Raw genomic sequence first — 142,025 nt, forward strand, 5'->3', positions numbered from 1 at the left:
GAACGACCGGAGAGACAAGAGGAGAACCAGGAGAGGACGGAGTCTGTGAAGCCAAGGTCGGATAGCGTGTTGAGGAGAAGGGGGTGGTCCACAGTGTCAAAGGCAGCTGAGAGGTCGAGGAGGATTAGGACAGAGTAGGAGCCGTTGGATTTGGCAAGCAGGAGGTCATTGGTGACCTTTGAGAGGGCAGTTTCCGTGGAATGTAGGGGACGGAAGCCAGACTGGAGGGGGTCAAGGAGAGAGTTGTTGTTGAGGAATTCTAGGCAGCGCGTGTAGACAACTCGTTCAAGGAGTTTGGAAAGGACTGGTAGGAGGGATATGGGGCGATAACTAGAAGGTGAGGTGGGGTCAAGAGAGGGCGCTTACTGTTGACGCACGCGAGGCCACGCACTTACTGGCGCCTACTGTTACTTATTGAGCACTTACTGTGTGCAGAGCACTGTACTACGCGTTTGGGAAGTCCAAGTTGGCAACATATAGAAACAGTCCCTACCCAAAAGTGGGCTCACAGTCTTAAAGGGGGAGACAGAGAACAAAACCAAATATACTAACGAAATAAAATGAATAGAATAGGTATGTGCAAGTAAAATAAATAAATGAATAGAGTAATAAATATATACATATATACAGGTACGTCGCGGGCCTGGTCACGGGTGTGGCCTCGTGCACGCCGTGGGCGTGGCTTAAGGAGCGTCATGGGCGTGGCTGGGGTCTCTAGTGCGTCATGGGCGTGACCTCGCGTGCGTCGTGGGCGTGACCTCACGTGCATCAAAGGCGTCACGGGCGTGGCTCGGGGCGTGGCCTCGCGTGCGTCGTGGGCGTGGCTTCGCGTGCGTCGTGGGCGTGGCCTCGCGCGCGTCACGGGCGTGGCTCGGGAGCGTGACCGCACGTGCGTCATGGGCGTCACGGGCGTGGCTCGGGGCGTGACCTCGTGTACGTCACGGGCGTGGCCTCGCGTACGTCGTGTCAGCGGCCTCGCGCGCGTCATGGGCGTGGCCTCGCGCGCGCCCTGGGCGTGGCTCGGGGGCGTGACCGCATGTGCGTCAACGGCGTCAGGGCGTGGCTCGGGGCGTGGCCTAGCGTGCGTCGTGGGCGTGGCCTCTCGTACGTCGTGGGCGTGTCCATGGGCGTGGCTCGAGCCTTGGCAGTTGGGGACGGGGCGGGGCCCGGCCGGCCTGACCGGAAGTAGGCCGCAGTGTGGTTCACCGACTCCCACAGGTACTGCCGCGCCGTTCATTCATTCATTCAATCATTCATTCAATCATTCATTCAATCGTATTTATTGAGCACTTACTGTGTGCAGAGCACTGTACTAAGCGCTTGGGAAGTCCAAGTCGGCAACGTATAGAGACGGTCCCGACCCAACAACGGGCCCACGCCTTCTCCTTCCCCCTTCCTCCTTCTCTACCCCCGATGTAATACTAATAATAATGATAATGGCATTTATTAAGCGCTTACTCTGTGCAAAGCACTGTTCTAAGCGCTGGGGAGATACACGGTGATCAGGTTGTCCCAAGGGGGGCTCACAGTCTTCACCCCCATTTTCCAGATGAGGGAACTGAGGTCCAGAGATGTGAAGTGCCCAAAGTCACCCAGCTGACAGTTGGTGGAGTCGGGATTTGAACCCATGACCTCTGACTTCAAAGCCCGGGCTCTTCCCACTGAGCCACGCTGCTTCTCCTTCTCTACCCCCGATGTTATAGTAATAATAATAATAATGATGGTATTTGTGAAGCGCTTACTCTGTGCAAAGCACTGTTCTAAGCGCTGGGGAGGTTACAAGGTGATCAGGTTGTCCCACGGGGGGGGCTCACAGTTTTAATCCCCATTTTACAGATGAGGGAACTGAGGCCCAGAGAAGTGAAGTGACTTGCCCAGAGTCACACAGCTGACGGTGGAGTCGGGATTTGAACCCATGACCTCTGACTTCAAAGCCCGGACTCTTCCCACTGAGCCACGCTGCTTCTCCTTCTCTACCCCCGATGTTATAATAATAATAATGGTATTTGTGAAGCACTCTGTGCAAAGCACTGTTCTAAGCGCTGGGGAGGTTACAAGGTGATCAGGTTGTCCCACGGGGGGCTCACAGTCTTAATCCCCACTTTGTAGATGAAGTCACTGAGGCCCACTGAAGTGAAGTGACTTGCCCAGAGTCACATAGCTGACAGTTGGCGGAGCCAGGATTTGAACCCGTGACCTCTGACTTCAAACCCCAGGCTCTTTCCCACTGAACCACGCTGCTTCTCCTTCTCTACCCCCAATGTAATAGTAATAATAATAATAATGATGGTATTTGTGAAGCACTTACTCTGTGCAAAGCACTGTTCTAAGTGCTTGGGAGGTTACATGGTGATCAGATTGTCCCACGGGGGGCTCACAGTTTTAATCCCCACTTTGCAGATGAAGTCACTGAGGCCCAGAGAAGTGAAGTGACTTGCCCAGAGTCACCCAGCTGACAGTTGGTGGAGCGGGATTTGAACCCGTGACCTCTGACTCCAAAGCCCAGGCTCTTTCCCACTGAACCACGCTGCTTCTCCTTCTCTACCCCCAGTGTAATAGTAATAAGAATGATGGTATTTGTGAAGCGCTTACTCTGTGCAAAAACACTGTTCTAAGCGCTGGGGAGGTTACAAGGTGATCGGATTGTCCCACGGGGGGCTCACAGTTTTAATCCCCACTTTGCAGATGAAGTCACTGAGGCCCAGAGAAGTGAAGCGACTTGCCCAGAGTCACACAGCTGACAGTTGGTGGAGTCGGGATTTGAACCCGTGACCTCTGACTTCAAAGCCCGGGCTCTTTCTACCCCCGGCACCTGAGCCCTGCCGAGCTCCTGCTCCCCCTCCCCGAGCCCAAGCGTGGGGGAAGGATGACCCCAGGCAGAGGAGCTGGGGGGCCCTCAGGCCCCCTTTTCTAATAACAATAATCATTCATTCACTCATTCATTCATTCAATCATATTTATTGAGCGCTTACTGTGTGCAGAGCACTGTACTAAGCGCTTGGGAAGTCCAAGTTGGCAACATATAGAGACGATCCCTACCCAACAGTGGGCTCACAGTGTAGAAGGGGGAGACATAATAATAATGATGGCATTTGGGAAGCGCTTACTATGTGCCGAGCACTGTTCTAAGCGCCGGGTTAGATACAGAGTCATCAGGTTGTCCCACATGGGGCTCACACTTTTAATCCCCATTTTACAGATGAGGGAACTGAGGCCCAGTGAAGTGACTGGCCCAAGGTTACACAGCTGATAAGCGGCGGAGTCGGGATTAGAACTCACGACCTCTGACTCCCAAGCCCGGGCTCATTAATAATAACAGTAATACTGGCATTGATTAAACAGTTACTATGTGCAAGTCATAATAATCATCATCAATCGTATTTATTGAGCGCTTACTATGTGCAGAGCACTGTACTAAGCGCTTGGGAAGTACAAGTTGGTAAGATATAGAGACAGTCCCTACCCAGCCCTGGGCTCACAGTCTAAAAGTGATAGTAGTAAAAGTAAATGATGATGACATTAAGCGCTTACTATGTGCAAAGCACTGTTCTAAGCGCTGGGGAGGTTACAAGGTGACCAGGTTGTCCCACGGCGGGCTCACAGTCAGTGTCAATCCCCATTTTCCAGATGAGGGAACTGAGGCCCAGAGAAGTGAAGTGACTTGCCCAGAGTCACACAGCTGACAGTTGGCAGAGGCGGGATTAGAACTCATGACCTAGACTGTCTTCTAGACGGTGAGTGCCCGCTGTTGGGTAGGGACCGTCTCTCTATGTTGCCAACTTGGACTTCCCAAGCGCTTAGTCCAGTGCTCTGCACACAGTAAGCGCTCAATAAATACGACTGAATGAATGAACGACCCCTGACTCCAAAGCCCGGGCTCTTTCCACTGAGCCGTGCTGCTTCTCCTTCCTCCGAACCCCACGCGTGGGGACAAGATGTGCTAAGCGCTTAGTACAGTGCTCTGCACACAGTAAGCGCTCAATAAATACGATTGATGATGACCTCCCAGCGGCAGGGCTGTGGAGGTCACCCGGCAATTCAAGACTGGTTCGGAGGAATCAAGAACAGTGGGGAGGAATAGTGATAATAATAATAATAATAGGGGTATTTGTTAAGCGCTTACTATGTGCCAGGCGCAGGACTTAGCACTGTAGTGGATACAGCAAATCGAGCAGGACAATGCCCCTGTCCCACGCGGGGCTCACGGTGTCCATCTCCGTTTCACAGACGAGGGAACTGAGGCACAGAGAAGTAAAGTGGCTTGCCCAAAGTCACACAGCAGAGAACAGTGCTTTTCACATAGTAAGCGCTTAATAAATGCCATTATTATTATTATAAGTGGCGGAGCTGGGACTAGAACCCACAACCTTCTGACTCCCAAACCCGTCTATCCACTACACAAGAAGCAGCGTGGCTCAATCATCATCATCAATCGTATTTATTGAGCGCTTACTATGTGCAGAGCACTGTACTAAGCGCTTGGGAAGTACAAATTGGCAACATATAGAGACAGTCCCTACCCAACAGTGGGCTCACAGTCTAAAAATGAAAAGAGCCCGGGCTTTGGAGTCAGAGGTCATGGGTTCCAATCCCGGCTCCGCCAACTGTCAGCTGTGTGACTTCGGGCAAGTCGCTTAACTTCTCTGTGCCTCAGTTCCCTCATCTGTAAAATGGGGATTAAGACTGTGAGCCCCCCCGTGGGACAACCTCATCACCTTGTAACCTCCCCAGCGCTTAGAACAGTGCTTTGCACATAGTAAGTGCTCAATAAATGCCATTATTATTATTATTATTACACCATGCTGCTTCTCTAGGGAATGACTAGGGATCCCCTAGTCGTTTTTTCTTTCATTCAATCATATTTATTAAGCGCTGTGCACAGAGCATTCCATTCATTCATTCAATTGTATTTATTGAGCGCTTACTGTGTGCAGAGCACTGTACTAAGCGCTTGGGAAGTACAAGTTGGCAACACATAGGGACGGTCCCTACCCAACAGCGGGTTCACAGTCTAAAAGGAGACTGTGCTGTTAGGAGAAGCAGCGTGGCTCAGTGGAAAGAGCTCGGGCTTTGGAGTCAGAGGTCATGGGTTCAAATCCCGGCTCTGCCACATGTCTCCTGTGTGACCTTGGGCAAGTCATTTAACTTCTCTGAGCCTCAGTTACCTCATCTGTAAACTGGGGATGAAGACTGTGAGCCCCCCGTGGGACGAACTGATCACCTTGTAACCTTCCCCAGCGCTTAGAACAGTGCTTTGCACATAGTAAGTGCTTAATAAATGCCATTTAAAAAAAAGGAGGGGGGGGGAGAAGTGTACTAAGCGCTAGAGAAGCAGCGTGGCTCAGTGGAAAGAGCCCGGGCTTTGGAGTCAGAGGTCATGGGTTCAAATCCCGGCCCTGCCAATTGTCAGCTGTGTGACTTTGGGCACGTCACTTCACTTCTGGGCAACCTGATCACCTTGTAACCCCCCAGCGCTTAGAACAATGCTTTGCACATAGTAGGCGTTTAACAAATACCATCATCATCATTATTATTATTATTATTCTCTGGGCCTCAGTTACCTCATCTGGAAAATGGGGATTAAGACCGTGAGACCCCTGTGAGACAACCTGATCACCTTGTAACCTCCCCAGTGCTTAGAAGAAGCGTGGCTCAGTGGAAAGAGCACGGGCTTTGGAGTCAGAGGTCATGGGTTTGAATCCTGACTCCGCCACACGTCTGCTGCGTGACCTTGGGCAAGTCACTTAACTTCTCTGAGCCTCAGTTCCCTCATCTGGAAAATGGGGATTAAGACTGTGAGCCCCACGTGGGACAAGTTGATCACCTTGTATCCCCCCCGAGCGCTTAGAACAGTGCTCTGCACATAGTAAGCGCTTAACAAATGCCATCATCATTATTATTAGAACAGTGCTTTGCACATAGTAAGTGCTTAACATTCCCTTCCCCACAGCACCTGTATGTATGTATATATGTTTGTACATATTTATTACTGTATTTATTTTACTTGTACCTATCTAGTCTATTTATTTTATTTTGTTAGTATGTTTTGTTTTGTTCTCTGTCTCCCCCTTCTAGACTGTGAGCCCACTGTTGGGTAGGGACCGTCTCTAGATGTTGCCAACTTGGACTTCCCAAGCGCCTAGTACAGTGCTCTGCACACAGTAAGCGCTCAGTAAATACAATTGATTGATTGATGGTTTTGTTTTGTTCTCTGTCTCCCCCTTCTAGACTGTGAGCCCACTGTTGGGTAGGGACCGTCTCTAGATGTTGCCAACTTGGACTTCCCAAGCGCTTAGTACAGTGCTCTGCACGCAGTAAGCGCTCAATAAATACGATTGATTGATTGATTACCACATATCATTAAAAAAGAAAAGTTCCATACGACATTCCCCCATTTCACAGAAGGAAAGACCGAGCTGCAGAAGCCATGCAGAGAAGCAGCGTGGCTCAGTGGAAAGAGCCCGGGCTTTGGAGTCAGAGGTCATGGGTTCAAATCCCGGCTCCGCCAACTGTCAGCTGGGTGACTCTGGGCAAGTCGCTTCACTTCTCCGGGCCTCAGTTCCCTCATCTGTAAAATGGGGATTAAGACTGTGAGCCCCCCGTGGGACAACCTGATCACCTTGCCCAGCGCCCACTGTTGGGTAGGGACCGTCTCTAGATGTTGCCATCTTGTACTTCCCAAGCGCTTAGTACAGTGCTCTGCACACAGTAAGCGCTCAATAAATACAATTGATTGATCAGAACAGTGCTTTGCACATAGTAAGTGCTTAACAAATACCATTTAAAAATAAAAACAAGGGTTTGGCCTTATTTTTGGGGCCTCGAGAAGGGCCTCGCGTCCTGGGCCCGGGACAGGAGGTCCGAAAGGAGAAAGTTGGGAGGGAAAGGCGTGGCTGTGGGGGAGACGATGCGAGATAGTCCAGTGCTCTGCACACAGTAAGCGCTCAATAAATACGATTGATGCTATTGTCTCCTGCAGAGATCCAGTTGGGATTTCTCCCGGAGTTCTCCGCTGCTCTCCCGCCGGGCCCAACGATGGCCTCTGGAACAGCCCTCCTCTATGATGAAGCCATGACCCGGGTGGAGCTGCTTTGGGACGAGTAAGAGCCCCGGGGGACGGCAATTCAATTGTATTTATTGAGCTCTTACTGCGTGCACAGCACTGTACTAAGCGCTCGGGAGGATACAATACAAGAAATGGGAATCTGGGCCGTCAGGAGGGAAGAAGGGATGGGGGCATCTGTGAGAACTGGGGAGGGGCTGGGAGGGCTTTCTGGGGGATCATATCATCCCATATCCCATATCATCCCATCCCATCCCATATCATAATAATAATAATAATAATGATGGCATTTGTTAAGCGCTTACTATGTGCAAAGCACTGTTCTAAGCGCTGGGGGGATACAAGTTGATCAGGTTGTCCCACGTGGGGCTCACAGTCTTAATCCCCATTTTCCAGATGAGGGAACTGAGGCTCAGAGAAGTTAAGTGATTTGCCCAAGGTCACACAGCTGACACGTGGTGGAGCGGGGATACGAACCCATGCCCTCTGACTTCAAAGCCTGGGCTTTTTCCATTGAGCCACGCTGCTTCTCTATCATCATACCATCTATCATCATCATCATCATCATCTCATATATCATCATACCATCTTACCTCCTTCCCTTCCCCACTGCACCTGTATACATGTATATATGTTTGTACATATTTGTTACTCTGTTTATTTATTATTTATTTAACTTGTACATATCTATTCTATTTATTTTATTTCGTTAGTATGTTTGGTTTGGTTCTCTGTCTCCCCTTTTTAGACTGTGAGCCCACTGTTGGGTAGGGACCGTCTCTATATGTTGCCAACTTGGACTTCCCAAGCGCTTAGTCCAGTGCTCTGCACACAGTAAGCGCTCAATAAATACGATTGATGATGATCATCATCATAATTGGGGTATTTACTAAGGGCTTACTATGTGCCAGGCACTGTGAATCGTTAAAAAAAAAAAGGTCATTACGGCATTCCCCCATTTCACAGAAGGAAAGACTGAGCTGCAAAAAAGGGTTTGGCCTTGTTTTCGAGGCCAGCCTGTGCCAGGCTGAGGTGAATACAAGAAAATCAGATTGGGCAAATCAGAAAAATCAGAGAAGCAGCGTGGCTCAGTGGAAAGAGCCCGGGCTTTGGAGTCAGAGGCCATGGGTTCAAATCCCGACTCCGCCAGCTGTCAGCCAGGTGACTTTGGGCAAGTCACTTCACTTCTCTGGGCCTCAGTTACCTCATCTGTAAAATGGGGATTCAGACAGTGAGCCCCCCGTGGGACAACCTGATCACCTTGTATCTCCCCAGTGCTTAGAACAGTGCTTTGCACAGAGTAAGCGCTTAACAAATGCCATCATTATTATTATTATTGGACGCAGTCCCTGTCCATATGCGGCTCACAGTCTTAATCCCCATTTTACAGTTGAGATAACAGAGGCCCAGAGAAGTGACTTGCCCAAGGTCACATAGCAGACAAGCGGTAGGGAGCCGGGATTAGAATCCAGGTCCTTCCGACTCCCGGGCCCACGTTCTACCCCCAAGGCTAAGCGGCTCTATCCACCTACCCACCGGGCTCCTGCATCAAAAAGTCATAGAGAAGCAGCGTGGCTCAGTGGAAAGAGCCCGGGCTTTGGAGTCAGAGGCCACGGGTTCAAATCCCGGCTCCGCCAACTGTCAGCTGGGTGACTTTGGGTAAGTCACTTCACTTCTCTGGGCCTCAGTTCCCCCATCTGCAAAATGGGGATTAAGACTGTGAGCCCCGCATGGGACAGCCTGATCACCTTGTATCTCCCCAGTGCTTAGAACAGTGCTTGGCACATAGCGCTTAACAAATGCCCTTATTATTATTATTATTATTATTATTATTATTATTGGACGCAGTCCCTGTCCACATGCGGCTCACAGTCTTAACCCCCATTTTACAGTTAAGGTAACTGAGGCCCGGAGAAGTGACTTGCCCAAGGTCACATAGCAGACAAGCGGTAGGAAGCCAGGATTAGAATCCAGGTCCTTCTGACTCCCGGCCCTGTGTTCTACCCCCAAGGCTAAACCACTTTATCCACCTACCCACCGGGCTCCTGCATCAAAAAGTCATAGGGAAGCAGCGTGGCTCAGTGGAAAGAGCCCGGGCTTTGGAGTCAGAGGTCATGGGTTCAAATCCCGGCTCCGCCAACTGTCAGCTGGGTGACTTTGGGCAAGTCACTTCACTTCTCTGGGCCTCGGTTCCCCCATCTGTAAAATGGGGATGAAGACAGTGAGCCCCCCGTGGGACAACCTGATCACCTGGTATCTCCCCAGTGCTTAGAACAGTACTTGGCACAGAGTAAGCACTTAACAAATGCCATCATTATTATTATTATTATTATTGGACGCAGTCCTTGTCCACATGCGGCTCACAGTCTTAACCCCCATTTTACAGTTGAGGTAACTGAGGCCCAGAGAAGTGACTTGCCCAAGGTCACATAGCAGACAAGCGGTAGGGAGCCGGGATTAGAATCCAGGTCCTTCCGACTCCCGGGCCCATGTTCTACCCCCAAGGCTAAGCCGCTCTATCCACCTACCCACCGGGCTCCTGCATCAAAAAGTCATAGGGAAGCAGCGTGGCTCAGTGGAAAGAGCCCGGGCTTTGGAGTCAGAGGCCATGGGTTCAAATCCCGGCTCCGCCAACTGTCAGCTGGGTGACTTTGGGCAAGTCACTTCACTTCTCTGGGCCTCAGTTCCCCCATCTGCAAAATGGGGATGAAGACTGTGAGCCCCCCCGTGGGACAACCTGATCACCTTGTATCTCCCCAGTGCTTAGAACAGTGCTTGGCACATAGTAAGCGCTTAATAAATGCCCTCGTTATTATTATTGTTGGTATTTTTTAAGCACTTATTCTTTGTAGAGCACTCTGTAAATGCTTGAGAGAGGACAGCAGAGTGAGACGTGATCCGTACCCTTGAGGAGCTTACAGTCTAGCAGGAGAGAGAGGCATTAAAATAAATTGCAGGGAGGGAAACTAATTGAATATAATGACACGTACATATGGGATTGGAGGTCACGTGAGTACCTTGTTTAGGGGGAAAGACCCAAGGTGACATAATCTGTGAGCCCCCCGTGGGACAACCTGATCACCTTGTAACCTCCCCAGCGCTTAGAACAGTGCTTTGCACAGAGTAAGCGCTTAATAAATGCCATCATTATTATTATTATTATAGGAAAAATGGGATGGGGAGCTGAAAGATGAGTCAGGGAAGACTTCCTGGAAGGGATGTGTTCCTGGCCAGAGGCTGGCACAATGCAAGAACTATTTATTCTAGAGAAGCAGCGTGGCTCAGTGGGAAAAGCCCAGGCTTTGGAGTCAGAGGTCGTGGGTTCAAATTCCGGCTCCGCCACTTGTCAGCTATGTGACTTTGGGCAAGTCGCTTCACTTCTCTGGGCCTCAGTGACCTCATCTGGAAAATGGGCATTAAGTCTGTGAGCCCCACGTGGGACAACTGGATTATGTTGTATCTACCCCAGCGCTTAGAACAGTGCTCTGCACATAGTAAGCGCTTAATAAACGCCATCATTATTATTATTATTATTCTGGCGGTTTTGACACCCGTCTACATGTTTTGTGGTCTCTCTCCCCCGTCTAATAATAATAATAATAATGATGATGACATTTATTAAGCGCTTACTATGTGCAAAGCACTCTTCTAAGCACTGGGGTAGATATAATAATAATAATAACAATAGCATTTATTAAGTGCTTACTATGTGCACGGCACTGTTCTAAGCGCTGGGGAGGTTACAAGGTGATCAGGTTGTCCCACAGGGGGCTGACAGTCTTCATCCCCATTTTACAGATGAGGTAACTGAGGCCCAGAGAAGTTATGTGACTTGCCCAGAGTCACCCAGCTGACAAGTGGCAGAGCCAGGATTCGAACCCATGACCTCCGACTCCAAAGCCCGTGCTCTTTCCACTGAGCCACGCTGCTTACCAGGTTGTCCCACGGGGGGGCTCACAGTCTTCATCCCCATTTTACAGATGAGGGAACTGAGGCCCAGAGACGTGAAGTGACTTGCCCAAAGTCCCACAGCTGACAGGTGGCAGAGCCGGGATAGGAACCCGTGACCTCTGACTCCAAAGCCCGGGCTCTTTCCACTGAGCCATGCTGCTTCAGGTCTAGACTGTGAGCCCGTTGTTGGGTAGGGACCGTCTCTCTAGGTTGCCGACTTGGACTTCCCAAGCGCTTAGTCCAGTGCTCTGCACGCAGTAGGCGCTCAATAAATACGATTGAATGAATGAATGGGGGTGGGGCCATTAAGGAGGTGCGGAGGGTATTGGGGAGTCTCACCTCCTCAGTCTTTGTCATTCCCCGCAGCCTTGGGCCTCTCTTTGTCTCACCGTGGTTTTGGGTTTCCTGGTTGGGGCCCAAGCTTTCTCCCCCATCCTGGCAGAAACCAACCCCACTCCTTAATAATAATAATAATAATAATAATAATAATAATAATAATAATAGTATTAAGCGCTTACTACGTGCAAAGCACTGTTCTAAGCCGCTGGGGAGGTTACAAGGTGATCAGGTTGTCCCATGTGGGGCTCACAGTTTTAACCCCATTTTACAGATGAGGCGACTGAGGCCCAGAGAAGTGAAGTGACTTGCCCAAAGTCATCATCATCATCATCATCAATCGTATTTATTGAGCGCTTACTATGTGCAGAGCACTGTACTAAGCGCTTGGGAAGTACAAATTGGCAACATATAGAGACAGTCCCTACCCAACAGTGGGCTCACAGTCTAAAAGGGGGAGACAGAGAACAAAACCATACATACTAACAAAATAAAATAAATAGAATAGATATGTACAAGTAAAATACATAAATAAATAGAGTAATAAATATGTACATACATATATACATATATGCAGGTGCTGTGGGGAAGGGAAGGAGGTAAGAAGTGGGGGATAGAGAGGGGGACGAGGGGGAGAGGAAGGAAGGGGCTGAGTGTGGGAAGGCCTCCTGGAGGAGGTGAGCTCTCGAGCCTTGAAGGGAGGGAGAGAGCGAGCTGGGACTCTAGGACCCCGCTTGCGGCCGCCCCCCACCCCGGATACACACAGCTGACAGTTGGCGGAGGCAGGATTTGAACCCATGACCTCTGACTCCAAAGCCCGGGCTCTTTCCACTGAGCCACGCTGCTTCTCAAGTAGCCCCCCCCCTCATCCGGAAGCGGAAAAGGGACAGCACCGCACCTGCCCTCAGGGAGCCTTCGGCCCAGGAGAGGTCACAGGGCATTCATTCGATCGTATTTATTGAGCGCTGCCTGCGTGTAGAGTGCTGGACTAAGCGCTTGGGAAGTCCAAGTCGGCAACATCTAGAGACGGTCCCTGCCCGACAGCAGGCTCACAGTCGAGAAGGGGGACAACCTGATCACGTTGTAACCTCCCCAGCGCTTAGAACAGTGCTTTGCACAGAGTAAGCGCTTAATAAATGCCTTTGTTATTGTTAGAAGGGGCAGAGTCGGGCCTCTCCGGTGGCCCAGAAGCCAGAGTCCCACAGCCCGCGGGTGGTCAGCTGGGGGTCCGGGGGGGTCCAGGCTGGCGCCGGCCGGTCAGGGGTTGGGGCGGGAACGCCGACGGGCGCCGGGTCTCCGTGTCTCCCCGCAGCCCCATCTGCGCCATCGAGGTCCCCGAGCGCCTGTCGTCTTCCTACGAGAGGCTGCGGCGGCACGGGCTGGCCCAGCGCTGCGTCCGCCTCCCGGCCAGAGACGGGACCGAGGAGGACGTTCGGCTCGTGCACAGGTGCGGGGACCCGCCCTCCCTCCTTGGCCTTTGGGGTAATCAATCAATCAATCAATCAGTCGTATTTATTGAGCACTTACTGTGTGCAGAGCACTGGACCAAGCGCTTGGGAAGTCCAAGTTGGCAACGTCTAGAGACGGCCCCTACCCGACAGTGGGCTCACAGTCTAGAAGGGGGAGACAGAGAACAAAACCGAACATACTAACAAAATAAAATAAATAGAATAGATATGTACAAGTAAAATAAATAAATAGAGTAATAAATACATACAAACATATATGCATATATACAGGTGCTGTGGGGAAGGGAAGGAGGTAAGACGGGGGGATGAGGAGGGGGAGAGGAAGGAGGGGGCTCAGTCTGGGAAGGCCTCCTGGAGGAGGGGGAAGGGGTACATCCCTGGGGTGCTACCTCGGTGTCATCTGCCTTCCCTTCTAGAGTGTGAGCCCGTTGGTGGGTAGGGACCGCCTCTCTACGTTGCCGACTTGGACTTCCCAAATGCTTAGTGCTGTCCTCTGCACACAGGAAGCGCTCAGTAAATATGACTGAATCAATCAGTCAATCAATCAATCGTATTTATTGAGCGCTGACTGTGTGCAGAGCACTGTACTAAGCGCTTGGGAAGTCCAAGTTGGCAACCTATAGAGACAGTCCCTACCCAACAGTGGGCTCACAGTCTAGAAGGGGGAGACAGAGAACAAAACCAGACAGACTAACAAAATAAAATAAATAGAATAGATATGTACAAGTAAAATAAATAAATAAATAGAGTAATAAATATGTGCAAACATATATACAGGTGCTGTGGGGAAGGGAAGGAGGTAAGACGGGGGGATGGGGAGGGGGACGAAGAGGAGAGGAAGGAGGGGGCTCAGTCTGGGAAGGCGTCCTGGAGGAGGGGGAAGGGGTACATCCCTGGGGTGCTACCTCGGCGTCATCTGCCTTCCCTTCTAGACTGTGAGCCCGTTGGTGGGTAGGGACCGCCTCTCTATATTGCCGACTTGGACTTCCCAAGCGCTTAGTGCAGTGCTCTGCTCACAGGAAGCGCTCAATAAATACGATTGAATGAATGAATGAATGAACAAATGGCATTATTATTATTTTGCGGGAGATGTCGCGGCACGGCGTCATTCCCGGTCCCTGCCCTAGCCCCCGTCCCCAAGCCCAGCAGGTTCAGGACCCCCCCCCCCCCCCCCCCCCCCCACCCCCCCCCGCCGCCCTCCTCTCCTCGGTTTTCTGATCCCGAGCCCGAGGCGGCCATCACCAGACGGGGCGGGCCAGGCCGCCGGCTCTGTGCTGGCCGCTTCCGTCGCGGCTGAGCCTCCGCCTGACGCCCGCAGCCCCGAGTACCTGGAGGTGGTCAAGGCGACCCAGACGATGGGCCAGGAGGAGCTGCGGGCCCTGTCGCAGCGCTACGATGCCGTTTACTTCCACCCGGTAGGCGCCTTCTCTCCTCCATCGCTCGGGTCGGCCCCTCCACAGGTGCAAACCCACCCCGGGCTGCGGGCTCCGGGTGACGTTCTTTTCTTTTAAGCACCTGTATATATGTATATATGTTTGTACATATTTATTACTCTATTTATTGATTGATTTTACTTGTACATATCTATTCTATTTATTTTATTTTGTTAGTCTGTTTGGTTTTGTTCTCTGTCTCCCCCTTTTAGACTGCGAGCCCACTGTTGGGTAGGGACTGTCTCTAGATATATGTATATATGTTTGTACATATTTATTACTCTATTTATTGATTGATTTTACTTGTACATATCTATTCTATTTATTTTATTTATTACTCTATTTATTTTACTTGTACATATCTATTCTATTTATTTTATTTTGTTAGTATGTTTGGTTTTGTTCTCTGTCTCCCCCTTTTAGACTGAGCCCACTGTTGGCTAGGGACTGTCTCTTTATGTTGCCAATTTGTACTTCCCAAGCGCTTAGTACAGTGCTCTGCACATAGTAAGCGCTCAATAAATACGATTGATGATGATGATGATTTTATTTTGTTAGTATGTTTGGTTTTGTTCTCTGTCTCCCCCTTTTAGACTGTGAGCCCACTGTTGGGTAGGGACTGTCTCTAGATATATGTATATATGTTTGTACATATTTTTTACTTGTACATATCTATTCTATTTATTTTATTTTGTTAGTCTGTTTGGTTTTGTTCTCCGTCTCCCCCTTTTAGACTGCGAGCCCACTGTTGGGTAGGGACTGTCTCTAGATATATGTATATATGTTTGTACATATTTATTACTCTATTGATTGATTTTGCTTGTACGTATCTATTCTATTTATTTTATTTTGTTAGTCTGTTTGGTTTTGTTCTCTGTCTCCCCCTTTTAGACTGTGAGCCCACTGTTGGGTAGGGACTGTCTCTAGATATATGTATATATGTTTGTACGTATTTATTACTCTATTTATTGATTGATTTTACTTGTACGTGTCTATTCTATTTATTTTATTTTGTTAGTATGTTTGGTTTTGTTCTCTGTCTCCCCCTTTTAGACTGCGAGCCCACTGTTGGGTAGGGACTGTCTCTAGATATATGTATATATGTTTGTACATATTTATTACTCTATTTATTGATTGATTTTACTTGTACGTATCTATTCTATTTATTTTATTTTGTTAGTCTGTTTGGTTTTGTTCTCCGTCTCCCCCTTTTAGACTGCGAGCCCACTGTTGGGTAGGGACTGTCTCTAGATGTTGCCAATTTGTACTTCCCGAGTGCTTAGTACAGTGCTCTGCACATAGTAAGCGCTCAATAAATACGATTGATGATGATGATGATGATGATGTTGGGCAGGGACTGTCTCTATATGTTGCCAACTTGTACTTCCCAAGCACTTAGTGCAGTGCTCTGCACATAGTAAGCGCTCAATAAATACGATTGATGATGATGATGATGATGATGATGATGAAGTGCTTACTTACTATGTGCCGGGCGCCGTACTAATGGCTGGGGTAGAATAATAATGGCACTTAAGTGCTTACTATGTGCAAAGCACTGTTCTAAGCGCTGGGGAGGTTACAAGGTGATCAGGTTGTCCCACGGGGGGCTCACAGTCTTCATCCCCATTTTACAGATGAGGGAACTGAGGCCCAGACAAGTGAAGTGACTCGCCCAAAGTCACACAGCTGACGATTGGCGGAGCCGGGATTTGAACCCCTGACCTCTGACTCCAAAGCCCGGCCTCTTTCCACTGAGCCACGCTCCTTCCCCTGTACTGCTAGTACAGTGCCTAGCACATAGTAAGCGTTTAACAAATACCATTATTATTTATTATTATAATCCCCATTTTGCAGATGAGGTAACTGAGGCCCAGAGAAGCAAAGTGACTTGCCCAAGGTCACAAAACAGGCAAGTGGCTGGGCTAGGATTAGAACCCAGGTCCTTCTGACTCCCAGGATACCAGCCCATCCTGTGAATGTCCTGCCGACTGCCTCCAACCCCGGCTGTTGGCATGGTCCTGGAAGGAGAGGGGGGAGGTCTCAGGCCGCCAGCATTGGGGGTCCCAGACTAATAATAATAATAATTATAATGATGGTATTTGTTAAGCGCTTACTATGTGCAAAGCACTGTTCTAAGCGCTGGGGAGGTTACAAGGTGATCAGGTTGTCCCACGCGGGGGCTCACAGTTTTAATCTAGGTAACTGAGGCAGTTACGAGAAGTTACGAGAAGCAGCGTGGCTCAGTGGGAAGAGCCTGGGCTTTGGAGTCAGAGGTCATGGGTTCAAATCCCTGCTCCTCCCACTGCCAGCTGTGTGACTTTGGGCAAGTCACTTCACTTCTGTGGGCCTCAGTTCCCTCATCTGTAAAGCAATCAATCAATCAATCATATTTATTGAGCGCTTACTATGTGCAGAGCACTGTATTAAGCGCTTGGGAAGTACAAATTGGCAACATATAAAATGTAAATGGGGATGAAGACTGTGAGCCCCCCGTGGGACAATCTGATCACCTTGTAACCTCCCCAGTGCTTAGAACAGTGCTTTGCACAGAGTAAGCGCTTAACAAATGCCATCATCATCATCAAGTGACTTGCGCAATGTCACCCAGCTGACAGTTGGCGGAGCCGGGATTTGAACCCGTGACCTCGGACTCCAAAGCCCGGGCCCTCTCCACTGAGCCACGCTGCTTCTCTGAGCTGACTATCGGAATCAATCAATCGTATTTATTGAGCGCTTACTATGTGCAGAGCACTGTACTAAGCGCTTATAATAATAATCATGACATTTATTAAGCGCTTACTATGTGCAAAGCACTGTTCTACGCACTGGGTAAGTTACAGGTTGATCAGGTTGTCCCACAGGGGGCTCACAGTCTTAATCCCCATTTTACAGATGAGGTAACTGAGGCACAGAGAAGTTAAGTGACTTGCCCGAAGTCACACAGCTGGCAAGTGGTGGAGCCGGGATTTGAACCCGTGACCTCGGACTCCAAAGCCCGGGCCCTCTCCACTGAGCCACGCTGCTTCTCTGAGCTGACTATCGGAAGACGCCCCGCCGCTCCGATCCCGGCCTGCTGGTGGGCAGTGGGCCCGGTGCCCGCCCCAAGACTCTGTCTCCCCACAGGCCAGCTACCAGTGTGCCCGGCTCGCCGTGGGGGTCACCCTGCAGCTGGTGGACGCCGTGCTGACCGGAGCCGTGCGCAACGGCATGGCGTTGGTCAGGTAACCGTGCCCCTTCTTCTGCCTTCCCGTCCGTGATTCCCTCCACAAATGGCCCATGCTGCCCATCCTGTGCCACCCAGGGTGCCCGCCCTGCACTGCCCACAGTGCCCGCCTCCCGGGCCCTCTGCCCCCCACCGCGTGTGAGGATTCACAGGGTTCAGTCATTCAATCGTATTTATTGAGCGCTTACTGCGCGCAGAGCACTGGACTGAGTGCACGAAACGGTTCACGCCGATCCCAGATACCAGTGCACGTGATTCGGTTTGTAAAGGCGAGCAGGGGCTACGCCTAATAAGTAGGTTTATTATCATCATCATCATCATCAATCGTATTTATTGAGCGCTTACTATGTGCAGAGCACTGGACTAAGCGCTTGGGAAGTACAAATTGGCAACATATAGAGACGGTCCCTACCCAACAGTGGGCTCACAGTCTAAAAGGGGGAGACAGAGAACAGAACCAAACATACTAACAAAATAAAATAAATAGAATAGATATCATCATCATCATCATCAATCGTATTTATTGAGCGCTTACTATGTGCAGAGCACTGGACTAAGCGCTTGGGAAGTACAAATTGGCAACATATAGAGACGGTCCCTACCCAACAGTGGGCTCACAGTCTAAAAGGGGGAGACAGAGAACAAAACCAAACATACTAACAAAATAAAATAAATAGAATAGATATGTAGGGTACTCACCCCGATCACTGCAGGGAGACCCCAGCATAGCTGCACGGGGGAGCCACGGGGAATGCAAACGGTGGTCTGCATGATCGGACGTCCTGGGTCTCAATAGCAAGGGGAAAGCAGCACATTTCATTCATTCGGTCGTATTTATTGAGCACCTACTGTGTACAGAGCACTGTACTGAGCGTGTGGGAGAGTCCAGCACAACAACAAACAGACACAGTCCCTGCCCACAATGAGTTGGGTGGGGAGAAGGCAGACGTCAATACGAATCAGTAAATGACAGCTACGTCCATAAGTGCTGTGGGGCTGGGAAGGGGGAAGAACAAAGGGAGCAGGTTAGGGGGACGCAGAAGGGTGCGGGAGATGGGGAAAAGTGGGGCTTAGTCTGGGAAGGCCTCTTGGAGGAGAGGGGCCCTCAGTAAGGTTTTGAAGATGGGGAGAGTCATTGTCGGATTTGAGGAGGGGGGTGGCTAGTGGTCGGCGGTGAGATGGAGGCCTGCACAACAGCTTTGGGAGCGTTATTGCTGTGGGAAGTATCCTCCTGACCACGTCTGGCACTTTCCCCACAGTGTGGACTTTTGTGTTTGTTCTAACTTTATGAGATAAGGCCTACATTCCCAGAGTTGGGTCGTTCTGCACCTAGTGCGGAGATGCGGCTCTTCTTTATCAGGGGTCTTCCTCCTCCCTTCTCCCTCCTCCTTTCTTCTTCTTTCTTCCTTCTTCTTCTTTCTTCTTTTCTCCTCCTTCTTCCTTCTTCTTTTTCTTCTTCCTTCTTTCTTCTTCTTCTTCTTTTCTCCTTTTCCTTCTCCTTCTCCTTCTTCTTCTTCCTTCTTCTTTCTTCTTTCTTCTTTCTTCTTCTCCTCCTCCTCCTCCTCCTCCTCCACCACCTCCTCCCTCCTCTCTCCTCCACCACCTCCTCCCTCCTCTCTCCTCCCCCTCCCCCTCCTCCTCCTCCGAATGTGAACCAAAGGGGGGCCCACGGTACTCGGTTTGGCACCGCTACATCGGTAAAGTGCCACTAAGAGCTCTCCTGCTTATCCTTCCTCGGGATCCCCCTTACACTGTCCCCTACGCAGGCCCCCAGGACACCACAGCCAGAGAGACGCTGCCAACGGGTTTTGCGTGTTCAACAACGTGGCCATTGCAGCCCGGCACGCCAAGGCCAGGCACGGCCTGGAGAGGTGAGGCCCGTGCAGGTGATTCAGGGCTCCAGCTTTTCCAGGCACCGATTTCTGCCCTCTTCCCCCTTTCTTAAGCCATCAAAATTTGGGGGTGTCCAAGCCCCTCTCCCAGAGCCCCCTCACCGATCCCCGCTGCCCTCCCCACTCTGGCCCAGCTCTGTCCAACCCTTAACTCCATCCCCTCCCTCTCCAACCTCCAGCTTCATCCCCCCGAAAGGTGTTCCCACCTTCCTGTTGTCCAGCTACAGTTTCTCCTACTGCATTTCCCTCTTCCCTGAATCTCCTGGGCCCAGAGGGTGGGCTGGATCCCACCTCAGAGTTCAGGACTCTCAGAGGACTGGATCTTGCATCCTCCACCCCCAGGAAGCCCCCCACATTTTGCAGCTACACCATCGCAGTAGGAGAATGGCGGGGAAGGGGAGTGGGGTGGGAGGGGCTCCTCGGAAAAAGAGGCAAAATTCCAGGGCCCAAGTTGGGCAGAGGGGAGAGAGGGGGCTTGGCTAACCCCATCACCTCTCTCCCTTCCTTCTTCCCTCCCTTCCGCCCTCCCTCCCACTTGTCTCTCTCCTTTGGACAGAATTCTCATCGTGGACTGGGACATTCACCACGGTCAGGGCACTCAGTACCTGTTCCAGGATGACCCAAGGTCCGAGTCGGAGTGTCCGGGCCGGGGGCTGGGGGCGGGTGTCGGGGGGAGGACGCCCGGTTCGGTGACCCTTCCCTGTGCATCCAGCGTCCTCTACTTCTCCTGGCACCGCTACGAGCACCAGCGTTTCTGGCCGCAGCTCCGAGAATCCGACTTCGACGCCGTGGGGCAGGGCCGCGGCCGAGGATTCAACGTCAATGTGCCCTGGAATGAGGTTGGGGGCCTCCTCCCCCCGCCCCGACACCCTTCCCCGTGACGGGGTGCCCAGGAAGGGCCGAAGGCGGCCACCCCGGAAGGCCTGGCTCGAGCCGAGCCCCGGGACTGCATCCCCGGTCCTCATCCGAGGGTCCCAGCGAGTGCGGGGTCAGATTGGGCGCGAGGGGCCGGGTCCTCTCGGTTATCTCCCATCCCCGGGTGTCCTGCTGTGCTGGCACCCGGCCCTGAAGGTGCCCACTCGACCCTCCCTGGCCCCTGCCCAACCTCAAAGATTCCAGTCAGGGCCACAGAGACCCAATTTGGGGGCTTCTTTCCTGGCCTGTTGGCTCCGTGAAGCCTGCCACCACCTAGCCCTTCCCCTTAAGGGCCAGAGAAGCAGCGGGGCTCAGTGGGAAGAGCCCGGGCTTTGGAGTCAGGGGTTGTGGGTTCAAATGCCGGCTCTGCTGTGTGACTCTGGGCAAGTCACTTCACTTCTCTGGGCCTCAGTTCCCTCATCTGGAAAATGGGGACTAAGACTGTGAGCCCCCTGTGGGACAACCTGATCACCTTGTAACCTCCCCAGCGCTTAGAACAGTGCTTTGCGCATAGTAAGCGCTTAATAAATGCCATCGTTATTATTATTAGAACAGTGCTTTGCACATAGTAAGCGCTTAATAAATGCCATCGTTATTATTATTAGAACAGTGCTTTGCACATAGTAAGCGCTTAATAAATGCCATCATTATTATTATAACAGTGCTTTGCACATAGTAAGCGCTTAATAAATGCCATCATTATTATTATTAGAACAGTGCTTTGCACATAGTAAGCGCTTAATAAATGCCATCATTATTATTATTAGAACAGTGCTTTGCGCATAGTAAGCGCTTAATAAATGCCATCATTAGTATTATTAGAACAGTGCTCTGCACATAGTAAGCGCTTAATAAATGCCATCATTATTATTATTAGAACAGTGCTTTGCACATAGTAAGCGCTTAATAAATGCCATCGTTATTATTATTAGAACAGTGCTTTGCACATAGTAAGCGCTTAATAAATGCCATCATTATTATTATAACAGTGCTTTGCACATAGTAAGCGCTTAATAAATGCCATCATTATTATTATTAGAACAGTGCTTTGCACATAGTAAGAGCTTAATAAATGCCATCATTATTATTATTAGAAGTGCTTTGTGCATAGTAAGCGCTTAATAAATGCCATCGTTATTATTATTAGAACAGTGCTTTGTGCATAGTAAGCGCTTAATAAATGCCATCGTTATTATTATTAGAACAGTGCTTTGCACATAGTAAGCGCTTAATAAATACCCTCATTATTATTATTAGAACAGTGCTTTGCACATAGTAAGCGCTTAATAAATGCCATCATTATTATTATTAGAACAGTGCTTTGCACATAGTAAGCGCTTAATAAATGCCATCGTTATTATTATTAGAACAGTGCTTTGCACATAGTAAGCGCTTAATAAATGCCATCATTATTATTATTTTTATTATTAAGGTTCCTGCCCCTTTCCCCCCGCACTGTCCCTTGCCCCTCGTGAAGAGTGCAGACCACCCACCCCTAGCCCCAGACCGCCAATTGTCCCTGTCTCCACCTGGGCCGGGCTGCCAAGGTGTTCCCCACTGTCCTCCCGATTCCCTGACTCCCCATATCATCCCCTCTTCCCACCTGCCACTGGACCGGCTCTTCCCCGCAGGTGGGAATGGGGAATGCCGACTATCTGGCCGTATTCTTCCACGTTCTGCTGCCGCTGGCCCTGGAGGTGATGGGGCTCCCCCGCCCTACTGGTTTGATCTGGGGACTGGGGGGTCGGGGCGAGTGGGATGGGTGGAGGGGGAAGGGGAGAGGGCCTCCTCGGAGAAGGGATGGGGTGGAAAGTGGGCGGAAGAAATAGCAAAGATCCCCAGATTTCACGGAGGAAAGTTCAACCCGCTCCTCTCCACACCCCGTCTGTTTCCCTCGTGAACCATGCTGTGGGATCACCAGTTCAACCCCGAACTGGTCTTGGTGTCCGCGGGCTACGACTCCGGGATCGGGGACCCCGAGGTGAGCTTTCTGGTCTCCGGCAGGTGAGGGGTCCCGGGATCCCCCAGTTGGGGCTGGGGGCCAAAGGGGGGGCTCGGGTTGACTGGAGTCGTGCTGATGGGTCGGGTGGGGGGATATTTCTGATTGCAGGGAGAGATGGTCGCCACGCCAGAGTGCTTTGCACACCTGACCCATTTCCTGCAGCCACTGGCGGGGGGCAAGCTGTGTGTTGTCCTCGAGGTGAGTGTCCCATGTCCCATCGGGTGCCAGGCTATCAGTGGGGGCTCCCCGGGGCCAAACCCAGAGACCCGGGGGCATGCTTGGGGTCACTCGGTCTATCCCCCTGCCTGGTGGCCTGGCCCTTGCTCCAGCTGATGAGTCCCAAGGGGACAGGGGCTGGGCTAGGTGACAGAAGAAGCTCTGCGAACCGCTCTTTTAAGGCTCGCGTTGCAGCGGGCGGATGAGAAGAGAAACCGCCCTCCAGGAAGGAATGTAGGGTCCTGAGAGGGGGGGTCTCCTTCTGTGGAGGTCGGAGACAACGGGAGAACAGGAGAGACCACCACTCCACTGCCCTCCCAGGTTTGGGTGGGCCAGGGAGGGGGTCACGAGCTTCCCGTGGGCAGGGACTGTGTCTGCTTATTGTTATGTGGTACTTTCCCAAGCTCCTAATTCAGTTCTCTGCACACAGTAAGCGCTCAATAAATACAGTTGACTGACTCAGAGGCAGAAGGATGGATGCAGTGAGTGTGGGATGATGCCGGGGCCCATCGCTAGAGTTTTGGGCTTGCATGTTCGGGCTTGCCAAACAGTGAATAATGAAGCAGTAGGATGTAGATTACCCTCTCGGGGTCGCACCTGGAGAGTTTCCAGTCCTCTACCAGTCACGACTACAGGAGGGAGAGTCAAGCAGAGGCCTACCCATTCCATTCCCAGCTTGGGCAGTGGCTAGCCAGTGGAAGGCAATCTGCTACAAGTCAAAACTCACCCGGGCTGGGCAGCAGCGGCGGGGAGAGGGTCGAGGGCAGAGACTTGTTTACTGCGCGGAACGAAGCAACGGTAAACCACTTCTGTATTTTGACCAAGAAAACTCTATGGATTTGCTACTGGAGCAATTGTAAGTGGGGCATTCTGGGAGAGATGCGTCAACGGCATCGTTATGGATCGGACGTGACTCGACTGAATAAGACAATAATAGGGATATAGGTTGTTTTTTTCTCCCTGGGAGTTGATGGGCAGAGAGGGGAGAGGTGCCCCTGCATACACTCCCCCGACACTACAGCCCCCCGAGTCTGCATCCCTGAGCTGCCTGTGGGACAATCTGCTCACCTTGTAACCTCCCCAGCGCTTAGAACGGTGCTTTGCACATCGTAAGCGCTTAATAAATGCCATCTTTGTGATTATTATTATTCTCCAGGGCGGATACCACTTGCTGTCGCTGGCGGAGTCTGTCTGCATGACGGTCAGGACTCTCCTTGGTGACCCCCTGCCCCCGCTGCCGGGCAACATGGAGCCGTGCTTCAGGTTCAGGGCCTGGGGGGATGGATGGGGAGCCGGGTGGGAGATCCGATTTGGGGAGGGCCTGGGGTCAATCATCAAAGCCTGGGAGGTGGGGAAGGGGGGAGTCCTGGGGTGGGGGGCTCCTTTCTTCTGGGAGAGAAAGGCAAACTGGGGGAGGGTGGGGCTGAAAGGGGGGAGAGGGTGTGGATTTTCTCTGGGGCCCCGTGGTACCCCCAGTTGGCACTCACCACCCCTGTGCCGTTGTCGCCGGGCAGCGCCCTGGAGTCGATTCAGAATGTACGAGCTGCCCATGCCCCATACTGGACGTGCCTCAGGCAGAAAGGTACCCGACTGGGGGCGGCCCAAGGGCCAAAGGGGTGGGGAGGGTGGGTTCAGAAGGGGCATTTCGGAAACTGAGGCCTCTAGCCTTAGACACGCCTCTGGCATGCCTTGTGGCCTCGGGCGAGTCGCTTCACTTCTCTGGGCCTCAGTTCTCTCATCTGTAAAATGGGGATTCCATACCTGTTCTCCCTCCTCCTTAGACTGTGAGCCCCATGTGGGACAGGGGCCGTGTCCAACCTGATTACCTTCAATCTATCTCAACGTTCAGTATAGCGCTTGGCATAAGCGCTTAACAAATGCCACGATTATTAGCGTTATTCCTTGCCCTCAGCCCGATTTCTCTCAAGCTCAGAGGTTGAAGGCCCAAGCTAATTTCTGTGGGGCAGAAAGGGTTCAATTGACCCAGCAACCAAAAAGCTCGTGGTGGGGAAGGGGGATAGTTGGGGCGGGGCCGTCTCAAGTGATGTGACTGTGAGCCCACTGTTGGGTAGGGACTGTCTCTATATGTTGCCAACTTGTACTTCCCAAGCGCTTAGTACAGTGCTCTGCATACAGTAAGCGCTCAATAAATACGATTGATGATGATGATGAAGTGATGTGGGGATTTGCCCCCCACCGGACCAGCCCGTTCCCTCCCCTCGTCTCCCAGGCGCCATCCCGGAACGGGAGTCCGGACCCCCGGAGCAGACGTCGGTCCCCCCGGGCCAGGAAGCCGAACCCAGAGACGCCGCCAGCCTCGTGGAGGAGGCCCTGGCCACTCTGAGGACCGGCCTGCTGGGCCCCATCCCTCCGATCCGCACGGCCGCCGGGCTGGCCTCCGGACCCGCGGGGTGGCCCCTGCCCTCGGCCGTACACCGGGAAGAGGGGCCTGCCGGCGGAGGGGACGCTGCGGCTTTGGCCAGGTGGCGTACGGTTCCTTCCCACCCCGCACAACGGGGGCAGAGAGGATCTTGGCGGGTAGGGGGTTTGGGTGTAGCTGTTCCTGCCCTGCTGGGGTGAAACCCCAGGGCCCGGGCTGTCGGATAAAAACCATCGGCTCCTGAACGGTGCCATCCTGCCCCGGACCACAGGCCAAGTGGGTAGAGCCCGGGCCTGGGAACCAGAAACTAATGAGTCTAATCCCTGCTCTGCCACTTGTCTGCTGTGTGACCTTGGGCAAGTCACTTCACTTCTCTGGGCCTCAGTTCCCTCATCTTTAAGTGGAGAGTGAGACTGTGAGCCCCAGATGGGATGGGGACTATGTCCAGCCCGATTTGCTTGTATCCACCCCAGCGCTTAATACTGTACTTGCCACATAGCACTTAATAATAATAATATTGGTGTTTGTTAAGCGCTTACTATGTGCCAATCACTGTTCTAAGCGCTGGGGGGAATACCAGGTAATCAAGGCTGTCCCATAGTTGCACATAGTAAACGCTTAATAAATGCCATCATCATCATCATCTTCTCTATACCTAAATCGATCAATCAATAATATTTTTTGAGCGCTTAACCGTGTGCAGGACACTGTACGAAGCACTTGGGAGAATACACTAAAACAGATTCGGTAGACATGCCGTCTGCCCACAAGCAGCTTACAGTCTAGAGGAGCTTACAGTCTAGAGGAGTATAACCATGTTTGATTTATGAGTATGCTTTTTGTGTGTGTGTGTGTGTGTGTTTGTTCGCATGCAGTAAAGGTGAAGCCCAGTTTGGAGACAAAGATGCCTGTGAGTCTCTTGGAAAACTCCTGGCCATCTTGGACAAAATCCTGACAAAGCAGGTAATGCGGCAGACCGGCCCTGGGGGCCAGTTGTGGGCTATTCCTCTTCCTCCTCCTCCAAAGTTTGACAACCTCTACTTCGTTGTGGAGATGTGGCCCTCCCCAGAGGCAGGGGACTAGACCAGATGACCTGTTAAGGTCGTGCCTGGCCCTGAAATCTCTTGCCCTGGTGCCTCTTTCCTCCTTTTCCTTCTCCTCCTCCTCCGTGCTTCTGGGGGCATTAGCTGCTGGGCCAGGGTGGACTAAAAGAGGGGCAAATGTATTCTTTCAAAGAACAGCTAGCTCGCAGTGATCTGCCATCCAAGGTGCAGGTGCCATCCTTCGTAGGCACCTGCTTCTTTCTGGCCTGCCTGGGCAGGAGACAAGGTTGGGGGTGGCCGGAGGTGTTTCCCTGACAGTCAGCTCTGAATTTGGTGCAGGCCCCGGGGTAAGAAAGACAGGGGGGAAGGCAACCGGCTTGGGTGGGAGAATTGCCGCGGATCAATCAATCAATCAATCAATCAATCGTATTTATTGAGCGCTTACTATGTGCAGAGCACTGTACTAAGCGCTTGGGAAGTACAAATTGGCAACACATAGAGACAGTCCCTACCCAACAGTGGGCTCACAGTCTAAAAGGGGGAGACAGAGAACAGAACCAAACATACCAACAAAATAAAATAAATAGGATAGAAATGTACAAGTAAAATAAATAAATAAATAAATAAATAGAGTAATAAATATGTACAACCATATATACATATATACAGGTGCTGTGGGGGAGGGAAGGAGGTAAGATGGGGGGATGGAGAGGGGGACGAGGATCACCCACAGGGCGGATAATTGAGGTTGGCGGATAATCGAGGTCAGGCTGGGACAAAGAGTGGATTGCATGGTGTCTTCAGCCACATCATTAAAAGCAGCGTGGCTCCGTGGAAAGAGCCCGGGCTTCGGAGTCAGAGGTCATGGGCTCAATTCCTGGCTCAGCTGTGTGACTTCGGGCAAGTCACTTCTCTGTGCCTCAGTTCCCTCATCTGGAAAATGGGGATGAAGACTGTGAGCCCCCCGTGGGACAACCTGATCACCTTGTAACCTCCCCAGCGCTTAGAACAGTGCTTTGCACGTAGTAAGCGCTTAATAAATGCTATTATTATTATTATTATCGTGGGACTTTCACCTTGGGCAATACCTTATGATCCCAATTTTTTAAAAATAGTGTTTGTTAAGTGCTATCTGCCAGGTACTGTACTAAGCGCTGGGGTAGATCCAAGATAGAGGTTGGACACATTTCCTGTCCCACATGGGGCTCCCAGGCTTAATCCCCAGTTTTTCAGGTGAGGCGACTGAGGCCTAAAGAAGTGAAGTACTTGCCCAGAGTCACCCGGCAGCTAAGTGATGGATCCGGGGTTAGAACCGGGAAGGACCCGGAGCTGAGGGCTACCGGTGGAGGAGGACGGGCCGGTGACTCCCTTAATTCTCCACCTGGCTTTGCTGAAAACTCGGAAACAGAGGCTAGAGTCTGGCTTTCACGGGGACGGATGAGAAACAGCGTGGCCTAAAGGATGGAGCCCGGGCCTGGGCATCAGAAGAACTGGGTTCTAATCCCGGCTCCACCACTGGTCTGCTGTGTAGCCTTGGTCAAGTCACTTCACTTCTCTGGGGATCTGTAAATGTGTTTATTTGTACATATCTATTCTATGTATTTTATTTTGTTAGTATATTTGGTTATGCTCTCTGTCTCCCCCTTTTAGACTGTGAGCCCACTGTTGGGTAGGGACCGTCTCTATATGTTGCCAATTTGTACTTCCCAAGCGCTTCGTACAGTGCTCTGCACATAGTAAGCGCTCAATAAATACGATTGATGATGATGATGATGATGTTTATTCTATTCATTTTATTTTGTTGATACGTTTTGTTTTGTTGTCTTGTCTCCCCCTTCTAGACTGTGAGCCCACTGTTGGGTAGGGACCGTCTCTATAAGTTGCTAAGTTGTACTTCCCAAGCGCTTAGTCCAGTGCTGTGCACGCAGTAAGCGCTCAATAAATACGATGGAATGAATGAATGAACCCAGGCCCTTCTGACTCCCGGGCCTGTGCTCTATCCACGCTGCTTTTCTATGCTGTATCCCGATTCAGCCGGTAGCCAGTTCCCACATCAGCAGGGCCGTTCCCACTCCTCCCTCTGAGACGCCGACGGCCCCGGAGGGTCTCCCCTGACTTTCCACCCTGCCTGGTTCCCAGGTCCGCAACGGAATCGTCACGACGCCTGTGGCTTCTTCCTCTTCTGCCGTGGCCATCCAGCGCTGCGTCGACTCCGGACTTAAGAGGTGACTCGAGTTTCCCGGTCTCCTTCTCCTGGGGGTGGACCCGACCTTCTGTCGTTCAGTTGTGCTCCGGCCCGCAGCCTTGCAGAGCGCGCCGGGGAGCTACCGGCCTGCCAGCGCTCTTGCAACGTCACGCGCCATCACCCTTGGCCAGTCGGCTTCCCGTTCCCTTTAACGATGGTATTCACTCTCCACTGCCAACCGCTTAATAAATGCCATTATTATTATTATTATTTATTACTGTCTCCCCCTTCTAGACTGTGAGCCCACTGTTGGGTAGGGACTGTCTCTATATGTTGCCAACTTGTACTTCCCAAGCGCTTAGTACAGTGCTCTGCACACAGTAAGCGCTCAGTAAATACGATTGATTGATTATTAATCGCTTACTATGTGCAAAGCACTGTTCTAAGCGCCGGGGAGGTTACAAGGTGATCAGGTTGCCCCACGGGGGGCTCACAGTTTGAATCCCCATTTTACAGATGAGGGAACCGAGGCACAGAGAAGTTAAGTGACTTGCCCAGAGTCACACGGCTGACAATTGGCAGAGCCAGGATTTGAACCCACGGCCTCTGACTCCAAAACCCGTGCTCTTGACCCCTCGTGACCTCTGACTCCAAAGCCTGGGCTGTTTCCATTGAGCCATGCTGCTTCTCTGTGAAAAAGGATTTACACATTTCCCCGTTCATTCATTCAATCGTATAGAGACGGTCCCTACCCAACAGTGGGCTCACAGTCTAGAAGGCGGAGACAGACAACAAAACAAGTAGACAATAGTCAATACCATCAGAATACACAGAATTATAGCTATATGTACAACATTAATGTTTCCTAAGGCCTGGGGACTTTCCATAGTCTTCTTTAATAGGTTTTCCCCTCTAACTGGCTATAAAAAAAGGAAGGGGGTTGGCTACCTTGACCCTAATATTTGTGGAAGGGGAAAAAGATGGAATTTCATTCATTCAATCAATCAATCAATCAATCAATCGTATTTATTGAGCGCTTACTGTGTGCAGAGCACTGTACTAAGCGCTTGGGAAGTCCAAGTTGGCAACATCTAGAGACAGTCCCTACCCAACAGTGGGCTCACAGTCTAGAAGGGGGAGACAGAGAACAAAACCAAACATACTAACAAAATAAAATAAATAGAATAGATATGTACAAGTAAAATAAATAGAGTAATAAATATGTACAAACATATATACATATATACAGGTGCTGTGGGGAAGGGGTTGCCAACTTGTACTTCCCAAGCGCTTAGTACAGTGCTCTGTACACAGTAAGCGCTCAATAAATACGATTGAATGAATCCCTCCCTTACCTCTTTCCCCTCCCCACAGCACCTGTATGTATGTATATATATTTGTACGTATTCATATTTATTACTCTATTTTATTTGTACATATTTATTTTATTTTGTTAATATGTTTTGTTTTGTTCTCTGTCTCCCCCTTCTAGACTGTGAGCCCACTGTTGGGTAGGGACCGTCTCTAGATGTTGCCAACTTGGACTTCCCAAGCGCTTAGTCCAGTGCTCTGCACGCAGTAAGCGCTCAATAAATACGATTGAACTGAATGAATGAATGAACGAGAGGGGGACGAGGGGGAGAGTAAATTACCTCAATCGTATCTACTGAGCGCTCACTGTGTGCAGAGCACTGTATTAATCCTTATCCTTATCAACAGTTGCCACCAAGAGATGGGCTGGGAGGGTAGGGAAAAGCTAGTGTGTTGTAGTGGTGTGGAAGAATGGATCCCTAGAATTAATTCCCGTTCTATCCCGGGATCCACCCTCACCTGGGACAGCTCTCTCTGCGCCCTCCTCCTCCCCGCTTCCCAACTCCGCTTCCATTTCCTCTCCACATAGAGCACAGTTCAAGGTTCCCTATTCTGGGAAATAATCCCAGAAACATCCCACCCGCCTGGGTTCTGTCCTGCCCGGCTCAGCCCAACGCAGTGGGACCCCAAGGCTGAGAGGGGGGAGCGAGAAAGAGAGAGAATAATGTTAATAATGATGGCATTTATTAAGCGCTTACAATGTGCAAAGCACCGTTCTAAGTGCCGGACAACTGTTCTAAGCGAAGAGCATGTGTGACGGAGTGGGGTGTGTGTCCTTGTGTGTGTGTGTGTGTACGTCTGTCCATTCGGGCCATTGGGCCCAGCCCTTTGTGGGGGTCGTTCCCCGCAGAAAGTCCATCCGCCAGTGCCCCCGGGGCGGCCAGCTAAGCCCCCGCTCTGGCCTGTGCAGGGTGCTCTGCGTCGCCGTGGGAGACCTGGATATCGCCACAGACCTGAACGAAGAGGGGTGCGTGGCCACAGCCGCGGCGGTGACTGCTGGGGCCCTGAAAAAAGGATGTTTTCCTGGGTGCAACTCGGAGATTCGGGGGTGGCTGACACAGGACAAACCCCTCACTGGGGCGGGGGGTGTTGACAGAGCTGGGGGTCTTCGGGGGGCCCTGCTTATATGCCCTTTTCCCCCTGCACCATCTCTAACCCTGCCACTGATCGCTCCTGGCCTAGTCCCTTCAAATTGTGTTGCCAATTTGTACTTCCCAAGCGCTTAGTACAGTGCTCTGCACATAGTAAGCGCTCAATAAATACGATTGATTGATTGATTGAGAGGAGGCTTGGGTTTGGGTGGGGAGGGGGGAAAAATGCCTAGGGAGTGTGCGGTAGCAGGGCCCCGGGGATGATTCCGGAGGATGGGGTGGAATAACAGTCACAGTCTTTTAGACTGTGAGCCCTATGTTGGGTAGGGACTGTCTCTATATGTTGTCAGTTTGTACCTCCCAAGCGCTTAGTACAGTGCTCTGCACATAGTAAGCGCTCAATAAATACGATTGATGAATAATAATAATAATAATAATAATGATGGCATTTATTAAGCTCTTACTATGTGCAAAGCACTGTTCTAAGCGCTGGGGAGGTTACAAGGTGATCAGGTTGTCCCACGGGGGGCTCACGATCTTAATCCCCATTTTACAGTTGAGGTCACTGAGGCCCAGAGAAGTGAAGTGACTTGCCCAAAGTCACACAGCCGGCAGTTGGCGGAGCCGGGATTCGAACCCATGAACTCTGACTCCAATCAATCAATCGATCGTATTTATTAAGCGCTTACTGTGTGCAGAGCACTGGACTAAGCGCTTGGGAAGTACAAGTCGGCAACGTATAGAGGCGGTCCCTACCCAACAGCGGGCTCACAGTCTAGAAGGGGAAGACAGAGAACAAAACAAAACATATTAACAAAATAAAATAACTCCAAAGCCAGGGCTCTTCCCACTGAGCCACGCTGCCGTGGAAGGGCTTGGGGGACACGGGAGGCGGATTCCCAAGTTCAGGGTGGATCCGTCTCCTGGGGCCGGGCAGGGGCTGGTCACCCCGTCTCCCCCTAGTCCAGGATCCTGCCAAACCCAGCTCCTTCCTCCTCCCACAGCCAAGCCCTCCTGATTCACGTCGGAGGGGCCGACGGGCCCGGAACCAGCCCTTCCAACTACCGCGTCCCCCTGGCCTGGAAACAGGTGACCCCTCGGGGGGAGGCTGGGCCGCAGCTAATTGAGGGGCGGTGATGGATGAAGACGCACGAATCCGTTTACCCATTTTACAGATGAGGACACTGAGGCCTGGGAGGGGGACGCCACTCCAATGTCCCCCCAGACCCTCTTTAAATCCTGCCTTCTCCGCAGCCCCAGGCCGAGCAATGGGGCCGGTGCGCTCACCCCCGCGTGAGCCCCTGTTTTTAGACTCCCATTGCTGCTGGGGGGTCCCAGGTCAGACAGGAATAAAGAAAAAAAAATAATGATGGCATTTGTTAAGCGCTTACTATGCGCAAAGCACTGTTCTAAGCGCTGGGGGGGCGGATACAAGGTGATCAGGTTGTCCCACGTGGGGCTCCCAGTCTTAATCCCCATTTTACAGACGAGGTCACTGAGGCACAGAGAAGTGAAGTGACTTGCCCGAAGTCACACAGCTGACATACTAACGGTGGTGTTGGTTACGTACGTCCTGTGAGAAGCAGCATGGCGTAGTGGCCAGCGCATGGGCCTGGGAATCTGAAGGTCGTGGGTTCTAATCCCAGCCCCGCCACGTAACTTGCTGCCGTGACCTTGGTCAACTCACTTCACTTCTCTGTGTCCTCAGTCCCCTCATCTGGTAAACGGGGATTGAGACCGCGGGCCCCACGCGGGGCAGGGACTGTGTCCAATGCGATTGGTTTTGTTCTCCGTCTCCCCCTTTTAGACTGTGAGCCCACTGTTGGGTAGGGACCGTCTCTATATGTTGCCAACTTGGACTTCCCAAGCGCTTAGTACAGTGCTGTGCGCACAGTAAGCGCTCAGTAAATACAATTGATTGATTTGGGCGCCACTCCAATGTCCCCTCAGACCCTGTCTAAATTCTGCCTTCTCCACAGCCCCAGGCCGAGCAATGGGGCCGGTGCGCTCACCCCCGCGTGAGCCCCTGTTTTTAGACTCCCATTGCTGCTGGGGGGTCCCAGGTCAGACAGGAATAAAGAAAAAAAAATAATGATGGCATTTGTTAAGCGCTTACTATGCGCAAAGCACTGTTCTAAGCGCTGGGGGGGGCGGATACAAGGTGATCAGGTTGTCCCACGTGGGGCTCCCAGTCTTAATCCCCATTTTACAGACGAGGTCACTGAGGCACAGAGAAGTGAAGTGACTTGCCCAAAGTCACACAGCTGACATACTAATGGTGGTGTTGGTTATATACGTCCTGTGAGAAGCAGCATGGCGTAGTGGCCAGCGCATGGGCCTGGGAATCTGAAGGTCGTGGGTTCTAATCCCAGCCCCGCCATGTACCTTGCTGCCGTGACCTTGGTCAACTCACTTCACTTCTCTGTGTCCTCAGTCCCCTCATCTGGTAAACGGGGATTGAGACCGCGGGCCCCACGCGGGGCAGGGACTGTGTCCAATGCGATTGGTTTTGCTCTTGGTTAGTACAGTGCTAGGCGCTTGGTACAGTGATCTGCACATAGTAAGCGCTCAATAAATACGATTGATGATGTTCTCCGTCTCCCCCTTTCAGACTGTGAGCCCACTGTTGGGTAGGGACTTGCCAACTTGGACTTCCCAAGCACTTAGTACGGTGCTCCGCACACAGTAAGCGCTCAATAAATACGATTGATTGATAGATTGATTTACTCGTATCCTCCCCAGCGCTTAGTGCAGTGCATTTAACAAATGCCACCGTTATTAAGCGCTGGGGTAGATACCAGTCTGGGCGACCCTTGGTGTCGAGCAGTGGCGGGGGGTGGCGGACTGGACGCGTGCTCTCCCCCTGACTCTCTGCTCCGTCAAACCGAAGGGCGCCGAGGACAGCGGCTTCGCCCTGGCAATCCCCGGCCTCCTCCTCCCCGTGGCTTATAGCTACCGGCCCGACGTGGTAGTCCTGGCTTTGGGGGCTGGCACCGACCTGGACCGAGGGGAGACTTGGCTGCTCACCAGCTTGCTGCAGGGCGTTGCCCAGGGCCGGCTCCTGGCCGTGGTCCAGGTGAGAGGCCCCAGGCCGGCTGCGGACGCTTCCCCCTATAATAATAATAATAATGGCATTTATTAAGCGCTTACTATGTGCAAAGCACTGGGGGAGGATACAAGGAGATCAGGTTCTCGACTTCCCCCTTCTAGACCGTGAGCCCACTGTTGGGTAGGGACTGTCTCTATATGTTGCCAACTTGGACTTCCCAAGCGCTTAGTACAGTGCTCTGCACCCAGTAAGCGCTCAGTAAATACGATTGATTGATTGATTGATTCCCCTCCCCACAGCACCTGTATATATGTTTGTGCGTATTTATTGCTCTATTTTATTTGTACGTATTTATTCTATTTATTTTATTTTAATATGTTTTGTTCTCCGTCTCCCCCTTCTAGACTGTGAGCCCGCTGTTGGGTAGGGACCGTCTCTAGATGTTGCCAACTTGGACTTCCCAAGCGCTTAGTCCAGTGCTCTGCACACAGTTAAGCGCTCAATAAATATGATCGAATGAATGAAGGGGAGGAAAAACAGATGGTGAATCCCCATTTACAGTTGTGGAAACTGAAGCACAGAGAATCAACCAATCAGTCGTATTCATTGAGCGCTTACTGTGTGCAGAGGACTGTACTAAGCGCTTGGGAAGTACAAGTCGGCAACACATACAGTCCCTACCCAACAGCGGGCTCACAGTCTAGAAGGGGGAGACGGAGAACAAAACCAAACACACTAACAAAATAAAATAAATAGAATAGATATGTACAAGTAAGATGCGAAATGATTTGCCTAAAGTTCCTCAGCGGGCAAGTGGCGGAGCCAGGAGTAGAACTTAGGTCCCCTGGCTCTTAGGCCAGGGCTCTTTCCACTAAGCCATGATGCTTCTGGCGAGCTGCAGTGTTAGTAGCGGAAGGGAGTGAGGGGAGGAAACAGCGGGAATAGCCTGGGTCAGGGTGAAGATCGGAGGGTGAGAAGGGGAGCGGTCGGGGGTTTAGGTGCGTGTTGGGGGACGGGATGGTCCCTGCTGGAGAGCTGTGTAAGGAAGGGAGGCTCTTTGCCTCTTCATTCTCCGTAGCAGCGGATCACGGGAGCTCCTGGAGGGCAGGTGTGGTGTCCTTGGGCCCCAGAGGATACCAGAACCAGGAATACAACTTAGGTCCCCTGGCTCTTAGGCCAGGGCTCTTTCCACTAAGCCACGATGCTTCTCGTGAGCTGCAGTGTTAGTAGCGGAAGGGAGTGAGGGGAGGAAACAGCGGGAATAGCCTGGGTCAGGGTGAAGATCGGAGGGTGAGAAGGAGAGCGATCGGGGGTTTAGGTGTGTGTTGGAGGACGGGATGGTCCCTGCTGGAGAGCTGTGTAAGGAAGGGAGGCTCTTTGCCTCTTCATTCTCCATAGCAGCGGATCACGGGAGCTCCTGGAGGGCAGGTGTGGTGTCCTTGGGCCCCAGAGGATACCAGAGCCAGGAGTACAACTTAGGTCCCCTGGCTCTTAGGCCAGGGCTCTTTCCACTCAGCCACGCTACTTCTCGCGAGCTGCAGTGTTAGTAGCGGAAGGGAGTGAGGGGAGGAAACAGCGGGAATAGCCTGGGTCAGGGTGAAGATCACAGGGTGAAAAGGGGAGCGGTCGGGGGTTTAGCTGCGTGTTGGGGGACAGGGTTGTCCCTGCTGGAGAGCTGTGTAAGGAAGGGAGGCTCTTTGCCTCTTCATTCTCCGTAGCAGCAGATCACGGGAGCTCCTGGAGGGCAGGTGTGGTGTCCTTGGGCCCCAGAGGATACCAGAGCCAGGAGTGCAACTTAGGTCCCCTGGCTCTTAGGCCAGGGCTCTTTCCACTAAGCCATGCTGCTTCTCGCGAGCTGCAGTGTTAGTAGCGGAAGGGTGTGAGGGGAGGAAACAGCGGGAATAGCCTGGGTCAGGGTGAAGATCAGAGGGTGAGAAGGGGAGCAGTCGGGGGTTTAGGTGCGTGTTGGGGGACGGGATGGTCCCTGCTGGAGAGCTGTGTAAGGAAGGGAGGCTCTCGCCTCTTCATTCTCCGTAGCAGCGGATCACGGGAGCTCCTGGAGGGCAGGTGTGGTGTCCTTGGGCCCCAGAGGATACCAGTGCCGTAGGCGAGTGAGTCACGGCGGCCACGTTTTCCCCCTGACCCCCAGGATTCGGAACTCCCCTATGTGGAGACGCTGACTGGAGCCCTTCTGGGGGCCCCCCCACCCGCCCTGGGCCCCCCCAGACCCACGTCCCCCCGAGAACGTGCAGGCCCTGGAGCAGCAACGGCAACGGCTGCAGCAGCAGTGGAGCATGCTGCGGCGCTCGGGTGAGCCGCCAGCCCCGGGTCTCGTTTGGCCGGGGGGCTGGCGTGGTGTCCGGGAGGTGGGAGGGAGACGGGGGCGCGGGGTCTCCAGCCCGCCAAATCCCAGTTTAACAGCTCCGCCTCCCCAGAGTGCAGCGAGACCGACTGCCGGTTGGCGTATCCACGGTGCATTCTGGGTGCGGGCCGCCCGGTTGGGGAGGCCGCCCCACCATCCTTAATAATAATGGCATTTATTAAGCGCTTACTATGTGCAAAGCACTGTTCTAAGCACTGGGGAGGTTACAGGGTGATCAGGTTGTCCCACGGGGGGCTCACGTTCTTCATCCCCATTTCACAGATGAGGGAACTGAGGCCCAGAGAAGAGAAGTGACTTGCCCAAAGTCACACAGCTGACAATTGGCGGAGCCAGGATTTGAACCCGTGACCTCTGACTCCAGAGCCCGGGCTCTTTCCAATGAGCCACGCTGCTTCCCCAACTGGGGACACCCCAGGCTACAGCGGGAGTGGCGGCTCTCCCTGGGACCCGTTAATAATAATAATAATAATAATGATAGCATTTATTAAGCATTTACTATGTGCAAAGCACTGTTCTAAGCGCTGGGGAGGTTACAAGGTGATCAGGTTGTCCCACGGGGGGCTCACGGTCTTCACCCCCATTTTGCAGATGAGGGAACTGAGGCCCAGAGAAGTGAAGTGACTTGCCCAAAGTCACACAGCTGACAATTGGCGGAGCCGGGATTTGAACCCATGACCTCTGACTCCAAATAATAATAATGGCATTTATTAAGCGCTTACTATGTGCAAAGCACTGTTCTAAGCGCTGGGGAGGTTACAAGGTGATCAGGTACAATTAAATCTAGATAATAATAGTAATAATGATGGCATTTATTAAACGCTTACTCTGTGCAAAGCACTGTTCTAAGCACTGGGGAGGTTACAAGGTGATCAGGTTGTCCCACGGTGGGGGCTCACAGTCTTCATCCCCATTTTCCAGATGAGGTCACTGAGGCCCGGAGAAGTGAAGTGACTTGCCCAGAGCTGCACAGCTGATAAGTGGCGGAGCCGGGATTTGAACCCATGACCTCTGACTCCAAAGCCCGGGCTCTTTCCACCGAGCCACGCTACAGAGGGAGTGGCGGCTCTCCCCGGGCCCTGCTGACCGGAGCTCCGCGATCCCGGCCCGCAGACTGGCCGTGGGATTTCTCCCCAGTTGGCATCACATGTGGCTTTAGTGGTTTGAATCACTGCTGTGCTCTGCACATAGTAAGCGCTCAATAAATACGATTGATGATGGTGATGGATGACCGGAGGCTCCGGGGTAAGAGGCGAGGGCGGCTGACCGGCGGCCGGTCAGTCCCGTGGTGCGGCTGACCTGTGTCTCAAGGGCCCGCCGTCCGTTCTTCTCCCTGCCGGGGAGAGGGGAGGAGCCCACAGAACACCAGCGTGCCTCGGTGGAAAGAGCCCGGGCTCTGGAGTCGCAGGTCATGGGTTCAAATCCCAGCTCCGCCACTTGTCAGCTGGGTGGCTTTGGGCAAGTCTTCTCTGTGCCTCAGTGACCTCATCTGTCAAATGGGGATGAAGACCGTGAGCCCCCCGTGGGACAACCTGATCACCTTGTAACCTCCCCAGCGCTTAGAACAGTGCTAGTTGGGGATGGGTGAGGAAGGGGAGAGGAGTAAAGCCCACGTCCTCCCCCGGGCCTGGAATGCCCTCCCTCTGCCCATCCGCCAAGCTAGCTCTCTTCCTCCCTTCAAGGCCCTGCTGAGAGCTCACCTCCTCCAGGAGGCCTTCCCACACTGAGCCCCTTCCTTCCTCTCCCCCCTCGCCCCCCTCTCCATCCCCCCCATCTTACCTCCTTCCCTACCCCACAACACCTGTATATATGTATATATGTTTGTACATATTTATTACTCTATTTATTTATTTATTTATTTTACTTGTACATATCTATTCTATTTATTTTATTTTGTTAGTATGTTTGGTTTTGTTCTCTGTCTCCCCTTTTAGGCTGTGAGCCCACTGTTGGGTAGGGACTGTCTCTATATGTTGCCAATTTGTACTTCCCAAGCGCTTAGTACAGTGCTCTGCACATAGTAAGCGCTCAATAAATACGATTGATGATGATGATGATGAAAGATAAAGTTGGAGCCCCTCCCTCCTCCTTGCTGACTTAAGCAGAACTCTGTTTGTACAGATTTACTACTCTATTTTACTTATACATATTTACTGTTCTATTTACTTTATTCTCTTAATATGTTTTGTTTTGTTGTCTGTCTCCCCCGTCTAGGCTGTGAGCCCGCTGTTGGGTAGGGACTGTCTCTATCTGTTGCCAACTTGGACTTCCCAAGCGCTTAGTACAGTGCTCTGCACACAGTAAGCGCTCAATAAATACGATTGAATGAATGAATGAATGCTTTGCACCTAGTAAGCGCTTAATAAATGCCATTATTATTGTTATCATTAACCCTAGGCCCCTGGGACCCCAGGCCGAAGGCTGTGGGGGGAGCAAAGGTGGATTGGCTGTGCTGGGAGCCGGGGACGATGCCAGAGGGGAAGAGGGAATTTGCGACTCATCTTACGCTTCCTTTCTCTCTCATTCTCCCTTCCAGTAAAGTAAGCGCGACCCGTCTCCTCTCCTCCCACCCCCACCACCGTTCGGACCTCCACGGCCACAGGACAGCGAAGCCCGGCAGGCGCCGTAGGCTGAAGCCACAAGACACGGGGCCGGGGTGGGAGGTGGTTGGGACCCCGAGCCCGCCCCCACCAACCAAGTAAACAATAACAATAAATAATAAAGATGGCATTTGTTAAGCGCTTACTATGTGCAAAGCACTGTTCTAAGCGCTGGGGAGGATGCAAGGTGATCAGGTTGTCCCACGGGGGGCTTACAGTCTTCATCCCCATTCTACAGGGGAGGGAAGTGAGGCCCGGAGAAGTGAAGTGACTTGCCCCAAGTCACACAGCGGACAAGCGGCAGAGTGAGCCCGCTGTTGGGTAGGGACCGTCTCTGTATGTTCCCAACTTGGACTTCCCAAGCGCTTAGTCCAGTGCTCTGCACACAGTAAGCGCTCAATAAATGCGATTGAATGAATGAATGAGCCGGGATTTGAACCCACTGAACCAGTCTGGTTGTGTTCTCGCCGCTCTTTTTAAATCCCCTAATGGAAAGTTCACTCAGACTCAGAAGAGAGTTAGTGACTTAACACATACAGCTTCCAGACAAGTTTAGCAATTTTCCTTTTAAAGGAAGATCCTGCTAGTTTCTCCATTCATTCATTCATTCATTCAATCGTATTTATTGAGCGCTTACCGTGTGCAGAGCACTTTACTAAGCGCTTGGGAAGTCCAAGTCGGCAACATATAGAGACAATCAATCAATCAATCGTATTTATTGAGCGCTTACTATGTGCAGAGCACTGTACTGAGCGCTTGGGAAGTACAAATTGGCAACACATAGAGACAGTCCCTACCCAACAGTGGGCTCACAGTCTAAAAGGGGGAGAAAACAGTCACTCCGACCCGGTTACAACCCAGCCAAAGGACACTTTGGGAGACTGGTCCGTGGGCGGCCAGGGTTACTATGGCACCTTCCCCCCTGCAGCCCCTCCTGAACCTCTCAAGCCTCCCAAAGATCTGCGGTGCCCATTTTAAGCGGGCACCACCCCCCTGGTCGTGGTGGTCCACTTGAGAGCCCACCTGCCTTTGGAAACGCGAAGCTGGCCAACCCTCTGGCCACCATTGCAGCCTTTAAAAGTCTTCCTCCTCCCGCCAGCCTCTGCCAGCTATGAACCTTGCTTCTGCCAGCTATGTTTTTTTCGGGAGAAATGCCCAAGTGGTGGCAACTCTTGGACCAGTCAGGTGGGTGGGCCCCGTCCCGGCCTGGTTGCCCACTAGCCCCCCTGGGCTAGGCTCCCACGGGGTCTGGGCTGGCTGAAGGCCTTGAAATGGTTGAAGGAATGGAGAGTGGGTCCTTGGGGAAAAGGATAAAAGATTTGAGGGGGTTGAGCAGTGAGAGGAGGAGGAGGAGGCCGCCCCCTGCACAGCCTACTAAGGGCAATGATCTCATTGGAGCAGACACAGTAAGCGCTCAATAAATACGATTGATGATGATGATGATTAGGAAGGACTTCCTGCTGATCAAGGGATTCATTCAGTCGTGTTTATTGAGCGCTTACTGAGTGCAGAGCACTGTACTAAGCGCTTGGGAAGTCCAAGCCGACAGCGTCTAGAGACGGGCCCTACCCAATACTGGGCTCACAGTCTAGAAGGGGGGAGACAGACAACAAAACGAAACATGTTAGGTGTCAAAACCGTCAGAATAAATGGAATTACAGCTATATCATCATCAATCGTATTTATTGAGCGCTTACTATGTGCAGAGCACTGTACTAAGCGCTTGGGAAGTACAAATTGGCAACATATAGAGACAGTCCCTACCCAACAGTGGGCTCACAGTCTAAAAGGGGGAGACAGAGAACAAAACCAAACATACTAACAAAATAAAATAAATAGGATAGATATGTACAAGTAAAATAAATAAATAGAGTAATAAATATGTACAACCATATATCCATATATACAGGTGCTGTGGGGAAGGGAAGGAGGTAAGATGGTGGGGGATGGAGAGGGGGACGAGGGGGAGAGGAAGGAAGGGGCTGAGTGTGGGAAGGCCTCCTGGAGGAGGTGAGCTCTCAGCAGGGCCTTGAAGGGAGGAAGAGAGCTAGCTTGGCGGACGGGCAGAGGGAGGGCATTCCAGGCCCGGGGGATGATGTGGGCCGGGGGTCGATGGCGGGACCAAGGTATGGTATATGCACATCATTAATAGAATAGTAAAGTACAAATAAATTAAATAGAGTAATAAATCTGTACAAATATATACAAGTGCTGTGGGAGGGGAAGGAGGTAGGTGGGTGGGGCGATGGGGAGGAGGAGAGGAAAAAGAGGGCTTTGTGTGGGAAGGCCTCCTGGAGGAGGTGAGCTCTCGGTAGGGCTTTGAAGGGAGGAAGAGAGCTAGATGAGGATGAGCCATGGAACAGAGGACTTGGGGAGAGGAAGGGTCTCGCCCGTCCCGCCGTCGACCCCCGGCCCATGTCCTCCCCCTGGCCCAGAATGCCCTCCCTCCACACATCTGCCAAGCTAGCTTTCTTCCTCCCTTCAAAGCCCTACTGAGAGCTCACCTCCTCCAAGAGGCCTTCCCAGACTGAGCCCCCTTTTTCCTCTCCTCCTCCCCATCCCCCTCGCCCTACATCCTTCCCCTCCCCGCAGCACCTGTATATATGTTTGTACAGGGGAAGCAGCGTGGCTCAGTGGAAAGAGCCCGGGCTTTGGAGTCAGAGATCATGGGTTCGAATTCCGGCTCCGCCACTTGTCAGCCGTGTGACTATGGGCAAGTCACTTAACTTCTCTGTTCCTCAGTTCCCTCATCTGTAAAATGGGGATTAAGACTGTGAGCCCCCCCGTGGGACAACCTGATCACCTTGTAACCTCCCCAGCACTTAGAACAGTGATTTGCACATAGTAAGCGCTTAACAAATGCCATCATTATTATTACAGATTTGTTACTTCATTTTACTTGTACATATTTACTATTCTATATATTTTGTTAATGATGTGCATCTAGAGAAGCAGCGTGGCCCAGTGGAAAGAGCCCGGGCTTTGGAGTCAGAGGTCGTGGGTTCAAATCCCAGCTCCGCCACTTATCAGCTGTGTGACTCTGGGCAAGTCACTTCACTTCTCTGGGCCTCAGTTCCCTCATCTGTAAAATAGGGATGAAGACTGTGAGCCCCCCATGGGACAACCTGATCACCTTGTAACCTCCCCAGCACTTAGAACAGTGCTTTGCACATAGCGTTTAGTAAATGCAATTATTATTACTATTATCTAGATTTGATTGTACCTGATCACCTTGTAACCTCCCCAGCGCTTAGAACAGTGCTTTGCATATAGTAAGCGCTTAATAAATGCCATTATTATTATTATTATCATCTAGATTTAATTGTATTTGTTCTGACGACTTGACACCTGTCCACATGTTTTGTTTTGTTGTCTTTCTCCCCCTTCTAGACTGTAAGCCCGTTGTTGGGTAGGGACCGTCTCTATATGTTGCCAATTTGTACTTCCCAAGTTACCTCATCTGTAAAAATGGGGATTAAGATTGTGAGCCCCCCCGTGGGACAACCCGATCACCTTGTAACGTCCCCAGCGCTTAGAACAGTGCTTTGCACATAGTAAGCGCTTAATAAATGTCATTATTATTATTATTGTTCTGTGAGAGGGTCCGTGTCCCCCATGGTGAAGTTTCTCCAGCCTCCTGGACACATACGCTGCAACTCTGAACTCAGTGAAGACCATTCATTCATTCAGTCGTATTTATTGAGCGCTTACTGTGTGCAGAGCACTGTATTAAGCGCTTGGGAAGTCCAAGTTGGCAACATCTAGAGACGGTCCCTACCCAACAGGGTTCAAGTCACGGGTTCAAGTCCCGGCTCCTCCAATTGTCAGCTGTGTGACTTTGGGTAAGTCACTTCATTTCTCTGGGCCTCAGTTCCCTCATCTGTAAAATGGGGTTTAAGACTGTGAGCCCCCCGTGGGACAACCCGATCACCTTGTAGCCTCCCCAGTGTTTAGAACAGTGCTTGGCACATAGTAAGCGCTTAACCAATGCCATCATCATTATTATTATTATAGAAGAATATCAGAGAAGCAGCATGGCTCAGTGGAAAGAGCCCGGGCTTTGGAGTCAGAGGTCGTGGGTTCAAATCCCAGCTCCACCACTTGTCAGCTGTGTGACTTTGGGTAAGTCACTTCCCTTCTCTGGGCCTCAGTTACCACATCTGTAAAATGGGGATGAAGACGGTGAGCCCAACGTGGGACAACCCGATCACCTTGTAACCTCCCCAGTGCTTAGAACGGTGCTTGGCACACAGTAAGTGCTTAACAAATGCCATCATTGTTATTATTATTATAGAAGGAGGAGACAGATGACAAAACAAAACATTAACAAAATAAAATAAATAGGACAAATATGTACAAGTAAAATAAATAGAGTAATAAATCTGTACAAACATACATCTATACAGGTGCTGTGGGGAGGGGAAGGAGGGGGAGAGCTTGATTTATTGGGCGCTTACTGTGTGCAGAGCACTGTCCTAAGCGCTTACCATATTATTATTATTATTATTATTATTATTATTATTTATTATTATTGTCTGCCAGGGGTTTAGGACAGTGCTGTGCCCGGGGGGGGGCCCTGTCCTGCCCGCTCTTTTCCCGCCTAAAAGCCGGCGCCGCGCGGGGGGATGACGTCATCGGCGCGCGACGGCCCGTTCCCCCCCGGCCTGGGGGGGAGGGGCGACCGACGTGCGCGCGCGCGCGCCCGTCCCCGCGCACGTGCCCGCCCGTCCCCGCGCACGTGCCCGCCCGTCCCCGCGCACGTGCGTCCGTGCGTGCGCGCTCCCGAGCCCCCCTGTCAGAGCCGGCGGGGTGAGCGGCGGGCGATGGGGCGATGGGGGAGGGGATTGGGGGGGGAGGGTCCTCTGTGAGGGGGATACTGGGGGACACTGGGGGATTTGGGGGTCTCTGTGAGGGGGATACTGGGGGATTGGGGGGTCTCTGTGGGGGGGCTGGGGGGCTAGGGGATTTGGGGGTCTCTGTGAGGGGGCTGGGAGGGACTGGGGGATTTGGGGGGGTCCCTGTGAGGGGGCTGGGAGAGACTGGGGGACTAGGGGATTTGGGGGTCTCCGTGAGGAGGAGGGGGGGACTAGGGGATTTGGGGGGGGTCTCTGTGAGGAGGCGGGGGGGACTAGGGGATTTGGGGGTCCCTGTGAGGTGGCTGGGAGACACTGGGGGACTAGGGGATTTGGGGGAGTCTCTGTGAGGGGGCTGGGAGAGACTGGGGAACTAGGGAATTTGGGGGTCTCTGTGGAGGCTGGGGGACTAGGGGATTTGGGGGTCTCTGTGAGGGGGATGGGGGCTAGGGGATTTGGGAGTCTCTGAGGAGGCTGGGGGACTAGGGGATTTGGGGGTCCCTGTGAGGGGGCTGGGAGAGACTGGGGGATTTGGGAGTCTCTGTGAGGGGGCTGGGAGAGACTGGGGGACTAGGGGATTTGGGGAGTCTCTGTGAGGGGACCGAGGGAGGCTGGGGGACTGGGGGATTTGGGGGTCTCCGTGAGGGGGCTGGGGGAGGATTTTGAGGGGGGCTGGGGGAGGTTGGGGGTTTCTGAGAGGGGGATCGGGGAGGTTGGAGGGGGCTGGGGGATTTGGGGGTCTCTGTGAGGAGGCTGGGGGACTAGGGGATTTGGGGGCCTCTTTGGGGGGGGCGGGGGGGCTGGGGGATTTGGGGGTCTCTGTGAGGAGGCGGGGGGATTAGGGGATTTGGGGGTCTCTGTGAGGGGGCTGGGAGAGGCTGGGGGACTAGGGGATTTGGGGGTCTCTGTGAGGGGGCTGGGGGAGGTTGGGGGTCTCTGTGAGGGGGCTGGGGGAGGTTGGGGGTCTCTGTGAGGGGGCTTGGGGAGCTTGGGGGTCTCTGTGAGGGGGCTGGGGGAGACTGGAGGACTAGGAGATTTGGGGATCTCTGTGAGGGGGCTGGGGGAGACTAGGGGATTTGGGGGTCTCTGTGAGGGGGCTGGGGAAGGTTGGGGGTCTCTGTGAGGGGGCTGGGGTTGGCTGGGGGACTAGGGGATTTGGAGGTCTCTGTGAGGAGGCTGGGAGAGACTGGAAGACTAGGGGATTTGGGGACCTCCTTGGGGGGGCTGGGGGAGGGTGGGAGTCTCCGTGAGGGGGTTGGGGGACGTTGCAAGGGGCCGGGGGATTTGGGGGATGCTGTGGGTGGGCTGGGGGAGGTTGTGGGGGGCTGGGGGAGGTTGGGGGTCTCTCTGAGGGGGATGGGGGAAACTGCGGTTGACACCTGTCTCCATGTTTTGTTTTGTTGTCTGTCTCCCTCTTTTAGACTGTGAGCCTGTTGTTGGGTAGGGACCGTCTCTATATGTCACCAACTTGGACTTCCCAAGCGCTTAGTACAGTGCTCTGCACACAGTCAGCGCTCAATAAATACGATTGAATGAATGAGTGGGGAAGGTTGGGGGACTAGGGGGTTTGAGGGGGCTGGGGAAGGATGTGGGGGTGCCGGGGGAGGTTGAGGGACTGGGGATTTGGGGGGGGCACTGTGGGTGCGTGGGTGGGCTGGGGGGAGGTTGGGGGACTAGGAGATTTGGGAGGGACCAGGGAAGATGTCGGGGGGCTGGGGGAGGTTGGGGGGGGTCTCTGTGAGGGGGATGAGGGAGGATGTGGGGAGGGCTAGGGGATTTGGGGGGCCTCGGGTAGGGACCGTCCCTATATGTTGCCGACTTGTACTCCCCAAGTGTTTAGTCCAGTGTTCTGCACACAGTAAGCGCTCAATAAATGCGATTGAACGAATGAATGAATGGAGGTTGGGGGACTAGGGGAATTGGAAGCCTCTGTGGGAAGGTTGAGGAGGAAGCTGCAGGGGAATTTGGGGGAATAGGGTTGTGGGGGGCTCTGTGCGGGGGGACAAGGGCGGTTGAGTCATGGGCTGAAGGAGGAGGCTGCAGGGAGGTTGGGGGACTCTGTGGGGAGGCTGAGGGCAACCTTCTCACTGTACCTTCATCTCATCAGTTACCTCATCTGTAAAACGGGGATTAAGACTGTGTGTCCCCCGTGGGACAACCTGATCACCCTGTAATCTCCCCAGCGCTTAGAACAGTGCTTTGCACATATTAAGCGCTTAATAAATGCCATCATTATTATTATTATCTTTCTCGGCACTGATCCCTTGCTCGCATCCAGCCTCTGGCCTGTAACCCCCTCCTTCTTCATACCCAACAGACACTTATTCCCTTCCGCCCCCTTCAAAGCCTTATTGAAGGCTCATCTCCAAGAGGTCTTCCCTGACTAAGCTCTCCTTTAGTACAGCTCTCTGCACACAGTAAACGCTCAATAAATACGAATGAATGTGGTTGAATAAATTCCCTTCTGCGTCACCCTGACTTGCTCCCTTTATTCATTCCCCGCACCTCGCAGCCCCACAGCATAGCTGTAATTTTTATTACTGTCTGCCTTCCCCTCTAGACTGTAAGCACGTGTGGGCAAGGAGTGTGTCTGTTTAATTGTTGCATTGTACTCTCCCAAGCGCTTAGTACAGTGCTCTACGCACAGTAAGCGCTCGGTAAATATAATTTTATGAATGAATGGGTGGAGATCAGGGCATCTTCGGTCTCACTGGGCCCGGGAAGCCGGCCCGGTTCTGGTCACCGATTCATGCCAGGGATCCCAGATGCTCCTTTACCGGTCCCCCACTTTCTTGCTCTCCTCATGATCCTCCCTCAGTTTCCCCTAGCAAACTTCTTCCTAGAGGTCACCGCTGCCGAGCATTATCTTCTTCCTCCCGGGGTCCCGTCCCCTGTGCTCCACCGTCTCTCCTTCCTCCTTCTAAAGTTTCCCCACGCATCGTAGAAGCATAAAAAGCAAAAACTCCAGCAAGTTTTCTGGCCGCAGTCAAGTCAGCCGGTCGTATTTATTGAACGCTTATTGCTTGAAGAGAACTGTACTAAGGGCTTGAGAGTACACGTTCCCTGCCCACTACAAGCTTACAGTCTAGAGGGAGAGACAGGCATTAATATAAATAAATACAACTACAGATCAATCAATCAATCAATCAATCAATCAATCGCATTTATAGATGTGTATGCGAGTGCCGTGGAGCAAGTCAAGATGACCCAGAAGGGAGTGGGATAAGGGGAAAGGAGAGATTAGTCTGGGAAGGCTTCTTGGAGGAGATGGGTCTTTGGTAAGGCTCTAAAGGTGGGGAGAGTAATTGATATCAAGAGGGACGGCATTCCGGGCCACAGGCAGGATGTGGGCGATATAGACGCGATCGTGGTACAGTGAGATGGTTGGCGTTAGAGGAGCAGAATCCCTCTTGGGAGTTGCTTGAAATAACAGGACAATCGGTACTATTTATTAGGCCCTCATTCAGTGCAGAGCAATGTATTGAGTCATCAGTCAGTCGTATTTCTCGAATGCTTACTGTGCCCCGTGCACTGTAATAAATGCTTGGGAAAAGTAGAATTCAGTCGAGGTGGTAGTTACTATCCCTGCTGTCAAGGAGTTGACAGTCTGCAAGGGGAGACGGGCATTCAGATAAATTACAGTTGGGGAAATCGCAGAGAATAAAGATATGGACGTAGATGCTGTGGGCCTGGAGTGAGAATCGGAATGCTACGGGAGGACCCATTCCGGGTGGGCGGGTGGAAATGAGCACTGTATTGAGTGCTTGGGAAAGTACAGTGGAATTAGTTGACGTGATCCCTGCCTTCAAGGAGATTACGATCTAGCCAGGGAGACAGACGCTAAAATAAATTACAGATAGCGGAAATGTAACAGAGTTTAAAGATGCAGTGTAAATAAGTGCTATTAGAGCACACAGCTAAGGGCCTGGGATGGGCGTTGCCTCGATCTTGAATCGAAATTTGGTCTATAAATAATAATAATTGTGGTATTCATTAAGCACTTAGTAGGTGCCAAGCACTGTACTAAGCAGTGGGGTAGATACAAGATGATCAGAGCAGACACAGTCCCTGTCCCACCTGGTGTCACAGTCTAGGTTTAAAGTCCTCGAGGCTGTAAACTTGTGAGCAGGGGTCATGTCTTCCAGTTTTATTCATTCATTCATTCAATCGTATATATTGAGCGCTTACTGTGTGCAGAGCACTGTACTAAGCGCTTGGGAAGTCCAAGTTGGCAACATCTAGAGACGGTCCCTACCCAACAGTGGGCTCACAGTCTAGAAGGGGGAGACAGAGAACGAAACAAAACGTATTAACAAAATAACGAAAGCTTTACTGTATTGTACTCTCCCAAATACTCAATAAAGTGCTGTGCCCCCAGTAAGTGCTCAATAAATACCATTGTTAGGTGGATTAATTGGCGTCTCCCCTCCCGCTTGCCGTTCTGCAGATCTCGGAATGGCCCCGAAGGCCGCCCGCTGAGAGTGTGGTCCCCAGGAACCCCGAGGTGAAGATGTCCGGCCCCGGGACAGCCTTGCCGGTGGAGATGGCCGGCATCACTCAGCTGTTGGGCGACCTGTGCGAAGCTCACCTGTCTGGCGTGTCCTGGGGCACGTCCCTCGGCCGGCGGCCGGTCAGCAAGGACCGGGCGAGGCGCGGCCTGAAGAGGGTGGCCTACGACGCCCTGTTCGCCAACCTGTTCCGGGACGAGGCCCGCCAGGGGCCGTCCGGCCTGGCCAGGTTTCCCGTGAAAAACCAAGTCCTGATGCTGTCCTTCGACCTGCGGGTTGGGGGCCTGGGCCCCGAAGCCGACCGGCTGGAGGCTCTGGTGGAGGAGCTGGAGGCGTCCCCCCTTTTGCCCTTCGCCGAGGTCCAGGCCGTCTTGGGTCTCCTGGTGCTGTTGTCGGGGACCGGGCCGCCTCGGCCTCTGCCGCGGAAGAGGGACTACTTCCTCAACAACAGGCACGCCGGCCGAAACGTCGGCCACCGGGGCTACGACGATTACGACGTCAGCGTGTTCGAGGCGGACGTTCGGTCGCTGATCGCCGACGAGGAGAGTCAGTGTCGCGACGCCATCCACAAGTCGCTTCGGGTGATGGAAGCGGCTCCGGGGACCGGGCTTCCGGCCCTGGGCCTCCTTTCCCAGAGCTTGTCTGTCGGAGACAGGTTTGAGAGGGAAACCCGCGTCTCCCTCTTCGGGGCTCTCGTCCATAGCCGCACGTACGATATGGACATCAGGCTGGATTTGCCTCCCGTACCCGACAGCGCGGATCTGTCCGGCCTTGCCATCAAAGTCGAGTATCCCTGATTTTTCCCTGACTTTATTCTACTGCCAGTTTCCGTTCCTCAGTCGGGCCATCCCTGAACCTCTTTCATTTCCGTTCCTCAGTCGGGCCGTCCCTAAACGTCTTTCGTTTCCGTACCTCAGTAGGGCCGTCACCATGTACCTCTCTCATTCGATCATTCAGTCGTATTGAGCGTTTACTGTGTGCAGAGCACTGTACTGAGCGCTTGGGAAGTCCAAGTCGGCAACACATAGAGACGATCCCGACCCGACAACGGGCTCACAGTCTAGAAGAGGGAGACAGACGACAAAACAAAACATGTGGACAGGTGTCAAGTCGTCAGAACGAATAGAATTAAAGCTAAATCATCATCAGTCATATTTATTGAGCGCTTACTGTGTGCAGAGCACTGTACTAAGCGCTTGGGAAGTACAAGTTGGCAACACATAGAGACAGTCCCTCCCCAACAGTGGGCTCACAGTCTACAAGCTAAATGCACATCATCTATTATAGAAATAAATTCTATTTATTTTATTTTGATAGTGTGTTTGGTTTTGTTCTCAGTCTCCCCCTTTTAGACTGTGAGCCCACTGTTGGGTAGGGACTGTCTCTATATGTTGCCGACTTGTATTAGTACAGTGCTCTGCACACAGTAAGCGCTCAATAAATACGATTGATTGATTGATCATCAACAAAATAAATTCTCAATTCCGTATCTCAGTTCCATACCATAGTTTACAGCTATATCCCTCAGCTCCGTATCTCAGTCAGTTCATAACTACGTATACTTCAGTCGCTTATTTTATACTGTGAGCCCACTGTTGGGTAGGGACTGTCTCTATGTGATGCCAATTTGTACTTCCCAAGCGCTTAGTACAGTGCTCTGCACATAGTAAGCGCTCAATAAATACGATTGATTGATTGATTGATTGATTATCTCCATCAAGAGCTGTGTAGGCCTTTCCTTTTTCTGTTTTGGTATTTGTTAAGCGCTTACTACGTGCCAAACCCCGTTCTAAACACTGGTCTCACGCGGGGCTCACAGTCTAAGTAGGAAGGAGAACAGGTATTGAATCTCCATCCTGACTGTGCCACTTCTCCGTGCCTCAGTTCCTTATCTGTAAAGTGGGGGTTCAATCCCTGTTGTCCCTCTTACCTAGACTGAGCCCTGTGTGGGACAGGGACTGTGTCCAACTTGATTAACTTGTATCTACCGTGGCGCTTAAGTACGATGCTTGGCACACAGTAAGCGCTTAGCAAATACCGTAATTGTTGTTGTTATAACAACCGTATTGCTCGGTTACATGCCTCAGTGGGCTCCCAACTGCGTATACGCCGGTTGCATATGTCTGCACACCTCAGTTACGTAGCTCAGTGGGCTCGTAACTACGCGTTCTTCGGTTCCGTAGCTCGGTGGGCTCGTAACCGTGTATCTCTCCGTCGCTCGGTTTGTGCCTCGGAGGCGGCCTCGTCTCTGCCCGCGCGCCGAGTGGACGGCTCTTGGTTCTGTCGTTTGCCCCCAGGTCCCCCAGAGCATCGATCCCTCGGAAGACGAGGGCTTCCAGTCGGCCTCGAACCTGACTCCCGACTCCCAGTCTGAGCCCAGCGTCACCCCGGACGTCGACCTCTGGGACGCCGTGCTCACGTACGGGCCCAGCAAACGCCGCTGCTGGGAGAGGATCGGGTGGTACGTGAACGCGGGTTCGGAGGGCTGGTGCCGAGCGAGGAGTTGGTGGGACCAACCTCCCCGTAGGCGCCCGTCAGCCTGGTTGTCGGCTCCCCTCTAAAAGCAGGATCCGTGTCTGTTGCTCCTAGTCGGTGCTTACCTCCGCTCCTCCACCGCTAATCTCCTCATTGTACCTCGTTCTCGCCTGTCCCGCCGTCGACCCCCGGCCCACGTCATCCCCCGGGCCTGGAATGCCCTCCCTCTGCCCCTCCGCCAAGCTAGCTCTCTTCCTCCCTTCAAGGCCCTGCTGAGAGCTCACCTCCTCCAGGAGGCCTTCCCAGACTGAGCCCCTTTCTTCCTCTCCCCCTCGTCCCCCTCTCCATCCCCCCATCTTACCTCCTTCCCTTCCCCACAGCACCTGTATATATGTATATATGGTTGTACATATTTATTACTCTATTTATTTATTTTACTTGTACATTTCTATCCTATTTATTTTATTTTGTTGGTATGTTTGGTTCTGTTCTCTGTCTCCCCCTTTTAGACTGTGAGCCCACTGTTGGGTAGGGACTGTCTCTATGTGTTGCCAATTTGTACTTCCCAAGCGCTTAGTACAGTGCTCTGCACATAGTAAGCGCTCAATAAATACGATTGATTGATTGATTGATTGCTCCCGAGCGCCCAGCACAGCGCTCTGCTCCCGGTAGCCACTCAGTACGGTGCTTTGCCCACAGAGAGTCATGTGCAGAGCGTTGTTTTGGGCCCCTGACGCACTCAGACTCGGGTCTAGATTCCAGTGAAGACATAGACCATGTTGGTACAGTGAGCACTAGAGGGAAAGCAGAGATACAGCCTGCTTTAAGAAAGGGACTATGTCTACGAACACTGCTGCGTTGTCATCATCATCATCATCAATCGTATTTATTGAGCACTTACTATGTGCAGAGCACTGTACTAAGCGCTTGGGAAGTACAAACTGGCAACATATAGAGACAGTCCCTACCCAACAGTGGGCTCACAGTCTAAAAGGGGGAGACAGAGAACAAAACCAAACATACTAACAAAATAAAATAAATAGGATAGATATGGACAAACGAAATAAATAAATAAATAGAGTAATAAATATGTACAACCATATATCCATATATACAGGTGCTGTGGGGAAGGGAAGGAGGTAAGATGGGGGGGATGGAGAGGGGGGCGAGGGGGAGAGGAAGGAAGGGGCTCAGTCTGGGAAGGCCTCCTGGAGGAGGTGAGCTCTCAGCAGGGCCTCAGCGCTTAGGACAGGGCTCTGCACACAGTAAGAGCTCAATAAATACTATTGATTTATTGATGCAAACGATGAGTAAGTTGTGAGCAGTGATTGCGTCGGTTTATTGTTGTATTGCACTCTCCCAAGCGCTTAGCACAGGGCTCTGCGCACAGTAAGTGCCCAATAAATAGGATCGAATGAATAAGTGAACCATTACGCGCAGGAACGTGAAGTGTGGCGGTTCGATTGATGCTGCCAGGAGGGTGGGGATTAAATGGGGACGGCCTGCGAGGAACAGCTGGATTTTTAGGAGGCTTTGAAGGTGGCGAGGGATGGGGCTGGCAGATTTGAGGAGGGGGCGAGGGGGTCTGCGGCGGGTCAAGAGGAAAGGTCAGCTAGAAGGATTGGGCGGGAGGGCTGTCAAGGGTCAACTCTCGGCGTCGTTGGGGAAGAGAGGTGGTTGTTTTGTTGTCTCTCTCCCCCTTCTAGACTGGGAGCCCACTGTTGGGTAGGGACCATCTCTATGAGTTCATCAACATCATCATCAATCGTATTTATTGAGCGCTTACTATGTGCAGAGCACTGTACCAAGCTCTTGGGAAGTACAAATTGGCAACATATAGAGACAGTCCCTACCCAACAGTGGGCTCACAGTCTAAAAGGGGGAGACAGAGAACAAAACAAACATACTAACAGAATAAAATAAATAGAATAGATATGTACAAGTAAAATAAATAAATAAATAAATAAATAGAGTAATAAATATGTACAAACATATATACATATATACAGGTGCTGTATATATGTTGCCAACTTGTACTTCCCAAGTGCTTAGTACAGTGCTCTGCGCACAGTAAGCGCTCAATAAATATGACTGAGTGAATGAATGAATGAAAGAGCGGGAGGATGTGAAGGGGACAGCCGGCGTGGAGCCGATTGAGCGACGGATCGAATTCGGCATCCCGGCGGCGTTTCAATCAATCAATCAGTCATTCGTATTTATTGAGCTTTTACTATGTGCAGAGCACTGTACTAAGCACTTGGGAAGTACAATTTGGCAACATATAGAGACAGTCCCTACCCAACAGTGGGCTCACAGTCTAAAAGGGGGAGCCGGAGAACAAAACCAAACATACTAACCAAATAAAATAAATAGAATAGATATGTACAAGTAAAATAAATGAATAAATAAATAGAGTAATAAATATGTACAACCATATATACATATCATCATCATCAATCGTATTTAGTGAGCGCTTACTATGTGCAGAGCACTGTACTAAGCGCTTGGGAAGTCCAAGTTGGCAACATGTAGAGACAGTCCCTACCCAACAGTGGGCTCACAGTCTAAAAGGGGGAGCCGGAGAACAAAACCAAACATACTAACCAAATAAAATAAATAGAATAGATATGTACAAGTAAAATAAGTAAATAAATAGAGTAATAAATCTGTACAAACATATATACAGGTGCTGTGGGGAAGGGCAGGAGGTGAGATGTTTGAGTCAGCTGCTCGCCCGTAAACCCATCCTCTTTTGCCTTTCCTGGAATCCAGTCCCCCCGGTAAAAAGGAGGAGCCGTTCCTCACGGAGGCCGGGAGAGAAGCCTTCGATCATTTCTACCGCCTTCGAGAAGGGGAGCTGCAGGTCCTGAGCGGCAGCTTCCTGCAGCCGCCCCCGCTCGTCCTGCTGAAGGAGCGGCAGCTGGTGAAGGACGCCCTGAACGTCCTCATCGGGGTCGGCTCCGCCACCTTTTCCCTGGACCAGGTACGGGAGGAGGAGGGGGGGGGCCGAGAGCCCGCGCGGTGCCAGGGAAGCGGTGGGGCCTAGTGGATAGAGAGCGGGCCTCGGCGTCAGAAGGACCTGGCTTCCGACCCCGGCTCCGCCACCTCCCTGCTGTGTGACCTTGGACGAGTCACTTGACCTCTCCGGGCCTCAGTTACCTCTTTTTTAAAATGGCGATTAAAACTGGTCGTGGGTTCAAATCCCGCCCTGCCAGTTGTCAGCTGTGTGACTCTGGGCAAGTCACTTAACTTCTCTGTGCAGGGAAGCGGTGGGGCCTAGTGGATAGAGAGCGGGCCTCGGCGTCACAAGGACCTGGCTTCCGACCCCGGCTCCGCCACCTGCCTGCTGTGCGACCTTGGGCGAGTCACTTGACCTCTCCGGGCCTCAGTTACCTCTTTTTTAAAATGGCGATTAAAACCGGTCGTGGGTTCAAATCCCGCCCTGCCAGTTGTCAGCTGTGTGACTCTGGGCAAGTCACTTAACTTCTCTGTGCAGGGAAGCGGTGGGGCCTGGTGGATAGAGAGCGGGCCTCGGCGTCAGAAGGACCTGGCTTCCGACCCCGGCTCCGCCACCTCCCTGCTGTGTGACCTTGGACGAGTCACTTGACTTCTCCGGGCCTCAGTTACCTCTTTTTTAAAATGGCGATTAAAACTGGTCGTGGGTTCAAATCCCGCTCTGCCAGTTGTCAGCTGTGTGACTCTGGGCAAGTCACTTAACTTCCCTGTGCAGGGAAGCGGTGGGGCCTAGTGGATAGAGAGCGGGCCTCGGCATCAGAAGGACCTGGCTTCCGACCCCGGCCCTGCCACCTGCCTGCTGTGTGACCTTGGACGAGTCACTTGACCTCTCCGGGCCTCAGTTACCTCTTTTTTAAAATGGCGATTAAGACTGGTCGTGGGTTCAAATGCTGCTCTGCCAGTTGTCAGCTGTGTGACTCTGGGCAAGTTACTTAACTTCTCTGTGCCTCAGTTACCTCATCTGTAAAATGGGGATTAAGACTGTTAGCCCCTGTGGGGCAACCTGATCACTCCGTCACCTCCCCAGTGCTTAGAACAGTGCTTTGCACATAGTAAGCGCTTAATAAATGACATCATTATTATTATTATTATTATTAACTGTGAGCCCCGCGTGGGAACAGGGGTTGTATCCGACCTGATTCGCTTGGATCTGCCCCAGCACTCAGCCACATAGCGCCTAACAGATACCATTAGAGAAGCAGCATGGCTCAGTGGAAAGAGCACAGGCTTTGGAGTCAGCGATCATGGGTTCGAATCCCGGCTCCGCCACTCATCAGCCGTGTGACTTTGGGCAAGTCACTTCACTTCTCTGGGCCTCAGTGACATCATCTGTAAAATGGGGATTAAGACTGAGCCCCCCGTGGGACAACTTGATCACCGTGTAACCTCCCCAGCGCTAAGAACAGTGCTTTGCGCATAGTAAGCACTTAATAAATGCCATCATCATTATTATTATTATTATTAGTGGTGGCCCAGTTAGGCGAGATCATTTCTTTTAACCTGCAGTCCGTTGGGCTTTAGAGAAGGTTTCGGAGAGCACGGCGTTGTCAAGCCCGACTCCCGCAAAATCTGACCTACACCCCCAAGGGGATTAGACTGTGAGCCCATTGTTGGGTAGGGACCGTCTGTATATGTTGCCGACTTGTACTTCCCAAGCGCTTAGTACAGTGCCGTGCACACAGTAAGCGAGGGACTGTCTCTATATGTTGCCGACTTGTACTTCCCAAGCGCTTAAAACAGTGCTGTGCACACAGGAAGCGCTCAATCAATACAATTTAATTGAATTAAGTAGCCGATTCCCTCGGGACCGGCAAGACGAGCCTTCAATCAATCAATCAATCAATCGTATTTAATGAGCGCTTACTGTGTGCAGAGCACACAAGCCGTGTTGAGGAAGCGATGGAGGGAGGGGTCCGGTGGAAGTAGCTAATGATGATGGTATTTGTTAAGTGCTTACTACGTGCAAAGCACTGTTCTAAGCGCTGGGGGGGATACAAGGTGATCAAGTTGTCCCATGTGGGGCTCACAGTCTTAATCCCCATTTTACAGATGAGGTAACTGAGGCTCAGAGAAGTGAAGTGACTTGCCCGAGGTCACACAGCAGACATGTGGCAGAGCCGGGATTCAAACCCATGACCTCTGACTCCAAAGCCCGGGCTCTTTCCACTGAGCCACGCTGCTTCCCGAGACCCCTTTTAACCAATCAATTGATGGATTTACTGATTGATCGTTTAATCAATCAGTCGTATTTATGGAGCGCTTACTGTGTGCAGAGCACTGGACTAAGCGCTTGGTCGGCAACACATAATTGATGGTATTTATTGAGCGCTCATGCCAACTGGCCTTATTTGCCCAAGTCTTGCCCCCGGCCACCGTAGTACGGTGTTTTTGAAGGGCTTGCTGTGTGGCAAGCGCCGTGCCAAGCGCCGGGGTAGATGCGGGATAGTCAGGTTGGCACAGAGAGGTCCGGTGGCTCGGCGCGGCCCGAGTCCGCGATCCCCGGGAGGGTTCCCCCCGTGCCGTCGAGGCCACCGCTCGGGCCACCTGGGCCACCCCGCTTCCTCCCCGCCGCCGCAGGCCACCCAGGCGTTCGCGGTCAAGGCCGGAGTCTACGTGTCCGGCGCCTCCCCGGAGAGCGTGAGCAGCCTGTTGGGCGAAGTCGCCGACTGCGGGACGTGCTACACGCGCCTCAGCCGCTTCTCCCTCCAACCGGTCCTGGATTCCTCCTACGACAAGGGGCTCGTGTTTCAGGTGGGCCCCGGGCCGGGGGGCCGCCCGGCTGGGGTGGCGGCGGCGGCGACGGGCGGGGGGAGCCGCCGGTTGGTCCCCAAGACTCCCTTCGCCGGTGGGAAGCGGTCCGTTCGTTCAGTCGTATTTTTTGAGCGCGTACCGTGTGCAGAGCACTGTACCAAGCGCTTAGGAGAGGACAGTCCTTCCCTCCTTCCCTTCCCCACAGCACCTGTATATATATATATATATATATATATATGTTTGTACATATTTATTACTCTATTTATTTTACTTGTACATATCTATTCTATTTTATTTTGTTAGTACGTTTGGTTTTGTTCTCTGTCTCCCGCTTTTAGACTGTGAGCCCGCTGTTGGGTAGGGACTGTCTCTATATGTTGCCAATTTGTACTTTCCAAGCACTTAGTACACTGCTCTGCACATAGTAAGCGCTCAATAAATACGATTGATGATGATGATGGTATGTATATATGGTTGTACATATTTATTACTCTATTTATTTATTTATTTTACTTGTGCATATCTATTCTATTTTATTTTGTTAGTATGTTTGGTTTTGTTCTCTGTCTCCCCCTTTTAGACTGTGAGCCCACTGTTGGGTAGGGACTGTCTCTATATGTTGCCAATTTGTGCTTCCCAAGCACTTAGTACAGTGCTCTGCACATAGTAAGCGCTCAATAAATACGATTGATGATGATGATGATCATCAATCATATTTATTGAGCGCTACTGTGATGATGATGATATGTATATATGGTTGTACATATTTATTACTCTATTTATTTATTTATTTATTTATTTTACTTATACATATCTATTCTGTTTTATTTTGTTAGTATGTTTGGTTTTGTTCTCTGTCTCCCCCTTTTAAACTGTGAGCCCGCTGTTGGGTAGGGACTGTCTCTATATGCTGCCAATTTGGACTTCCCAAGCGCTTAGTACAGTGCTCTGCACATAGTAAGCGCTCAATAAATACGATTGATGATGATGATATGTATATATGGTTGTACATATTTATTACTCCATTTATTTTACTTGTACATATCTATTCTATTTATTTTATTTTGTTAGTATGTTTGGTTTTGTTCTCTGTCTCCCCCTTTTAGACTGTGAGCCCACTGTTGGGTAGGGACTGTCTCTATATGTTGCCAACTTGGACTTCCCAAGCGCTTAGTACAGTGCTCTGCACATAGTAAGCGCTCAATAAATACGATTGATGATGATGATGATGATGATCATCAGTCGTATTTATTGAGTGCTTACTGTGATGATGATGATGATATGTATATATGGTTGTACATATTTATTACTCTATTTATTTATTCATTTATTTTATTTGTACATATCTATTCTATTTACTTTATTTTGTTAGTACGTTTGGTTTTGTTCTCCATCTCCCCCTTTTAGACTGTGATCCCACTGTTGGGTAGGGACTGCCTCTATATGTTGTCACCTTGTACTTGCCAAGCGCTTAGTACAGTGCTCTGCACACAGTAAGCGCTCAATAAATACGATTGATTGATTGATTGATACTTTTAGACTGTGAGCCCACTGTTGGGTAGGGACTGCCTCTATATGTTGTCACCTTGTACTTCCCAAGCGCTTAGTACAGTGCTCTGCACACAGTAAGCGCTCAATAAATATGATTGATTGATTGATACAGTAGAACAACAAACAGGCACATTCCCTGCTGACAATGAGCTTACAGTCCTGAGAGGGAGACAGCCGTTAATGTAAAGAAATCAGTCAATTAGAGAAGCAGCGTGGCTCAGTGGAAAGAGCCCGGGCTTTGGAGGCAGAGGTCACGGGTTCAAATCCCGGCTCCGCCAATTGTCAGCTGTGTGACTTTGGGCAAGTCACTTCTCTGGGCCTCAGTGACCTCACCTGTAAAATAGGGATTAAGACTGTGAGCCCCATGTGGGACAGCCTGATCACCTTGTATCCCCCCCAGTGCTTAGAATTGTCAGCTGTGTGACTTTGGGCAAGTCACTTCTCTGGGCCTCAGTGACCTCATCTGTAAAATGGGGATGAAGACTGTGAGCCCCATGTGGGACAACCTGATCACCTTGTATCCCCCCAGTGCTTAGAACAGTGCTTTGCACATAGTAAGCGCTTAATCAATCAATCAATCAATCGTATTTATTGAGCGCTTACTATGTGCAGAGCACTGTACTAAGCGCTTGGGAAGTACAAATTGGCAACACATAGAGACAGTCCCTACCCAACAGTGGGCTCACAGTCTAAAAGGGGGAGACAGAGAACAAAACCAAACATACCAACAAAATAAAATAAATAGGATAGAAATGTACAAGCAAAGTAAATAAATAAATAGAGTAATAAATATGTATTATTATTGTTATAGTAAGCGCTTAACAAATACCATCATTATTATTATTAAGTAGTTGTGGTGGGGATGGGGGCGGGGGGGAATACCTGGAGCAAGTCAGGGCGATGCGGAATGGAGTGGGAGGGGAGGCTTCGTACCTGCGGCATTATCCCTGAACAGCAGTAGGGAGAAGCAGCAGGAATCAGGGCGCTTGCGTGGCTCAGTGGAAAGAGCCCGGGCTTTGGAGTCAGAGTCCTGGGTTCAAATCCCGGCTCCGCCACTTGTCAGCTGGGTGACTTCAGGCAAGTCACTTCACTTCCCTATGCCTCAGTTACCTCATCTGTAAAATGGGGGTGAAGACTGTGAGCCCCCCGTGGGACATCCTGATCACCTTGTAACCTCCACAGCACTTAGAACAGTGCTTGGCACATAGTAAGCGCTTCATAAATGCCATTATTATTATTAGTATTCTGGGTCTGGTCAGGGCTGGGGTCTCGGTCCCCTCCCACGCCCTGCCGTGGGGCTCGCTGGGAGGCTCGGCTCACGGCGGGCCGTGGGTCCGGCCGAAGGGGCCGTAAGGGATCCTTTGTCTCCCGCAGGCTTTCACCAGCGGATTGAGGAAGTACCTGCAATATTATCGGGCCTGCGTCCTGTCCACCTCACCCACCCTCAGCCTCCTGACCATCAGTTTTCTCTTCAAGAAGTTGGGACGCCAGTTGAGGTAAGGGTTCCGTTCTCTCCGGTCAAGGCAGCAACAGAAGCATAAAATCCAAGAGCCGGGAGGGACGCGGAGAGGTGGAGAGGTCATCGGGGGCAGCCCTCTCCCTCTGCGCAGGGGACCGAATCACCCACAACCGCCTCCCCGGGCCGGCCATTTGTGGCATTTGTCCCCTTGACAATCAGGAAATTCTTTCTTGGGTCCGACTGCGATCTCTCCCGCTGCCTTGGAAGCCCAGCTCGGTGTCATTCATTCATTCAGTCATATTTATTGAGCGCTTACTGTGGGCAGAGCACTGTACGAAGCGCTTGGGAAGTCCAAGTTGGCAACATATAGAGACAGTCCCTACCCAACAGTGGGCTCACAGTCTAGAAGCTGTGATTGAGCCCCACGTAGGACAGGGACTGCGTCCAATCCGAATCGCACGTATCCACTCCAGCGCTTAATGGAGTGCCGGACACGTAGTAAGCGCTTAACAAAAACCGTAATTATGATTATTAATAGTAAGTAGACACTCACCAAATACCGCAATTATCATTATTATTATTACTAGGTACTTAGCAGAGCTTTGCGGCATCGGCCCGACCGTCGCGGGGCCCGGGGAGGGAGCTGGCGCTCGGCCTTTCCCGACGGTGAGTGGTGGTTTCCGCGGTTGGCGTGCGTCGGGTCCGGCCGGCGGCTGGGGTGGGCCTGGGATTATGAACGAGACACGGAAGAGACGAAGCCGTTTTTGGCTCGGTCTGTGGGGATCGGGCTATTCCCAAGAAAATGACGTCAGTAAAGGCGTTTCTGGGTCAGCCCGCGGCACTCCGAGGAACCGGGGGATGCTTGTCTTTCCCTTCTCCAACCTGACTCTCCCCCAGGGATGCAGCAAAAACCATCCAACTCCCCTTACTCTCCTCCCTCCATCCCCAACTCTCCCTCCAGTGAGCCATCCCGGGCCATCCCACACTCCTGCCTTTCCCCTCTCCATCCCGGGCTGTCCCCCCCGGTGACCCAGCACGGACCACTAATCCGTGGATTCATCAACATCATCAATCGTATTTATTGAGCGCTTACTGTGTGCAGAGCACTGTTCTAAGCGCTTGGGAAGTACAAATTGGCAGCATATAACGTGGTTCGTCTAAACCATTCCGGGACCTGCTGGTGTCTCTGCCCTCCAGTAGCTTGTGGGAGGAAATTCTCCGTGTTCACCTCTGGGCTGGGTGGAGAGGTGTTTCTTTCCGTTCAGTCATTCAATCATTAGTATTTATTGAGCACCTACTGGGTGCAGAGCCCCGTACTGAGCGTTTGGGAGAGTCCGGGGGAGGCAGGTGGGATGTGGCGGAAGGGTTGCCAGACCAGCGTGGCTCAGTGGAAAGAGCCCGGGCTTTGGAGTCAGAGGTCATGGGTTTGAATCCCGACTCCACCACATGTCTGCTGTGTGACCTTGGGCAAGTCACTTAACTTCTCTGAGCCTCAGTTCCCTCATCTGTAAAATGGGGATTAAGACTGTGAGCCCCAGGTGAGACTTGATCACCTTGTAACCCCCCCAGCGCTTAGAACGGTGCTCTGCACATAGTAAGCGCTTAACAAATGCCATTATTATTATTATTATTATTATTGAGTCGAAGCCTGTTGTGTGGGTAAGTCACTTGTCAAAGCAAGTCGAAGCTCCCCGTTTCCTTATCCGTAAAGTGGGGATAATGCCTTTTTCTACCTACCTCTCAGGGTTGGTGTGAGGCCAAAAGCGTTTTGGGAATAAAGGCATTATATAGACACCAAGGTGGCATCACAATAGAATCAGAAGACCCGATCCCTGCCCTTACGGAGCTTCAGATCCGATCGGTTAGACTCCAAAATAAATTGCAGATAGGCAGAAGAAGGAAAGGGGGATCTATGTATGAGTTAACGCTGAACTCGTAGAGTGTGTAAAATTTGTATAAAAGGGCTAGGGGAGATGGTGTAAGATTGTTATGGGCAGGGATTGTGTCTGCTAATTCTGTTGTATTCTCCCAAGCTCTTAGTACAGTGCTTTGCACCTTATAAGCGCTCAATGAATACCATTGACGGGAGTCCCGAAGTGTTTAGTGGGGGACAGAAGCACTGATCAACCAGTTGGGGAAACAAAGAGGGGATATGGGAAAACAGTCAGGGAGGAGATGGGGTTTCAGGAGGACTTGGAAGATAGTAATGATAATAATAATGATGGCATTTATTAAGCACTTTGTGCAAAGCACTGTTCTAAGCGCTGGGGAGCTTACTGAACGGAAATAATTACTGACGACCGAATGGAAAGAAACACCTCTTCACCCAGCCCAGAGGTGAACACGGAGAATCTCCTCCCACAGGCTATTATTGGAGGGCAGAGACACCAGCAGGTCCCGGAATGGGAAGGTGGGGAGAGCGGTGGTCTGCCGGATGTGAGGGGAGAAGGGCGTGTTAAAGATGTCGACGGCGAGACCAGTAGCTGCTGTTCGTTTTGAGTCTTCCGCTCCCCATCTCGGACGGGTGCCCCCCTCGCCCTGCGGGGTGGGATTTGGGGAGTCGGTGCCCCCCGCCCCCCCACTAGCCCGGCAGGTCCCGGGCCTGGCTGCGCTTTCAGCTCGGCCCTGCCGAAACGGGCTCCCGTGCTGTTCCTCTTCAGGGGGTGAAGCTGCTTTCCTACCTGTACGAGGAGGCGCTTAACAATTGCAGCAACGAGTATTACCCCGTCCTCCTGTCCCTGCTCAAAACCAGCTGCGAGCCGTATACCAGGTGAGCCCGCGGACCCGCTCCGGGGAACGGGGGGAGCTGGGGGTGCCGCCAGCCGTGAGCCCTCTCCGTTTGTGAGAAATGCGTCATGGGGTTTTTTTTGGCTCTGCCTCGAGCCAACCGTCGGAACCTCGGAACAGCTTGTTTCCAACAGGCCACGCTCTAGATTATTTGCAAACCGAAAGAGACATCGTAGGCCGGTATCTGTTTCCCTTTCCTTGCCTTAACTGATACGGGGAGCGGGGAGGAGGGCGTTCTAAGGCAGCGAAGGAAGCCGAGGGTCGCGGGAACGAGACACAGTGCGAAGATTAACTTGAGAAGAATGAGAAATGTGAGCTGGGGAGTAGCGGGTAAAGAGAATGGATAATAAAAGATCTGATGGAGCGTCAGAGTCTCTGGTCGGGAATTTCTGCCTGAGGCGGAGGAGAGGGATGGGCAGCGGTTAGAGTCGGGAAACGGGTACAGAGTGACAGTTTTAGGAAAACGATCCGGGCAGTAGAGTGAAGAGTGGACTGTGGAGGAGAGAGGCTGGAGGCAGGGAGGTCAGCGAGGAGTTGTGGGCAACTCACTTAACTTCTCTGGCCCTCAGTTTCCTCAAAAACCAGCAGGATTTGGCAGCTGACTGAATAGGAGCAGCGTGGCTCAGTAGAAAGAGCCCGGGCTTTGGAGTCCGAGGTCATGGGTTCAAATCCCAGCTCCACTAACTGTCAGCTGTGTGACTTTGGGCGAGTCACTTCACTTCTCTGTGCCTCAGTTACCGCATCTGTAAAATGGGGAATAAAAACTGAGCCCCCCGTGGGACAACCTGATCACCTTGTGACCCTCCAGCGCTTAGAACAGTGCTTTGCACATAGTAAGCGCTTTACAAACACCATTATTATTATTATTAATAGGTGGGTTGAAAGAGAGGGAGGCATCGACGACAGTGCCAAGGTGGGGTCAGCTGGACTGGGGAAGTTAGAGGAAGAATCGGGTTTGGGAGGGAAGACGAGTTCGGTTTTGGACATAGCCTGAAGCGCCAGTGGGGCTTCTGAAGAGAAGTGTCCCGGAGGTAGGAGGAATTGTGAAATTTCAGAGAAGGAAAGAGGTTGGGGCTAGCATTAGAGGTGGCCATGGCAGCCATAGGGATGATGGGTCTCCCAAGGGAGGGAGGAGTGAGTGAGAAGAAGACCCTGAACTGAGCCCTGAGGGATTCCCCCCCCAACCCTACAATTAGGGGGTGGGAATCAGTGGAAGAGTTGTTGAAAGAGATTGAGAAGGGTCAGCCAGAGGAATAGAAGGAGAACCGAGTGAGAATCAATCAATCAATCAATCGTATTTATTGAGCGCTTACTGTGTGCAGAGCACTGTACTAAGCGCTTGGGAAGTACAAGCTGGCAACATATAGAAATGGTCCCTACCCAACAGTGGGCTCACAGTCTAAAAGGGGGAGACAGAGAACAAAACCAAACATACTAACAAAATAAAATAAGTAGAATAGATAGGTACAAGTAAAATAAATAGAGTAAAAAATATGTACAAACATATATACATATATACAGGTGCTGTGGGGAAGGGAAGGAGGTAAGATGCAGGGGATGGAAAGGGGGATGAGGGGGAGAGGAAGGAAGGGGCTCAGTCTGGGAAGGCCTCCTGGAGGAGGTGAGCTCTCAGTAGGGCCTTGAAGGGAGAAGCAGCGTGGCCTAGTGGGAAGAACACGAGCTTGGAAGTCAGGACCAGCGCTCTAATCCCGGCTCTGCCACTTGCCTGCCGTGTGACCCTGGGCAAGTCACTTAACTATTCTGTGCCTCGGTCGTCTCATCTGTAAAATGGGACTTATGACAGAGCCCTGCTGGGACAGGTTCTGTGTCCAACCTGATTATCTTGTGGCGCTCCCAAGGTCGTGGTTCAGTTTCTGGCACCTAGTAAATGCTTAACAAATACCATTGAAAAAAAAGCCAAAAAAACAAACACTATCAGCAAAACCAAACAATCCGGAGAGTTGCCAACATTTCTGAATAATTTTGAGAGCCAAAGATAGAGCCGCTGACGAAGTAGCTGGCCGATAGAACATTTTGTTCGTTGTGTCCTGGCGCTTTTCCCCTTAGGTTTATCTATGATTGGGTGTACAGTGGCGTGTTCAGAGATACTTATGGAGAGTTCATGATTCAGGTGAATGAAGAATACCTCAGCTTCAGAGGTACGTATATGAGTCCTTTGGAAAAAGAGCTATTTACTTACATTAAATAAATATAGCCTGTAAGGTCGTTGGGGCCAGGGAATGTGTTCTGTTGTTCTGTTATACTTTCCCAAATGCTTAATACAGTGATCCGCACACAGTAGTTGCGACTGACTGACTGGCAGGCTGGGTCTGGGTGTCAGGAGCCCTGGGTTCGATTTCAGGCCCTGCCCCGGGCCTGCTGTGTGACTTTGGGTAAGTCGCTTAATCAATCAATCAATCAATCAATCGTATTTATTGAGCGCTTACTATGTGCAGAGCACTGTACTAAGCGCTTGGGCAGTACAAATTGGCAACATATAGAGACAGTCCGTACCCAACAGTGGGCTCACAGTCTAAAAGGGGGAGACAGAGAACAAAACCAAACATACTAACAAAATAAAATAAATAGGATAGATATGTACAAGTAAAATAAATAGAGTAATAAATATGTACAACCATATATACATATATACAGGTGCTGTGGGGAAGGGAAGGAGGTAAGATGGGGGGGATGGAGAGGGGGACGATGGGGATAGTAAGGAAGGGGCTCAGTCTGGGAAGGCCTCCTGGAGGAGGTGAGCTCTCAGTAGGGCCTTGAAGGGAGGAAGAGAGCTAGCTTGGCGGATGGGCAGAGGGAGGGCATTCCAGGCCCGGGGGAGGACGTGGGCCGGGGGTCGATGGCGGGACCCTCCTCCATTTCCTTATTTGAAGCCAGGCCTAACCAAGCCTCCGTTTCCTTATCAGGATAAAGCGAGATAGTTGATGACAAAGGGCTTTGGAGACAGGAAAGCGCGTGACAGATTCAAGGTGAAATTAATTAGCTCCAGCTTTTGGATTCCACTTTCATTAGTTGTATAAATCTGGGGTTGTCATGGCGTATCGTAGAGTGTAAGCTTGTAGAGGACAGGGACTGAGTCTGTTTAGTTTTCTCTGTGCAGTGCCCAAATCTCCCCCCAACCCCACAGGCACGCACACTCAGGCACATAAGCACACACATTCAATCAATCAATCGTATTTATTGAGCGCTTACTGTGTGCAGAGCACTGTACTAAGCGCTTGGGAAGTACAAGTTGGCAACATATTGGTGTGCTTCATCGGTGAGTGTGGAGGATGGAGGAGGTGTTGGCAACTGGACTCTTCCCGACCGCCTTTGTTGGCCTTCTGCCGTCTAGATAAGCATTACTGGACCCATGGCTACGTTTTGATCTCCAAAGAAGTGGAGGACTGCGTCCCGGTGTTCCTGAAGCATATTGCTAATGATGTGTATATCTGCGGGAAGACCATCAACCTCCTGAAGTTGTGTTGTCCCGGGGTAAGTGCTTGCCTGTGTGTGTGTTTGTGTGTGTTGTGCCAGAAACCGCCTGCCGCGTGTGTACGTGTGTTTGTGTGTGAGAGAGAGAGAAGAGAGTGTGTGTCTTGTGCCAGGGAAAGTGGGAGTCGGACGGGGAAACCTCCTGAGGGCCCCCTCCTAGCTCCAGTAATGATGGTGGTATTTGTTAAGCGCTTACTATATCATCATCATCATCATCAATCGTATTTATTGAGCGCTTACTATGTGCAGAGCACTGTACTAAGCGCTTGGGAAGTACAAATTGGCAACATCTAGAGACAGTCCCTACCCAACAGTGGGCTCACAGTCTAAAAGGGGGAGACAAAGAACAGAACCAAACATACTAACAAAATAAAATAAATAGAATAGATATGTACAAATAAAATAAATAAATAAATAGAGTAATAAATATGTACAAACATACATACATATATACAGGTGCTGTGGGGAAGGGAAGGAGGTAAGAAGGGGGGGATGGAGGGGGGACGAGGGGGAGAGGAAGGAAGGGGCTCAGTCTGGGAAGGCCTCCTGGAGGAGGTGAGCTCTCAATAGGGCCTTGAAGGGAGGAAGAGAGCGAGCTTGGCGGAGGGGCAGAGGGACTGGGGGCATTCCAGGCCCGGGGGATGACGTGGGCCGGGGGTCGATGGCGGGACAGGCAAGCACGAGGCCCGGTGAGGAGATTAGCAGCAGAGGAGCGGAGGGTGCGGGCTGGGCTGGAGAAGGAGAGAAGGGAGGTGAGGTAGGAGGGGGCGAGGGGATGGATGGATGGACAGCCTGGAAGCCCAGGGGGAGGAGTTTCTGCCTGATGCGCAGATTGATTGGTAGCCACTGGAGATTTCTGAGGAGGGGAGTGGTATGCCCAGAGCGTTTCTGGACAAAGATAATCCGGGCAGCAGCATGAAGTATGGATTGAAGTGGAGAGAGACATGAGGATGGGAGATCGGAGAGAAGGCTGATGCAGTACTATATAATATAATAATATATATACTATATAATAATATAATAATGATGGCATTTATTAAGCGCTTACTATGTGCAAAGCACTGTTCTAAGCGCTGGGGAGGTTACAAGGTGATCAGGTTGTCCCATGGGGGGCTCACAGTCTCAATCCCCATTTTCCAGATGAGGTAACTTAGGCACAGAGAAGTTAAGTGACTTTCCCAAAGTCACACAGCTGACAATTGGCGGAGCCGGGGTTTGAACCCATGACCTCTGACTCCAAAGCCTGTGCTCTTCTCCACTGAGCCACGCTGCTTCTCGAGGCCATTTATTAAGCGCTTACTACATGCCAAGCACTGTTCTAAACGCTGCAGGGGATACGAGGTGATCAGGGTTGTCCCACGGGGGGCTCACAGTCTTCACCCCCGTTTTCCAGAGGAGGGAACTGAGGCCCAGAGAAGTGAAGTGACTTGCCCAAGGTCACCCAGCTAAGTGCCGGAGCTGGGATTCGAACCCATGACCTCTGAGTCCCAAGCCTGGGCTCTTTCTGCTGAGCCACACTGCTTCTGTGGTACCCTCTTCGAATCTGGCTCCTCCTATGCCCTCCTTCACAGAACCCCGTTGGGGCGGGCAGGGCTGACATGGGACGGCCGTCCCCCCCGATCATCATCAATCGTATTTATTGAGCGCTTACTGTGTGCAGAGCACTGTACTAAGCGCTTGGGAAGTACAAATTGGCAACCTATAGAGACAGTCCCTACCCAACAGTGGGATCCCATCCCGCTGGAGCTGGAGAGCGGCAGGTTCAAACCAAGTGCGTGGCAACGCTGTGCCCAGAGGGACGAGTTGTGCGGGTCCCAAGAGGGATGTGGGAGGAACCCTTGATGAGCCGTAGCAGGCTGGACCGCTGGTGGGAGAGGCAATCAATCAATCAATCAATCAATCGTATTTATTGAGCGCTTACTATGTGCAGAGCACTGTACTAAGCGCTTGGGAAGTACAAATTGGCATCACATAGAGACAGTCCCTACCCAACAGTGGGCTCACAGTCTAAAAGGGGGAGACAGAGAACAGAACCAAACATACCAACAAAATAAAATAAGTAGGATAGAAATGTACAAGTAAAATAAATAAATAAATAAATAAATAGAGTAATAAATATGTACAACCATATATACATATATACAGGTGCTGTGGGGAAGGGAAGGAGGTAAAACGGGGGGGGGAGACGGGGGAGGCGGGGGGGTTGGATGATCCCTGGGGGAAAGTCAGAGATGGAGAGGGGAGAGAATCAGGAGGGTGGGATGGTGACAATGGGGGTCAGAGAGGGTTACTCCAGGAGGCCTTCCCAGACTGAGCCCCCTCCTTCCCTCCCCCTCGTCCCCCTCTCCATCCCCCCCGTCTTACCTCCTTCCCTTCCCCACAGCACCTGTATATATGTATATATGTTTGTACAGATTTATTACTCTGTTTATTTATTTTACTTGTACATATCTATTCTATTTATTTTATTTTGTTAATATGTTTGGTTTTGTTGTCTATGTCCCCCTTCTAGACTGTGAGCCCACTGTTGGGTAGGGACCGTCTCTATATGTTGCCAACTTGGACTTCCCAAGCGCTTAGTACAGTGCTCTGCACACAGTAAGCGCTCAATAAATATGATTGAATGAATGAATGAATTAGACTGTTGTTGGGTAGGGGTCGTCTCTATTTGTTGCTGAATTGTACTTCCCAAGTGCTTAGTCCAGTGCTCTGCCCACAGTAAGCGCTAAATAAATATGATTGAATGAATGCGTATTATTATTATTATTTTATTATTAAGCGCTTAGTTTGGGCAGAGCACTATCAAACCAAGTCAGAGTGAGCGCGAAGCGCGGGGCCCTTGAAGGGAAGCGTGTTCCTATGATTGAATGAATGAATGAATGAATTAGACTGTTGTTGGGTAGGGGTCGTCTCTATTTGTTGCTGAATTGTACTTCCCAAGTGCTTAGTCCAGTGCTCTGCCCACAGTAAGCGCTAAATAAATACGATTGAATGAATGCATATTATTATTATTATTATATTATTAAGCGCTTAGTTTGGGCAGAGCACTATCAGACCAAGTCAGAGTGAGCGCGAAGCGCGGGGCCCTTGAAGGGAAGCGTGTTCCTCACGGGCCGGCGGCGGGTTTGCTTCCTCTGCAGCATTACATCTGCTCCTCGGATATTCCCGTCCCCCGCATCTCCGTCATTTTCTCCCTGGAGGAGCTGAAGGAAATCGAGCGGGACTGCGCGCTGTACGTCGGCCGGATGGAAAGGATCGCCCGCTACAGCTCCGTTAGCAAGGAAGAGAAGGTAAGCGGTGGGAGGCGGCGGCGGGGGGGGGGGGGGTGCGTGACAGAAGGAAACGGCTCCGGTTTCTCCAGGGGGAGACCAGCCCATCATCATCATCAATCGTATTTATTGAGCGCTTACTGTGTGCAGAGCACTGGACTAAGCGCTTGGGAAGTCCAAGTTGGCAATGTATAGAGACGGTCCCTACCCAACAGTGGGCTCACAGTCTAGAAGGGGGAGTCAGAGAAACAAAACCAAACATATTAACAAAATAAAATAAATAGAATAGATATGTACAGGTAAAATAAATAAATAAATAGAGTAATAAATATGTACAAACATATATACATCATCATCATCATCCATCGTATTTATTGAGCGCTTACTGTGTGCAGAGCACTGTACTAAGCGCTTGGGAAGTCCAAGTTGGCAACATATAGAGACGGTCCCTACCCAACAGTGGGCTCACAGTCTAGAAGGGGGAGACAGAGAACAAAACCAAACATAGTAACAAAATAAAATAAATAGAATAGATATGTACAGGTAAAATAAATAAATAGAGTAATAAATATGTACAAACATATATACATCATCATCATCATCATCATCCATCGTATTTATTGAGCGCTTACTGTGTGCAGAGCACTGGACTAAGCGCTTGGGAAGTCCAAGTTGGCAACATATAGAGACGGTCCCTACCGAACAGTGGGCTCTCAGGCTAGAAGGGGGAGACAGAGAACATAACCAAACACACTAACAAAATAAAATAAATAGAATAGATATGTACAAGTAAAATAAATAAATAGAGTAATAAATATGTACAAACATATATACATCATCATCATCATCATCCATCGTATTTATTAAGCACTTACTGTGTGCAGAGCACTGGACTAAGCGCTTGGGAAGTCCAAGTTGGCAACATATAGAGACGGTCCCTACCCAACAGTGGGCTCACAGTCTAGAAGGGGGAGACAGAGAACAAAACCAAACATACTAACAAAATAAAATAAATAGAATAGATATGTACAGGTAAAATAAATAGAGTAATAAATCTGTACAAACATATATCCATATATACAGGTGCTGTGGGGAAGGGAAGGAGGTAAGATGGTGGAAAGAGCCTGGGCCTGGGAATCGCAGGAACTGAGTTCTAATCCCAGCACCGCCATTTGTTGCCAGCTTGTACTTCCCAAGTGCTTAGTACAGTGCTCTGCACAAAGTAAGCGCTCAATAAATACGATTGATTGATTGATTGATTGGTCTGCTGCGTCACCTTGGACAAGTCATTTCACTGTGAGCCCACTGTTGGGTAGGGACCGTCTCTATATGTTGCCAACTTGTACTTCCCAAGCGCTTCGTACAGTGCTCTGCACACAGTAAGCGCCCAATAAATACGATTGAATGAATGAATTTCACTTCTCTGGGCCTCAATTCTCTCCTCTGTAAAATGGGGATTAAGACCCATGTCGGACAAGGAGTGTGACTGACTGGATTAGCTTGTCTCTCCCTCAGTGCTTAGTACAGTGCCTGGCACGTAACAAAAATCGTAAAAGAGAAGCGGTGTGGTTCAGAGGTCATGGGTTCAAATCCCGGCTCCGCCAAGTGTCAGCTGTGTGACTTTGGGCACTTCACTTAACTTCTCTGTGCCTCAGTTCTCTCGTCTGTAAAATGGGGATTAAGGCTGTGAGCCCTCTGTGGGGCAACCTGATCACCTTGTAACCTCCGCAGCGCTTAGAACAGTGCTTTGCACATAGTAAGTGCTTAATAAATGTCATTATATATATATATATATATATACACTATATATATATACTCTATGTATATAGAGTATATATATACTCTAGATATATATACTCTAGATATACTATATATATATATACTATATATAGTATATCTAGAGTATATATATCTAGAGTATATATATACTCTATATACTATATATATATACTATGTATATATACTCTGTGTATATAGTATATATATAGTATATCTAGAGTATATATATCTAGAGTATATATATACTATATATACATACATAGTGCTTAGTACAGTGCTCAGCACACAGTAAGCGCTCAATAAATACTATTGAATGAATATATATATATGAAAAGGGGAGAGAAGGCGTTGGATTTCGGGGGTGTTCTGGCACTGCTACTATCATTCCATCAATCATAAAAGATATATTATTTATCGAACGCCTACAGTGGGCAGGGCACTGTACTGAGTGCTTGGGAGAGTCCAGGAGAGTTGGTGTCGATGTGGTCCCTGCAGAAGCTTAAAAGGTGACAGGGAAGACAGACAATGAAATCATGCTCAGATTGAGGAAAGAAGGAAAAGGGGACAAATTCGGGAGTCACAGCGACTTCCGATTATCTTGCGTCTATCCCAGAGCTCAGCAAAGTGCTGGGTACAGCTCAACAAATACCACTTTTGTTATTTATTGTTTTATTTGGGAGAAAGCGTAAGAACGGATCGTAGGCACAACCAGCCAACGGGACACGGGTGCAGGAGTGGGGTGATCCCGTTGATCACAAACCACCACCTTCCCCAGCCTTCTACGGGTAGTGGGTTCCAGATTGAGGGGGTGGACTATTGAATGGACCGGTGTCCCCTCAAATGGGCTCTGGGGTAAGGATCTCAGCCTCGTCCTCTATTGTGACTGGGCCCCCCCTCTTCTGCGATCAATAATAATAAGAGTAATGGCATTTATTAAGCGCTTACTGTGTGCAAAGCACTTCAATCAGTCAGTGTTGTTTATTAAGCGGCAACTGCGTGCAGAGCACTGGGTTAAGCACTTCGGAGAGTGCATGATAATAATAGTAATAATAATAATGGCATTAGTTAAGCGCTTACTATGTCAAAGCACTGTTCTAAGCACTGGGGAGGTTACAAGGTGATCAGGTTGTCCCCCGTGGGGCTCTCAGTCTTCATCCCCATTTTCCAGATGAGGGAACTGAAATAATAATAATAATGATAATAATAATGGCATTCGTTAAGCGCTTACTATGTCAAAGCACTGTTCTAAGCTCTGGGGAGGCTACAAGGTGATCAGGTTGTCCCCCGTGGGGCTCTCAGTCTTCATCCCCGTTTTCCAGATGAGGGAACTGAGGCCCAGAGAAGTGAAGCGACTTGCCCAAAGTCACACAGCTGACAATTGGCGGAGCCGGGATTTGAACCCATGGCCTCCGACTCCAAAGCCCGGGCTCTTTCCACCGAGCCACGCTGGCCGGAGCAGGAGGGTGGGCAGCCACCATGGGGCCAGAGAGGGTCCGGCTAAAGCGGACGGGACCAGGACCTCTTCCCTGTTGCCCAGGAGTCGTCCATCTGGGAAGCTTTGGGACATACCCGGAGTCTCATTCATTCATTCATTCATTCAATCATATTTATGGAGCGCTTACTGTGTGCAGAGCACTGGACTAAGCGCTTGGGAAGTCCAAGTTGGCAACATCTAGAGACGGTCCCTACCCAACAGCGGGCTCACAGTCGAGAAGGGGGAGACAGACAACAAAACCAAACCTGTAAACCAAATAAAATAAATAGAATAAATATGTACAAGTAGAATACATTCATTCAGTTGTATTGATGGAGCGCTTACTGTGTGCAGAGCACTGGACTAAGCGCTTGGGAAGTCCAAGTTGGCAACATCTAGAGACGGTCCCTACCCAACAGCGGGCTCACAGTCGAGAAGGGGGAGACAGACAACAAAACCAAACCTACAAACCAAATAAAATAAATAGAATAAATATGTACAAGTAAAATAAATTCATTCATTCATTCAGTCGTATTGATGGAGCGCTTACTGTGTGCAGAGCACTGGACTAAGCGCTTGGGAAGTCCAAGTTGGCAACATCTAGAAACGGTCCCTACCCAACAGCGGGCTCACAGTCGAGAGGGGGAGACAGGCAACAAAACAAAACCTATAAACCAAATAAAATAAATAGAATAAATATGTACAAGTAAAATAAATTCATTCATTCTTTCATTCGTATTGATGGAGCGCTTACTGTGTGCAGAACACTGGACTAAGCGCTTGGGAAGTCCAAGCTGGCAACATCTAGAGACGGTCCCTACCCAACAGCGGGCTCACAGTTGAGAAGGGGGAGACAGAGAACAAAACAAAACATATTAACCAAATAAAATCAATAGAATAAATATGTACAAGTAAAACATATTCATTCATTCATTCAATCATATTTATGGAGCGCTTACTGTGTGCAGAGCACTGGACTAAGCACTTGGGAAGTCCAAGCTGGCAACATCTAGAGACGGTCCCTACCCGAAAACGGGCTCACGTTCTTATAGAGGTTCAGGATGATTTTAATGCAGTCGGGCACAAACCGCGCCTGACTCTCGAGGCCGCCGCCATACAGATCTTCGTTGAAGTTGACGCTGAAGAAATTGAAGTGGTATTTGAATTCGATGCCTTCAAGTTCTCCCACTTCTCCGGGAACTGCGAACCCAGAGGTCCGGAAACGGGAACGCCGGCGTCCTCCCTGACGACGGCGGGGGGAATTCTGCCAGGCTAGGGGTGAAGGGTGGAATGGAGTTTGGGGTCCATCACCAACACAACGCCGCCGAGAAACGTGAGAGACGGCTTCTTTGAAGAGCCACCTCCTCCAGGAGGCCTTCCCTGGCTCAGCTGCCCCTTCCTACCATCAGCCGCTTTTAGTATCAATCAATTGGTCATATTTATTGAGCACTTACTATGGCAGAGCACTGTATTAAGCGCTTGGGAGAGTACAGCACGACAGTATAATAGCCACATTCCGTGTCCACAGCGAGCTTACGGACTGGAACATAAGCCCAGTCACCCCAGCGTGTAGGCGAGTTCTCCACGCTTGCTTATTTATCATCATCATCATCAATCGTATTTATTGAGCGCTTACTATGTGCAGAGCACTGTACTAAGCGCTTGGGAAGTACAAATCCTACTGATCTTGCCAGTTTCGCCATCAGCAGCCACAGTGTCCGTGAACAGGTTGGGTCTCTGGGCGCTCTCCTTTGTGCCCCCGCCTCCGCCTTGTCTCACCCACGGGCCGACGTAGTTGTGGTTTTTGTTGTGGTGCTCGTTAAGCACTTACTCTCTGCCGGGCACTGTACTAAGTGTAGGGGTAGGTGCAAAATAATTACTCTGGACACAGTCTTAGTCCCCATTTTCCAGGTGAGGTAGCCGAGGCCCAGAGAAGTGAAACAACCTGCCGACCTAGTTGTGGTTTTTGTTGTGGTGCTCGTTAAGCACTTACTCTCTGCCGGGCCCTGTACTAAGTGCAGAGGTAGATGCAGAATAATTACTCTGGACACAGTCTTATCAATCAATCAATCAATCGTATTTATTGAGCACTTACTATGTGCAGAGCACTGTACTAAGCGCTTGGGAAGTACAAATTGGCAACATACAGAGACAGTCCCTACCCAACAGTGGGCTCACAGTCCATTTTCCAGGTGAGGTAGCCGAGGCCCAGAGAAGTGAAACAACATGCCGACCTAGTTGTGGTTTTTGCTGTGGTGCTCGTTAAGCACTTACTCTCTGCCGGGCCCTGTACTAAGTGCAGGGGTAGATGCAGAATAATTACTCTGGACACAGTCTCAGTCCCCATTTTCCAGGTGAGGTAGCCGAGGCCCAGAGAATAATAATAATAATGGCATTTATTAAGCGCTTACTGTGTGCAAAGCACTGTTCTAAGCGCTGGAGAAGTTACAAGGTGATCAGGTTGTCCCGTGGGGCGCTCACAGTCTTCATCCCCATTTTACAGATGAGGTAAATGAGGCCCAGAGAAGTGAAGTGACTTGCCCAGAGTCACACAGCTGACAAGAAGTGGAACAACTTGCCGACCTAGTTGTGTTTTTTGTTGTGGTGCTCGTTAAGCACTTACTATCTGCCGGGCACTGTACTAAGTGCAGGGGTAGATGCAGAATAAATGCTCTGGACACGGTCTTAGTCCCCATTTTCCAGGTGAGGTAGCCGAGGCCCAGAGAAGTGAAACAACTTGTCGACCTAGTTGTGGTTTTTGTTGTAGAGCTCGTTAAGCACTTACTATCTACCGGGCCCTGTACTAAGTGCAGGGGTAGATGCAGAATAACTACTCTGGACACAGTCTTAGTCCCCATTTTCCAGGTGAGGTAGCCGAGGCCCAGAGAATGATAATAATAATAATAATGGCATTTATTAAGCGCTTACTATGTGCAAAGCACTGTTCTAAGCGCTGGAGAAGTTACAGGGTGATGAGGTTGCCCCATGGGGCGCTCACAGTCTTCATCCCCATTTTACAGATGAGGTAAATGAGGCCCAGAGAAGTGAAGTGACTTGCCCAGAGTCACACAGCTGACAAGAAGTGGAACAACTTGCTGACCTAGTTGTGTTTTTTGTTGTGGTGCTCGTTAAGCACTTACTATCTGCCGGGCACTGTACTAAGTGCAGGGGTAGATGCAAAATAATTACTCTGGACACAGTCTTAGTCCCCATTTTCCAGGTGAGGTAGCCGAGGCCCAGAGAAGTGAAACAACTTGCCGACCTAGTTGTGTTTTTTGTTGTGGTGCTCGTTAAGCACTTACTCTCTGCTGGGTCATGTACTAAGTGCAGGGGTAGATGGAGAATAATTACTTTGGACACAGTCTTAGTCCCCATTTTCCAGGTGAGGTAGCCGAGGCCCAGAGAATGATAATAATAGTAATAATGGCATTTATTAAGCGCTTACTATATGTAAAGCACTGTTCTAAGCGCTGGAGAAGTTACAAGGTGATCAGGTTGTCCCGTGGGGCGCTCACAGTCTTCATCCCCATTTTACAGATGACGTAAATGAGGCCCAGAGAAGTGAAGTGACTTGCCCAGAGTCACACAGCTGACAAGAAGTGGAACAACTTGCCGACCTAGTTGTGGCTTTTGTTGTGGTGCTCGATAAGCACTTACTATCTGCCGGGCCCTGTACTAAGTGCAGGGATAGATGCAAAATAATTACTCTGGACACAATCTTAGTCCCCATTTTCCAGGTGAGGTAGCCGAGGCCCAGAGAATGGTAATAATAATAATAATAATGGCATTTATTAAGCGCTTACTATGTGCAAAGCACTGTTCTAAGCGCTGGAGAAGTTACAAGGTGATGAGGTTGCCCCATGGGGCGCTCACAGTCTTCATCCCCATTTTACAGATGAGGTAAATGAGGCCCAGAGAAGTGAAGTGACTTGCCCAGAGTCACACAGCTGACAAGAAGTGGAACAACTTGCCGACCTAGTTGTGGTTTTTGCTGTGGTGCTCGTTAAGCACTTACTCTCTGCCGGGCCCTGTACTAAGTGCAGGGGTAGATGCAGAATAATTACTCTGGACACAGTCTTTTAGTCCCCATTTTCCAAGTGAGGTAGCCGAGGCCCAGAGAAGTGAAACAACTTGCCCCAAATCACACAGCAGACAGATGGCAGAGCTGGGATTATTCATTCATTCAGTTGCATTTATCGAGCGCTTACTGTGTGCAGAGCACTGTGCTAAGCGCTTAGTGAAGTCCAAGTTGGCAACATATAGAGACGGTCCCTACCCAACAACAGGCTCTCAGCCTAGAAAGGGGAGACGGACAACAAAACAAGTAGACAGGTGTCAGTACCATCAGAATAAATAGAATTATAGCTATATACACATCATTAATAAAAAAAATAGAGTTGTAAATATGTACAAGTAAAATAAATAGGGCAATAAATCTGTGCAAACATAAATACAGGTGCTGTGGGGAGGGGAAGGAGGTAGGGCGGGGGGATCAATCAATCAATCAATCGTATTTATTGAGCGCTTACTGTGTGCAGAGCACTGGACTAAGCGCTTGGGAAGTCCAAGTTGGCAACATATAGAGACGGTCCCTACCCAGCAATGGGCTCACAGTCTAGAAGGGGGAGGCAGACAACAAAACAAGTAGACAGGTGTCAATACCATCAGAATAAATAGAATTATAGCTATATACACATCATTAATAAAAAAATAGTCATAAATATGTACAAGTAAAATAAATAGGGCAATAAATCTGTGCAAACATAAATACAGGTGCTGTGGGGAGGGGAAGGAGGTAGGGCGGGGGGATCAATCAATCAATTCAATAGGGGAAGCAGCATGGCTCAGTGGAAAGAGCCCGGGCTTTGGAGTCAAGGGTCATGGGTTCGAATCCCGGCTCTGCCAATTGTCAGCTGTGTGACTTTGGGCAAGTCACTTAACTTCTCTGGGCCTCAGTTCCCTCATCTGTAAAATGGGGATTAAGACTGTGAGCCCCCCCGTGGGACACCCTGATCTCCTTGTAACCTCCCCAGCGCTTAGAACAGTGCTCTGCACACAGTAAGCGCTTAATAAATGCCATTAAAAAAAAAATCAATCAATCGTATTTATTGAGCGCTTACTGTGTGCAGAGCACTGGACTAAGCGCTTGGGAAGTACAATGGGGAGGAGGAGAGGAAAAAGGGGGCTCAGTGTGGGAAGGCCTCTTGCCACCCTGCCTCGCGGCAAGACGGTGACCCCGCGGGCTCCCCCGCCTCTCTTTCAGGGGCTGCGCATGGACATCGCCAAGCAAGAGCTAGCCACCCACGCCCGCGAAGCCGCCAAGGAGGCCCTGAAGGCCGTGAGCGGTGAGTCCGGCGGCCGGGCTCCGGGCTCGGGCTCTGCCCGCCCGGGGCCCGCGCGCTGACCCGCCGTTTCCCCGGCCTCAGATCGGCAGACGGCCGCCAGGATGGCCCTGGACGCCAAGAAGCGCCGCCAGTTCCAGAAGCTGAAGGAGCAGTTCGAACGGGACCGGGAGGTATCCGGGGCGGGGGGCGGCCGCAGGCGGGGTCCTAGAGTCCCAGCTCGCTCTCTCCCTCCCTTCAAGGCCCTACTGTAGAGCTCACCTCCTCCAGGAGGCCTTCCCACACTCAGCCCCTTCCTTCCTCTCCCCCTCCTCCCCCTCCCCTTACCTCCTTCCCTTCCCCACAGCACCTGTATATATGTATATATGTTTGTACGTACTTATTACTCTATTTATTTTACTTGTCCATATCTATTCTATTTATTTTATTTTGTTAGTATGTTTGGTTTTGTTCTCTGTCTCCCCCTTTTAGACTGTGAGCCCACTGTTGGGTAGGGACTGTCTCTATATGTTGCCAGTTTGGACTTCCCAAGCGCTTAGTACAGTGCTCTGCACATAGTAAGCGCTCAATAAATACGATTGATGATGATGATGATGATGATGATGAAGGCCCTACTGAGAGCTCACCTCCTCCAGGAGGCCTTCCCACACTGAGCCCCTTCCTTCCTCTCCCCCTCGTCCCCTTCTCCATCCCCCGCTTCTTACCTCCTTCCCTTCCCCACAGCACCTGTATATATGTATATATGTTTGTACATATTTATTACTGTATTTATTTGTTTATTTATTTATTTTACTTGTACATATCTATTCTATTTATTTTATTTTGTTAGTATGTTTGGTTTTGTTCTCTGTCTCCCCCTTTTAGACTGTGAGCCCACTGTTGGGTAGGGACTGTCTCTATGTGTTGCCAATTTGTACTTCCCAAGCGTTAGTACAGTGCTCTGCACATAGTAAGCGCTCAATAAATACGATTGATGATGAAGGCCCTACTGAGAGCTCACCTCCTCTAGGAGGCCTTCCCAGACTCAGCCCCTTCCTTCCTCTCCCCCTCATCCCCCTCTCCATCCCCCTCATCTTACCTCCTTCCCTTTCCCACAGCACCTGTATATATGTTTGTACAGATTTATTACTCTATTTATTTTACTTGTACACATCTATTCTATTTATTTTATTTTGTTAGTACGTTTGGTTTTGTTCCCTGTCTCCCCCTTTTAGACTGTGAGCCCGCTGTTGGGTAGGGACCGTCTCTAGATGTTGCCAACTTGGACTTCCCAAGCGCTGCACACAGTAAGCGCTCAATAAACACGATTGATTGAGTGATTGTCACCGTAGCGTCGGCTGGCGGCCAAGCAAGAGGAGGCGGACGACGATTTCGGCTACGCCCGGGAGCTGCGGGAGCGGGAGAGCCGGCTGAAGGCCTTGGAAGAGGAGTTGGAAAGGAAGGCAAGGTGAGGGGCGTGGGACGGACCCTCTCCGTCGCCCTCCTCCCCCTGCCCTCCTCTTCCTCCCCCACATAACAATAATAACGATGGTATTTGTTAAGCGCTTCCTACGTGCAAAGCACTGTTCTAAGCGCTGGGGAGGTTACAAGGTGATCAGGTTGTCCCGGGGCGGGGGGTGCTCACAGTTTTAATCCCCATTTTCCAGATGATGATGGCATTTGTTAAGCGCTTACTATGTGCAAAGCACTGTTCTAAGCACTGGAGGGGGAATACAAGGCGATCAGGTTGTCCCACGTGGGGCTCACAGTCTTAATCTTCCTCTCCCCCTTGTCCCCCTCTCCATCCCCCCCATCTTACCTCCTTCCCTTCCCTACAGCACCTGTATATATGTATATATGTTTGTACATATTTATTACTTTATTTATTTATTTTAATTGTACATATCTATTCTATTTATTTTATTTTGTTAGTATGTTTGGTTTTGTTCTCTGTCTCCCCCTTTTTAGACTGTGAGCCCACTGTTGGGTAGGGACTGTCTCCATATGTTGCCAACTTGTACTTCCCAAGCTCTTAGTACAGTGCTCTGCACACAGTAAGCGCTCAATAAATACGATTGATTGATTGATTGATTGATGAATCCCCATTTTACAGATGAGGGAACTGAGGCACAGAGAAGTTAAGTGACTTGCCCAAGGTTGCAAAGCTGACAATTGGCGGAGCCGGGATTTGAGCCTATGCTCTTTCCACTGAGGCACGCTGCTTCTCCCACATCCCTCCCACACCCTCCCCAAGAAGCCTGGCTCTCTCATTCATTCAGTCGTATTTATTGAGCGCTTACTGTGTGCAGAGCACTGTAGTAAGCGCTTGGGAAGTCCAAGTCGGCAACATATAGAGGCGGTCCCTACCCAACAACGGGCTCACAGTCTAGGAGGGAGCCGTTCAGAAAAGCTCTCAGAAAATCCCATTCTGCCCCAGGGAGGGTGGAGGCTCCGTGAGGGGAGACACGTCGAAAGCTCGATTCTTTTTCAAGTTTTGTTGTTGCCGGTTAATAGAGCCGCTCGTCTCCGAGTGATAGAGGTGGCGGGGGCGGTTTGTAGAGAATGCCACTCTTGACGGTTCATTCATTCATTCAATCGTATTTATTGAGCGCTTACTGTGTGCACAGCACTGTACTAAGCGCTTGGGAAGTCCAAGTCGGCAACATACAGACACGGTCCCTACCCAACAACGGGCTCACAGTCCAGAAGGGGAAGAAAGACAACAAAACATATAGAAAGGTGTCAGAATCGTCAGAACTGATAGAATTAAATGATCTGTGTCCAACCTGACGAGGTTGCATCTATCCCGGTACTCAGTGCAGTACCCGGCACATAGTAAGTGCCTAACAAAAACGATTTAAAAAATAAAAAAGAAGGGTAGGGGTGGATGGGGATTCAGAAAGGACACCCTGGATGAAAGAAAGTTTCCTCATCAATCAATCAATCAATCATCATCAATCGTATCTGTTGAGCACTTACTATGTGCAGAGCACTGTACTAAGCGCTTGGGAAGTACAAATTGGCAGCATATAGAGACAGTCCCTACCCAACAGTGGGCTCACAGTCTAAAAAGGGAAGACAGAGAACAAAACCAAACATACTAACAAAATAAAATAAATAGAATAGATATGTACAAGTAAAATAAATAAATAAATAGAGTAATAAATATGTACAAACATATATACAGGTGCCGTGGGGAAGGGAAGGAGGTAAGAAGGGGGGGATGGAGAGGGGGACGAGCAATCGTATTTATTGAGCGCTTACTGTGTGCAGAGCACTGTACTAAGCGCTTGGGAAGTACAAGTCGGCAACACATAGAGACAGTCCCTACCCAACAGCGGGCTCACAGTCTAGAAGGGGGAGACAGAGAACAAAACCAAACATACTAACAAAATAAAATAAATAGAATAGATATGTACAAGTAAGATAAATAAATAAATAGAGTAATAAATGATCTATGATAATGATCATGAAATGATCTAATGATCTATGATAAATGATCCTCATGATCTAAATGCTTAGCAGTTTTTGACGTGCAGACCCCTGAAAACCTGGGCACTTCCTTGACAGTATTTACGGAATAACTGGTTTTTGTTTTTAAAGCGCTTTTGCTTGCTTATTCCACTTATACGGCTCATTCACAAATGGGAAAACTGAGTTAGTAATATAATAATGGTGACGGTTGGCAGGAGGGTAACCGAGCTAAATGATTTTGCCAGTGGAAATCTAGGAAGCAAAATCCCCCCGCTCTTCAGCGTTTCCTCGTGGCAAAGCAACCAGCCCCGTGTCCCCTAGAGAAGCAGCGTGGCTTCGTGGCTACAGCCCGGGCCCGCTGTTGGGTAAGGACCATCTCTATATGTTGCCAACTTGGACTTCCCAAGCGCTTAGTACAGTGCTGTGCACACAGTAAGCACTTAATAAATGCGATTGAATGAATGAATGAATGAATATGTTTGTACGTATTTATTACTCTATTTTCTTTGTACATATTTCTTCTATTTATTTTATTTTGTTAATATGTTTTGTTTTGTTCTTTGTCTCCCGCTTCTAGACTGTGAGCCCACTGTTGGGTAGGGACCGTCTCTAGATGTTGCCAACTTGGACTTCCCAAGCGCTTAGTCCAGTGCTCTGCACACAGTAAGCGCTCAATAAATGCGAATGAATGAATGATGACCTGGGTTCTAATCCCAGTTCCACCACTCGTCTGCTGTGTGACCTCGGGCAAGTCACTTCACTTCTCTGGGCCTCGGCTCATCCGTAAAATGAGGGCTAAGAGTTCGGGGCGGGGACTGGGTCCATCTCGGCTCATCCGTAAAATGAGGGCTGAGAGTTTGGGACGGGGACTGGGTCCAACCCGATTAACTTCTAGCTACCCCGGGACTTAGAACAGCGGTTGGCACATAGTAAGCACTTTAATAAGGACCCTAGAGGAGGGGGGGTTGGGGGCCGTCAGAAAGCAGGCACAGGAGAACCCACATCCGGAGAACCAACGGAGCCAGGCCGACTGGCGACGTGTTTATTACTCTATTTTATTTGCACGTATTTATTCTATTGATTTTATTCTGTTAATCTGTTTGGTTTTGTTCTCCGTCTCCCCCTTCTCGACTGTGAGCCCACTGTTGGGTAGGGACCGTCTCTAGATGCTGCCAACTTGGACTTCCCAAGCGCTTAGTCCAGTGCTCTGCACACAGGAAGCGCTCAGTAAATACGATTGAATGAATGAGGTCGCTTTGAAGCTGTTCCGGGTTCCGGGAGAGGGAAAAGGGAAGTTTGTGGCTTGATCCTGGTTTGTAAGCGGGCGTTTGGTAGCGAGTTTCTGTCTTTTCTGGCAGTCAGAGCAGGCAGTTGGTCCCTGCGACCGGATTTCAGAGACCACCCTTATCGCCTTTGACTCGCACGGGAATAAACTGTAAATTCCCCCTTAGATTGTTGTCTCTCTCTCTCTCTCAAAGGCCCATTTGTGGTTAATCAATCAATCAATCAATTGTATTTATTGAGCGCTTACTGTGTGCAGAGCACTGTACTAAGCGCTTGGGAAGTACAAGCTGGCAACATATAGAGACAGTCCCTACCCAACAGCGGGCTCACAGTCTAGAAGGTTAATAGAGAAGCAGCGTGGCTCAGTGGAAAAGAGCCCGGGCTTTGGAGTCAGAGGTCACGGGTTCAAATCCCGGCTCCGCCAGTTGTCAGCTGTGTGACTTCGGGCAAGTCACTTCACTTCTCTGGGCCTCAGTTCCCTCATCTGTAAAATGGGGATTAAGACTGTGAGCCCCCCGTGGGGCAACCTGATCACCTGGTAACCTCCCCAGCGCTTAGGACAGTGCTTTGCACATAGTAAGCGCTTAAGAAATGCCATTATTATTATTATTAATAATAATAATGACAGCCTATTAGTTTGTTGAATTCATCACCTCCAGTTCATAAACAGCAACAGCGTTCATTGATCTCTGCGTGAGTACTCTGGGAGAGCACAACAGAACAGTGTAACCGAGTTTCTGGAAAAATTCCCTGCCCACAATGAGCTTGCAGTCTAGAGAACCAAGTGAGAACAGATACAAACGCTAAAAGGCAGCAAAAATCGGGCAGCAAATAAAGTATGAATTGATTGAATTCATTCATTCATTCATTCAGTCGTATTTATTGAGCGCTTACTGTGTGCAGAGCACTGTACTAAGCGCTTGGGAAGTACAAGTTGGGAATATTTACTATTGATTGAATATGGCTTTTGTTGAGTGCTTACTAGATGCGAAGCGCCGAGGGAGTCAAAGGAGAACCGAGGGCGGGCGGTGGACTGACGTGAGCCGGGAGGTGGGGGTTACTCAGGAAGGCCTCCTGGAGGAGGTGGATTTGGGCAGGGAACTTTTTCCCTTTTTTTTTGGAATGGTATTTGTTAAGCTCTCAGTGTGCGTCGAAGGGACTCACGGTCCGTTTCCCGGTCCCGTCCAGGCAGGAGCTGATGGAGCGCTACGGCAAGCTGTCGGCCGAGGCCGCCGGGCGGGAGCAGCGGGCCCTCTGGGCCGTCCAGCGCCACAGATTGGACGCCGCCCGGCTCAGCTTCCTGCTCGCCGACCAGAAACGAATTCAGGTACTTCCATACTTCATGCTGCTGCCTGGATTATCTTTGTCCAGAAATGCTCTGGGCATATTACTCTCCTCCTCAAAAACCTCCAATGGCTACCAATCAATCTGCGCATCAGGCAGAAACTCCTCACCCTGGGCTTCAAGGCTGTCCATCACCTCGCCCCCTCCTACCTCACCTCCCTTCTCTCCTTCTCCAGCCCAGCCTGCACCCTCTGCTCCTCCACCGCTAATCTCCTCACCGTTAGGCCTCGTTCTCGCCTGTCCCGCCATCGACCCCCGGCCCACATCATCCCCCGGGCCTGGAATGCCCCCAATCCCTCTGCCCATCCGCCAAGCTAGCTCTCTTCCTCCCTTCAAGGCCCTGCTGAGAGCTCACCTCCTCCAGGAGGCCTTCCCAGACTGAGCCCCTTCCTTCCTCTCCCCCTCGTCCCCCTCTCCATCCCCCCCATCTTACCTCCTTCCCTTCCCACAGCACCTGTATATATATTTTATACATATTTATTACTCTATTTATTTTACTTGTACATATCTATTCTATTTATTTTATTTTGTTAGTATGTTTGGTTTTGTTCTCTGTCTCTCCCTTTTAGATTGTGAGCCCACTTCTGGGTAGGGACTGTCTCTATATGTTGCCAACTTGTACTTCCCAAGCGCTTAGTACAGTGCTCTGCACACAGTAAGCGCTCAATAAATACGATTGATGATGATTGATGAGGTAGCGTCCAGCGAGTGGGCGGGGATGGGGAGAGAGCGAGAGCGAGACTGAGAGACGGTCTCTGCGGTTACTGAGCACCAAGCTGACTGGCTTCTGTCTCTCTAGTTGGTTTGTGGGGAGTGAATAAATACGATTGAATGAATGAATGAATGAATGAATGTGTGTGTCTATCTGTCCAGCGACTGAGCTTCAGGCTGACCGACTTCCGTCTCTGGGGAGAGGGGCGGGTAGTGGTTTTGGGGGGTTTTCTTGTGTGTGTCGGGGGGTGTATCTGCTGAAGTCTAGGCTGACTGGCTCCTTTCTCTGTGGCAGGTTTGTGTTGGGAGGGGGGTGTTGTGTGTGGGTGTGCGTGTCCGTCCGTCTGTCCGGCTACCGACCTCCGGGCTAAACGGCTCCTGTATGTGTGGAAGGTTTTTGTGCATGCGGTGTTGTCTGTGTGTGTGTGTGTGTGTCTGTCCAGCTACTGAGCTCTGAGCTGACGGGCTCCTGTCTCTGTGGCAGGTTTGTGTTGGGAGGGGGGTGTTGTGTGTGGGTGTGCGTGTCTGTCCGTCTGTCCAGCTACCGACCTCCGGGCTAAACGGCTCCTGTGTGTGTGGAAGGTTTTTGTGCGTGAGGTGTTGTCTCTGTGTGTGTGTGTGTGTGTGTGTGTGTGTGTGTGTGTGTGTGTGTGTGTCCGTCCAGCTACTGAGCTCTGAGCTGACCGGCTCCAGGGTCTGTGGCCGGTTTGTGTTTGGGGGGGTTTTGTGTGTGTCTGTCTGTCCATCTAGTTCCCGGGCTTCATTCTGACTGGCTTTGGAGTCGGAGGTCATGGGTTCAAATTGTCAATTTGACAATTGCCAATTGTCAGCTGGGTGACTTTGGGCAAGTCACTTCACTTCTCTGGGCCTCAGTTACCTCATCTGTAAAATGATGAAGACTGTGAGCCCCACGTGGGACAACCTGATCGCCTTGTATCCCCCCAGCGCTTAGAACAGTGCTTGGCACATAGTAAGCGCTCAACAAATACCATCATTATTATTATTATTTTATCTCTTTGGCGGTTTTGTGTCGGGGGTAGGGGGGCGGTGGAGAGGGTGTATGTGTGTGTCCGTCCGTCCACCCAGCTACTGAGTTCCGGGTTGAACGATTCCCATCTCTGTGGCAGGTTTGTGAGGCGGGTGTGGTGTATGTATGTTCATTCATTCATTCATTCATTCAATCGTATTTATTGAGCACTTACTGTGCGCAGAGCACTGGACTAAGTGCTTGGGAAGTCCAAGTTGGCCACATCAATCAATCAGTCAATCAATCATATTTATTGAGCGCTTACTGTGTGCAGAGCACTGGACTAAGCGCTTGGGAAGTACAAGTTGGCAACATCTAGAGACAGTCCCTACCCAACAGTGGGCTCACAGTCTAGAAGGGGGAGACAGAGAACAAAACCAAATGTATTAACAAAATAAAATAAATAGAATAGATATGTACAAGTAAAATAAATGAATAAATAGAGTAATAAATATGTACAAACATATATATACAGGTGCTGTGGGGAAGGGAAGGAGGTAAGATGGCGGGGTTGGAGAGGGGGATGAGGGGGAGAGGAAGGAGGAGGCTCAGTCTGGGAAGGCCTCCTGGGAAGTCCAAGTTGGCAACATCTAGAGACGGTCCCTACCCAACAGCGGGCTCACAGTCTAGAAGGGGGAAACAGAGAACAAAACAAAACATATTAACAAAATAAAATAAATAGAATAAATATGTACAAGTAAAATAGAGTAATAAATCTGTACAAACATATATACAGGTGCTGTGGGGAGGGGAAGGAGGTGAGGCGGGGGGGGATGGGGAGGGGGAGGAGAGGGAGAGGAAGGAGGGGGCTGAGTGTGGGAAGGCCTCCTGGAGGAGGTGAGCTCTCAGTAGGGCTTTGAAGGGTGGAAGAGAGCTAGCTTGGCGGATTTGCGGAGGGAGGGCATTCCGGGCCGGGGGGAGGATGTGGGCCGGGGGTCGACGGTGGGACGGGTGAGAATGAGGCCCAGTGAGGGGGTTAGCGGTGGCTGAGGAGCGGAGGGTGCGGGCTGGGCTGGAGAAGGAGAGAAGGGAGGTGAGGTTGGAGGGGGCGAGGGGATGGACGGCCTTGAAGCCCAGGGTGAGGAGTTTTTGCCTGATGGCTTAGGTATGTGTATCTGCCCGTCCAGTTTTTGGGCTCCAGGCTGACTGTCTCCTGTCTCTGCGGCAGGTTTGTGTGTGGCGGGGTGTTGTGAAAGTGTGTGTGTGTGTGCCTGTCTGTCTGTCCAGCTACTGCGCTCCAGGCTGATCGGCTCCCGTCCCTCTGGCGGGTTTTGGATTTCAGGAAATGCTCGACAGCGTTGCTCAAGGAGAGGCCCCGGGTGGATCGGAGCCTGAGGGGGCGGCCGGCCCGGCCGGGGAAGGACCGGCCTTGGCTCCTCAGGTGGGTGCCCGCCCCGTCCGGCTGGGCGGACGGGGTGCAGCGGACCAGGGCTGAGCCTCTTCATTCATTCGGTCGTATTTATTGAGCGCTTACTGTGTGCAGAGCACTGTACTAAGCGCTTGGGAAGAACAAGTTGGCAACATAGAGGGACGGGCCCTACCCAACAACGGGCTCACAGTCTAGAACTGGGGCCGGGGGTTGCCGGAGGGGCCTTCCGGGCTGGGATCCCTCTTGCGACATCATTTTCAGGCTCCGCCGATGCCCAAAGGAGCTGTGGGGAGTTTGCTCTCGCCTCCCGATGGTCTCACTGCTTTGATCCGGGCTGGGAGGGAGGAGGCGAGCGTGGGAAGCTCCCCTGGGCTCGGGCGAAACCCTTGCACAATTTGCTTGTGTTTTAGACCCTGCCCGCTGGCCTCGAGCCCGCGGGGCACCCCGGGCAGCTCTCACTGCCCTCCCCTGCCACCCCGGCCGCCGTTCACACTCCGGAGGCAGAGGAGGCCGCTGCAGAGGGGGCTCTGCCCGCCTCCGACTCCAGCCTCAACCTGAGCGACTTCCTTCCGGGCCCGGCCCAGGCCCAGGCCCCAATCCCAGTCCCACGGCTCGAGGACGCTCTGCAGGCCGTTGGCACGGGCCCGACTCCGGCACCGGCACCAACCGGGGATGGAGAGGCGCCGGAAGGCTCTCGGGAGGTGGACTACGATTTCAGCTCCGTCCTGCGGCCGACGGCGGGTGCCCCCCCCGAGCCCGGGGGCCGCCTGTGGGGAGGCTGCCCGGCCGGTCCCCGACCCTCCTGGCCACCCCTCGGGCTCCCGCATCCGGGTCGGGGAAGGCCCGTCCGAGGTCCAGGGCGCCCGGCCGCACTGGAACGGCCCCGGCGCGGCCGCCCGCTCGGAAGCGGGAGGGTACGCCGCGGACGCGGGGGCCTCTCGGCCTCGGGGGAGCCTCCACGGGCACGTCTCCGATGCCAACATCAGGGTCGGGGACTACGTGTCCGAGGTGGCCTCCGCCAGGCCCCGGTGGAACGTCTTTGGGCACGTATCTGACGCCAGCATCAGAGTGGGAGAGAACGTGTCCGAGGCGGCCCCCGCCAGACCCAGGTGGAGCGTCCATGGGCACGCCTCCGATGCCAACATCAAAGTCGGGGAGTACGTGTCCGAGGTGGTCCCTTCCAGGCCCCGGTGGAACATCCACGGGCACGCCTCCGATGCCAACATCAAGGTCGGGGACTACATGTCCGAGGCGGCCTCCGCCAGACCCAGGTGGAGTGTCCACGGGCACGCCTCCGATGCCAACATCAAAGTCGGGGAGTACGTGTCCGAGGTGGTCCCTGCCAGGCCCCGGTGGAACGTCCACGGGCACGCCTCCGATGCCAACATCAAGGTCGGGGACTACGTGTCCGAGGCGGCCCCCGCCCGGCCACGGTGGAGCGTCCACGGACACGCTTCCGCCGCCGCCGTCCGAGTCGGGATCCACGTGTCTGAGGCGGCCCCCGCCAGAGCCCGCGGGCTCCCGTCCCGGGCCAGCGCTCAGCTAGGGGAGCGGACCCTCTCCGTAGACGGCGCTCCGGATCCTGACTCCTCCGTCCAGCCGTGTGACACAAGTAGCCGGGGGGCGGCGGATGAGGGGCGGGGCCCCCGAGAATCTGCTCTAAAGGCAGAGGGGCCGGCGTCCGGCAGCACCTCGGGGGCAACGGCTGAACCAGGTGAGCAGCTCCAGTGGGCGGGGGCTCCCCCCGGGCAGGTGGGTCCGCTGGGCACGTGCCAGGGGGCTCCGGGGGACTGAGCAGCTCTCTGGAGCCGGTTTTCTCCCACCTCCCGCAACAGAAACATGGCAGGGGGTGGACTCTCTGGGAGAGATGGACCCCAGACCTACCGTCTGTTGTAATTGCAGTGCCGACCGGTGACGAGAGTGAAGACCTCTCCCCGAATCAGCCCCCTGCCCCCAAGGTATCCGACTCATCATCAATCGTATTTATTGAGCGCTTACTGTGTGCAGAGCACTGTACTACTGGCTACCGTTATGCCTCCCTTTATAAGCTGTCAAGTCCCCCCGTGAGTTTTGGGGGGGGTCGTGCCCCCCAGGTGCTCAGCACAGGCCCCCGCTCCCACTGTGAACTCAGAAAGTGCTCAGCACCGGCCCCCGTTCCCACTGTGAACTCAGAACGATGCTCTGTGCCCAGAAAGTGCCCAGTGCGGTGCTCCGTTAGCCGCCAGGACAGTTCCCTCATCATCATCATCATCAATCGTATTTATTGAGCACTTACTGTGTGCAGAGCACTGTACTACCGGCTACCGTTATGCCTCCCTTTATAAGCTGTCAAGTCCCCCCGTGAGTTTTGGGGGGGGGGGGGTCGTGCCCCCTAGGTGCTCAGCACAGGCCCCCGCTCCCACTGTGAACTCAGAAAGTGCTCAGCACCGGCCCCCGTTCCCACTGTGAACTCAGAACGATGGTCTGTGCCCAGAAAGCGCCCAGTGCGGTGCTCCGTTAGCCGCCAGGACAGTTCCCTCCTCATCATCATCATCAATCGTGTTTATTGAGCGCTTACTATGTGCAGAGCACTGTACTAAGCTCTTGGGAAGTACAAGTCCCAGTCCAAGCGCTTAGTACGGTGCTTCGCACACGACAAGCGCTCAGTAATTACGATCCAACGAATGAATGGTTTGCTCTCCCCTCGTCTCCCCCTTTTCCTACTCCTCCGCCCTGCTCCATCCATTACTAATAGGCAGTTCAGGGAAAAGAGTGGGCGATTCCGGGCTCCCAACTTCCAGTCGCACCCCACTCCCTGCCCAGGGCAGGGGCTGGGCTGGACCGTCCTCCCCACCCCCAGCTGGGCCGGGTTGGGGGGAACCTCTCCGGATCGATGGGGCTTGGTGCTTTTCAGCTGGAGGACCCTGGAGGACCCCGAGGGGCCGAGGCGGAGACCGAAGAAGGGGAGGAGGGCCAGGACGCAACGTGGAAGAAAGAGCAGAGCTACCTGCGGGCCTTGGCAGAGCAGTACTGCCTGGAGAAGTACCGGGACAGCTACGAGCTCATGTGTGAGGGCCGGTCCGGGCTGGGGGTTGGCAGGGGGGTCACCAAGTTGGGGCTCAGCCACCTCCCCGGCCCGCCTGACGCCACCCGGTTTTCCGCCCGCGCAGCCGAGCCTCCGGTCTCCCACCTCCTGCACCACGTGGTCCCGCGGGCGTTCTCCTTCCTCGCCGACCCCCAGGCCCAGCCGGACGCGGACGCCACGGCCGTGCAGCTGAGCGAGCTCCTGTCCCTGCCCGTGCTGATGAAGCACTCCATCACCGCACCCCTGGTGTCACAGTCAGTACCCGCCGCCGCCGCTTCCGGCCCCCGCGATCCCCCCTCCGGCCCCCTGCCCCTGCCGATGAAGCCCCTCCATCACTGCATCCCTCCTGTCCGTCACAGGAAGCGTGGCACAGTACATTCGTGGGTTCATTCATTCATTCAGTCGTATTTATTGAGCGCTTACTGTGTGCAGAGCACTGGACTAAGCACTTGGGAAGCCCAAGTTGGCAACATCTAGAGACGGTCCATACGCAACAGCGGGCTCACAGTCTAGAACAGTGGTTGGCTCATAGTAAGCGCTTTACAAATATCATCATCATTATTATTAATACCACTAATGGGGACAGGGGTGGTCATTCATTTAATCGTATTTATTGAGCGCTTACTGTGTGCAGAGCACTGGACTAAGCACTTGGGAAGTACTAGTTGGCAACATAGAGAGACGGTCCCTACCCAGCAGCGGGCTCATGGTCTAGAACAGTTAACAAATATCATCATCATTATTATTAATACCACTAATGGGGAAAGGGGTGGTTATTAATTCATTCAGTCGTATTTATTGAGCGCTTACTGTGTGCTGAGCACTGGACTAAGCGCTTGGGAAGCCCAAGTTGGCAACATCTAGAGACGGTCCCTGCCCAACAGCGGGCTCACAGTCCAGAACAGTGGTTGGCTCATAGTAAGCGCTTAACAAATATCATCATCATTATTATTAATACCACTAATGGGGAAAGGGGTCGTAATTAATTCATTCAGTCGTATTGAGCGCTTACTGTGTGCAGAGCACTGCCAATCGTATTTATTGAGCGCTTACTGTGTGCAGAGCACTGGACTAAGCGCTTGGGAAGTACAAGTTGGCAACATATAGAGACGGTCCCTACCCAACAGCGGGCTCACAGTCTAGAACAGTGGTTGGCTCATAGTAAGCACTTAACAAATATCATCATCATTATTATTAATACAACTAATGGGGAAAGGGGTGGTTATTAATTCATTCAATCGTATTTATTGAGCATTTATCACTAGACTGAGCGCCCCCGACGACCCAAGTCATTCAATCGTATTTATTGAGCGTTTCCTGTGTGCTGAGAACTGGACTAAACGCTTGGGAAGCCCAAGTTGGCAACATCTAGAGATGGCCCCTGCCCAGCAGCGGGCTCACAGTCTAGAACAGTGGTTGGCTCATAGGAAGCGCTTAACAAATATCATCATCATCATTATTAATACCACTAATGGGGAAAGGGGTGGTTATTCATTCAGTCGTATTTATTGAGAGTTTATCACTAGACTGAGCGCCCCCGACGACCCAAGTAATTCAATTGTATTTATTGAGCATTTCCTGTGTGCTGAGCACTGGACTAAGCGCTTGGGAGGTCCAAGTTGGCAACATCTAGAGACGGTCCCTACCCAACAGCGGGCTCACAGTCTAGAACAGTGGTTGGCTCATAGTAAGCGCTTAACAAATATCATCATCATTATTATTAATACCACTAATGGGGAAAGGGGTGGTTATTAATTCATTCAATCATATTTATTGAGCGCTTACTGTGCGCAGAGCACTGGACTAAGCGCTTGGGACATCCAAGTTGGCAACATCTAGAGACGGTCCCTGCCCAACAGCGGGCTCACAGTCTAGAACAGTGGTTGGCTCATAGTAAGCGCTTTACAAATATCATCATCATTATTATTAATACCACTAATGGGGAAAGGGGTCGTAATTAATTCATTCAGTCGTATTTATTGAGCGCTTACTGTGTGCAGAGCACTGCCAATCGTATTTACTGAGCGCTTACTGTGTGCAGAGCACTGGACTAAGCGCTTGGGAAGTGTAAGTTGGCAACATAGAGAGACGCTCCCTACCCAACAGCGGGCTCACAGTCTAGAACAGTGGTTGGCTCATAGTAAGCGCTTAACAAATATCATCATCATTATTATTAATACCACTAATGGGGAAAGGGGTGGTTATTAATTCATTCAATCGTATTTATTGAGCACTTACTGTGTGCAGAGCACTGGACTAAGCACTTGGGAAGTACTAGTTGGCAACATAGAGAGACAGTCCCTACCCAACAGCGGGCTCACAGTCTAGATCAGTGGTTGGCTCATAGTAAGCACTTAACAAATATCATCATCATTATTATTAATACCACTAATGGGGAAAGGGGTGGTTATTCATTCAATCGTATTTATTGAGCGCTTACTGTGTGCTGAGCACTGGACTAAGCACTTGGGAAGCCCAAGTTGGCAACATCTAGAGACGGTCCATACCCAACAGCGGGCTCACAGTCTAGAGCAGTGGTTGGCTCATAGTAAGCGCTTAACAAATATCATCATCATTATTAATACCACTAATGGGGAAAGGGGTGGTTATTAATTCATTCAATTGTATTTATTGAGTGTTTATCACTAGACTGAGCGCCCCCGACTACCCAAGTCATTCGATCATATTTATTGAGCACTTACTATGTGCAGAGCACTGTACTAAGCGCTTGGGAAGTCCAAGTTGGCAACATATAGAGGCGGTCCCTACCCAACAGTGGGCTCACAGTCTAGAAGTTCTAATCCCAGCTCCGCTACTGGTCTGCTGGGTGACCTTGGGCAAGTCACTTTGCTTCTTTCTGCCTCAGTTCCCTCCTCTGTCAAATGGGGATGAAGACGGTGAGCCCCGTGTGGGACAACCTGATCACCTTGTATCTATCCCAGTGCTTAGAACGGTGCTCGGCACATAGTAAGTGCTTAACAAATACCATCATCATCATGAGCGCACTGTTGGGTGGGGACCGTCTCTATATGTTGCCACCTTGTACTTCCCAAGCGCTTAGTCCAGTGCTCTGCACGCAGTAAGCGCTCAATAAATACGATTGATTGATCTGTCAGATGGGGATTAAGGCTGTGAGTCCCATTCAGGACGGGGACTGTGTCCAACCTGATTGGCTTGTATCCACCCCAGTGCTCGGCACATAGTAAGCGCTTAACAAATAACACAGTTATTATTATTAGCTGCCGCCCCTGCTCCCGACCGTCCCCCCATCCACGGATCCCCAGTTCTCAGGACTCATTCGGGCTTCCTTCCCTCCCCGAAATCCCCGGCCAAGGAGCCGGGGGCCTGGGTTTCGCCCGGCGTTTCCTCCTCGGAATTGCCCTCTGGGGCATACTCTGCCTCAGACGCCTCCTGCCCACCTTCCCATTTCACTCTCCTTCCCACCCGGAGGCAACTGGCCCCACCGTGCCCCTACTCCCGTCCCATCTGGGAGGTTGCCGGGTCTGAGGAGCGGGGCGGACGGGCCTTGAGGGCAGCAGCGTGGCTCAGTGGAAAGAGCCCGGGCTTTGGAGTCAGAGGTTAGGGGTTCAAATCCCGGCTCCGCCACTTGGCTGTGTGACTTCGGGCAAGTCACTAAGCTTCTCTGTGCCTCAGTTACCTCATCTGTAAAATGGGGATTAAAACGGTGAGCCCCCCGAGGGACAACCTGATCACCTTATAACCTCCCCAACGCTTAGAACAGTGCTTTGCACATAGTAAGCGCTTAATCAATGCCATCGTTATTATTATTATTATTGAGGGTGCCAGCGCTGCCTCCGCCGCTTGTCGGCTGTGTGACCTTGGGCAAGTCACGTAATTTCTCAGCGCCTCAGTCCCCTCACCCGTCAAATGGGGATGAAGACTGTGAGCCCCACGCCGGACCGCCTGATCATCATCATCATCATCAATCGTATTTATTGAGCGCTTGCTGTGTGCAGAGCACTGTACTAAGCGCTTGGGAAGTACAAGTTGGTAACATATAGAGACAGTCCCTACCCAGCGGTGGGCTCCCAGTCTGTACTAAGCGCTTGGATGCTGCCAGGTCCCTAAGCTTCCTCCACGGTAGCCCCGCAGCCTCCTCCTCCTCCTCCTCTGCCTGCTCCCTCCCTGAGCCGGGAGAAGCGTGGCCCCCCGCCCTTCCTCGGTGCCCCCCGCCCCCGGCACCTTGTAGCCGTCGGCTTGAAGCTGCTGGAGTTTGCGAGGGATCTCGGGGTAGAGGATCCCCTGAGTCTCCCCCAGCGCTTAGAACAGGGCTTGGCACAGAGTCAGCGCTTAACAAATACCAACATCATCATCATCCCCTGACCGCAGCGTGTCCCTGGTGAACAAGGCCATCGTGGATTACTTCTTCGTGGAGCTCAACGTGGAGAAGCATTTCGCGGCCCTGAGGCACTTCCTGCTCATGGAAGACGGGGAGTTCGCCCAGTCGCTCAGCGACATGCTCTTCGAGAAGGTGGCGGCGGGCCGGCGGGCGGGCGGGGGGCTGTGGGATGGAGGCAAACGTGGGCATGATGTGTGTCGGAGGGGTTGGCGCGGCGGTCCCTGACTCTGTCTCCCCGGGGGCTCCAGCTGGGATCGGGGCAGACGCCCGGGGAGCTCCTCAACCCGCTGGTCCTCAACTCGCTCCTCAACAAAGCCCTGCAGTGCAGCCTCCACGGCGACTCCCGGCTCGCTGCCAACCTGTCCTTCGCCCTCAAGTACCTGCCCGCGGCCTTCGCCCCCAACGCCCCCGACGCGCTGAGCTGCCTGGAGCTGCGCTACAAGGTGGGCATGCTGAGGGACGGAGCGGGGACCGTGCCCGGCTGCCCGCCCGGGTAATCTGGGCCACTGCCCTGAGGATGGTGATGATGATTCATTCATTCATTATTGAGCACTTACTGTGTGCAGAGCACTGGACTGAGCGCTCGGGAAGTCCAAGTTGGCAACGTATGGAGACGGCCCCTACCCAACGGCGGGCTCACGGTCTAGAAGAGAATCAGATGTGAGAGAATTGGAGAGGAGAGAGAGCAGAGAAGCAATTTAGAAGAGAGGTAGGGGGTGATGATGATGATGATGATGATGTTGGTTTTCTTAAGTGCCTACTGTGTGTCAAGAGCTGTTCTAAGCGCTGGGGTAAGTACAAGCGAATCAGGATGGACACGGTCAGTGTCCCACGTGGGGCTCACAGTCTGATCACAGAGAAGCAGCGTGGCTCAGTGGAAAGAGCCGGGGCTTTGGAGTCAGAGGTTGAGGGGTTCAAATCCCGGCTCCGCCACTTGTCAGCTGGGTGACTTTGGGCGAGTCGCTTCACCTCTCTGGGCCTCAGTTCCCTCATCTGGAAAATGGGGAGGAAGACTGTGAGCCCACGTGGGACAGCCACATCACCTTGTATCCCCCCCAGCGCTTAGAACAGTGCTTGGCACATAGTAAGCGCTTAAATGCTGTCATTGTTATTAGTATTATTACAAGCGAATCAGGTTGGACACGGTCAGTGTCCCACGTGGGGCTCACAGTCTGATCACAGAGAAGCGGCGTGGCTCAGTGGAAAGAGCCCGGGCTTTGGAGTCAGAGGTCGGGGGTTCAAATCCCGGCCCCGCCACTTGTCAGCTGTGTGACTTTGGGTGCGTCACTTCACCTCTCTGGGCCTCAGTTCCCTCATCTGGAAAATGGGGATGAAGACTGTGAGCCCTCCATGGGACAACCTGATCACCTTGTAATCTCCCCAGTGCTTAGAACAGTGCTTTGCACATAGTAAGCACTTATTATGTGCCGTCATTATTATTATTCTCTGGGCCTCAGTTACCTCATCTGGAAAATGGGGATTAACACCGTGAGCCCCCCGTGGGACAACCTGTTCACCTTGTAACCTCCCCAGCGCTTAGAACAGTGCTTGGCACACAGTAAGCGCTTACTAAATGAGAAGCAGCGTGGCTCAGTAGAAAGAGCCCGGGCTTTGGAGTCAGAGGTCATGGGTTTGAATCCCGGCTCTGCCCATTGTCAGCTGTGTGACTTGGGGCAAGTCACTTCGCTTCTCTGGGCCTCAGTTAACCCCATCTGTAAAATGGGGATGAAGACTGTGAGCCCCCCGTGGGACAATCCGGTCATCTTGTAACCGCCCCAGCGCTTAGAACGGTGCTTTGCGTATAGTAAGCGCTTAATAAATGCTATCATCATTATTAATAATAATCCACATTTTCTAGATGAGGTAACTGAGGCCCAGTGAAGTGACTTGCTCACAGTCACCCGGAATTAGAACCCCGATCCTTCCGATTCCCAGACCTGGGCTGTAGCCACTAGGCCGTACTGCTGGTCCCGCCGGGCCCCGGGAGTGTTTCTGTGGTCTCCCTCCTCTCGCCTCCGCCCCGGGTCCCCCGCCGCTCCTGGGTCTGGTTGTGGGGCGGCCCCAGGGGTGACCCCGAGGCTGCCCCGTGGTGCAGGTGGACTGGCCCCTCAACATCGTCATCACCGGGAGCTGCGTCAACAAATACAACAAGATCTTCTCCTTCCTGCTCCAGCTGAAACACGTGACGTGGACCCTAAAGGACGTCTGCGTCCACTTGAAGCGCACCGGTAACGGGTCCCCCCCCCCCCCCCGCCCCCCGATACGGCCCTGCTCCCTCCCCAGGAGCAAGCCGGGGCTTCTCCCACTGCCTGAGGGCCCCCCCCAATCCCGAGTCCCTTGTAAGAATAATTATAAAATAATAATAATGAGTATTTGTTAAGCGCTTACTGTGTGCTAAGCGCTGGGGTAGACACGAGGTCATCGGGTGGTCCCACTGGGGGGCTCCCAGTCTTCAACCCCATTTTCCAGATGAGGTCACGGAGGCCCAGAGAAGTGAAGTGACTTGCCCAGGGTCATTTAGCAGGCGTTGGGGAAGCAGTGGAAAGAGCCTGGGCTTTGGAGTTGGGTCAGGGGTTTGAATTCTGGCTCTGCCAGTTGTCAGCTGCGTGACTTTGGGCGAGGCACTTCACTGCGTGACTTTGGGCGAGGCACTTCACTTCTCTGGGCCTCAGTGACCTCGTCTGTAAAATGGGGATTAAGACTGAGCCTCCTGTGGGACAAGCTTGTAACCTCCCCAGCACTCAGAACAGTGCTTTGCACATAGTAAGGGCTTAATAAATGCCATCATTATTATTATTAGAATGCATGTCCTCTTAACTCCGAGGCCCCGCGCTCTTTCCACTAGACCGCTCTGCCTCCATGTTGTCGTCCCAGTCTGTCCATCCTCGCCACCCTCAGCCCGGGCCCCGTGTCCTCCCCGTCTCCCACCCCCCCCGAGGCCCCGGGTCGGCCCCGTCCACGCCCCACGCCTTCCTGTCCGTGCGGGCCCCGGGCCTGCGGGTCCGAGGTGCCGAGGTCCGCCGTGTCCCCCCCCGTCCCCCCCCCCCCGCCTCGGACGCAGCGCTGTTGCACCCGGCGTCCGGCAGTGCCCAGTTCCGCCAGCTGCAGCTCTACAAGCACGAGATGCAGCACTTCGTCAAGGTCATCCAGGGCTACATCGCCACCCAGATCCTGCACGTCACCTGGTGTGAGTTCGGCAACAAGCTGGCCTCCGTCGCCAACCTCGAGGACATCCACCACACCCACGCCGAGTACCTCAACAAGGCCATCTTCCGGTGAGCCCCCCACCCCCAACTCTGCCCAGCTTGGGAAGACGACGCCCGCTGTGGCTGCCCCGATGGCTTTGGGGGTGGCCCGTGGGGAGCCCACTTCTCCACGCGCGGGGGTCTGGCCCTCACCTCGGTAAGAGGCTTTCGGGGATCGGGGAAGAGGAGGAGGAGAAGGCCGAACGGTGACGCTTCCTGAGAGCCAGAGGTGCAGCGGGCGGGGCGGGGTGTGTATGCGTGCAGGGGGAGGACGGGGCAGAGGGCAGGGACCTGCGAAAGCCGCCTGAGGGGCGGGCGGACCCACCTTGTAACCTCCCCAGCGCTTAGAACAGTGCTTTGCACATAGTAAGTGCTTAATAAATGCCATCATTAGTATTATCAGAACGCACGTCCTCTAACTTCGAGGCCCTGCGCTCTTTCCACTAGACCGCTCTGCCTCCATCTTGTCCTCCCAGTCTGTCCAGAGCGTCCTCCCTCTCGGCTGGTTAGACACTGGCCTTGATCCCGGGAGCGATGACGGGAGCTGGGAAGTTTGGGCCAAGGATCTGTCTGGGTGCCACCCTCCGAGAGCTCCCAACCTCAGGATGAGGAGGAAGGCAGCCCCCAGGGCGGGGATGGGCCTCTGTCCTGGGTCTCAGTTGCCCGCTCGGCGGGCCGTGCTGCACCCCCGCCCACCCGGTTTCCCACACCGCCCCTCTCCCGGCCAGGGGGCTGCTGACGGAGAAAGCGGTGCCCGTCATGAACATCATCCACAGCATCTTCAGCCTCGTCCTGAAATTCCGCACGCAGCTGGTCTCCCGGGCCTGGAGCCCCGACCCCTCCGGACGCTCACTGCAGCACCCCAACTTCGCCCTCATCCAGCAGTCTTACAACACCTTCAAATACTACTCCCACTTCCTCTTCAAAGGTGAGGACCCCCTCAGCTTCCCCGGTGGCCCCGTTCCGTCTCGAGAAACGCGGTCGGTTTGTCGAGTGCTCGCGCGGAGGGGGAGAAAGGTGTCCGATGGGACCCACCCCCACCCCACCGTGGGCTCCCATCCAAAGGGCGCGACTGGGAAACCCAGGAGCCCAGTTTGGCTTGCTTAGCTCAGGTCCCGTATCTGTCGAGGGTGAGCGTCTCATTGGGGCTGGACTTCCAGATTAGGGGGCAGATGGTTGGCCCTCTGCCAACCCAGCGGCGGCTGAGCCGGGCCCTGGCCGTGCTTTCCCCTGCAGTGGTCACCAAGTTGGTGAACAGGGGCTACCAGCCTCACCTGGAGGACTTCCTGCTCCGCATCAACTTCAACAACTACTACCGCGACACCTGAGCCCCGGGGCCGCGCCGAGCCGCAGTGGGACGGAGTGTAAAATAAGTGTCGGTGTGTAAATTTCCTGGCCCGAATGTGTAAATTTCCCAGCTTGTGAAGGATGCTGTAAAGGATGCACGCTGGAGCACCAGTTAACGAGTCGAGTCCGGATTGTGGGATGGGAAGGGGGGAGGAGCGGAGGAGGGGCCGTGGCTTCCCCCATCCCTGCGCCCCGGGAGGGTGTGAACCGAAGGCTGAGGTCTGGCCCCGCTCTGGGGGACGGGCAGTGCGGGGGTGGCCTCCCACCTGAAACCCCGGCACTGGACGGGACAGGAGCCGGAGTGGCGGGCAGCATGGGGGTCCCGTGCTCCCCCACGAATTGCTCCCCACAAGCCCCCAAGGGCAGGTTCGCATAGGATACAGCAGACACCAGGTTGGCATCAGAGTTGACCTTTATAAGTAAAGGAATAAGTCACGTAGCAGCTTCAACGAGCCCTCTCCAAGGCTGGAGTCCGGCTTGGGGTGGGGGGCGAGGGGCGCAGGGGGCGGGGGCAGGAGGGTCAGCCCAAGGCGGGTGCCCGTCCCCTGCCCCCCCATCACAGCTGGGAGCCGGGCCGGGAAGCGGCAGCGGACGAGAGGCCGGGGCAGGGAGGAGGAGGTTGGCGCGGCGCCCGGCGCCTCCCGTCCCTCCGGCCACGCTCACCTTCACGCCCCCGGGGCCGGGCGGCGCCGAACCAGCTGGGCAAAGCACTTCACTAAGCAGAAAGCGGGCGCTGCCAGCTGTGGCGGCGGGCGGGGCAGGGGGCGGCGCTGGCAGGGCCGAGCAGCGCTGTTGACTCGCCGTCGGACAAAAACGGATCAGCGGCCTGACTTGAGGTTTTTGTCTTCATGGAAAAACAGGTGCCTGGAGGCCGAGGTCCCGCCTGGGCCCGGGCGAGCGCCTCGCCCCGGGGCCCGGGCCCAGACGAGGGGCATCCAAACAGTCCGTTCTGTAGACTCAACAGCACGGGGGCGGGAGGCCTTGCGCCGTCCTCTCCGCCGGGGCGGGGGCCCCAGCGGAGGCCGGAGCAAGGCGGTTACGAGGATCACGTCACGCTCAGCTGGGCCGCCCAGTGCGGGGGCTTAGCGCAGTACGCCAGGCCGCGGACCGAGCGGTCGGCATCGTCGGCGGCCTCCGGCCGGTCCAGCCCTTCTTCGTCCCGGTAGGGATGCTCCAGCAGCTTCGCCAGCTTCCTCACCTGCCGGCCGGGCGGAAAGGAAAGGGCCACGTTGTACGTATGTTTGTACGTATTTATTACTCTATTTATTTTACTTGTAATAATAATAATAATAATAATGGCATTTATTAAGCGCTCACTATGTGCAAAGCACTGTTCTAAGCGCAGGGGAGGTTACAAGGTGATCAGGTTGTCCCTCAGGGGGCTCACAGTCTTAATCCCCATTTTACAGATGAGGGAACTGAGGCCCAGAGAAGCTAAGTGATTTGCCCAAAGTCACACAGCTGACAATTGGCAGAGCTGGGATTTGAACCCATGACCTCTGACTCCAAAGCCCGGGCTCTTTTCCACTGAGCCATGCTGCTTCTCCATATCTATTTGTACATACTTGTACATATCTATTCTATTTTATTTTGTAGTATGTTTGGTTTTGTCTCCCCCTTTTCGACTGTGAGCCCACTGTTGGGTAGGGACTGTCTCTAGATGTTGCCAATTTGTACTTCCCAAGCGCTTAGCACAGTGCTCTGCACACAGTAAGCGCTCAATAAATACGATTGATGATGATGATGACCGGCGGTGCCAGACTGAGCCCTAGCTAATTAACGGATTATGGTATCTGTTTGTCCCGGCTCTTCCAATGGTCAGCTGTGTGACTTTGGGCAAGTCGCTTCACTTCTCTGGGCCTCAGTGACCTCATCCAGTGCTTGGAACAGTGCTTTGCACATAGTAAGCGCTTAATAAATGCCATTATTAGTAGTATTATCTGTAAAATGGGGAGTAAGACTGAGAGCCTCCCGTTGGACAACCTGATCACCTTGTAACCCCGCAGCACTTAGAACAATCAATCAATCGTATTTATTGAGCGCTTACTGCGTGCAGGGCACTGTACTAAGCGCTTGGGAAGTACAAGTCGGCAACATATAGAGACGGCTCCTACCCAACAACGGGCTCACAGTCTAGAAGGAGGAGACAGACAACAAAACAAAACATAGACAGGTGTCAAAATCATCAGAACAAATAGAATTAAAAGTTAGATGCACAACAACAACCTGATCACCTTGTAACCTCCGCTGTGCTTAGATCAACCAATCGTATTTATTGAGCGCTTACTGTGTGCAGAGCACTGTACTAAGCGCTTGGGAAGTTCAAGTCAGCAACATATAGAGACAGTCCCTACCCAACAACAGGCTCACAGTCTAGAAGGGGGAGACAGACAAAACAAATCGTAGACAGGTGTCAAAATCGTCAGAACAAATAGAATTAAAGCTAGATGCACAACATGCGCAAAATAAAAAGAATAGTAAATATGTACTAAACGTTTTCCAATGGCTAACACTGTCCAAATATTTCCGAACATAGTGTTGTGATGACCCAGCCAAGAGGAAAAAGTCTCAATTGTATTTTCAACACAGTCTTATAGAGCAGTGCTTTGTACTCAGTAAGCGCTTAATAAATGCCATTATTATTATTACTATTATTACTATTATTATTAAGCACTTACCATGTACCAGGCACTGTACTAAGTCCCGGGGAAGATACAAGCCAGTCAGGTTGGACCCAATCCCTGTCCCACGCGGGGCTCCCAGTCTCAATCCCCATTTTCCAGATGAGGGAACTGAGGCCCAGAGAAGTAAAGTGATTTCCCTCCCCCCAGCACTTGTGCATATTTGTACGTACTTATTACTCTATTTTATTAATGAGGTGTAGATAGCTATAATTCTATTTATTCTGATGGTACTGACACCTGTCTACTTGTTCCGTTCTGTTGTCCGTCTCCCCCTTCTAGACTAGGAGCCCGTTGGTGGGTAGGGACCGTCTCTATGTGTTGCCGACTTGGCCTTCCCAAGCGCTTAGTATAGTGCTCTGCACACAGTAAGCGCTCAATAAATACGACAATGAATGAATGAGTTTGTCACACAGCAGACAAGCATCGGAGTCAGCATTAGAACCCATGACCTTCATTCCACTCTGCCATGGCGCCTCCAACTTCCCACTCCCAAAGGGAGATGTGAGCAGACTTGGGTGGCAGGCAGGTGTTCCCTCGGGGCTAGAGCTCAGCTCTGCAAGTCAGGAGGTCATGGGTTCGAATCCTGACTCTGCCACGTGTCTGCTGTGTGACCTTAGGCAAGTCACTTCACTTCTAAGCCTTCTTCAGCGCTTAGAACGGTGCTTTGCACATAGTAAGCGCTTAATAAATGCCATCATTATTATTATTCTAAGCCTCGGTTCCCTCACCTGTAAAATGGGGATTAATAATAATAATAATAATAATAATAATAATGATGATGGCATTTGGTAAGCGCCTTACTAGGTGCCAAGCACTATTCTCCGTGCTGGTGGGTACAAGGTAATCAGGTTGTCCTACCCGGGGGGGGGGGGGGGGGGTGAAGTGACTTGCCCAAAGTCACAGCTGACAATTGGCAGAGCCGGGATTAGAACCCATGACTTCTGACATGTTGCCAACTTGTACTTCCCAAGCGTTTAGTACAGTGCTCTGCACACAGTAAGCGCTCAATAAATACAATTGAGAAGCAGAAGCAGCGTGGCTCAGTGGAAAGAGCTCGGACTTGGGAGCCAGAGGTCACGGGTTCTAATCCCGACTCTGCCACTTGTCAGCTGTGTGACTTTGGGCGAGTCACTTCTGGGCCTCAGTTCCCTCATCTGCAAAATGGGGATTAAAACTGTGAGCCCCATGTGGGACCACCTGATCACCTTGTATCCCCTCCAGCGCTTAGAACAGTGCTTTGCACATACTAAGCACTTAATAAATGCCACTATTATTATTATTATTACGATTGAATGAATGAATGACTGACTCCCAAGCCTGGGCTCTTTCCACTGAGCCACGCTGCTTCTCTGCTTAAGACTGTGAGCCCCGGGGGGGGGGACAGGGGCCACGTCCAACCCCATGACGTCCAATCAATCAATCAATCGTATTTACTGAGCGCTTACTGTGTGCAGAGCACCGTACTAAGCGCTTGGGAAGTCCAAGTTGGCAACAAATAGAGACAGTCCCTACCCAACCGTGGGCTCACAGTCTAAAAGTCCAACCCTAAGACGTCCAACCCGATGACCCGATCCCCCAGTGCTTAGCACAGTGCCCGGCCCATAGTAAGCGCTTAACAGATACCCTAAATATTATTGTTGCCGAGCCTGGGAAGGGGTGGGCCGGTTTCCGATCTCCTCCTGGCCCTTGGCTCTCACCCGGCCCGGCCTCGCGGGCAGAGGGACTTCCTCAAGCCCCCCGCTCGCGCCCAGCCCCTCGGCAGGCGGCCGGGCTCCCCCCGAAAGTCGCCAACCCCCCGGCCGCGGGGCAGGAATACCTCTCTGAAGTCTCCGTTCTGGGCGTCCTCAATAGCGTTCTGCGCCATGTAGTTCCTCAGGATGAACTTGGGGTTGTTGGAGTTCATGGTCTTCACCCGCTGGTCGGCCCAGACCTCGGCGCTGCCCACGCTCTCCAGCTCCTTCTCCAGCCGGGCGCTGGGGGGGAGGCCGGGGGGGGCGGGGGTCACCGGTGGGCTCCCCCCGGCCGCCCGCCCGCCCGGCCGCCCCCCGACCCGAGCCCCGGCGCCCAACCGACCGGTACGTCTCCAGCCATTGCTCCCAGCGGGTCTTGCTCCCCTCCAGCAGCTGGGCCGGCGTCAGGCTCTGCAGTCTGGCCTGCTGCTCCACGCGCTCCAGCTCCTTGTCCAGGCTGGCGCGGGTGCCGATCAGCGCGAACAGCTGCGGGTTTGACCGCTCCAGCATCAGCATCATGGACAGCTGCCTGGCGCGGGAGGGGACGGGCCGTCACCGCGGGAGTTGGGGGGCGTCCCCCCGCCAAAGCGGGGCGACGGCCGGCCCGGCCCCGGCACAAGAGGATCGCCCGCTGTTGGGTCTCTATACGCTGCCAACTTGTACTTCCCAAGCGCTCACTACAGTGCTCTGCATAAATACGACTGAATGAAGGAATGACGGGGGGGGGGCGGCTCCGGCTGCGGCGCAGCCGCCAGACTCCTAACTGGACACGGAGATGGCCCCCGCTGCCAGCCTCAGCACTAGAGAAGCAGCGGGGCTCAGTGGAAAGAGCCCGGGCTTCGGAGTCGGAGGTCGTGGGTTCTAATCCCCGCTCCGCCGCTTGCCAGCTGGGTGACTTTGGGCAAGTCGCTTCACTTCTCTGGGCCTCGGTCCCCTCGTCTGTCAAATGGGGACTGTGAGCCCCACGGGGGGCAACCTGATCACCTTGTAGCCTCCCCAGCGCAGTGCTTGGCACACAGTAAGCGCTTAACAAATGCCGTCGTTATCATTACCTACACAATGCCAGGCTGGTTGGGGCCCGATGGCACAATCGGCCGGAGGATTCCCGCTCCACCCCCATTCTCGGACCGGCTGCCCTGATCCGTGAGCGGTTCTTTTCCACCTCGCCCGCAGCTCCCGCTGGGGAAGCGGAGGCAGCTGGGCAGCAGGGCGAGGCGGGGAGGTTTGCGTGCGCCCCGTGGCCACCCCGACGCCCCTGCAGCTCCTCAGCTGATCCCCCCAGTTCGCGGCGCCACGGCAAGCCCTCGCTGGCAAAAAGAGTTCCCCTGCGTCGGCGGTTCTGCCCAGCCCACAGCAGGAAGGGGGCCGAGATGCCCTTCCACCCCAGAGCCTGCCTCCAGTCCATCCCAGAGGGGTGGGAATCTCTGTCTCTCCCCAATCCCCGCCCGCATCCTTGTCCAGCAGTTGCCAGGCCCTCAGGATCGTGGTTCACGGCGACCCATCCCAACGCCATCCTACTCTCCGGCCGATCCCGGGAGCCCCGTGGCCCACCCCTGCTCGGTCCCGGCCCGTCACCTGGGGTCCATCTGGGGCTTGAAGGCGACCTTCATTTCCTCCAGGGAAGCGCACTGCTCCCCGATCCTGTCCAGGACGTCCCCCTCCTCGCCGGGGTCCGCGGTGACGGAGAAAGAGCTCAGCAGACGGAAGGTGTTGGTGAAGTCGGCTCCTGTGAGGGTCCGCCACGTCAATCGCCTCTGGGACCCCCAAACCGCCCGCCCCCAACCGAAGATCCCGCTCGCTTTCCGGGCCTCCGGTCCAGCTCTGCGGACATGGTCGCAAGTGGGGGCTCGGGAAAGCCATCAAATAATAATAACTATGGTATTTGTTGAGCGCTTACTACGCGCCAAGCACTGTTCTAAGTGCTGATAACAGCATTAAGGAGTCTTGATAATAATTCTGGTACTTGTTCAGTGCTTACTATGCGCCAAGCACTGTTGAAGATACAAGTTAAACTCCCAATTTTCCAGGCGAGGTGAGGACACGGAGGCCCCAAAAAGTGAAGCGCCTTTTTTTTATAGCATTTATTAAGCGCTTACTGTGTGCAAAGCACTGTTCTAAGCGCTGGGGAAGTTACAAGGTGATCAGGTTGTCCCACGGGGGGCTCACAGTCTTAACCCCCATTTTCCAGATGAGGGAACTGAGGCCCAGAGAAGTGAAGTGACTTGCCCAAAGTCACCCAGCTGGCACTTGGCGGAGCCGGGATTGGAACCCATGACCTCTGAGCTCTTTCCACTGAGCCACGCTGCTTCTACTTGCCTCGTCCCGGGTCACACAGCTGGCAAGTCCCTTCTAGACTGTGAGCCCGCTGTTGGGTAGGGGCCGTCTCTAGATGTTGCCAACTTGGACTTCCCAAGGGCTCAGTCCAGTGCTCTGCGCACAGTAAGCGCTCAATAAATAGGACTGAATGAGTGAAAGAGCCGGGACTAGAACCCGGGTCTCCTGCCCGTCGGGGCCCGTGTCCTCCCGACCGGGCCGCGCTGCTCCTCGGGGGCCCTCCCGGCGCCCCTCGTCCGGTGGGGCGACCTGACCTGTGAGCCGCATGGTCTCCAGGAGGTCCGACACCAGTCTGCCGTCTTCCTCCAGCTCCAGCTGAAGAAGTCCCAGCTTCTTCCTCATCTTGGCCAGGTAGTGCCGGTCGAACTGGGCCTCGAACTCCTCGTCCACGATGGCCAGGCCCAGCTCCAGGGGCAGCTCCGGGACCAGGGCTTCCGCCAGCTTCCGCAGGTTCCACTTGCAGACCGCGGGCTGCCGGCTGTACGCGTAGCGGCCCACCTCGTCCGACCCGTTGCAGACGTGGTCGGGGTCGTACCTGGTGGGCGCGCCAGGACGGCCGCGTTGGGGGCGCCGGGGCCCCCGGGGCTCGCCCCCCCCGCCGCCCCCCGGCCCAACGCGGCCCCCTCGGCGGCCCCCAACCTGTCCAGGAAGCCGAAAGGCCCGTAGTCGATGGTCAGCCCCACGATGCTCATGTTGTCCGTGTTCAGCACCCCGTGGCAGAAGCCGACACACTGCCATTCCGCCACCGTCCTCGCCGTCCGCCGCGTTACCTGAGCCGGGGGGGGGCGGGAGGGGGGTCGGATCTCGGGGGGTTTCCCTCCGGGGGGTCCTCGGGGGTGGTCCCCTGGCCGCTGTGGGCCTCGGCCATCAGCCCGGGTCCCGGGGCCCTTCACACCGTTGCCCGCCCCAACCCCTCGGCCTCCTCGGGCCTCATGTGGGACAACCTGATCACCTTGGATCCCCTCCAGCGCTTAGAACCGTGCTTTGCACATAGTAAGCGCCTATCTCCCCGATCTCCACGGCAGAAGGGGCCCGGGTTGAAGGGGTCTTGAGCTGACAGGGTTTGGGCCCGGTGAAAGGGGCTGAGAGCCCACTGTTGGGTAGGGACTGTCTCTATATGTTGCCAATTTGTACTTCCCAAGCGCTTAGTACAGTGCTCTGCACACAGTAAGCGCTCAATAAATACGATTGATTGATTGATTGACTGATTGATTGAAAGGAGGGGGAGCCAACCAGAAAGTGCCACCTCGCCCCTCCCCTCCCCGGCACCTCGCGGAAGAAGGCGGCGTTCCTCCGCACGGTGTCGTCCCCGTGGGCTTCCTGGATCTCGGGGTAGAAAGTGCCGATGACGTAGTCCAGCATGCGGATGCGGATGTCGTTCCGGCCCACGCTGGGGCCCTGCCGCCCCGTGTGCTCGTCCCTGGGCTTGAAAATCTCAAAGGAGCCAAACCTGGACGGCGGACCAAGGAAGAAGCCGGGAGGGTGGCTCGACGCAGACCCTGAGCCCCCTTTAGGGAGAAAGCCGACCTCCCACCCGGCCTCCACACTCCCTCTCGGGGCAGCCCCGGTGTTTAGTCCTTCATTCAATCGTATTTATTGAGCGCTTACTGTGTGCAGAGCACTGGACTAAGCGCTTGGGAAGTCCAAGCTGGCAACATCTAGAGACGGTCCCTACCCAACAGCGGGCTCACAGTCTAGAAGGGGGAGACAGACAACACAATGTACTAACAAAAGAAAATAAATGGAATAAATACGTACAAATAAAATAGAGTAATAAATCCGTACAAACGTATATACAGGGAAGGGAAGGAGGTAAGGCGGGGGGGATGGGGAGGGGGAGAGGAAGGAGGGGGCTCAGTTTATGCCACCTGAGCGGCTTGGTTCGATCGCCCTTTGGTGCCGCACGGGTGACAAGATGCCCTTGTGACTAGGGCGCCCTGTCCGCACTTCTGACCTCTGCCCGCTTCTCTCCCTCCCCTACTTTTCTGTGGCCAGATCTCAAATTCCAGTCATTGACCGGACGGTGGTTGTCTAATCAGTAAGTCCTCTGCCCGCTTCTCTCCCTCCCCTACTTCCCTGTGGCCAGATCTCAAATTCCAGTCACTGACCGGACGGTAGTCGTCTAATCAGTAAGTCCTCTCCGGCCCGGGGCCAGCTGCGGCAGAGGAGGGGAAGCCCAACTACCAATCCCCGCCCCTGGCCTTCTCCTATCTGCAATTTAGTGTTACATCTCCTCCTCTACACCGTACGCTACTCTGGGCCAAGGACTGTGTCTACTGACCCTACTCGACACCCCCAAATAATAATAATAATGATGGCATTTATTAAGCGCTTACGATGTGCAAAGCACTGTTCTAAGAGCTAGACTGCCTTTTAGACTGTGAGCCCACTATTGGGTAGGGACTGTCTCTATATGTTGCCAACTTGTACTTCCCAAGCGCTTAGTACAGTGCTCTGCACACAGTAAGCGCTCAATAAATACGATTGATGATGATGATAGTATAGCGGCTGCATACAGTTGACTGAAAGCTTGAGGGGAGATCTTGCATCTTCTGACTGTCATGCTCCCCCAAGCACACATTACACTGCCCCATACCCAGTAATAATAATAATAATGATGGCCTCTATTAAGCGCTTACTATGTGCAAGGCACTGTTCTAAGCGTACAAGGTGATCAGGTTGTCCCACGGGGGGCTCGCAGTCTTCATCCCCGTTTCACAGATGAGGGAACTGAGGACCGGAGAAGTGACTTGCCCAAAGTCGCCCAGCTGACGATTGGCGGAGCCGGGATTTGAACCCGTGACCTCTGACTGAGCCCCTTCCTTCCTCTCCCCCTCGTCCCCCTCTCCATCCCCCCATCTTACCTCCTTCCCTTCCCCACAGCACCTGTATATATGGTTGTACGTATTTATTACTCTATTTATTTTACTTGTACCTATCTATTCTATTCTATTTTATTTTGTTACTATGTTTGGTTTTGTTCTCTGTCTCCCCCTTTTAGACCGTGAGCCCACTGTTGGGTAGGGACTGTCTCTAGATGTTGCCAATTTGTGCTTCCCAAGCGCTTAGTACAGGGCTCTGCACACAGTAAGCGCTCAATAAATACGATTGATGATGATGATGATGATGGTGACGCCAAAGCCCGCGCTCTTTCCACTGAGCCACGCCGCTTCTCTCAGGCACCGCAGCACTTGGAACAGGACCGGGCACATAGTAAGCGCTTCCACAGTTAGTACGAAAACCCCGGACTAACTTTCAGGCTCCGGTTTTGGGCCCCTCGGGGTCTGAGGCCCCCCCGGCCGGGCCGGCCCGTTACCTTAGGAAGGTGGAGGCGATGCGCAGCACCACGGCGCACTTCTCGTACTTGGGGTTTCCGTCGTAGTGGACGTCGCGGATGACGGCCGACTCGGAGGTGACGCAGGTCCCGGCCCGGGTGGTGGGGATGCCCAGGTGGAACATGGCTTCGCTGCACAGGAACTCCCGGATACTGGAGCGCAGGACCTTGCGTCCGTCGGCGTGTCTGGAATCACAAGGTATCGCGCCGCTCAGCGGCCCCTCTCATTATCATCATCATCATCAATCTTATTTATTGAGCGCTTACTGTGTGCACAGCACTGGACTAAGCGCTTGGGAAGTACAAGCTGGCAACATATAGAGACGGTCCCTACCCGACAGTGGGCTCACAGTCTAAAAGGGGGGAGACAGAGAACAAAACCAAACACACTAACGAAATAAAATAAATAGAATAGATATGTACAAGTAAAATAAATAGAGTAATAAATATGTACAAACATACATGTGCTGTGGGGAAGGGAAGGAGGTAAGATGGGGGGATGGAGAGGGGGACGAGGGGGAGAGGAAGGAAGGGGCTCAGTCTGGGAAGGCCTCCTGAGGAGGTGAGCTCTCAGTAGGGCTTTGAAGGGAGGAAGAGACAGGAATCTGTCGCCTGGAGAAGACTTTCTTCTGCCATCCTCCCATTCTAGCCTCACAGCACTGCCTCATCATCATCAATTGCATTTATTGAGTGCTTACTATGTGCAGAGCACTGCACTAAGCGCTTGGGAAGTACAAGCTGGCAACATATAGAGACAGTCCCTACCCAACAGTGGGCTCACAGTCTAAAAGGGGGAGACAGAGAACAAAACCAAACCCGCCGTTCATTCATTCAATCCTATTTATTGAGCGCTTACTGTGTGCAGGGCACTGTCCGAAGCGCTTGGGAAGTATAAGTTGGCAACATCTCGGGACGGTCCCTACCCAACAGCTCGGGGGCTGCCCCGGGCCCGGCTTCGGAGCTCCGCTCCCCGGACGGGCTCTCGGCGAGCACGTTTCACAGCCCCGCGCCTCGGCTTCCGACCGCAGGCCGTGGAGACGGGTGGACTTGCCGCGGCCGTCGCCCGGACCCCGAACCCCGAACCGGGCCGCAGCCTGTTCCCGGGGACTGGGAGGGGTCGGGCTTCCGGGAGCAGCCAGGCCGGGGAAGGGGTCACCCGTTTGAGTCATTTCGGCCCCGACGGGAATCTCTCGGGTCTGGTCGGGGACCTGGGATGAGCCAGTCTGGCCCACCTATCAATCAATCAATCGTATTTATTGAGCGCTTACTGTGTGCAGAGCACTGGACTAAGTGCTTGGGAAGTCCAAGTCGGCAACGTATAGAGACAGTCCCTACCCGACAGTGGGCTCACAGTCTAAAAGGGGGAGACGGAGAACAAAACCAAACATACTAACAAAATAAAATAAATAGAATAGATATGTACAAGTAAATAAATAAATAAATAAATATGTACACACATATCAATCAATCAATCAATCGTATTTATTGAGCGCTTACTATGTGCAGAGTACTGTACTAAGCGCTTGGGAAGTACAAATTGGCAACACATAGAGACAGTCCCTACCCAACAGTGGGCTCACAGTCTAAAAGGAGGAGACAGAGAACAGAACCAAACATACCAACAAAATAAAATAAATAGGATAGAAATGTACAAGTAAAATAAATAAATAAATAAATAAATAAATAAATGGAGTAATAAATATGTACAACCATATATACATATATACAGGTGCTGTGGGGAAGGGAAGGAGGTAAGAAGGGGGGGGGATGGAGAGGGTGAGGAGGGGGAGAGGACACCCGTCATGGGACGATTTCCTCAGAAACAAAACACTTCATTCATTCGTTCGTTCATTCATTCATTCATTCAACCAACTAGAAGCCCTAACCGAAAGGCACACACTCTAAAACACCACTTTTCCACATCGTGATCAGAAAGAAGCGACCATCTTAGAGGCGGCGGAAGAATCCATAATCATCATTATTTAAAGAGCTGACGACACTACAGAGGCTGGGGGTAGGGACCGTCTCTATATGTTGCCTACCTGTACTTCCCAAGCGCTTAGTACAGTGCTCTGCACACGGTAAGCGCTCAATAAGTACGACTAATTGATTGATTGATTGATTGGGGGAGAAGGGAACGGTAACGATAAAAGTCAAGGTATTTATTGAGCACCCACTGGATGCAGTGTGCTGTACTAAGCGCTTGGGGAAGTCCAACAGAAGCACAAAACCTGTTCTTTGTCCGCCAGGAGTTTCCATTCTAATCGGGGAGCCAGGCGGTGATTTTTAATCGGGGTAATCCATAATAAATTGACTACGGCCCGTCATAAGGATGTGCGGAAGTGTTGAGGAAGGGTAGAAATAAATAAGTCAATGCTACTTTTAGACTGAGCCCACTGTTGGGTAGGGACTGTCTCTATATGTTGCCAACTTGGACTTCCCAAGCGCTTAGTACAGTGCTCTGCACACAGTAAGCGCTCAATAAATACAATAGATTGATTGCTACAGGTGGCTAGTGGGTTGACAGGACTTGGGTTGGAGGAGTTCAAAAAGCAGCTCTAGAAGGAGCTCTAGAAGCAGCGTGGCTCAGTGGAAAGAGCCCGGGCTTTGGAGTCAGAGGTCATGGGTTCAAATCCCCGCTCCGCCAAGTGTCAGCTGTGTGACTCTGGGCAAGTCACTTCACTTCTCTGGGCCTCAGTTCTCTCATCTGGAAAATGGGGATTAAGACTGTGAGCCCCCTGCGGGACAACCTGATCCCCTTGTAACCTCCCCGGCGCTTACAACAGTGCTTTGCACATAGTAAGCGCTTAATAAACGCCATTATTATTACTCACGGAGGAAGGTTAAATACACGCCCCTTCCCTCCTTTCTCTGAAGGACATTGTTCTGAGAAATGGGATTAGTGCAACCCGAAGCAACAGAATCCTTCCTCAACTTCCTTCTTTGTGGGAGGCCCGAAAATGGTACAAGAGGAAGCTGGGAACCGTGTGAAACTAATCGGAAAATAACATGCCAAGGGGGAACCTTCCCTCCACGCCCAGAATCTGCGGCCCTCCGACCGGCTCGGGCACGACTGGAGGCAGCGGGGATGGGCAGAGCCCCCAACGCCATCGGTCCATACCCTCCTGGGGACAGAGGGCACCTTTTTTGGGTGAACTGATTTCCACAAGTGGGGCAGGGATCCCCAAATTCATCTGTTGGCTCGGCTAGGGGTGAACCACGAGTTTGGATGTGTTCACCATTACGAATTCCTGTTGCTCACGTTAAGGCGTCGGAAGGAATCATTAAATACCGCCACCTCTCCTTATGCATCGTTAACAGATGCCATCATCATCATTATTATTATTAGAACAGTGCCTTGCACACAGTAAGCGCTTAACATTCCCTTCCCCACAGCACCTGTATATATGCTTGTACGTATTTATTACTCTATTTATTTTACTTGTACATATCTATTCTATCTATTTTATTTTGTTAATATGTTTTGTTTTGTTCTCTGTCTCCCCCTTCTAGACCGTGAGCCCGCTGTCGGGTAGGGACCGTCTCTAGATGTTGCCAACTTGGACTTCCCAAGTGCTCTGCACACAGTAAGCGCTCAATAAATACGATTGATTGATTTTCTCTTGCGTTTGGTGCCAGCCCCCTCCCTGCCCTCGTTATTACCACTTCTTTTCTTCAATTGTGAGCCCCCCCAGGGAGAGGGACTATGGCTCCTTCCCACCTACATATTCTTTCCCAGAATCCGGTACTCTGTTCAGCACACGCTAAGCACTAAATACTCTGACTACTACTACAACTTTCATTCATTCGATCGTATTTATCGAGCGCTTACTGTGTGCAGAGCACTGGACTAAGCGCTTGGGAAGTACAAGTTGGCAACATGTAGAGACGGTCCCTACCCAACCGTGGGCTCACAGTCTAGCCGTGCCAGGAGCCCTGGGGAACTGGCCAAACCACAGCTTGGGGCCCCCTCCCCACGCCGAGAACCCAAACTGTGTAGGCTACTGCCTGGTTGCTAGCGGAAGTCGGGGGGGTGGAAGGGGGCAGGGGGTGGTCCACTTCTGATTTTGAGCCATGAAATCTGGGGAGGGGCCCGGCCTGCTGGGAAGGCTGGAGGGAATCTGGGCTCCCCCACGCTGCCCTGGGGAAGAGGAGACTCTGAAAGGGCAGCAGTCATTCAATCGTATTTATTGAGCACTTACTGTGTGCAGAACACTGTACTAAGCGCTTGGGAAGTACAAGTTGGCAACATTTAGAGACGGTCCCTACCCAACAGTGGGCTCACAGTCTAGAAGGCGTAGTGGACAGAGCACCAGCCTGGGAATCAAAAGGTCATGGGTTCTAATCCCAGCCCCATCTCATTCATTCATTCATTCATTCAATCGTATCTATTGAGCGCTTACTGTGTGCAGAGCACTGTACTAAGCACTTGGGAAGTACAAGTTGGCAACATAACGTCTGCTGGGTGGCCTTGGGCAAGCCACTTCACTTCCCTGTGCCTCATCTGTAAAATGGGGATTAAGATGGTGAGCCCCATGTAGGACAGAGACTGTGTCTAACCTGATTTCCTTGTATCCACCACAGTGCCTGACACATACTAAGTGCTTAACAACTACCACGATTATTATTATTAAAAGGCAGGTTTAGGGGAGCACAGGGTGACAAATTTCGGGATTGAGTGCCTCCTGCGTGCAGAGCGCTGTACTAAGCACTTGGAAAGTACAATCGGACAACAGATGGAGAGGTCCCTACCCGGCAATGGGCTCCCAGGGGGGTGGGGGGCCACCCAGGGACATGATGCCTGTCATTCATTCAATCGGATTTACTGAGCGCTTACTGTGTGCAGAGCACTGTACTAAGCGCTTAGCAGTCGATACTGCAAGAGAGGTCTGGGGACTTAGTGTCCTCTGCCAAGCGCTTGGGGTGGAGGGGAGAGAGAGGGAGGGAGAAAGGGAGGGAGAGAGGGAGGGAGAGAGGGAGGGAGAGAGGGAGGGAGGGAGAGAGGGAGGGAGAGAGGGAGGGAGGGAGGGAGGGAGGGAGAGAGGGAGGGAGAGAGGGGGAAGGGGAGAGGGGGAAGGGGAGAGGGGGAAGGGGAGAGGGGGAAGGGGAGAGGGGGAAGGGGAGAGGGGAGGAGAGGGAGGGGGAGGAGGGGGAGAGAGACAGAGAGAAAGAGAGGGAGGGAGAGAGGGAGGGAGAGAGGGAGGGGGAGAGAGGGAGAAGGAGGGGGAGAGGGAGGGGGGAGGGAGGGAGGGACAGAAGGAAGGAGGGAGAGAGGGAGGGGAGGGAGAGAGGGGGAAGGAGAGGGAGGGAGAGAGTGGGAGGGAGGGAGAGGGAGGGAGAGAGAGGGAGGGAGAGAGAGGGAGAGAGGGGGAGAGAGGGGAGGGAGGGAAGAGGAGGGGGAGAGAGGGGGAGAGAAGGGGAGAGAGGGAGAGGGGGAGAGGGGGAGAGAGGGGAGAGAGGGGAGAGGGGGGAGAGGGGGAGGGGGGAGAGGGAGAGAGAGGGAGAGAGAGAGGGAGGGGAGGGAGAGGGAGAGAGAGAGAGGGAGGGAGGGAGAGAGGGAGGGAGGGAGGGGGAGAGAGAGAGAGAGGGGGGGGAGGGGGAGGGGGGAGGGGGGGAGGGGGGGAGAGGGCGCGCGCAGTGGGGGCGGTCCCCGGGGGGCGGGGCCAAGGCGGAGGGGGAGGGGCCAGGGGAAAAGGGCGTGTTCCAATTGGAGGGATCTTTACCTGGGGGGAGGAGCCGTGGGCAGGGGCCTGTCCCGGAGGAAGGGGGCGGGGCCGAGTGAAGGGGCGTGTTCCGATTGGAGGGATCGTTATCTGGGGGCGGGGCCTAGAAGGGGCGTGTCCAGTCTAAAATGGGCGGGGCCCAAGGAAGGGGTTGTGTTTTGATTGGTGGAGCAGCGTGGTCGGTGGAAAGAGCCTGGGCTTGGGGGTCAGAAGTCGTGGTTTCTAATCCCGACTCCGCCACTTGTCAGCTGGGTGACTTTGGGCAAGTCACCTCACTTCTCTGGGCTTCAGTTCCCTCATCTGTAAAATGGGGATGAAGACTGTGAGCCCCCCGTGGGGCAAACTGATCACCTGGTATCTCCCCCATCCCGTGCTTAGCACAGTGCTTGGTGCATAGTAAGTGCTTAACAAATGTCATTATTATTATTATTAGTAGTAGTAGTAGTAGTAGTACTATTATTATCTGAAAAGGGGATGGGGCCGAGGGAAGGGGCATGTCCAGTCTGAAAGGGACAGGGTCGAGAGAAGAGGCGTGTTCTGATTTCTAGACTGTGAGCCCACTGTTGGGTAGGGACTGTCTCTATATGTTGCCAACATGTACTTCCCAAGCGCTTAGTGCACAGCACTGTACTAAGCGCTCAATAAATACGATTGATTGATTGGAGGGATCGTTATCTGAAGGGGTGGGACAAGAGAAGGGGCGTGCCCATCCTGAAAAGGGCGGAGCCAGGGAAAGGGGCGTGTTCTGATTGCAGGGCTCATTATCTGGGGGCGGGGCCGTGTTCTCATTGGAGGGATAGTTATCTGGGGGCGGGGACGAGGGAAGGGGCGTGTCCTGATTGGAGAGATCGCTATCTGGGGGCGGGGCCGTGGGAAGGGGTGTGTTCCTATTGGAGGGCTCGTTATCTGAGGCGGGGCCGTGGAAAGGGGCGTGTTCCTATTGGAGGGCTCGTTATCTGGGGGCGGGGCCGTGGGAAGGGGTGTGTTCCTATTGGAGGGCTCGATATCTGGGGCGGGACCGTGGAAAGGGGCGTGCTCCTATTGGAGTGCTCGTAATCTGGGGGCGGGGCCGTAGAAAGAGGCGTATTCCTATTGGAGGGCTCGTTATCGGGGGCGGGACCGCGGAAAGGGGCGTGCTCCGATTGGAGGGCTCGTTTTCTGGGGGCGGGGCCGTGAAAAGGGACGGGTCCCGGCGGGCGGGGCCGGTTGCCGGGGGAACAGGAGGCCCCGCAGAGGCCGCTTCCCCAGTTTCCATGGTTACCCGGCGCTGGCGATGGGGCCGGGGGCCGCGGACGGGCGCGGTTACCTGGAGAAGGGTGTGGGCCCGGCTCCCTTGAGCTGTAACTCCCAGCGGCGTCCGCCGGGGCCGCAGACCTCGCCCAGGTACATGGCGGCGCCGTCCCCGAGCTGCCCGGCGAAGCTGCCGAACTGGTGTCCGCAGTAGCAGTGGGCGGCGGGCTCGGAGCCCGGGAGCAGCGCGTTGCCGCTGAAGTAGAGGGCCGCGTCCGCCTCGCGGGCCTGGCGGGCCTGCCGGGCGGGCTCGGGCTCCTGCTCGGGGTCCCCGTCCGGCTGGGGGGCCCCCGGCGTCCCCGGGCTCCAGCCCCAGCAGCGCCAGCGCGGGCGCGGCCAGCGCCACCAGGCGCGGCGCGCGGAGCGGGCTGGGCCGCACGCGGCTGAAGCAGGCCCCGGGCACGGGCCGGGGCGCGGGGTCGGGCACGGGGGGCGGCGGCGGGGCCCCCGGGCAGCGGCCCGGCGTTGGGGGCCTCGGCCGGCTCCTCCACGGGAAGCTCGCGCAGCGCCAGGTTGTCGAAGCGCAGCGCCGCCAGCCAGTCCGGGGGCGGGACGGCGGGGGCCGAGGCCGGCGGCGGGGGCGCGTGCGGCGGCAGCGGGGGCTGAGCCCCGTCGTCCTCCTCGGCCGGCGGGTCCATGGCGGCCCCGGCCCCGGCCCCGGCCCAGCCCCCCCACGGGCCGGGCCCCGGGCTGGAGCCCGGCTGGCGGCGGCGGAGCAGGAGGCGCGTCAGGCGGGGCAGGCGGCGGGGGCAGCCCAGCGCCGGGGCCGCCATTCGCCTTCCCGCTCGCTCTCCTCAGCGGCGGCAAAGCCTCGGGACGGCGGGCGGTGACGTAGGCCGGGGGCGGGGACGCGCGGACGGCGCCGAGGCGGGCGGCGGGGACGTAGGGGGGCGTGGCGAGCGCGGACCCCGCCCACCAATGGCCTCGGGGCGGGCGGCGGTGACGTAGGTGGGCGTGGCCTGCGCTCGTCACGCCCACTCGGGACGCCCGAGAGGTCGATGGTGACGTAGACCGGCGTGGCAGGCGCAGGCCCCGCCCACCAACGGCATCGGGGGGGCGGTAGTGACGTCGATGGGCGTGGCGAGCGCAGGCCCCGCCCACAAACGGCCTCGGGACGGTCGGGGTGACGTAGAGGGGCGTGGCGAGCGCGGACCCCGCCCACCAATGGCCTCGGGACGGGCGGCGGTGACGTAGGTGGACGTGGCCTGCGCTCGTCACGCCCACTCGGGACGCCCGAGAGGTCGAGGGTGACGTAGACCGGCGTGGCAGGCGCAGGCCCCGCCCACCAACGGCATCGGGGGGCGGTAGTGACGTAGATGGGAGTGGCGAGCGCAGGCCCCGCCCACGAACGGCTTCGGGACGGCTGGTGGCGACGTCAGCGGGGCGTGGCGAGCGCGGGCCCCGCCCACCAATGGCCTCGGGACGGTCGGTGGTGACGTGGATCATCATCATCACCATCAATCGTATTTATTGAGCGCTTACTATGTGCAGAGCACCGTACTAAGCGCTTGGGAAGTACAAATTGGCAACATATAGAGACAGTCCCTACCCAACAGTGGGCTCACAGTCTAAAAGGGGGAGATGGAGAACAGAACCAAACATACTAACAAAATAAAATAAATAGAATAGATATGTACAAGTAAGATACATAAATAAATAGGGTAATAAATATGTACAAACATATATCCATATATACAGGTGCTGGGGGGAAGGGAAGGAGGTAAGATGGGGGGATGGAGAGGGGGACGAGGGGGAGAGGAAGGAAGGGGCTCAGTCTGGGAAGGCCTCCTGGAGGAGGTGAGCTCTCAGCAGGGCCTTGAAGGGAGGAGTGCCCCGAGAAGGTCGATGGTGACGTGTGGGCGTGGCGAGCGCAGGCCACGCCCACTCGGGACGCCCAATAGGTCGACGGTGACGTAGACCGGCGTGGCAGGCGCAGGCCCCGCCCACCAACGGCATCGGGGGGCGGTAGTGACGTAGATGGGCGTGGTGAGCGGAGGCCCCGCCCACCAAACGGCCTCGGGACGGTCGGGGGTGACGTAGAGGGGCGTGACTAACGCGCCCCACCCACTTGGGGCGCCGAAGAGGTTGACGGTGACGTGACGGGGCGTGGCCAGCGCAGGCCTCGCCCACCAACAGCCTCCGGGTGCAGTGGTGACGTAGATGGGCGTGGCGAGCGCAGACCCCGCCCACCAACGGCCTCGGGACGATGGGCGATGACGTAGAGGAGCGCGGTGAGCGCGGACCACGCCCACTCGGGGCGCCGACGAGGTCGATGCTGACGTAGACGGGCGTAGGGAACGCAGGTCCCGCCCACTAACGGCCTCGGGGCGGTCGGCGTTGACGTAGGTGGGCGTGGCGAGCGAAGGCCCCGCCCACCAAAGGCCTCGGGGGCGATCGATGGTGACGTAAGGGACGTGACGAGCACAGACTCCCGCCCATTAGCGTCCTCAGGGCGGTCGGTGGTGACGTAGGCGGACGTGACGAGCGCGGGCTCCGCCCACTGGTTGACGTAAAGGGCGTGGCCGGCACACGCCACGCCCACTTGGGGGCTCGGATTGGTCGGCGTTGACGTAGGCGGGGCCTGATGTGGTGTGTGTGTGTGTGTGGGCGTGGCAGGCACAGGACACGCCCATTGGGGGGCCTCGGATTGGTTGGCGCTGACGTAGGCGGGGCCTGGCGAGCGCCGGCCCCGCCCAATCGGGACCGGCTGTGGTGTGAGTGGGCGTGGCGAGCGCGCCCTCACCCACGTGACGTGGGCGGGGCGTGTGGGCGTAGCCCCCGCCCAACTGGGGGCCTCCGATTGGTGGGCGGTGACGTAAGGTGGGCGGGGAGACCGCAGGCCCCGCCCCCCGGAGGCCAGAGAGGGCTGGGGCTCAGCGAAGGTCACACAGCACTCACACCTAAATCAGGAGCCGCGCCTCCGCAGAGAAGCAGCGTGGCTCAGTGGAAAAGAGCCCGGGCTTGGGAGTCGGAGGTCATGGGTTCGAATCCCCACTCCGCCAACTGTCAGCTGGGCCACTTTGGGCAAGTCACTTCACTTCTCTGGGCCTCAGTGACCTCATCTGGAAAAGGGGGATGAAGACTGTGAGCCCCACGTGGGACAACCCGATCCCCTTGTAACCTCCCCAGCGCTTAGAACAGTGTTTTGCACATACAGTGCTCTGCACATAGTAAGCGCTCAATAAATACAATTGATGATGATGATGATGATTAGTAAGCGCTTAATAAATGCCATCAAAAAAAAAAATAAGACTGTGAGACCCCCGTGGGACAACCTGATCAACCTGTACTTCCCAAGCGCTTAGTACAGTGCTCTGCACACAGTAAGCGCTCAATACATACGATTGCTGGGGGCGGCTGCAGGCGGGGTCCCAGAGTCCCAGCTCGCTCTCTCCCTCCCTTCAAGGCCCTACTGTAGAGCTCACCTCCTCCAGGAGGCCTTCCCACACTCAGCCCCTTCCTTCCTCTCCCCCTCGTCCCCCTCTCTATCCCCCCCCCTTTACCTCCTTCCCTTCCCCACAGCACCTGTATATATGTATATATGTTTGTACATATTTATTACTCTATTTTATTTGTACATATCTATTCTATTTATTTTATTTTGTTAGTATGTTTGGTTTTGTTCTCTGTCTCCCCCTTTTAGACTGTGAGCCCACTGTTGGGTAGGGACTGTATATGTTGCCAATTTGTACTTCCCAAGCGCTTGGTACAGTGCTCTGCACATAGTAAGCGCTCAATAAATACGATTGATGATGATGATGATGATTGTTGCCGAATTGTACTTTCCAATTGCTTAGTACAGTGCTCTGCACACAGTAAGCGCTCAGTAAATATGATTGAATGTTTTGTTGTCTGTCTCCCCCCTTCTAGACAGCGAGCCTGTTGTTGGGTAGGGACCGTCTCTATTACGTTGCTGACTTGTACTTCCCAAGCGCTCAGTCCAGTGCTCCGCACACAGTAAGCGCTCAATAAATACGATTGAATGAAAGAATGAACAACCCTAAGGTTCACGCTTGGATTGCCCTCCCATCCAAGGGCCCGGTAGGGGAGAAGGGAAGCTTGGCATTAACCTATGGGAGGTGGGGAAAGAGAACCTCCCCCCTCACCCCCGACCCCTTTGGACCACTGAGCCGAGCTTGGCAGGGAAGAAGTGGGGGAAAGTCTCCCAGGCTTGGCATTCCCAGCGACAAAACCAATAAGAGATTTCCCAATCCCCCCTCTTCCCTCCCAGGGCTGGCAGCTCACCAAGGTCATCCCTGTCCCAGCCTGCGGGTCACGGAACCGGAGGCCCAGGCCAGGGATCGATGGCTCAGCAGACAGGCGGGGTGCTTAAAATACTTTATTTCTGTAACTCAGGCCGCTGCCCGCCCAAGTTAAAGGCACACTCTGATTGGGAAACACTTGAGCGGGGCCCTGAGGGCCCACCCCGCAGATCCCCCCCACCCCCTGAGGATCCTGCCCCCCTCCTCCTCCCAGCTCTGCGTCAGGCCTCTCTGCAGATCAGGCCGACGCTGGCCAGGATGGAGGAGCGGGCTACACCCCGGGCATGGCCAGGGGGCCCAGGAAGAAGCCAGGAGGCCTGGCACAGGACGGGACGGGGATATGTCCCTCTCCCCGCCGAGGGCAGAATTCCCGTACTTCCCTCTCATCTGGCTCGGTCCCATCACCGAGGCCCGTGACCCCCTTCCGCCGGCCGCACGTGGTCCAACGCCTTCCCACTCAATGCCCCCATCCCCGTCTGGGGGAGTTGGAGCTCAGACCTGCAGACCGGAGGGGAGGGGGAACCCGTCTGGGCAGACACAGGGCCCCTGCAGACTTGGGGGGCACCAGAAATGGGCCCTTGCAGCCCCTCCTCAGCTCTCCCACCACCGGCACCCGAGCCCGAGACCTAGCCAGGCCATCTTGGGATTCCCCGGTGGCGGTGGAGTCCCCGGGCGCTGCCAATGGCCGGCGGGGTCCCGACGGGCAGGTCTGAAGGAGAGCGGGAGGGGGATGAAGGGTGGGAGTAAAGACTTGAGCCCGTGATGCTTGTTGGCTGAACGCAGCTGTGGCTAGAGGTCCACGGGGAATGAAGTCTTGGGGGGCTTTCAGAAACAGAGGGTCATTCTCAGGGGGAGGGGCGGCCCCCGCCTGGGGAAAAAAATCTATTAAAGCTGAGGAGACGGGGGCGAAACACACACGATTGCATAGCAGCCCGATGCCGGTGGAACGTCACAGGAAACTCGGCCAGTTCTCGATTATCCGCACGAAGGGAGAGGTGGCGGGAAGAATCAATGGACCATGGAAACGGGAAGGGCTGGGGCCCGGGCCCCAACAGCAGGTCCCCAGGAGAGTTTGGATGAATCCAGGGACAAGCGGTCCAGGCTGGGTCACTAGAGGGAGAGTCAGGGATGGAGGGGGGAGAGTCAGGGGTGTTGGATGGTCCAGGCTGGGTCATCGGAGGGAGAGTCAGGGATGGAGGGGGGAGAGTCAGGGGTGTCGGATGGTCCAGGCTGGGTCACCGGAGGGAGAGTCAGGGATGGAGAGGGGAGAATCACGGGTGTTGGCAGGTCCGACCCTGACTATAAGGAGGGTGGGAGTCCAGGAGGGCGACCAGCAACCGGTTCCTCCAAGCCCCTGGGGCCGCTGTTGGAGCCAGGAGTCTCGGGCTGGACAGACGTCGGGGCTGACCTAATGAGATCTCGAGTCCCTATCGGGGCTGGAGCGGACAGCAGGAAAAGGACAGGGGGTGGGCAGTGGGAGAGAATGAAAAAAGAAAATCCGCCCTGCTCGGGCATCCGCGGGTAACGGAGAGTCGGCCAAGGGGAAAGATTTAGGCCCGGCGCTGCTCCGAGGGAGTAGGGCAGGACCGGCACAGAGAGATGGATGTGGCGTCAGGGCCGGGGCGAGAGGCACCCAGGGAGCGGCTCCGTCTGGGGAGACCGGAGAGGCGGAGCTATGGCACCGGCCCACCCCCGGACCGTTGCCCCCGGGGAGGCCGATGCCCTCGGACGTGAACGGGGCAGGTGGCGGCCGCCACCCGCCTGCCCGCCGCCCCCGGAGCCGACAGGGGCCCCGCCGGGGGCCGCCCTGTAAACACTGGACAGTGGAGGCGTCTCAGGGGTCCGCCCGGGTCGGACCCCAGCCCGCTCCTCCTTTTTGTGTAAAAGCTATGAAGTTTAAAAAGCAGCACCCGCGGCTGCAGAGATAGAAAACCCCTCACGTTGAGCACGAGCTGTTCTTGGATTCCCGCCCCGGGAGGGTCCGGCCTCGGGACGTCCGACCGGGGTCTCCGGGCTGAAACACGCCCGCTCACGTTGCCGTGTCCGGCGCGGAAAACCCAGCCGAGGGGCCTCGCTCTCCGGGCGGACGCATCGGGGGGCCGTCCCCCCCCGCCCCGGGTCCCCGGCCAGCCGCCGGAGGGCAAGGCCGCTGGCGTGTTACTTCGGAGGCCTCATCTCTGTCAGCCTCCGGAGACAGTGCTGTGTGCTGGGCAAGGAGAGGATCAAGTTCACTGTCCGCTTGCCCATCCGGTAGAAGCCGTAGCCCACCAGGCCGAAGAAGGCGACTTTCACGACAAACCTGGAGACTCTGCTGGATATGGAAGGCGGAGGGACGCTGGAAGCGGGAGGAAGAGGAGGAGAGAGCAGGGAGGTCAGCGGCCGGGTTGGGAGGTGGGGGTGGCCACTACACTCACCGGTAAACCCGCTCTAGAAAAGCCGGGCTCCCCAGGTGGCCTCTCTCGGTGCTCAGGGAGGGCATCGATTTTAAAACGCCCTTCTCGGATATTAGGTTTCCGAGAATCCCCGAGGCGAGGACTGGCTGATAAAAAGGGTAGGTGGGCGGGGAGCTGGTTATGCTTATAATAATAAAAATGGCATTTATTAAGCGCTTACTGTGTGCAAAGCACTCTTCTAAGCGCTGGGGAGGTTACGAGGTGCTCAGGTTGTCCCACGTGGGGCTCCCAGTCTTAATCCCCATTTTCCAGATGAGGGCACTGAGGCCCAGAGAAGTGAAGTGACTTGCCCAAAGTCACACAGCTGACGAGCGGCGGAGCCGGGATTTGAACCCTTGGCCTCTGACTCCAAAGCCCGGGCTCTTTCCACTGAGCCACGCTGCTTCCCCATTTATTCCTGCCCTGACCACCTCCCTTCACTCCGCCTAGCCCACTCTTTCTGCCGGGGGGGAAATGGAAGGAAATGTCCGGCTCCCTCCCGTTTTCCCTGCCCGCCCCCCGGCCTCCTTCCGCCTCCCTTGGCGGTCCTGGGAATCCGGCCCGGTCGGCCTGGGGGCTGAACTTGGGGTGAGCCCGACAGGGGCGGGGGCGACGAAGGGCCACCGGCGGGGAGACGGAGCCTTGAGCCCCATGCCCACCCTCCAGGTGCCCGGGGCCGCTCCCACCTCATGATCTCCTGGATGTTCAAGTCCAGGCTCCAGTTCTTCTCGATGCCTGGCACGTGGCCCATCCCCACCACGCCCACCACCACGGACGGGACGCACTTCCTGGGCTCCGCTGAGGGCGGCACGGATGGTCGGACGGATGGACGGCCGGGAAGCCGGGAAGAGGGAAGAAGTCCAGCCATGTTTTACTTTCCCGCACCCTCCGCTCCTCCACCGCTAATCTCCTCACTGTACCTCGTTCTCGCCTGTCCCACCATCGACCCCCGGCCCACGTCATCCCCCGGGCCCGGAATGCCCTCCCTCTGCCCATCCGCCAAGCTAGCTCTCTTCCTCCCTTCAAGGCCCTGCTGAGAGCTCACCTCCTCCAGGAGGCCTTCCCAGACTGAGCCCCTTCCTTCCTCTCCCCCTCGTCCCCCTCTCCATCCCCCCATCTTACCTCCTTCCCTTCCCCACAGCACCTGTATATATGGATATATGGTTGTACATATTTATTACTCTATTTACTTATTTATTTATTTATTTTACTTGTACATTTCTATCCTATTTATTTTATTTTGTTGGTATGTTTGGCTCTGTTCTCTGTCTCCCCCTTTTAGACTGTGAGCCCACTGTTGGGTAGGGACTGTCTCTATGTGTTGCCAATTTGTACTTCCCAAGCGCTTAGTACAGTGCTCTGCACATAGTAAGCGCTCAATAAATACGATTGATTGATTGATTGATTCCCCCGTTCAGGGCCGAGACCTAAAGCCGCTCTCCGCCCCCCGCCAAGCCCTGGGCCCCGGAGAGTCAAGCCCGGCAGCCACTGGGGGCTCGCAGGGATTTCAGGGCGCAGAACGGGATGCAGGGGTCCGGCAGCCCGTCTCCCACCCTCACGTGATCCCCGTGGCAATAATGACGACATTTATTAAGCACTTATTACGTGCCGAGCACTGTTCTAAGCGCTGGGGAGGTTACAAGGTGATCAGGTTGCCCCACAGGGGGCTCACAGTTTTAATGCCCATTTTACAGATGAGGGAACTGAGGCCCAGAGAAGTGAAGGGACTTGCCCAAAGTCACACAGCTGACGACGGGCGGAGCCGGGGACCGAGCTCCGGGAAGTGGCTTGCCCAGGGTGGGCAAGGGTGGGGGAGGGCAGGGGGTTTCTAGACTGTGAGCCCACTGTTGGGTAAGGACTGTCTCTATATGTTGCCAACTTGGACTTCCTAAGCGCTTAGTACAGTGCTCTGCACACAGTAAGAGCTCAATAAATATGACTGATTGATTGATTGATGGGGGGGCAGGGAGACGGACACCCAAAGCTCACACGACGGCAGGTGACCAAGCGCAAGCTCGTCGTGGGCAGCCAACGTGCCCGTCTACGGCTGGATTGCCCTCTCCCCAGCGCTTAATACAGTGCTCCGCCCACGGTAAGTGCTCAATAAATACACCTGAATGAGCGGGGCAGGGGACAGGACATCTTGAGTTCCCGGCGGGGGGAAGGGGTCTCGTGGCAACGCGACGGCGCCCTGCCCGCCCCGCGCCCCGGGTCCCGGGGAGCACCTTGAGAGGCCCGAGGGAGCTCGAGTCGCTTGGCCGCCTGCTTGAGCATGTAGGTCAGGTAGACGTCCCGCTCGGAGACGATAGTGCGATGGAGGTCCGGGAACTCGCCGATCATCTCCGCCATCATCTGCTCCAGCAGGTCCTTCTGCTTACACCTCTCCACGTCGTCTTTGCTGAGGGCCCGCCGGCCCGCCGGAAGGAAGTGGGGAGGAAGGGGGAAACCGAGTCAGGCTCCCCGGGGACCGGTCGTCGGGGTTTGGACCCCGGGGCCGGCAGGGCCGAGGGAGGTCGGCCTCTAGGCCGCCCTGGATTTCTAATGGGGAAGCAGCGTGGCTCAGTGGAAAGAGCCCGGGTTTTGGAGTCAGAGGACAGGGGTTCAAATCCCGGCTCCACCAATTAGCTATGTGACTGTGGGCAAGTCACTTCACTTCTCTGGGCCTCAGTTCCCTCATCTGTAAAATGGGGATGAAGACCGTGAGCCCCCCATGGGACAACCTGATCACCTTGTAACCTCTCCAGCGCTTAGAACAGTGCTTTGCACCTAGTAAGCGCTTAATATTCATTCAATCGTATTTATTGAGCGCTTACTGTGTGCGCAGCACTGTACTAGAGAAGCAGCTTTGCTTAGCACATAGTAAGCGCTTAACAAATGCCAACATTATTATTATTACTAAGTGCTTGGGAAGTCCAAGTTGGCAACATATGGAGACGGTCCCTACCCAACAGTGGGCTCCCAGTCTAGAAGGGGGAGACAGAGAACAAAACCAAACATATTAACAAAGTAAAATAAATAGAATAAATATGTACAAAATAAAATAGAGTAATAAATACATACGTATATACAGGTGCTGTGGGGAGGGGAAGGAGGTAAGGTGGGGGGATGGAGAGGGGCAAGAGGGGGAGAGGAAGGAGGGGGCTCAGTCTGGGAAGGCCTCCTGGAGGAGGTGAGCTCTCAGTAGGGCTTTGAAGGGAGGTTATTAAATGCCATTATTATTATTATTATCTCGGCAAAAGGTTCTTGAAGAAGAGGTGACAGACACGACCAGCCCGCAAATGTCACCTCAGCCCGGCCCCATCGGCACCCCTCGAATTCTCATGAGGGGAGGGGGCACCCTGTCCTCACAGGGGGCCACCCCGCCGTCCCCGCCCAATTTTCAGTACGGAAACGTCCCGACTGCCGGAGGAGAGGTCGGAATGGGGCCCGGGTGCGCGGCCCCGCCGTGGAGCCCGCCCGCCTACCTGATGGGGTCCGACAGGAAGCACAGCCCCCACGCCAGCTTGACTTTCTGCCAGAAGGAGAGGGCCGCGATGGCCCTCTTAAAGGTCACCGGGATGGGCCTGTCTCCAAGGTGGAACTTGCAGAAAGGGACTTTGCTGGCCTGAAACAAAACGCCGGCTGGCCTCGCTCGCCGCTCGGGCCCGCGCCCGCCCACCCGCCGTCCCCACGCTCCGTCTCGGGCCCCCTCACCTCTTTGAAAGCCTCCCGGAACTCCCCCCCCGGGGGCCATGCCCAGCTGCTCCGTGATGTGAGCCGACACCTTCAGAAGCAGCATCTGCATCAGGCCGGACATCACCCCGTTCTGTGATGGGGAAGGGAGGGAGGGAGGGAGGGAAGACCATTAGCCCGCTGTGAGGAGGCGGAAAAACCACTGAAAAGGAGGGTGAGGTGCAAAGGTGGCAGAGGCCTTGGGTGGAGGGACAAGAGGGAAAAAACCTTCGGAAGATGGGCGGGCGGAGGGAAAGACCACCGAAAGGGTCCTGCCCCTTTCCAGACCCTGAGGGGCTGGAGAGAGGAGAAAACCCCCACCACTGGGGGAGAAGCCAGGCCTCCCGCCCCCCGCCGAAGCCCCGGGGCCGGCACACCTGCTTGATGGCCTGCTGCAGCTTCTCCAGGTTGATTTCCTTGGCCTCCTTAAGCAGGGTTTTCTCGTCCATCTTCAGCATGGACACTCTGTACTGGCACAGCTCCACCACCACCACGTCCGGCTGCACCTCCTGGATGGTCTGGCCCGGGGGGGGGGACACCGGAGACACCAGGTCCGCGCCGGGGGGCCGCCTCGGCCGGGCCCGACCCCCGCCCCTGGCCCGAACGGGACCCGCCCGCTCTGCTGCCGGGGGCTGCTCTTCGCTTCCTCAGGGCCTGTTTCGCACTGCCCTCATCCCCCATTAATAATGATAGCAAGTATTAAGCGCTTACTATGTGCAAAGCACTCCAGGAGGCCTTCCCAGACTGAGCCCCTTCTTTCCTCTCCCCCTCGTCCCCCTCTCCATCCCCCCGTCTTACCTCCTTCCCTTCCCCACAGCACCTGTATATATGTATATATGGTTGTACGTATTTATTACTCTATTTATTTATTTATTTATTTTACTTGTACATTTCTATCCTACTTATTTTATTTTGTTGGTATGTTTGGTTCTGTAATCTGTCTCCCCCTTTTAGACTGTGAGCCCACTGTTGGGTAGGGACTGTCTCTATGTGATGCCAATTTGTACTTCCCAAGCACTTAGTACAGTGCTCTGCACATAGTAAGCGCTCAATAAATACGATTGATTGATTGATTGATTGGGGAGGTTACAAGGTGATCAGCTTGTCCCCCACGGGGCTCACAGTCTTCATCCCCGTTTTACAGATGAGGGAACTGAGGCCCGGAGAAGTGAATATATAGTATAGTATATATACATATACATACATATAAATGCATATATGTATATACACATATATACATATATTACCCTATTTATTTATTTATTTATTTTACTTGTACATATCTATTCCATTTATTTTATTTTGTTAGTATGTTTGGTTTTGTCTCCCCCTTTTAGACTGTGAGCCCACTGTTGGGTAGGGACCGTCTCTGTATGTTGCCAATTTGTACTTCCCAAGCGCTTAGTACAGTGCTCTGCACACAGTAAGCGCTCAATAAATACGATTGATGATGACGATGATATACATATATGTATATACATATACACACATATATGTATATACATATACATATATATACACATATATGTATATATATATATAGTATATAGTATATACCTATATATGTATATATGTTTGTACATATTTATTACTCTATTTATTTATTTTAACTTGTACATATCTGTTCTATTTATTTTATTTTGTTAGTATGTTTGGTTTTGTTCTCTGTCTTCCCCCTTTTAAACTGTGAGCCCACTGTTGGGTAGGGACTGTCTCCATATGTTGCCAACTTGTACTTCCCAAGCGCTTAGTACAGTGCTCTGCACACAGTAAGCGCTCAATAAACACAATTGATTGATTGATTGAAGTGACTTGCCCAAAGCCACCCAGCTGACGAGTGGCGGAGCCGGCATTTGAACCCATGACCTCTGACTCCAAAGCATGGGCTCTTTCCACTGAGCCACGCTGCTCCTCCTATTAAGCGCTGAGTACAGTGCTCTGCACACAGAGAGTACTCCATAAATAATAATAATGTTGGTACTTAAGCACTTACTAAAGCACTTGTAAATTCCCCAGCACTTAGAACAGTGCTCTGCACATAGTAAGCACTTAATAAATGCCATCATCATTATTATTATTATTACTATGTGCCAAGCACTGTTTTAAGCGCTGGGGGGATACAAGGTAATCAAGGTTGTCCCACGTGGGGCTCACAGTCGTCATCCCCATTTTCCAGATGAGGGAACTGAGGCCCAGGGCAGTGAAGTGAGTTGCTCAAAGCCACCCAGATGACAAGCGGCAGAGCCGGAATTCGAACCCATGACCTCTGACTCCCAAGCCCGGGCTCTTTCCACTGAGCCACGCTGCTTTCCCTGATTTGACTGTCTGATCCTTAGGCTGTTCAAGGGCTCCTTCAAACTACCTACCACGTCACAGGGAGAACTTGTTTAGTGGCAAGAGCCCGGGCTGGGAGTCGGAGGTCGTGGGTTCGAATCCCGACTCCACCACTTATCAGCTGTGTGACTTTGGGCAAGTCCCATAACTTCTCCGTGACTCCGTTACCTCATCTGGAAAATGGGGATGAAGACTGGGAGCCCCACGTGGGACAACCTGATTACCTTGTATCTATCCCCTCCTGGATAGAGGGAGAAGCAGCGTGCCTCAGTGGAAAGAGCCCGGGCTTTGGGGTCAGAGGTCATGGGTTCAAATCCCGGCTCCGCCACTTGTCCGCTGTGTGACCTTGGGCAAGTCACTTCACTGCTCCGTGCCTCAGTTCCCTCATCTGTAAAATGGGGATGAAGACTGTGAGCCCCCCGTGGGGCAACCCGATCGCCTTGTAACCTCCCCAGCGCTCAGAACAGTGCTTTGCACATAGTAAGCGCTTAATAAATGCCATTATTATTATCCCAGCGTTTAGAACAGTGCTTTGCACATAGTAAGCGCTTAATAAATGCCATTATTATTATTATCCCAGAGTTTAGAACAGTGCTTTGCACATAATAAGCGCTTAATAAATGCCATTATTATTATTATTATCCCAGCATTTAGAACAGTGCTTGGTCCATAGTAAGCGCTTCACAAATACCATCATCATCATTATTATTATTATTATTATCATTATTAACTGCCAATCAATTACCACTCGCCACGCCAATCCAAGGGCTCCGTGCAGGCTGCCACAGGGAGCCCTGTCCCCCTCCAGACCTCTCCAGCTCGGACAGGACCACTTACTGAACGCCACTTCCCATCAATCCTTTAGACGGTGAGCCCACTGTTGGGTAGGGGCTGTCTCTCTATGTTGCCAACTTGTACTTCCCAAGCGCTTAGTACAGTGCTCTGCACATAGTAAGCGCTCAATAAATACGATTGATGATGATGATGATCAACCCCCAGTTCAGGAAGCGGGAAGAAGGCTGGGCCTCTCCTTGCGGGGGGGGAACGGCAGAAATAGGGAGGAGGTGGGGGGCTCCCGCTGGGGTTCCCAACACCAGGCTGGGCATCCTCGCCCGCCCCGCCTTACCTTCACCACATCCCGCTTGCTGTCGTCGCTGAAGTGGGCCGTGCCCACCACGTACACTCTGCTCCCCTCTTCGGTCACCAGCTCAGTCACCGTGCCCGGCAGGCTCGGTTGCTTCTGCCTCTTTTTCATCTTCATTTCCAGGAGGATCTTAAGAGCGTCCGCATCCGCTGAGTGGGGTGGACGACAAAGAACCTGAAAGCCCAACGCTTAGACACCAAAGGCACAGAAGCTTTCATCCCCACACGGGGAGGAGGCTCAGTACAGCCTCGCGTCTGCGACTGGTTTTCGGCACAGAAGCTTTCATCCCCACACGGGGAGGAGGCTCAGTACAGCCTCGCGTCTGCGACCGGTTTTCGGTAAAACCTTCGCGCCTATCAACCAACCCTCCCCGCCCAGTCTTATGGCCGGCCACCGCTCCAATCAACAGCATTTACTGAGCGCTTACCATGTGCAGGGCACTGTACTAAGCGCACGGGAGCAAAGCCTCTCTCCATCCCCCTCATCTTACCTCCTTCCCTTCCCCACAGCACCTGTATATATGTTTGTACAGATTTATTACTCTATTTATTTTACTTGTACCTATCTATTCTACTTATTTTATTTTGTTAGCATGTTCGGTTTTGTCCTCTGTCTCCCCCTTCTAGACTGTGAGCCCACTGTTGGGTAGGGACCGTCTCTAGATGTTGCCAACTTGGACTTCCCAAGCGCTTAGTACGGTGCTCTGCACACAGTAAGCGCTCAATAAATACGATCGGTTGATTGATTGATTGACTGAAGCAGCACGGATTAGTAGAAAGAGCACGGCCTGGGAGCCGAGGGACTAATCCCGGCTCAACCAACCGTTTGCTGTGTGACCCCACTGTTGGGTAGGGACTGTCTCTATATGTTGCCAATTTGTACTTCCCAAGTGCTTAGTACAGTGCTCTGCACATAGTAAGCGCTCAATAAATACGATTGATGATGATGATGATGACCCTGGATAATAATAATAATAATAATGATGGCATTTATTAAGTGCTTACTATGTGCAAAGCACTGTTCTATGCGCTGGGGAGGTTACAAGGTGATCAGGTTGCCCCACGTGGGGCTCACAGTCTCAATCCCCATTTTCCAGATGAGGGAACTGAGGCCCAGAGAAGTGAAGTGGCTTGCCCAAAGTCACCCAGCTGACAATTGGCGGAGTCAGGATTTGAACCCATGACCTCTGACTCCAAAGCCCGGGCTCTTCTCCACTGAGCCCCGCTGCTTCCCTGGATGAGTCACTTCCCTTCTCCGTGCCTCATTTCTCCTACGTAGGCTGGGAGCCCCAGGCGGGACGGGGACCGTGTCCAGCCCCATCGCGCTCGAGCGCTTAGATCAGTGTTTGACACACGGGAAGCACTTCACTTGGAGAAAGCAGCGTGGTTTAGTGGCTTACGTCATGGGTTCTAATCCCGGCTCCGCCACTTGTCAGCTGTGTGACTTCGGGCAAGTCACTTCACTTCTCTGGGCCTCAGTTACCTCATCATCATCATCATCATCAATCGTATTTATTGAGCGCTTACTATGTGCAGAGCACTGTACTAAGCGCTTGGGAAGTACAAATTGGCAACATATAGAGACAGTCCCTACCCAACAGTGGGCTCACGGTCTAAAAGATCCCCATCTGTAAAAGATCACTCATCTGTAAAGTGGGGATTAATAATAATAATAATGTTGGCATTTATTAAGCTCTATGCGCAAAGCACTGTTCTAAGCACTGGGGCGGTTACAGTGCTCTGCACACAGGAAGCGCTCAATAAATACGATTGATTGATTACAAGGTGATCAGGTTGTCCCACGGGGAGCTCACAGTCTTAATCCCCATTTGACGGATGAGGGAACTGAGGCCCAGAGAAATGAAGTCACGCAGCTGACAATTGGTGGAGCCGGGACTTGAACCCATGACCTCTGACTCCATCATCATCATCATCAATTGTATTTATTGAGCGCTTACTGTGTGCAGAGCACTGGACTAAGTGCTTGGGAAGTACAAGTTGGCGACATATAGAGATAGTCCCTACCCAACAGTGGGCTCACAGTCTAACTCCAAAGCCCGGGCTCTCTCCACTGAGCCCCACGGCTTCTTGAGCCCCACGTGGGACAACCTGATCATCCTGTATCTACCCCAGCGCTTAGCACAGCGCTCGGCACAGACTAAGCACTTAACAAACACCATTATTATTATTATTATTATTAACAAATACGACATGAAAACAAAAACGAATCAATCAGAAAGGCCCCGCGATATAACCGAACCGGTAGACGTGATCCCTGCCCGCGAGGAGCTTGGAGTCTGAAAGGGGAGACGGACGTTCCAATACATTACAGAGCGGGGAAATTAAAGAGAGCACGGGGGAGCGTTTCAACCCGCGAACGTACAGAGGTTCTGGGACTCGTCAGGTGCCTCTTTCGGACCATCTTCCGGGAGCTCTGGGGCGGGGGCTGGTTCCCCGGAAGCCTGCAAAAAGTCAGCAACCGAGTCAGAGGGCAACAAGAGGTGGGAACGGGACATGGACCGTACCTCGTTCTCGCCTGTCCCGCCATCGACCCCCGGCCCACGTCCTCCCCCGGGCCTGGAATGCCCCCAATCCCTCTGCCCATCCGCCAGGCTAGCTCTCTTCCTCCCTTCAAGGCCCTATTGAGAGCTCACCTCCTCCAGGAGGCCTTCCCACACTGAGCCCCTTCCTTCCTCTCCCCCCTCCATCCCCCCCTTCTTACCTCCTTCCCTTCCCCACAGCACTTGTATATATGTATAGATGTTTGTACATATTTATTACTCTATTTATTTTACTTGTACATATCTATTCTATTTATTTTATTTTGTTAGTATGTTTGGTTTTGTTCTCTGTCTCCCCCTTTTAGACTGTGAGCCCACTTTTGGGTAGGGACTGTCTCTAGATGTTGCCAATTTGTACTTCCCAAGCGCTTAGCACAGTGCTCTGCACATAGTAAGCGCTCAATAAATACGATTGATGATGATGATGATGATGGAATCACCAAGCCTCCTCCCACTTGGCACGTCCCCGGCCTGCCCTGTCCGACATCGTTGACAGAAGGATGGTATTGACCAACCATCCGAGAAAGCACGACAGAAGCCCACGAGGAGCTTCCACTCTATCGAGGGAAGATTCATTCATTCGATCGTATTTACTGAGCGCTTTCCGTGTGCAGAGCGCTGTATTAATGATGGCATTTATTAAGCGCTTACTATGTGCAAAGCACTGTTCTAAGCGCAGGGGAGGTTACAAGGTGACCTCCTCCAGGATGCCTTCCCAGACTGAGCCCCTTCCTTCCTCTCCCCCTCGTCCCCCTCTCCATCCCCCCATCTTACCTCCTTCCCTTCCCCACAGCACCTGTGTATATGTATATATGTCTGTACATATTTATTACTCTATTTATTTTACTTGTACATATCTATTCTATTTATTTTATTTTGTTAGTATGTTCGGTTTTGTTCTCTGTCTCCCCCTTTTAGACTGTGAGCCCACTGTTGGGTAGGGACTGTCTCTATATGTTGCCAACTTGGACTTCCCAAGCGCTTAGTACAGTGCTCTGCACACAGTAAGCGCTCAATAAATACGATTGATGATGATGAGGTTGACCCTCGGGGGGCTCACAGTCTTCATCCCCATTTTACAGGTGAGGTAACTGAGGCTCAGAGAAGTGAAGTGACTTGCCCAAAGTCATACAGCTGACAATTGGCAGAGCTGGGATTTGAACCCATGACCTCTCACTCCAAAGCCCGGGCTCTTTTCCACTGAGCCACGCTGGAAGATCGTGGCAGGCGTGGAGGGGCCGGTTCAACGGACGCCGAGCCGCAGGTGCTGAGGATGAGAAGCGGTGAGGCCCAGTAGAAAGCGCCTGGGAGTCAGGGGTCGTGGGTTCCAGTCCCGGCTCTGCAGCTTGCCTGGTGTGTGACCTTGGGCAAGTCCCTTCACTTCTCTGGGCCTCAGTTTCCGCGTCCGTAAAATGGGGATTCGATACTGTTCTCCCTCCCGCTTTGGTGTGTGAGCTCCATGTGGGACAGGGGACTATGTCTCACCTGGTTCTCTTGCATTAGTAATAATAATAATAATAATGGCATTTATTAAGCGCTTACTATGTGCAAAGCACTGTTCTACAGTGTCTGGCACTGGTTAACGAATACCGCTATTATTATTATTAATAATATTAATAACAGATATTCTAGGGCTAGAGGTGGTGGTGGTGGTGGGCCCTGCCTGGGCTCCTGGTAGAGTGAGAGCACTGTACCACAGTCCTCTATTTATTCATTTAATCGTATTTATTGAGTGCTTACGGTGTGCAGAGCACTGTACTAAGCGCTTGGGAAGTACAATCAATCAATCAATCACATTTATTGAGCGCTTACTGTATGCAGAGCACTGTACTAAGCGCTTGGAAAGTACAATCAATCAATCAATTGTATTTATTGAGTGCTTACGGTGTGCAGAGCACTGTACTAAGCGCTTGGGAAGTACAAGTTGGCAACATATAGAGGCGGTCCCTACCCAACAGCGGGCTCACTGTCTAGAAGGGGGAGAACAAAACAAAACATATTAACAAAATAAAATAAATAGAATAAATATGTACAGATAAAATAAATAGAGTAATAAAATAAATAGAGTAGACTGTGAACTCACCGTGGGCAGGGACTGTCACTGTTTATTGTTGTATTGTACTTTCCCGAGCGCTTAGTGCAGTGCTCTGCACAAGGGAAGCGCTTAATAAATACGACAATGAATGTACCAGGCACCCAGGGGACAGGCCGGAGCAGATAAAGTCCTTTAGACTGTAAGCTCGTTGTGGGCAGGGGATGGGTCTGTTTATTGTTATATTGTACATTTCCAAGCGCTCAGTACAATGCTCTGCACACGGAAAGCGCTCAATAAATGAATGAATATGAGAGGCTCACAATCTAAGATTAGCTTGCATCTTAGTACAGCGCCTGGAACATAGTAAGCGCTTAATACACACCATAAAAAAAAAATTAAATATATACACGGCTCCTCATGGGGCCTAAAACCCTTCAGATGGTTCCTCCGCCTCCGAAATCCGGAGTCACCGCGACCTTTAGCCTGCTCCGCGCCGGCCACTGACCTCGGGTCCCTGATCTGAAAATTCCCAAATTGTCTCCCGGCCCCACCGATAATCCACACCCCAGAGGTAACTGTGGTATTTATTAAGCACCTCCTCGGGGCCAAGCAGCATACTGAACGCTGGGATAGTCAGTCAGTCCATTATATTTCTTGAGCACTTACTGTATGCGGAGCACCGTACTGAACGCTGGGACAGTCGGTCCGTCAGTCTGTTGTATTTACTGAGTGCTTATTATGTGCAGAGCACTGTACTAAGCGCTGGGGAGAGTACACTATATAGATAATAATAATAATAATGATGGCATTTATTAAGCGCTTACTATGTGCACAGCACTGTACTAAGCGCTGGGGAGAGTACACTATATAGATAATAATAATAATAATGATGGCATTTATTAAGCGCTTACTATGTGCAGAGAGCACTGTACTAAGCGCTGGGGAGAGTACACTATATAGATAATAACAATAATAATGATGGCATTTATTAAGCGCTTACTATGTGCAGAGCACTGTACTAAGCGCTGGGGAGAGTACACTATATAGATAATAATAATGATGGCATTTATTAAGCGCTTACTATGTGCAGAGCACTGTTCTAAGCTCTGGGGAGGTTACAATAATAATAATGATGATGGCATTTGTTAAGCACTTACTATGTGCAAAGCACTGTTCTAATAATAATAATAATATAAGCACTGGGGAGAGTACACTATATAGATAATAATAATAATGATGGCATTTATTAAGCGCTTACTATGTGCAGAGCACTGTACTAAGCGCTGGGGAGAGTACACTATATAGATAATAATAATAATGGCATTTATTAAGCGCTTACTATGTGCAGAGCACTGTTCTAAGCTCTGGGGAGGTTACAATAATAATAATGATGATGGCATTTGTTAAGCACTTACTATGTGCAAAGCACTGTTCTAATAATAATAATAATAATGGCATTTATTAAGCACTTACTATGTGCAAAGCACTGTTCTAAGCACTGGAGGGATACAAGGTGATCAGGTTGTCCCATGGGGGGCTCACAGTCAATCCCCATTTTATTCATTCATTCAATCGTATTTATTGAGCGCTTACTGTGCGCACAGCACTGTACTAAGCGCTGGGGAGAGTACACTATATAGATAATAATAATAATAATGATGGCATTTATTAAGCGCTTACTATGTGCAGAGCACTGTACTAAGCGCTGGTGAGAGTACACTATATAGATAATAATAATAATGGCATTTATTAAGCGCTTACTATGTGCAGAGCACTGTTCTAAGCTCTGGGGAGGTTACAATAATAATAATAATGATGATGACATTTGTTAAGCACTTACTATGTGCAAAGCACTGTTCTAATAATAATAATAATAATGGCATTTATTAAGCGCTTACTATGTGCAAAGCACTGTTCTAAGCACTGGAGGGATACAAGGTGATCAGGCTGTCCCACGGGGGGCTCACAGTCAATCCCCATTTTATTCATTCATTCAATCGTATTTATTGAGCGCTTACTGTGTGCACAGCACTGTACTAAACGCTTGGGAAGTACAAGCTGAGGGAACTGAGGCCGGGGGGGATACAAGGTGATCAGGTTGTCCCACGTGGGGCTCAGTTTTAATCCCCATTTTCCAGATGAGGTAACTGAGGCTCAGAGAAGTTAAGTGACTTGCCCAAGGTCACACAGCAGACATGTGGTGGAGCCGGGATTGGAACCCATGACCTCCGATTCCAAAGCCCGGGCTCTTCCCACTGAGCCATGCTGCTTCTCAGTCTCTGTCCTTCGTGGGGATGGAGAAGGGGTGTAGAATACTCTATTTATTGATTGATTTTGCTTGTACATATCTATTCTATTGATTTTATTTTGTTAATATGTTTGGTTTTGTTCTCTGTCTCCCCCTTCTAGACTGGGAGCCCACTGTTGGGTAGGGACCATCTCTATATGTTGCCAACTTGGACTTCCCAAGTGCTTAGTACAGTGCTCTGCACACAGTAAGCGCTCAATAAATACAATTGTTTGATTGATTGATTGATAGAATCCCCATTTTCCGGCTGGGGAGGCCGGAGACCAAAGGTCCAGGGAGGAGATCGCACCGAAGCAGACCCGGGAGAGGCCGCATCCCAAGAGCCACGAGGTCGAGATGCTCTAGAGGGAAAACTCTTGGGGGATGATTCCTACCTTGGGAAGGGAAGACCCACCTGTGCCCCTCCCCCCGGCCCCAACCCCCCGGTCCGGATGGCGGCTCTTCCCCAGAAAGTCCGCACCCCGTCCCTCCCGCCGCGTCCCCCGCAACCCTCATCATACCACCCGGGGCTGGTCCTCCTGCATCGCGGGGGCGGCAAGCTGGGTCCACCAGGAAACGGCGGTCTGGGAAAACACAAACACGAGAAGGGCTGCAGAGAGCCGGAGGAGGGCATTCCCAAGAGGGCATTCCTGGAAAACCTCCCCTTGCCCTCAGGGCCGGAGTCGGGGGGAGCAGGCTGGCAAATGGAGACGGGGAATCTGGGGGTGGCAGTCAACTGTGGGGCTGTGCCCAATCCGATCCTGCCCCAGACTCCCTTGGGCAGCTCACGTGACAGCGTGGCCTAGAGGTAAGAAGGGCAGGGGCCGGAAAGTCCTGGGTTCTAATCCCGGCCTCACCCCTCGTCTGCTGCTGTGAAGACCTGGGCCAGTCACTTTACTTCTGTGACTCCTTACCGTTGGCTTTAAAGTAGTCATTCCGGGCCTGGAATGCCCTCCCTCTGCCCATCCAAGCTAGCTTTCTTGCTCCCTTCAAAGGCCCTACTGAGAGCTCACCTCCTCCAGGAGGCCTTCCCACACTCAGCCCCTTCCTTCCTCTCCCCCTCGTCCTCCTCTCCATCCCCCCCATCTTACCTCCTTCCCTTCCCCACAGCGCCTGTATATATGGATATATGTTTGTACATATTTATTACTCTATTTATTTTACTTGTACATATCTGTTCTATTTATTTTATTTTGTTAGTATGTTTGGTTTTGTTCTCTGTCTCCCCCTTTTAGACTGTGAGCCCACTGTTGGGTAGGGACTGCCTCCATATGTTGCCAACTTGTACTTCCCAAGTGCTTAGTCCAGTGCTCTGCACACAGTAAGCGCTCAATAAATACGACTGATTGATTGATTGATAGTCAACCACCTTGCCCCCCTCACCTAACCTCTCTTGATTTCATTCATTCACTTCAATCTCGTCTATCTCACCGCCAACCCCTCACTCACTTCCTGCCCCTGGGCCCGGAATGCCCTCCCCCTTCCTATCCCCCTTCTCAATCAATCAATCAATCAATCATATTTATTGAGCTCTTACTGTGTGCAGAGCACTGTACTAAGCGCTTGGGAAGTACAAGTTGGCAACATATAGAGACGGTCCCTACCCAACAGTGGGCTCACAGTCTAGAAGGGGGAGACAGAACAAAACCAAACATATTAACAAAATAAAATAAATAGAATAGATATGTACAAGTAAAATAAATAAAGAGTAATAAATATGTACAAACATATATCCATATATCCAGGTGCTGTGGGGAAGGGAAGGAGGTAAGATATGGGGGATGGAGAGGGGGACGAGGGGGAGAGGAAGGACCTTCAGAGCCTTACTGATGCGGATTTACTCTCCCCCAAGATACAGTGTTCAAATTTTGAGGCCACCAAGGCCAATTTTTTTTTCTTCTAGACTGTGAGCCCACTGTTAGGTAGGGACCGTCTCTATATGTTGCCGACTTGTACTTCCCAAGTGCTTAGTACAGTGCTCTGCACACAGTAAGCGCTCAATAAATACGATTGATTCCCCAGCTGGGCCCTCATTTCCTCTTTTCCCACGCACTTCTGTCATCCTTTTCTAGACTGTGAGCCCACTGTTGGGTAGGGACCGTCTCTATGTCGCCAACTTGGACTTCCCAAGCGCTTAGTACAGTGCTCTGCACACAGTAAGCACTCGATAAATATGATTGAATGAATGAATACCACACTGAGAATTTGCTATCGCACTGAGAAGCAGTGTAGCTGAGTGGAGAGAGCAAAGGCTTGGGAGCCGGAGGTCATGGGTTCTCATCCCGGCTCTGCTGTGTGACTGTGGGTAAGTCGCTTCACTTCTCTGTGCCTCAGTTACCTCATCTGTAAAAATGGGGATTGGCTGTGAGGCCCCACGTGGAACAACCCCCGGCGCTTGGAACAGTGCTTTGCACATAGTAAGCGCTTAATAAATACCATTATTATTATTATTATTACTCCATATCTACTCCAGTGCTTAGAGCAGTGGTTGGCACATAGTAAGCGCTTAACACAAACCATTATTATTATTATTACTCTGTATCTACTCCAGTGTTTAGAACAGTGGTTGGCACATAGTAAGCGCTTAACAAATACCACCGTTATTATTACTCCAGCGCCTAGAGCAGCGCCTGGCACATTCTAAGAGCTTAACAAATACCATCAATATTATTATTATTACACCCTTTATTCAGCCCACCCTCAGCCCCACAGCACTTATGTGCGTACCCGTAATTTCCTTATAAATATTCATGTCTGTCACCCTCTGCTAGACTGTAAGCTCCCTGTGGACAGGGTATGTATCTACGAACCCCGTTACGCTATACCCTCTTACCTCGGGACCTCTGACTCCCAGTCTTGCGGTCCTCGCTGCTCCCCTGGAAGAACTGGCTTTAAGGGAAGCTTCTGAAGGAATTCATCGCTGTATTTATTGAAAACCTGAGGGACACTGTACTAAGTGCTTGGGAGACTGCCCGGGAGTTAGAGACGTGGTCCCTGCCCTCGAGGAGTTTATAATCTAGCAGGACTGTAGGCTAGACTCCTCCCAGGCCCTGGCACTTGGCTCAGTGGAAAGATAAAAGATATATTCTATATATATAATAATAATAATGATGGCATTTGTTAAGCGCTTACTATGTGCAGAGCACTGTTCTAAGCGCTGGGGGGATACAAGGTGATTAAGTTGTCCCACGTGGGGCTCACAGTCTTAATCCCCATATCATGTGATATGGGGATATATCATACATATAATAGATATATATGATAATATAATAGATATATATATAATAGATATATTCTATATATAATATATATATTCTGCTCAGAGAAGCAGCGTGGCTCAGTGGAAAGAGCCCGGGCTTTGGAGTCAGAGGTCATGGGTTCAAATCCCGGCCCTGCCAATTGTCAGCTGTGTGACTTTGGGCAAGTCACTTCACTTCTCTGGGCCTCAGTTCCCTCATCTGTAAAATGGGGATCATGACTGTGCGCCCCACGTGGGACAACCCGATCACCTTGTACCTCCCCAGCACTTAGAACAGTGCTCTGCACATAGTAAGCGCTTAATAAATGCCATTATTATTATTATTATTATTATTTTACCGATCTGAGGTTGAAGGAAGAGGAGAAGCTCATGAGCTGCAGGTTCCCCCCGCTCTCCCCCGGCCGCCACCTGTCCGGCCAGCCTCCTCCCGTACCTCGGGGCTGTTGGACTGAGAGAGACGCTCCGCCAGAGTCAGATTAAATCTGCTTCCTTCTTGGCTTCTGTTTGAAATGAAAGACGAAGCGCCCGGGGAGAGGGCGGGAGAGAGAGGAGCCGAGAGGCCTTTCGCGGGAGGCTTTGGCAGCCAACGAGAAATGGCCACGTTGCCCTGGAACCGTGCTCTGCCCCTAGTAAAGCACCCTTCACCCCCAGCCCTGGCACAGCGTGTGTCTTTGGGAATCGCTTGCTTTGTGCCCACAAAGCCCTGAAGGATGGGTGTGTTGGGGTGGGGGTGGAAAAGTTCTGGTCTGAGCTCAGTGACCCCTGCTACAGAAGGAAAAATGTGTGGGGGAGGCGGGTGTGGGAACAGGCGATGGTTAGCAGCAGCAGCTAAGTGGTTTTTGAAATCAAAGGTGGAGCCGAGCCCGGACGAAGTGATCATACTATTCCATTGATTCTCTTAATGATGTGCATCTAGCTTTCCTTCTATTTATTCGGACGACTTGACACCTGTCCACGTGTTTTGTCGCCTGTCTCCCCCTTCTAGGCCCGTTGTTGGGTCAGGACCGTCTCTCGATGTTGCCGACTTGTACTTCCCAAGCGCTTAGTCCAGTGCTCTGCACACAGTAAGCGCTCAATAAATCACTTAGAACAGTGCTTGGCACATAGGAAGCGCTTAATAAATGCCATTATTATTATTAAATACGATTGACTGAATGAATGAATGAGTCAGGTGGTTCACTTGAAAACGAAGGGTGACGCGTTAGGGTTGGGGAGAGAGGTCCTGCCCCTCGGAGTCCACGAATGATGCAGCCCAGAGGGCTGGCACCCAGGGGGACGTCGATCTGGCGGGGGAAAGGCTGAGCAAAGGAACTGGAGGATCCAACATCAGCGTCTCCAGCCAAACACCCGGCCCCCGGCAAACAGCCACCCAAATAGAGAGAAAACACGTCCTGTCGCCTCTGCCACCTCCACGCCCCGGCTTACTGCTCTGAGGACGCAGAGAGAAGGCAAAACTGGAGGATTTAGCGGAGCCTCCCGCAGAAAATAACGGACGGCGTGCGGGAGGTGGTGTTAAGCACTTACTATGTGCCAGGCGCTGTAATAATAATAATAACGTTGGCATTTAAGCGCTTACTATGTGCAAAGCACCGTTCTAAGCGCTTGGGGGGATGCAAAGTGATCAGGTTGTCCCACGTGGGGCTCACAATCTTAATCCCCATTTTACAGATGAGGGAACTGAGGCTCAGAGAAGTTAAGTGACTTGCCCAAGGTCACATGTACTAAGCGCTGGGGTGGATACAAGCAAATCGGGTGGGACACAGTCCCCCTGTCCCACAAGGGGCTCCCGATCTCAATCCCCATTTTGCAGATGAGGGAACTGAGGCCCGGAGAAGGGAAGTGACTTGCCCAAGGTCATACAGCAGACAAGCGGCGGAGCCGGGATCAGAACCCAGGTCCTTCTGATTCCCGGGCCTGAGCTCTAACCCCCGACAGTCGAGAGTAGGTACAAAACAACACGACCCTTTGAAAAAGTTCACGAGAGTTACTGGCCTCGGAACAAGGTAAACAGCTTCCACCCCGTGGTATTTCTTCTGTGCCAAACCTAAATTAAATGTTGGGGCAGATACAGGATAGTCAGGCTGGAGCAGTCCCTGTCCCACACGGGGCTCACGATCTAAGTAATGGATTTTGAAAGATATTTTTTTTTTGGCGTACTTTATTTTTGAAGTGACAGGGTCCGTCCAGCAAAGAGACACTTTGGCGGGCTATCAGACCGAAGGTCCGTCATTATCTCTGTTAAATAAATCCAGTGGTCAGGACCGAATGTTACACTGCGATGGGCTTTTATCTCTTTATTCACGTCAGTCAAAATATTTCACTGGGGGAGTAGAGGGAGAGAGGTGTGC

At 52.7% G+C, this 142,025-nt stretch overlaps 4 protein-coding genes and 1 non-coding gene across 5 annotated transcripts; 3 read left to right on the plus strand and 2 right to left on the minus strand.

The window, feature by feature from the left end:
- The first annotated feature begins 1,172 nt into the window (after window positions 1–1,172).
- Window positions 1,173–38,741, plus strand: HDAC10 (histone deacetylase 10). The gene is made up of 21 exons (XM_038756870.1): window positions 1,173–1,218; window positions 6,980–7,100; window positions 12,663–12,797; window positions 14,138–14,234; window positions 17,376–17,473; window positions 19,242–19,346; window positions 19,924–19,992; window positions 20,080–20,206; window positions 21,914–21,979; window positions 22,204–22,263; window positions 22,393–22,482; window positions 23,657–23,763; window positions 24,015–24,082; window positions 24,731–24,983; window positions 25,756–25,843; window positions 28,063–28,148; window positions 30,390–30,446; window positions 31,575–31,659; window positions 33,461–33,646; window positions 35,769–35,929; window positions 38,536–38,741. Exons 2-21 carry the CDS (start codon window positions 7,036–7,038, stop codon window positions 38,699–38,701), a joined length of 2,169 nt encoding a protein of 722 aa, XP_038612798.1. The 5' UTR covers window positions 1,173–1,218; window positions 6,980–7,035; the 3' UTR covers window positions 38,702–38,741.
- LOC119937440 lies at window positions 23,080–23,217 on the plus strand. The gene has a single exon (XR_005454109.1). It is a non-coding gene; the product is annotated as a small nucleolar RNA SNORA7 (small nucleolar RNA).
- A 4,616-nt stretch (window positions 38,742–43,357) lies between the features above and the next one.
- Window positions 43,358–98,669, plus strand: TUBGCP6 (tubulin gamma complex associated protein 6). The gene is given in 27 exon segments (XM_038756504.1): window positions 43,358–43,408; window positions 47,900–48,742; window positions 50,258–50,421; window positions 53,208–53,418; window positions 56,028–56,201; window positions 59,127–59,248; window positions 59,799–59,877; window positions 61,872–61,981; window positions 64,066–64,157; window positions 65,351–65,490; window positions 68,631–68,780; window positions 77,276–77,357; window positions 77,439–77,527; window positions 78,686–78,801; window positions 83,280–83,418; window positions 86,456–86,554; window positions 86,953–87,288; window positions 87,290–88,256; window positions 88,445–88,500; window positions 89,436–89,589; window positions 89,692–89,860; window positions 93,957–94,098; window positions 94,215–94,409; window positions 96,062–96,194; window positions 97,028–97,241; window positions 97,940–98,139; window positions 98,448–98,669. Coding segments are annotated over 26 exon segments (5,205 nt in total). The 5' UTR covers window positions 43,358–43,408; window positions 47,900–47,962; the 3' UTR covers window positions 98,540–98,669.
- A 285-nt stretch (window positions 98,670–98,954) lies between these two features.
- SELENOO (selenoprotein O) lies at window positions 98,955–117,102 on the minus strand. The gene is made up of 9 exons (XM_038756089.1): window positions 115,670–117,102; window positions 108,623–108,826; window positions 106,576–106,756; window positions 105,946–106,076; window positions 105,561–105,841; window positions 104,548–104,698; window positions 103,316–103,501; window positions 103,059–103,215; window positions 98,955–99,756 (listed from the first exon to the last, which is right to left on the minus strand). The coding sequence occupies exons 1-9, from the start codon at window positions 117,100–117,102 to the stop codon at window positions 99,595–99,597; spliced, it is 2,886 nt and encodes a 961-aa protein (XP_038612017.1). The 3' UTR covers window positions 98,955–99,594.
- Window positions 117,103–121,500: 4,398 nt separating this feature from the next.
- Window positions 121,501–140,089, minus strand: TRABD (TraB domain containing). The gene is given in 11 exon segments (XM_038756505.1): window positions 121,501–122,250; window positions 123,034–123,145; window positions 124,573–124,745; window positions 125,812–125,951; window positions 126,041–126,073; window positions 126,075–126,152; window positions 126,436–126,576; window positions 129,519–129,685; window positions 131,919–131,997; window positions 136,940–137,002; window positions 140,016–140,089. Coding segments are annotated over 11 exon segments (1,197 nt in total). The 5' UTR covers window positions 140,049–140,089; the 3' UTR covers window positions 121,501–122,072.
- Window positions 140,090–142,025: the final 1,936 nt, after the last annotated feature.

The sequence above is a fragment of the Tachyglossus aculeatus genome, chromosome 14 (genome assembly GCF_015852505.1).
Source record: "Tachyglossus aculeatus isolate mTacAcu1 chromosome 14, mTacAcu1.pri, whole genome shotgun sequence".
NCBI classification, from domain to species: domain Eukaryota; kingdom Metazoa; phylum Chordata; class Mammalia; order Monotremata; family Tachyglossidae; genus Tachyglossus; species Tachyglossus aculeatus.

Bases quoted from the DNA above. Each gene is read 5' to 3' on its own strand.
- HDAC10 (XM_038756870.1), top strand. From the start codon at position 7,036: ATGGCCTCTGGAACAGCCCTCCTCTATGATGAAGCCATGACCCGGGTG. The intron at 22,264-22,392 runs GTGAGCTTTCTG...TTCTGATTGCAG, and splicing joins CCGGGATCGGGGACCCCGAG to GGAGAGATGGTCGCCACGCC. The intron at 24,083-24,730 runs GTACCCGACTGG...CTCGTCTCCCAG, and splicing joins GACGTGCCTCAGGCAGAAAG to GCGCCATCCCGGAACGGGAG.